Source organism: Hemiscyllium ocellatum, chromosome 28, assembly GCF_020745735.1.
Source record: "Hemiscyllium ocellatum isolate sHemOce1 chromosome 28, sHemOce1.pat.X.cur, whole genome shotgun sequence".
In the NCBI taxonomy this organism is placed as follows: Eukaryota; Metazoa; Chordata; class Chondrichthyes; order Orectolobiformes; family Hemiscylliidae; genus Hemiscyllium; species Hemiscyllium ocellatum.
The window spans coordinates 26,916,512-27,038,407 of NC_083428.1; the positions used below are offsets into that span (position 1 = coordinate 26,916,512).

Here is a 121,896-nt window from a genome sequence, read left to right on the forward strand (position 1 = left end):
TAAGATTGAAATAGTGAAAGAATTATTCCGATTGTCATACAGAAAAATTTTGACAGGACTGGAAATTGGAAATTGAATTAGATTAGATTGAGAATTAGATTACTTACAGCGTGGAAACAGGCCCTTCGGCCCAACAAGTCCACACCAACCCTCCAAACAGCAATCCACCCAGACCCATTCCCCTACATTTACCCCTTCACCTAACACTATGGGCAATCTAGCATGGCCAATTCACCTAGCCTGCACATTTTTGGACTGTGGGAAGAAACCAGAGCACCCAAAGGAAACCCACGGAGACATGAGGAGAATGGGCAAACTCCACACAGATAGTTGGCTGAGGTGGAAATTGAACCTGGGTCTCTGGCGCTGTGAGGCAGCAGTGCTAACCACTGTGCCGCGGTGCCATCCACAACAGCCAACTTGTTGCATCTAGTTTATGCACTTGCTGTTGCTCTTAAGTGCTATTTCTTGAGCGTAGTTAAAAATCACACAACACCAGGTTATCGTCCAACAGGTTTATTTGGAATCACTAGCTTTCGAAGTGCTGCTTCTTCATCAGGTGGTTGCCTGGAGTTTTGTATTGTAGAAACCAAGCAGATCTATCCCATTTACAAAAAGATACTTTTTTAAAGTTATTGCTATGGAGGCAGTGAGAAATACTCTCCCCATTTCATTATATACTCAACAAAAAGAAAACAAAGAACTGCAAATGCTGGAAGTCTGAAACAAAAATAGAAATAGCTGGAAAAACTCAGAAGGTCAGGCAGCATCTGTGGAGAGAAAGCAGAGTCAGGGACAACATTTTGGGTCAATGGACTGTTTTCATTCAACATGTTGCCAGACCAGCTGAGTTTCTCCAGCTATTTCCATTTTTTTCATTCTATCCTAATTGGAAACATCACATCCCCACTCTCCCATCCCAAGATAACCCACTGCAGCACGTGATGGTTTTTGGACAACTACTGCCAAGTCAAGCATCTTGAAGTTATTTCCTTCAAATCTGTGAGCTGTCTGTGGAAATGTGATAGATGCCAATGGAATCGCCAATTAATGCTACTGAGGCACAATACCCAACTCGAGTCTGACATTGGGCATCACAGTATTTGAGCATGTTGTGGGTCATCACCTTTTCCAGACCTGAAACAAGGTAGCAACAAATTTACTCCATGAGGCACAATTGAAGGGTTTTTGATTTTGGTGTACATGTTAACCATAGTAATTACTAATATATACCACATGTAAGGGTGTAGCTGACGTAATTTGATTTTACAAGAAAATAGATCTCAAGTAATGAAATAATTATAAATATTAGTAAAATGAAATGAACAGAAAGTGCTGGAGAAACCTAACAAGCCAGGCAGGATCTGGAATTTTCATTTTTCAAGACTAAGGTGTAAAAGTCCAAGAAATTCCTGTTTGGGAGTGGATCAGGTGTACCTACATGTTCAACTCAGCTCAGTACACATTTAAGTATGGGTAAAATGCCAAATTTAGTGGTTGCATTGGCAGGGAATTCTGCCTCCCTACCAGGAGCTTATAGGTTTTAATTTTGGGGTACCCTAACATCACCGGACTCTCTCCGGCCCAGGAGCACCACCCGATCTCTGCTCATCACCCCTCATCCACCCAAAAAGTGATACCACACTTCAGCAATATCTCTGTAGATACTCTCTCGAAGATTGTCCAGGAGAGAACAAAAGTTCTTTTCCCTGTGGGTGGCAACAGCAGACCATCTCAACTGATGAAGACAACCTGGACAGAGGGAACTGTGGGTAATGGTGCCCCTGGATGGTGCCAAGAGGGTGAATGATCTCCTGTGTTCTGCCAGGTTATGTCTCACTGAATATTATTTCAGGTTGCCACTTGAGGACTATTAATCTCGTTCTGTGTCAGGATTTCCTGATGCCCCATGTGCAATCAATATCTGTCACTTTGTTGCAGCTGTCAATGTAGCACGAGTGGCAGCAGTTTGGTACTGCCTCTCAAACATCTACCAGGGTTCATACTTAAAACATGAAAGGAGCCATGGCACTCAGCAACCCAGTCACCATTTGTTCACTGACCTTTCATCATAACCAGGAAAATGTACAAATCCTATGGCGTTTCACCAAAGACTTGAATGAGTAAAGTCACAGTCACAAAAAATGGTCTATTGAATTCAATCAATTTTGATTAAGCTCCATACTTCTGTCATGGTCAGATTTGCTGGCATTAGTCAGTTTGGCTCCTTAACTTGAGCAGGCTTTTAGGCATGACTGACACTATAAGCATTTAACAAGCATAAGATGATCTGCAAATGACTATGTCTTCTCATGAACTGATTAACTTAGAGAAACAAAACTAACACTTCAAGCATTTGCTGAAAGAAACCACTTAGTTATGAAAGAGGCAAGTTACTGAAGGTGTCTGTATTCACTGGAATTTGAAGGAAGATATCTACCCCACTCATTACATGCCCACATATATAATCAGGTTTGTGAACATACATGTTTCCCATTTTCTGGCTAACACAATTGTGCCCATGAATATAATTCCAACACATTGGAATGTTCATAAGTATTCATGAAGTGCTAATTAATACAAAACAGGCAAGCCAACCATTTGAAAGGTTCTGAGAATTTAATAACAAAACATTAACCCCCTGTTGAGAAACTGAATTTTTGCCCCTACCCAATTAAAATGCCCAGCTGCCCTTCAAAAACATCAGAAAACCCGTGGCAGAATCTATGATTTGAGTCCAATATGAGCCTTTTTCTGAACTTTAAGAAAATGAAAGCTCAAGATTACAGTTTTCTATAATATTTTAAACATCTTGAAATACAGCCTGTCTTTCTATTAAAACTTTAATGTCAAAGTCTTCATTGTAAATAATTGACTCATGTTGTTCTTTGTATGACTAAAGAATGTATTAGACTTCCCTGGCTGCAAGCCAAACTTTCACATCTAAGGTCATAACTTAGTTGGCAGCAGGAGAGAAACCACTTTGGTCTTGCTTTTCTGCTTCTGAAAAGTGATTGCTATTGATGGGACCCCTTCTTGTGAAAGCAAGGGGTTGCCAAAGTATCTTGTCTCTGCTGAATGGTGAGAGGGTGAAGGGTGGGTGCAGTAAGCTATAAGATTTCTGTCCTAGGCATGTATTGGGCATTTCCAGTTTCTTTTTGATTTGTTTGATAAATGTTTTTGAACATTTTTGATTAACTTTAGAATATCACTTTTTGGTTTCAAATGATTATTTGAGTATTAAAAAAAATTACATTGTGTTATTTGCACAGAGGTATTTATGGAGCATCAATTCATTTGATGCAAATAATTCATTTGAAGCTAGTAAGATGATTCACTTCAATGGAATACACTGCGTTTTTCAAACAAAATTATTTTGAATAAAGAAAGAGGGAGCTCAGCTTGTGTTGGTTGAACTTCAGTCTCTATTATTCTCCACTTTTCTAACTTTCTCTACTTTATGATTCTTTCTGAATGTATGCTCTCAGTGTGTTTTTTTCACATACAGTCCATAACCCTTAGCAGTTGCTTTGTCTATAAATAGGATGTTTTCCTTTCCGGTTTAAGATCATATTCCTAAACTTCCAATCCTTACAGAGGTCAAATGTCCAGTCCTTTCTATCAGAAAATGCAGGAAAGAATGGACCTTCAGATAAAGAGGCATACAGTAGAAGGGGTGATTGATTGGTTACTGGGGACATTTTAAGCATGTATTTAAGGAGAACAGGAAGCTTTTTCTTTGCTTGTTTGAGATTTGAGCGTTGCTGGTGTTGTCCGTGTCTATTTATACCTTGTGGAGGTGATGGCTGATGAGCAGTCTTCGTGAACCACAGCAGTGCATGTAGCGCAGGTGCACCTATAGCACTGTTAGGAAAGTAGTCTCTGGTGATGGTGAAGCAGAGATTTTGTTCCAAGTCAGGATGGTGTACGACTTGGCACATTGAAGAAGCTTGACATCATCCATGGCAACGTATCTCATTTGATTGGCATCTGTCCAACAATTCAGGGTGGCATGGTGGCATGGTGGCACAGTGGTTAGCACTGCTGCCTCACAGCGCCAGAGACCTGGGTTCAATTCCTGCCTCAGGTGACTGACTGTGTGGAGTTTGCACACTCTCCCTGTGTCTGCGTGGGTTTCCTCTGGGTGCTCCGATTTCCTCCCACAGTCCAAAGATGTGCAGGTGAATTGGCCATGCTAAATTGCCCATAGTGTTAAGTGAAGGGGTAAATGTAGGGGAATGGGTCTGGGTGGGTTACGCTTCAGCGGGTCGGTGTGGACTTGTGACACCGGCACACTGTGACAATTTTACAAGTCTGTTTAGGCAGCACTTTTTAAACCCATTAAATTTACTGTCTAGAAAGACAAAAGGTAGCACAAGCATGGCCACACCATTAAGACTGGATATTGTATCACTATTCCTTCACTGCCACTGTGTCAAAATCCCTGGGAGAGCCCCTTCCCTAACAGCATAATGGGTGTACTTAACTCCCATGGATTGCACCAGTACTTTCACAAAAGGATGAGCAATAAATGTTGGCTTAGCCAGTGATGTCCACATCCTGTGAATAAATATAAATAAAAAATAAGCACCTTTCAAATTTGCAAACTTCAAAACCTAGAAGAATAAGTGCAACCAACTCATGGCACTGGATTTATTGGAGGCAATGAGTGTCTTATCCATTAGTGATAGTGATGGAAATAGGCCTGCATCATCTATTTTAGTGAAGGGTTGCTGAATTAAGTAGCGCTCGGGCACTTAACTGGTCAATGGTAGACCTTCCCCAGGATCAAAACCCCAGAAGTTGGAGTGGGGTGGCAGAGAAGCCATGCACTGAGAGCTATCATCCAATCAAGGCTGGCAGCTTCATTGAATGGCAGTGTCACTGGCTATTACCAATACAGCACCCACACAAAGCCCAGAAGCGTCACTGGATCCTGAAATAACACTACAGAGGCTATTATCCCATCACCCTTCATTTTCATTTGAAGGGCCCTTGACTATAATACTGTCTCATGGAGAGTAGGCACCACAGCATCAGTGCCCCAACACGCAACATTTTTTCCCTTTTTTTGTGTCAGAGAGTCCTATTCTTTTTGTTTATAAGAAAAAAAGAGCAGAGTTTTCACTCGCACTGATGCAGCTCCCTCAGAGCCAGCTCTCAGAGTGAACAGAGACTCTGATGTTCCTGTTTATTTTTTTTCTGCTTATATTATCCCCCTGCACCGTGTTGTGTGTGTGCAGGTGTGAGACACAGTGAAAGGCAGAAGGTGCATGAATCTTTATTCAGTTTCCACCACCAGGAAGAAGGGAAACATCCAAGTGACCGGTGACAAGCAGTGCCCTTTACATCAAAGGGCAATGCTGTGTGATCAAACAGTGAACACTCAACTTTTTTTTCTCTTTTTCTTCTTCTTTAGTGCGTGTGCAATACACAACCTTTATTTGTCAGCCAGGGCTCCCTGATTGGACAAGATTAACAGCCCCAATCAAAGAATTCATTATCTCATTAGCTGGCTGACCTCATTACAATGACAACAAGCCCAAAACCAGAGGCAAGTAATGGTGGCAGGAAGGGAATTGCCACCTTATGTGCATCCATTTGAGGCAGTGTTTTGCTTTTCCTGATGCTACATCATTTGTTCAGGTGTAAGTACAATTGAATGAAGGATCCTTAAACCTTTTTGCTAAGGTTTACTTTGGCTATGTCAGCCGTACAACTATTGACAATCTATTGTTTGGTCTAGGTTGAATACAATAAAATTCATTCTCCTTTCAGAAACTTACTTGGAATCCTGTGTGTGCGTGCTTTTAATAACTCAGTATTAAATAGGTAAATACTCAACTGGCAAGTATACCCTTTAACAATAACCTTTGCAGTTAAATGAGGAGTGGAGCGATTCGGGCCCTCCTCACACTTTTAATGTCTGGTTATTAAGTTGGTTAACTTATCCCATGCAAAGGCTAATTTATACATTAAGGTTACATTAAGGTCTTTATGAAGACCTACCTCATTACCTGGTCAGTTGTTCACTTGTTAGTTGTTGAATCTTACTGCATGTGAGTTGGTTACCCATACAACAGTAATAATTGCACTGGCGGGGAATGGCTTTGAAACTTTCTAAAGATGTGAAAGGTGCTCATAAAAGCTGTTATTTACCTTTTTTGTTTCTCTATTAATGTATTGCTGTCAGCTTAGCTCACTCACTTCATATTGAAAGGGCTATTGGATTAAACCCCACCCTGGGTCTTCATGCAAGCTGACATTTCAGTATAGCACAAGGAATTGCTGCATCGGTTGCCACTGCACTTTTTCAGATAAGGCATTAAATCAGGTCACCATTTCCATGTTCAAGAGAATTTAGAAAATCCCTTAGCATATGTACAGATGAGGAGGACATTCTCTATTGTACTCATCAACATTTCGCTCGATGAATCCCACTAGAAGTTATTAATAACTAATTTTCTTATTGTTGCTTATGGGTTCATATCATCATGCAGTGACTACAAGGACACAAAATGGATTGTCATGGGAACAGAAATTCTGAGTGCCCATTTTTCATGTTTTGATTTTAGTTCCAGGCCAATAGATTGCATAGTCCTACCCTTGTATTCAGTAGGTTGTTGGGGACTCCAGGTTGATTCTCCGATCTTGATTCTCCTGCTCAATTATGTCAATTTCTCCTATTTAAGAAGATAGTACATCTCTGCTCCCTTGTCAAGCTGGCCTCCAATGCTAACCTGGTCTCAGTGATGCTGTTTGGGTTTTGGGCACCTGCACCAATATGGCTGCAACTTAAGTTTCTCTATTGGGTCTAGGGATTGTGAGATATTGTGTTATGAGATATTGTGTTGAAAGCTATCTTTATTAACTCTCTCACCAGCTCGCTAGATTCATTAATACCGGGTTCCTGTTCATTCATTCATAACCCTTTACTAACCCGTTATTTGCTATAACACGGTTTCATTCATTCATTCATAAAACCACGGTTCTGTAGCCATGAAATTGCATGAACGAATGAAACTCATACCAGTAAATAGTAAATGGATCTCACAACCCAGTTGCAGTAATCAGTTTAATATGCTTTATTCTTTTATTAAGTATAGGTACAATTTTAACTTATTTAGAGCTATATAGGTCTACAATTTTTACTAATGTTTACTAACTTAAAAGACAAAAGGACTAACGCCACTTAATTATGCAAGCAGACTGGACAGGCGTCCCATCAGAAGTAGCAGTTAGCACTTAGCACATGTTTTAATCCAACTCCTGCCTTTAAATCTTTGTATTCTTGAGATAAAAAAAGTAACACCATAGTCAAGGAATTTTAATATATGTAAGAACTGCGTATAAAGGGGCCTTTGTAAAAACTATATTTTGAGATTTTATTGCCACCTCAAACTTGTGCTGTGAATGCTGAATAAACGTGGCTTTTTTACATCTCACCGATTCCAATCATTATTTGTACATGATCCCACACTTGGTGTAGTCGGGCAGGATTGCTGGGGATCACAGCTGAAAATGTGTTGCTGGTTAAAGCACAGCAGGTCAGGTAGCATCCAAGGAACAGGAAATTCGACATTTCGGGCATAAGCCCTTCATCAGGAAAGCCCGAAACGTCGAATTTCCTATTCCTTGGATGCTGCCTAACCTGCTGTGCTTTAACCAGCAACACATTTTCAGCTGTGATCTCCAGCATCTGCAGACCTCATTTTTTACCCGAGGATTGCTGGGGACACCATTCAAACAGACCAGTCACTGACAGTTCTTTAAGGACAAGAAGCTTCTTTCTTAGAGTCGTAATCTAGTCCCTGAACACAATCCCGAACATTCGTGCATTGGCTATTTAATTTCGAACCCCCCGCGTCCAGACCTGAGATCAATTAACAGAGTCCACAGCAGGGAATTGCCCTGGTCGCGTGAATTAGGGTGATCACAAGTGACCCCAGAAAACTGCCTACAACATCCAGAGATGGGCTAACCCCTCCTGACATAACTGAGGAAGAAATGCTGCAGCAGCTACAGAACTACCTTGAGGTACAGTTTTCATTAGGGAAGACCTTAACCAAAATTGGGCAGAAGTATCATATGCCCCAAGGACAGTGGACCCGAGAAGACATGAGGTGCGTCTGGGGAAAAACCACCCAGTAGAAAAACAAAAACAGAATAAAATAGTATCTTGTATTAATGGGACAAATTCGCCAGAGAAATGAAGTCATGTCCCCATCAGCCCATGATCGTGAAGTAACTCAACTTAAAAAGTAATTAAAAGTGATGCATGAGCAGCTGCAGAAAGATCCAAACAGGAAACAGCTCACCTGCAAAGTCAGGAGCTTGAAAAAGAGAACCAGAAAGTGAAGGATGAGAGAACAGTCCTGTCCGTTTCTTCCCCAGTTCCCAAGCCCATGCAGAATTTGTACCCAACCATTCGAGACATCCAGGAAGTGATTCAGAAAAACAAAGCTATTGCCCTTGAGAAACAGAGGCACTCTTGCAGAGAAAGTGATGAGGACTGTATATCCCCAATACCATTTTTACAGCCCCATTTAAACCAGGAAAGTAATGATTCAAAAAATGGTCAGGCAGAGATTAGAGGATGGCACAGAGGTGGATGTTCTGGTACTGAAATACACACTGTGCATGGACCTGCCACTCCTGAGAATTTAGACAGGTGGTCTAAAGAAATATGATTCTGGAATTAGTGGTGCTGGAAGAGCACAGCAGTTCAGGCAGCATCCAAAGTGCAGTGAAATCGACGTTTCGGGCAAAAGCCCTTCATCAGGACTAAAGGCAGTGAGCCTGAAGCGTGGAGAGATAACTAGAGGAGGGTGGAGGTGGGGAGGAAGCAGTATAGAGTCAGAGGAAATGACCTGGGAGTTGCAGTGGGAGAGGGACTCCCTGATATTCTTGTAGAGAGAGGAGGACAACTTCTTCAAGGCAGGCATCCTTGCAAGAGGATTCGCAGTAGGGTTAAAATCAACGAGGTAAAAACTCGGTCTAAAGAAATACCTCACCAGAAGGGGCCAATGGAGACATGGGAAAGCCTAGACTAGATAAGAAGAGTATCTATGCTCCATTCCTGGGGTGGGTACAAATTCTGAACGTTATTGTAACTAAAAGAGAATAACCTCCACGAGGCAGTCAAAGGTACTTTTGGAGAGTACAAGCAGGAGCTGCAAGCTGGCTGGACAGTAATAAAACATTGGTTCCAGGGGTAAAGTCCGAATAAGACTGACTGGACAAAAGTCACAGCTTGCTATCAAAAACCCACAGAAGAAGGTATCACAGCATAGGAGGAAAGATTTAGGAAAACCTAGAAAGAATATGCAGGAGGTCCCAGTGTGCAGGACGACAGGGAGTTTGGAGGTTGTGTTTATAGCCCACTGAAGTCTGCTTTTGTGGCCGGACGTAAACCTGAGCACATTAAAATGTTAAAGCTCACCAAACCAGACTGGGACCGGGATGTGGGGGGAGGGGGAGGATAATTACTATGAATTGGTGAACCCAGCCCGCCAGCTCAACAGAGCTATGGGCAAGCCCGACAGATAGAACAAATGGGACAATAACCTGGGAAGACCCAAGACAAACGCCCAGGGAAATGTTATGTTTGTGGCGAGGAAGGCTATTGGGCCAGGGGATGTTGGCAAAAAGGAAAAGGGACAAATTGCCTAATAAGCAATGAGGAGGAGGAGGAGACCCTGGAAGCTGTGAGTAACACCTATCTCCTAGATTTAACAATAAACTAACCACCCAGCAGCAGCAGGTGCTGTTAAGGTTGACAAAAAAATTGAATAAAGCCACCCCGTGCCACTCTACACTCCTACCGGCTTTCTGTCAGCAGTGGGGAGACAGACGAGATGTGAACACGAGGGCGGATGACCCGGACATTGAGTCCTTTTGGACACAGGAGCAGAATTGTTGTGCCTGCCCCAGAAGTATGAGACCAAACTTGTGCTAGACAGGACAGTGAGAACAGCTAATGGAGCGGGAGCTGACAGGTTGAAATTAAACGGATCAAACCCATACACCTTGAATTCAGGCCCAACGAGTTGATAACCCTGTCCAGAGTAGAACCTGTAGCCCAACCACTCCTCGGAATGGATATCTTCACCCAGCTGAATGCCTCTTTACAGTTTGGTGGTGGACAGGTAATGTGGTGTATCAGAACCCTAGAAGGTGAAGAATTAAAAGATCATCCCATCTGGACTAAAAACAAGGATGACTGTGGGTTACTAAAACTGGAACCTGCCACTTTACAAGAATATCTCTGTCTTGCACCAAACAGGAAAAAGGGACTTTGATGAAAAGCCACAGTACTTTGGACAGCCTGGTGTGGCCTGTGCGAAAGGCTAGGGGGGAATGGATATCAACGACAGAGGACCGGAAAACCTGTGGATTGCCAAGACATTCAGCCGGGTCATGACATGGGGAAAACTACCCCCTGGAGGATCTGCACACCTAACAAATTTACGGGCTCTGATTGAAGCCTGCACAACAGCAGAGGATCAGTCTGCCAACCTTTACACAGACTCCCGTTATGCTGCAGGCTGTCATCTTATTATCTTACTGTCAGGTCTTAACCGATGCTGTAAAGTCTGCTTCCTGACAAGGCGAGTGGATTCTTGTGAAAAAGACCCACACGGAAGCCTTAGGTGTGAAGTGGGAAGGACCATTCCAATGCTGTTAAGGTCCAAGGAATGGAGGCCTGGATTCATGCCTCCCACGTCAAATGGGCATCTCACAATACAGCAGGACCAGAGATTGACTAAGCACCATGATGCTTGTCATTGTTATTTCAACTGTGCATATTTTCTATTTGTAAAGTGTAGTGCCAAACTATTAAAAGTCTGTAAGCTTGGATAAGGATTGTGTGATTCTCTTTGAGAGGTCTCTTTAGAATCAAAAGGAAGGACTGTGAAATATTGTGTTATGAGATAAATGCGTTATAGGCTATCTTTATTAAGTCATTCACCAGTTCGCTAGATCCATTAATACCAGGTTCCCATTCATTCATTTATAATCCTTTGCTAACCCATTATTTGCTATAACATGGTTTCATGCAACCATGCATAAATCTCACAATCCACCGCAGCGTGGAAACAGGCCCTTCGGTCCAACAAGTCCACACTGACCCTCCGAAGAGCAACCCACCCCCCTACATTTACCCCTTCACCTAACACTACGTGCAATTTAGCATGGCCAATTCACCTAACCTGCACATCTTTTGGAATGTGGGAGGAAACCGGAGCACCCGGAGCAAACCCACGTAGACACGGGGAGAATGTGCAAACTCCACACAGACAGTTGCCTGAGGCGGGAACTGAACCCGGGTCTCTGGCGCTGTGAGGCAGCAGTGCTAACCACTGTGCCACCCAATAATTAGTTTAATATCCCTTATTCTTTTCTTAAGCGCAGATGCAATTTCTAACTTATTTAGAGGGTATAGAATTATTACTAATATTTATTAATTTAAAAGACAAAAGGACTAACGCCTCCTAATTATGCAAGCACACCGGACAGACGTCCCATCAGAAGTAGCACTTAGCACATGTTTTAGTCCATCTGCTGTCTCCCAGGACAGAAGCCCATCAAACTTTTGGGTACTGGAGATAAAAAATGTAACACCATAGTAATGGAATTTTAATATATGTAAGAACTGGGTATAAAGGGACTCTTGTTATAACCTGTTTTTCGGGATTTTATTGCCGCCTTGAACTTGTGCCGTGATCGCTGAATAAAAGAGGCCATTTTCGCCGCTCACTGATTCCATTCCTTATTTGAACACGATCCCACAGGATAAAGTCTGTCACTTGAACATGTCCCTTCACCACCTCGTCCCCTTCTGCCCAGCTGTCTCTGGGGTAGACTGTATGCCAATTCTTAAGATTATCACGATTCCTAACTTTGGGAAACCCTAGAGCCTGGGATAAGCTTTACGGTCATTCCCCATTCCTTAATATCGGCTCAGACCTAACAATTCCTGCTCGTGATTCTGTTTCCAGAATATTCTGTTGTAACCTTGCCTGACTTTCTTTGTGAGTGAACAAGAAGTTTGATAAGTTTTTGATCACAATAACATACATGGTGATATTCATTGTTCAGACATGAGCACTGATGCTTCCATTATGTGATACTCCACAATATTCCACAAGGAAGATAAAAATTGGATGGATAGTTTTTAGAAGAAAATTGCTGATCTCAAGCTGTTAATCCATTGAAAAAGGAGGAGCATACATCCACTGTTAACACTTCCTTGCAGTTTTAGCATGTTTAGAGTATGTACAAAAGCACAATGGGTGTTCACAATGGATATTCAATATTTGTTCAAGGAGTCTGGAAGAATGCAACTTTTTTTATATATTCATCCACAGGACATGGGCAATACAAGGTCAGCCAGAACTTAATTGCCCTTCAGAAATTGGTGGTGAGCCTCTTTCTTGAACCACAGCAGCCCATGAGGTGGTGCCATATTTCTTACAGGACTTCTGTGAAAAATTGAGAAGCACACCAGTGCTTGGTTATGTGCAACTTGGCACAAAAGAACCAGGAAATTAGATTGATTTAAAATCTCTCTTTATTCAGCTAGCACCTATACTTTTAGAAGAATAGCCTTCTGAGTGATCAGTGCTATCTCCAATAGTGCAGTTCTTTCAACACCTGCATTGAAAGGAAGTGTTCTCCACACGCTATTATGAATAGCACTGAAACTTCACTGTTGTCGCCACAATATCATCTTTATGATGAACTGCTATGCCTTATTCTACTTTAAATTTCTTCTTCCAGAGAGCTATATGTCAAAATCCATGTCAAGCAAACCACATATATAGGTGGTATAGTGAATAAAAGAGACGTTAATAATTAATTTAGTTCTGATAGTAGGTCTTTTACTGATGGGCCCAAAGTTGGCTGAAGTATTGGGTCTCCATTTCAGCGGTCAGTAGGACTTACAGGTCGCTCTGCTATAACGCAGATTTCATTAGCCAAAATGACTATAACACAATTGACAAATTGTGAGCATAGTTTGGATAACACCAGCTTTCTACTGAACGGGTATAGTGATTTTCTATTAGCAATCGTCTACAGCACGATTTTCTATCGCGGTTTTCCATGGCGTGGTTTTCTACAGTGCAAGGTTGCGGAGGGAACACAACTGTTATGCTATATAGCAGAACACAGTGGCTCAGTGGTTAGCACTGCTGCCTCACAGCACCAGGGTCATAGGTTTTATTCCAGCCTTGGGTGACTGTCTCTGTGAAGTTTGCACATTCTCCCCGTGTCTGCGTGGGTTTCCTCTGGATGCTCCAGTTTCCTCCCACAGCCCAAAGATGTGCAGGCCAGGTGAATTGGCCGTGCTAAATTTAACATAGTGTTAGGTGCATTAGTCAGAGGGAAATGGGTCTGGGTGGATAACTGTTTGGAGGATTGGTGTGGACTGGTTGGGCCGAAGGGCCTGTTTCCACACTGTAGGGAATCTAATCTAAACAACAACCTGTAGGTCTAATTGATCAGGATCAGGCGATAAGTTTATTGCCACCAGAATGACCACTCTGTCTATCCTCAAGAGCTACTGGCCAATTAGAACTACTGGTTTGGAAATCTTAGCAGTATCAGTATCATGGTGGCATTGATGGAACTGTACCTGAAGGATGAATCAATCAATAGACTTCATTAAAGAATTGATTATTTATTTTCTTTAGACTCGCAGGAAGCTTTGGCTCTTGAATTCTGGTTAAGGTTGTTGGCTGACTCAAGTGTCATTAGCCTTCACATACACAAATATTTGAGTTTAAAGAACTTTGGATATTTGGACTTTTTGAAAGATCAGTGAAAGATACTCAATTATTTTTAATAAGACACTTGCTTGTAGTCAAATATTTAATGCAAACTGTTTGTTTACTAGAGACCATCTATCCGGGTTTACTATCGGGTTCCAACTTCTGCTATTGTTATTGTTCAGAATAGTTTGAGAAATCAGCACTTAAAGAAAAAAAATTGCAGTTCAGCTCTTTATTTTTCCTGGAAATGCATTCTTGCTGTGGGTCCTGTGTTGTGGAGCCCTGGTCCAGCTACTGTCACATGCAAAGTCATTGAAAGAGTTTTTTAATATTTCCTGAATGATTGTGTTTGCAAAAGTCCTCAATGACAAACACGTATTCAGTGACTTCCGTCATTTGCATCAGAATGTCAGATTGACAGCTATCTGAAAATCACAGAATGTATCCTTTACCTTCAAGAACTAAGATGGATTGGAGAAAGTGCTTCATTTTAAAGTGAATCAGCAGAGAGTAAAAATCATCAATGTGTTTGGTCAGTATAGTTTGATGACTATAGTCGTATCAAATAATGGAATAAGTTCAACAACTATTCTGTTCCTGTCGTCTTAAATCAACTTTTTTTCCTTTTTGCCAACTCTGTGTGCATTTCTATGCATGTGTTGAGTTGTTAGAGAAGTAAACATTAATATTGTCTTATTACAACTTGCATGTTGACCAAGTCTGCATCTTTGTAGAACATGTTTCATTTCAAAATTAATCAACAATGTTATTTTTATTAAAGATGCCTGGTTAATGGATCTTTTTTAATGCAGAGATATTCTCTCTAATACAGAAAAAGAGCACAACTAGCCATATCAGGATCTGGTTCAAACAAATTTATGTTGAGAGTCGTGAACTTGTCGGACTAGCGACAGTGCATTCTTCCTGTCTTGGTCATAACACAGAATAGTTCCTTGGCCTTCACCTGAAGCATTTTGCAGTTAACAGCTGGGAAGAGGGACTGTTGAAATACAAGTTGAACCAGAATCCCTGGAAATATTCTTTCCTTCTGCCATGAAAGAGTGCATAATAATCTGCCCTCGTTGGCAGTTTTCTGTCTGGTTGAAGCCAATATGCTGGTGTTGGCATTTCACCTGTTTACTGTATAACATTCTGTCTATCTTTGCTATTCACAGACTTCTTTTCCAAGATGAGAAATTGCCGAAAGTATATCATTACCCTTTCTGCCAAGAATAGTTGGAGAGGACACTCCTTTCAAGGTTCAAATTCACCATTTTCTCTTCAATGATTTTAACGTTCCTTTATTTTTAATTCTGAGTGAAAACATTGATCTTAGAAGTTCAGAATATTTCACCATAAGAAATTATGCAAATTATTTATTGACAGGGCAAAATGAAAGTTTTGATCTCTTGCATGATTTTAAAATTAGTATAATACAACGGTTGGCAAATATGTTTATCGATGCAACACATGATAATTTTAACTGGTTAAAATGTTATATTTTGCAGCATTGCTTTGGAACAATTAGACAAATGTCCTGAATAATGCGAACATCAAAAATGTCACATTAGTAGATGCTTATCATTTCAGTTTTAAGAAGGACAAACGTAGATCAACTATTTAAAAAATAAAACAATTTGTTTGAAGTTATATCAAATGATTAACTAAAAGTTACGCTAAATATCCAGGTTTATAGTTACTTGAAGCTTTCATAGCTACTGCCTACAAGAACTCTCAAGGATAACAGAAACAGCAACATATTGGAAATGTCAATGTTTATATAATATAATCCTGGGTATTTTATTGAACTTTGTCATCTGTTGATACCTTCTGAGTTATCTGATAGTGGTAATTACGCATTGTGCTCTCAACTTCTTCAAACCCAGGTCGATCTTCACACCTTTAAAAGCAAACATAATGGAACATAAATTGTTGATTTTGCAATTACAATGAAATATTCTGATGTGAAAATTCAATATTCCAAAGCTGGGAATCAATAGCTAGGAACAGAAATTTCACAACCTTAAGAAAATCATACTGACACCTGACTAGCAATAGAAGCGTAAGAGCAGGAGAAAATGTGAAGCCAATGACCTCCATCAAGCAAAAGGTGATTTTTTTCAATGTTTTTCGTGGGGTCCATAATGAATATGATAAAACATTGGGAACTCACACAATGTAGATTGTGTTTTAAGCACTTACATAGCCATTAGTTACCCAGAAGCAGTTTTTCTTTGTGTGATCCTGGAACGTCATCACCTTTACTCATTCATTGATTCATTCAGTCACTCAGCCACTAAGTAATTCATGATATGCATTTCAGGAGGAAGTAGCAGTAGCGGAAATCCATTGATGACAGGGCCAACATTCTCGATTCTCAATCTATTGACTTGATGATTCAGGGGTGCGAGCATTGGTTAGGGGAGGAAGGAGACTTGTTGTTCAAGAAGGGGCACAGATGAGTCTACTAGTCACAACTTTAAAATTAGCACATTAATGAATTCATTGGCTTGTGGTCTGTTACAAAGGAAGGTGATTGTAGTTGTTGGATGCTTAGCTCCAAGACATTTCAGGAGGAGTTCCTCAGGGTAGTATCCTAAGCCCTACCATCTTCATCAATGTCTTTCACTTCTTTATCAAGTCAGAGGTAGAGATGTTTGCTGATTATTGCAGCCTCAGATTCTGAAATAGTTTGTGTTCAAATGCATCAAGATCTGATAATATCTGGTTTTTGACTAACAAGTGGCAAACAACATTCACACCACAGAAGTGCCAAGCATTGACCATATCCAACAAGAATCTAACCATTGCCTCTTGACAGTCATTGGAATTACCATCTTATGTCTTAATTTTTTTTTAAAGCTAAAAGCCACAGTGGGGGGCAATCAGATGAAAATATTTCCTGAATTGACAGCTGAATTCCAAACAATTAGTATCTTGGAGGTTACCATTGACCAGAACCATACTAGACCATATAAATACCGTAGTTACAACAGCTGGTTGGAGGCTAGGAATTCCACTGCAAGGAACTTATCTCCTGAGTCCCTAAAGTCTATCCACACAAGTCTGGAAAGTGAAGGAATATTCTCACTTGCCTAGATGAGTGTAGGGGTCCAACAACATTTAAGAAGCTTGACACCATCCAGAACAAAGAAACCCTCTTTATTGGCATCACATCCACAAACACCCACTCCCTCCATCACTGATCCTCAGCATCAGTATTGTATACCATTTACAGGATGCACTGCAAAACTTCCCCAAGGCTCTTTAGGCAGCACCTTCCAAACACACAACTAGAATCATTCAGAAGGACAAGGGCAACGATACATTAGAAAACCACAATCTACAAGTGCAACTCAAAGCCACTCACTATCTTCACTTGGAAATATATTGCTAATCCTTCAGTGTTGCTGGGTCAAAATCCTGGAACTCTGTCTGTAACAGCATTGTCTACAGCAAATGAATTGCAACAATTCAATAAGGCAGTTTTCCACCACCTCCTCGAGGACAATTAGGGATGAATAATAAATGTTTTTGGCTCAGCCAATAATACAATTCCCAAAGAATGAATTAAAAAAAGATCAGGAAGGCCCCTGTGGCACAACCAATTCGTCACGATCTGCGCTTTTCTTGTGAAGTGTAGACTGTCCTGAAAGGGCTGTCCAAACTTCAAGGGGTTTTGTTTTCTGGCTTAAGTGTACTACAGTATCATTTTGAGGGAAGCCCAAGTCAGGGAGTCACAAAGATTATTAGAATGTACCTTCTCCTGTTGCGGAAGTGGGGACTGCAGATGCTGGAGATGAGAGTCAAGATGAGTGGTACTGGAAAAGCACAGCAGGTCAGGCAGCATCCAAGGAGCAGGCAAATCGACATTTCAGGCAAAAGCTCTTCAGCGGATGCTGCCTGACCTGCTGTGCTTTTCCAGCACCGCTCATCTTGACTCTTCTCCTGTTGCCTCAAGGTGCAGACACATCAAGGTATAGAAACAGAACTTATGTCCTACTTTGTTTCCTCAAAGCTAAAAGCTACAGTGGGGGCAATCATATGAAAACATTTCCTGAATTGGGTGCTGAGGTACAGCCTTCCCAAGGAGATTAGAAAACATAGGAAATAGCAGCTATAGTACTCATTCCCTAAAGTCTGCACCAACACTCAATGAGACCATGACTGATCATTCATAGAATCATAGAACCTCTACAGTGTGGAAACAGGTCATTTTACCCAACAGGTCCACCCAGACCCATTCCCCTACCCTATTATACTACATTTCCCCTGACTAATACACCTAACCTACACATCTCTGAACACAATGGGCAATTTAGCATGGTCAATTCACCTAACCTGCTCTTCTATGGACGGTGGGAGGAAACCGGAGCAACCGGAGGAAACCCACGCAAACACGAGGAGAATGTGCAAACTCCACACAGACCTTATCACTATCCCTATATCTCTTGATAGCTTTACTATCTTGAATACTGTCTGCAGTTTTGGTCTCCTTATTTAAGGATGCAAATTTATCGGAAGCAGGTCAAAGGAGGGTTTACTAGATTGATATCTGAATGAGAGGGTTATCTTATGAGAAAGAATTGGTCAGACTGAGTTTGTTTCCACTAGAGTTTAGAAAAGTAAGGGGTGATTTGAATGAAATCTATAAGACCCTGAATGTTCTTGACAAGGTGGACCTGAAAATTTCATAGGTTAATCCAAGTCCAGGAGTTGCTGTTTCAAGAACAAAATGAGTTTTTTTCTCTTTCTCAGGATGTTGTTTGACTTTGAACTTTCTGCCTGAAGATGGTATATTCAGGGGTATTTGAATTTTTTTTTAGGCAGAGATGACCCTGTGTCTAAATGAGTGACAGTAATCCAACCCACTTCATTCCTAAGTGGCCATTCTGCTGCTAATTTGTATGCTTATCAATCTTTAAATGTGTCCATCTTTGTTTTGAATAACCTCAATAATCGAACATCCACAACACTCCAGGGTAGAAAATGCCAAAGCATCACCACCTTAATTGGGAAGAACTTCCTCCTTATCTCAGTAACAATCACCTATCTGAATTGGACAGAAAAATTTATTTTTCTGAACAAGAATTTACTTGAAGAGAGACTAAAGCTCTGTTTCATAAATGCCAACTCCTTTAAAAAAAGCTCCTTTGACCATCTTTCTTGACAATCTCAATAGGAAATGTATTAATAATTCTGGAAATTGGACAATTATTGGTTGTTGACATCAACCAAGGCTTTAACTGCTAGAAGAAAAATTAAACGTCAATTTTTGTGAAAAGAGGATGCCAATAGCTTCTTTCACTCTCATATACTGCCCATCAGCCTCAAATATAAAGCCTGGTATTGTCTGTAGACTTTCTAGAATTCACAGATGTTTTCAAAGAATATTGTCACTGTCAAACTCTAATTTCTCTAAACTAAATAGTGGTTAAATACAACTTGCCCCATCCCATCTGGATCCCCACTTTAAAAATCTACGCTTTAGATGATATTCTTCCAAAACATCCTTACAGTCAATCCCTGTTTACCTTCAAATGTCTGCTCCAAATAATGATTATTAAAAATTGTCTCCCGTGAAATTAGTTAACATTTATTCCCTAGTTTTGGCAACAGGAGAAAAGTTAAACCAAATGTATTTATTTTGCATATTGCCATTGAGTGTTGCATGCATGGCACAAACTGTAGCGTTTCAGGAAGAGTCTGTTCAAACCACTGCACGCAATTCCCCTCTGCTAAACAGCCTTTTATTGTGGCAAAGTAGCACAACAGAGTTGTTGTGATGCCCAAAAATAGCAGTGTGGACATGTAAAAGGTATACTTTTAACAAGCTGGATGATCAGAGATAACATGTTGCTCTGAAGCTCTCACATTCAAAGAGGTTCAGGACAACTACCTTGATCATTTGTTTATGTTCCTTTCAACTTCTCATTGAGAAGTCTTGCCCTCTGTGTTTAGCAATCTCTGACCCAGGAGAATGTGACTAGGTTGGAGGGGTGCATAGAAGGCTCAAGCACTGCCATTCTTCTACAAAGAAGGGAAACCCTATCCAAGTTATGTTCACAGGTTTTTTGAAGAGACAGCAACCCATGATTTTAAAGATTAGAATCATTTGTCAGCGAACCAACACTTATTCTTTGTTAGATTAGATTCCCTACAGTGCGGAAACAGGCCCTTTGGCCCAGCAAGTCCACACCAACTCTCCGAAGAGTAACCCACCCAGACCCATTTCCCTCTGACTAATGCACCTAACACTATTGGCAATTTAGCATGGCCAATTCACCTGACTTGCACATCTTTGGACTGTGGGAGGAAACCGGAGCACCTGGAGGAAACCCGCGCAGACACAGGGAGAATGTGCAAACTCCACACAGACAGTCGCCCAAGGCTGGAATCGATTCTGGGACCCTGGTGCTGTGAGGCAGCAGTGCTAACCACTGAGCCACTATGCATTAGCTTTCGAATAGCGTGGGAATGAAAGCATTTTGACTGCTACGTAGACAATGAACATTCAAGTCAGCTTGTGGAAGATGGCATCACTCTGCGGTGAAGGAAAGGTTGCGAAGATGGGTACAGATAAGTGTGGTCTTTCCTAAAGTGTTTTCTTGTGTACTCTCACTGGTCTGTATTCTTCAGCATTGCATTTCCTACGCAACCTCAAAAAATTAAAAGTTAAAAGTTTTGAGATGGCCAATGTTTGTGAAAAGCACTATATAAATGCACAATGTTCTTTTTTTAAAGCATGTTCAGAATTTTAGCCTTACACTTTGTTTGATTCATTTTTGATTGTAACAGGAAGTAGCCAATATGTAGAGAGAAGCTGAGAATGACAATTTGAATGAAACTACTATAAAGAGAAAAAAATGTCAAATATGAATACAAAAGTAAAATAAAATTCAATCAAATTGCCTTACAGTCATCCTGATTAAACATTCTTAATGCAGCTGCTTTGAGCAAAGAATTTGTTAAAAAGCTATTTCACTTGGGTAAGGCCAGCACTCTTTACCAAAAACATATACTACTTCCAGGCTTCTCTGGCTTTCCTGAGCAATACAATCTCTGAATATTCAGGGCTTCACTCTATCACATATACCTGCAGACACAATTTTACAATGAATTCTGGCCCTTAGCATTAGATTAGAAATAGGACACAGCTCAGCAACTGGGCAATTATATATGATTTCTTTTTCCATTCATAGCCGAACGTAAATAGAGCTGTAGACCTCCTGTTGTAGCTTACCAATGGTGCCATAGGCATGTTGAACAACTCCAGGGTAACTCAAATTCTATTATTTTCCCTCACCATGAGAAGAAACACTTGGCCTCCAAATAGTGAATCTTTATAATTCCCTGCCTGAAGACAGATCCTTGACTGTTATCTGCTGTTGTTTATCCTGAGCTGTTTTCTCAACTGTTCTCTAATGGTGGCTTGCCATTACTTCCCACTCAAGGGATAAGGCAAAGAGGCAGCCTCAAAGTTGATCCTTGCTTGACTGAGAATTTAACTTGTTCTACCAGCTCTATTTTAAACCACATGCTAATATCTAGCAAGCCAAATCCCCTCTACATTCTTGAGAATTTGTTCACCTCAGTCCAACATGGCACCTCCACATTATGGCTACCATTGACACCACATACTGCTGGCTCAAAGTTGAGAGGATCTCCAAGAAGAAAATTTTGTCCACACCAGTCCAATAACAGCACCTCCACTTCGTAAGAAATAACTGGGATCATTCCTATCTAACATTCCTTTAGCATTACATAATATGATGTGTAAAATTATAAAGAAAATAATTGCATGGAACGTATCAATGACTTGAAATGAATAAAATGAAGCCATTGATTATTAATAATTCAAGAAAAATAGAGCACATTTACCAATGGAATCCTAACATCTGGATAGTTTAAAGGAATATACTTAGGATTTTTCAGCTTATATTTTCCTTGCTTCTTTGATTGGTGTGAATAGTCAAAGTAGTTAAGTTAATCCAGTTATTAAAGATTGAGCAGTTTCCTGTTTTAGCTAGAACAGATGTTTGTGCCAAGTGCAATAGACCTATTGAGAAATTAATTTCCACATTGGCTGTCATTTTGGACTGTATTTAGTTAAATATAAGAATATTTGATAATCGAGCAAATTATCGCATGTTACAACTTTTGACATAGAGTTTAACATACTTTATTGAAAACCATTTGTAAAGACCTCTTAAAATATTACAAGCTTAGCATCTCTGCTGCCACAAAACCACTTCTAAAAATAATTATCAAGAGACGCATATAGTCAAGAACAGCACTGCCATGCGATTCTTGAATGCATGTATGCATTTAGCCACATATTAGAGATAAGGCACATTCCACACCAACATACTCCACTGTCACACATTTTCTAACACCTCATTTGGATGTGAAACATGAAAAATGTGTAACTGTAATCTGCATAGAAATAATTACTTTTATAGGAATGTAAATGTTTTTGAAAACAAGCTAAGTCAAGACCTGTGCACGATCAAGACGATATAGCGACTCATATAAGATTGATTGAATAGCCTTTTCTGTCTAACCTTCTCATTTTCTGTCATGATTATGGATGAGTTCAAAGTCTAAGAGACATTGATAACATTGGGTTTCATGACTTTGCCTCAATTGTCGTCCAACAGCATAGTTCTTTCGGCTCCAGATTCTGCTTAATTCAGTCAAAAAATTGGAATCTCTGAACACTTGTATTACTACAAGTAGTGCAGCATTGATTTTATTTGTAGATGAACAGAAGATGATGGCTTTGTTGTGCAATTTGCAACTTCTGAGTCTCATACTTATCACAAAAGAGATTTATTGCTGATACCTGTGGCCAGTAAAATCAAGATTACATTCTGTTATATTGTTACAATTCTGCGAAATGCGTAAAGAGGCAGTGTTGCAGATAACAAGCAGCTAGCGTTCTATCTCACATATTCCGATATTTATTTTCTGAATTTCGATAGAAAAAGAATTTGGAGTGTCCACAGTATCTGGACTGCTGCAGTTTGTAAGAAAGATAGAGAAGGAACTGCCTTGCTTGGGACATCAGGCCATTCAGCAAGTCTTGCCTGCATAAGGACCTGCATCAGATCAGAAACAGAATGGCCAGCTGAGGAAGTTGATAATATAACATGTTTACATTAAGTCAGTGATCTCCACGTTGCATTAATGAAAAATAGAAAACAAACATATATGCACCAGAACTCCTTCCTCATAAAATATAATTAGTGTAACTCTATCCTATCTAAATTGTCCTTGATGATTAATGACTGAATACCTGTTCTGAGCGATTCATACAGTTATCATTCACTTATTAATCTGAAGATGAAAATCTAGAAATCGATTCAAACTTACTTGTAAGTCCAACACTTCTGCATCAATTGATGCATTTCATCTGGGCAGTCAGGAGGACGGTCCAATCGGCCTCCTTGCTCAATAAAACTAACAACTTCTGGGCCTTTCATTTTCTGCAAAAAAAAAAATTCAGATTTACTGCCTGTAGAAATTACTTAAAAATTGAAAACCTGATTAAATTATAACTAGGACTTTTACAGTACATTCTAAATATTTTTCAGCAATGGGTTTCCACCTAACAGCAATCTAGGTTTGTTTACTATATCGCATCAGTGTATGATATTGATCTTTTGCTATAAATTCTGTGTCTTATGATCCTACTCCACTATCTACCTGATGAAGGAGCAGTGCTCCAAAGGCGTGTACTTCCATATAAACCTGTTGGACAATAGTGTGGTGTTGTGTGATTTTTAACTTTGTCCAACCCAGTCCAACACCGGCATCTCCACATCATGGTGAGGAATTAGAAAGTGTTAGATGTATCAAGATACTTGGGTGCCCTTGTCAATAGGACACTGAAGGCTAAAATAAAGATGCAGCTAGCTGTTAGGTATGTTAGAATATTATGGAATGTTAGCTTTGATTGCAAGGAGGATTTCTTTTCAGAAGTAGTGAAGTCTTTCCTAAGTTGTATAGGAGCTGAAAATGTGTTGCTGGAAAAGCACAGCAAGTCAGGCAGCATCCAAGGAACAGGAGATTCAATGTTTTGGGCATAAGCCCTTCTTCAGGAAGGGCTTATGCCCAAAACGTCAAATCTCCTGTTCCTTGGATGCTGCCTGACCTGCTGCGCTTTTCCAGCAACACATTTTCAGCTCTGATCTCCAGCATCTGCAGTCCTCACTTTCTCCTCTAAGTTGTATAGGAGCCTGGTTAGACTACACAAAATGTAGACCTTGTGCAGTTTTGTTTTCCTTAGTTCAGCAAAGACATTATTGCCAAAGAGAGAGTGCAACAAAAGTTCACCAGACTTGGGATGGCAATACAGGCTGATGAAGAAAGCTTGTGTTCTCTAGAGCATCAAAGAGGTGGCTTCATTGAAATCTACAAAATTCTTAAAGGAACAGACAGAGCAGATGCAGGGAGTGTAGTTTCCCTGTTTGAGAACTTAGAGCTGGGGACATAATTTAAAAATAAGAGGATTCCATTTAGGATGGAGATGAGGAGGAATGTTTTTACTCAGAGAGTGATGAACCTTTGGATTCTGTACCCCAGAGAGTTGTAGGAGCTCAGACTTTGAATATTTTAAAAGTAGAGGTTGATAAAATTTTATCAATATCTTGAAAATATATCGCGATAGTGTGGGTAAAAGATATTGAACTGTTGGGTCAGCCATGATTGTACTAAATGACAGAGAAGGTGCAACAGTCTTGAATGGCTCACTCGTATTCCTATTCAACTTTTCGCTCTTCGTGAAAATAAAATGAAGGAGGAAGATTGTCACTTGATGCATAGAAATGGTCTTTTCAGTCCTGAAGGAAGGAAGATACAATGCTTAGGAATGCATCAACTTGCCTGGAGATTGTCTTAAGGAGTTAGGGGAAATTTTTCAGTAGTTTTATTTTCTAACATTGGCCTCCATTTCATTTTGCTCAGCCTCCATATGGCTGCTGAAGATGATGTGAGTGATTGAACCCTGTATCTAACGGATTGCATGAGCATTGACGGGTTCGATGATCTTTTCTCAGCTTTATTGTTCTTTGGCTTAAATTAAAAAATCTGATAGCTGCTATAAATAAGGTTACCACCCTGCATCTGCTCTGTCTGTTCCTTTAAGAATTTTGTAAATAATACTCATAAATTAATGGAACTGAAAGATATAAGGTCAGGGTGAGCGTGGTTGTGACATGGTGGCAACGGAAAGAAAGCTAAATGAATATTTGCTTTAAAAACAGTAACAAGATAAATTTAACAAAAATTAGTACATAAATAGTTACAGTCACTTGAAAGAGCTTGAAATGATCTGACCATGTGCACAAAGACCTATGCTTTGAGATCTGAATAGATTTTTTTCATCCCAGAATTACATTTAGATAATTACTTTCTAGTCAGTCATTTAGATAAATATAACTGTTTGTGCAAATTGAAAGTTGTTCCATTGGAAAAGAATTCAACTGCATTGAGCATGATCTGAGGTGAAACAAATTTCACTCACAAGACCACACAAACAGGATTTACCTTATATGGTTTTTGTCCATAAGTCAATGCTTCCCACATAGTAATACCAAAGCTCCAGACATCAGCTTTGCTCGAAAATTTTCGGAAATTTATACACTCTGGCGCATACCACTTGACTGGCCATTTCCCAGCAGTTCGAGCCTAGGACGAAGCAAATGTAAAAAGTCTAATTCAAAAGTTATTTCCCAAGTGATTCCTTTGTGAGACAGTGTGATTTCAGTATTTTGGGAGTTCATGAATTATGTGTGACAGAATAGTGCCAGTTTTAATCAAGGTGACATGATACTGAACAAATAGGTGAAATTGAATGTGATATTTATTGATTCGCCCATCTGAACTTCCTTTTGCCCATTTTGCTGCTCAGTAAATGATATTGAGATGATACTTAATTTCCCAATATGTTTCCCTTTCATCCACATGCAAAATATCAGTGATTCTGAAAATTTGTAACAAATGCAAAACAATTCAGATACACTCAGTATGTCCAGCAGTGTCTTTGAAGAACATAATTGCGTTAATATGACAAAAATCTGATGAATGGCCATCAGATGGAAAAAAAAGGGCTGCATTTTACCCGAATAGTTGACTTTTTGTGCAGGTCAAGACTGGAATCAGGAAGGACCCTGCAGACAACCGGAAGGAGAACAGCCTCAGCAGTGCCGTTACATGCAGCAGCTAAAGCTGAGGGTGCAACCTCAGAGTTATAGGGTGGTTAAGTGGGATCTGGGGCCCTGTAAAGGGTAAACATCTATTCTTCCTCTGCAAGTGAACTTATTCCGTATTAAAAACATTATATGCATGCAAGTTGCTTGTCATATTAGAAGGCGCAAATTGGCCAGGCTCTCATTTCCTTTACAATCCAGTGATCCCAGTTTGTGTGGATCTATGCTTATGGCACATGAGGACAATTGTTGTATACGATCATGTTTGAATAATAAGTACCATATTAACAAATGAACAAATCATCATTTAGCCAACCACTGTCCAAGGATCTATCCAATCTAAACATCTGAAAAGTTCCAAGACAGGGGCCAAGAGTATTGTTAGAAAAGCTTTTTCATGGTCTCAATGGTCTTTACCTTCAGCAGACTGGACATTGAAGAAGAAACCTCTGTGACATATGGGCAAACGGATCAGTTTATCCTCAGACAACAGGATACAATAACCACAGAATTAGCCATTTTATTTTGTAAATATTCATACCTTTGGATTCATAATATTTTCTGAATACACACTGACAAGAATGAAGGGATCTCTGCATTGCACCTAGTGAAGTTTCCAGAACTACATTCCACAAAATAATGTCTAGTTATTCAGCCCTAGACACTCAGTGATTACTTTGACTGGATTATCACGAGGTTTACCTTGTAGTAGCTGTCATCAGCACCTATTGCTTTGGACAATCCAAAATCACTAATCTTGGCATAATGTTGATTGACCAGCAGGACATTTCTGGCAGCAAGATCCCTGTGCACAAAATGATTTTCCTCCAGATACTTCATTCCTATTGACACTTGATGGAGTAATTCGACAACATTGTCTATGTTGATCTTTTCTCTAATGAAAAAATAGATGAGGAAAGGTTTCTTTTTAAATAATCTGCTAGAAATATTTTCTGCCATTGGCAAGTATTTGAAAGTTACCTTTGAGGAAACAATATTTAATTCACAATTGTATTTTTCAAGTTGTAAGATATTGAGAATGGACTATATACAAAATCAAACATTCACTGTAAAACCATGAAAAGTCATAGACAGTTTGACTTTGATCTAGAACATTTGCAGGACTCACCATAACAGAACTCACCCCAGTAATTATTTTAACTTTTCTGTGTTTCTAAGCTACAGATAATGTTAGTATGTGTCATTATGTAGCAAATAATAGGCCAGGCTAACATTAAAAATTTATACTTTAAAGTGCAACATTATTACAGGAACACAGTAAAAACAATATGGAGATGTTGTAATAATTGAAAATCAATAAAGCAGGAATACCAATAAGATATTGGCAGCCCAAAAATGATTTGATCTAGCTTGAAACTTAAGGGTAGACAAACAGGTTGACAGTGTCATAAAGATTAGATGCATTAAACTGATTAAACAAAAGGGCAAACCAGCTATTCAGATCATTTGTGGTTTAATTTTCAGTAAACCACTGAAACTGACTCATTTGTAAGTTTTACAACATAATTCGAAAGTTGATTTACTGATCAGTGACAAACATACTTCGAAATTTGACGTTAGACACAAATGCTACTCAAAAAAGGGCCTTTCCAAAATATCTAGTCATTCGCTGGTACTGGAGGATATTGGCCAATTAATTCTAGTGTTTCAGACAAGATTGAGACTGATTATAAATGGCTGCTTTTATTATTTTTGTTTTGAAAACTGCAAAAGCTCCGAGTGTTCAAATGAGATGCATTTATAGCACTACATTCCTGAAACCAAAGTTCTTCCAATATATTGTTTTGGGGCTCACAATGGTCTCTTCTCTGCTTCAGGAGACTAAATCCAGATTGGATCAATAATTTACTTGGACTCTCTGCTATGCTCCATCTGACTGATGTTTTTATCAGGCAGCGTAGCTAATCTAAACAAACACATGGCAATATCATTGGGCTCTTGTGGCACAATAGTAGTATCTCTACTTGAGCCAGAAAGCACAGGTTCAAGTCCATCTATTCCAAAGGTTTATCATAACACATCTGAACAGGTTGACTAAATAAAATCTACAGAGGTATGGAGTACAGCATATAATTCCAGTTGCCCCAATATTGGAAGGATGTTATTATTATAGGAAGAATATCCCTGAACTGGAAAAGGTGTAAAAAAAGATTTACAAGGATGCTACCAAAACTAGAAGGTTTGAGTTCTACAGAGAGGCTGGATAGGCTGGGACTTTATGCCCTGGAGCACAGGAGGCTGAGGGGTGACCTGATAGATGTTTAGAAAATCATGAGGGGTAGAGATAAGGTGAATAACCAAGTTATTTTCCTCAGCATAGGGGAGACCAAAGCTAGAGGTTTACGCTGAGAGGGGAAAGAATTAAAAGGGACCTGAGAGGCAACTTCTGTCACACATAGGGTAGAGCATATTTGCAGCGAGCTGCCAAACGAAGTGGTAAAGGCGGGTACAATTACAATACAATTACAGTACAATTACAATATGCCAAAGACATTTGAACAGATACACGAATAGGAAAAGTTTAGCAGGATATGGGCCAAATGCAGACAAGTGAGACAAGTTCAATTCTGGAAACCTGGTTGGCATATACGAGTTGATCCGAATGGTCTGTTTCCATGCTCTATACTCTATGATTCAATGACTCTCCGTATCTGTAATCAAGTGTCCACAGTATCAACTCAAAGTGACAAGTATGCGCCTCAACAATAAATTTGCCTGGTGATAAAACACTAACTGGGTGCTGTATGGACAAGCAGTGGCAGCTTATTCGTGTCTGTTAAACTCCAATTGCATTCTTATGGCTTATCATGGAGGAGGCTTTTAACTTTTGCCAGACTTTGCCTGAGCTCTCTATTCTTAAGAGTGCGGGATGTATCTCAATGAGGAATCTGAGTACTTAAAGCCAAAAATTTACTGTTAACTCAAATGCTCACTTTTTGGAAGACAAAAATTTGTTGAGGGGACCTCCCGAAGCCATCTCCATCACCAACATCAGATTTTCTGCTTGACACACTCCAATCATTCGCACAATGTAAGGATTGTCCAGTTTCTGCATAAATTCTGCCTCTTTCATTAATTCTTCTTTTAAAGATTTCTCATTATCATTTTTCAGTACTTTAATAGCGACATCGATCTGTTTCCTGGATAAAAAAAATAAAAACAGTAAATAGGAATTCAACAAGATCAAGAAAAATGCACACGTATAACATTGTAAATCTTTTATTGTCTTAGTCACTTCTGGTTTCTTTCTTTTAACTAGATTGACAACAACAATTTGTCTTTCTAAAAGGTTTTATTGTTTTGTTTTCCCTTAGTACCACTTCCTCTAATGTTTTTTTGTCTCCTAATTTACTTTGTATCTAATTTGATCTGCTGCTATGTTGTTTATTAGACAGTCTGTCGTCTCTTTGATCATTTAGTTTTCTGCCGATTGTTACATCCACCTTGACGGCCATGACAGATGCTGTGAATGGCGAAATTGTTAAGGTTATTAACTGAATCCTCAAGCTATTTTCAAGGCTTATATGTGTAAATTATATAGTTAAATTACTTACTTTCTCATCCTATACACTCCTTTCTTCACACAGCCAAAGTTGCCAGATCCTAGCTCCACTTCATCTATTAGTAGGCATTCTCGCTTCAGGTACAATGTCTTATCTTTTAACTCTTCAGGGTCACTGTAGGGGCTTACATATGACTCTGCATCCATAGGAAGAACTCGTCGTCCTGCATCTGGAAAGTTTTTGGAATGATTAAACACTTGAACGGTAATGTGGTTATTCAAAACATGAATATTGCTGGAAAGAAAGGCATGTTGCCTAACATTTTCAGGTTGTATTCATCAGAGCAAATGCAAGAATGCAAAGTTTCAAATGATCAAAATAATTTATATTCAGGAGGTAAGGGTGTTGCCTGTTGACAAGTCGACTCTACCAAAGTGACTGCAATGGAGAGCTATACCTCCTCAAACTCCCTGATAATGCAAAAATGAAAAGGTTGCACATGTTTCGTTTTCCAGCCTCAGAAATAGGACATGCATAGCTCGCAATTTTCCAAAGTTCCATTGGTTTTGGAGACAAGTTCCACAGAATTGCAAAACCACAAATGTTGTACTTTTCTTCAAGGAGGTAGCAATATGTCAGTTAGTCTACCCTCCGTCTTTGGGACAAATACGGGAATCTTGATTAAGGAAGTGGCAGCAGTACATTTAGAAAATCATGGTATGATCAGGACAAGGGCAATATGGTTTTTAGATCAGGAAATAATATTTGATAAATTCATTAGCGTTCTTTGAGGATGCAACAAACACAGTTGATAAAGGAATACAAGTAGGTGTGATGTATTTAGATTTCTAAAAGGAATTTGATGTGGTGCTGCATAAAAGTTTATTGCAGAAAATAACAATTCATGGTTTTTAGGTGATATATTAGCATGGTTAGCGGATTGAGTAACTAACAGGAAACAGAAAGTCACAATAAACGGATAATTTTCAGATTAACAAACCATAACAAGGAGAGTGCCACAGCAATCAGGGCAGGGCCTTAACTATTTATGATGCGTTTTATGACTTGGATGACTTATTGCAGACAAAGGTCGGTTGGAAAGCAAGTTTTAAGGAGCATACAAAAAATCTGCAGAGGGATATGGACAGGTTAAGGATGTGAACAAAAATGTGACAGATCAAATATAATATGGGAAAATGTGAGTTTGTCCAATTTAGCAGGAAGAAGAGAAAAGCAGAATATTATTTAAATGGAGAGAAACTATCGAAAATTCATGAGACTGATTCCTGGAATGAGTCCTATGAAAAAAGAATAAGTAGGTTTGGTTGATACTCATTGGTGTTTAGAAGAATGAGAAATTATCTTATGATGGACCTAGAAAAGGTAGATTCTAAAAGGATGTTAAGTGTTACGGGAATAAAATTAAGCTCAGTGAACGCCAGTAGACCATAACACCATAAGACATGCGCAGAATTAGACCATTTAGCTCATTCTGTCTGCTCCACCATTTAATCATGGCTAATATATTTCTCAAACCCATTTCTGCCTTCTACCCATTACCCTTGATTCCCTTACAAATCAAGAACTATCTATGTCTGTCTGAATACACAATGAATTGGCCGCCACTCCTACAATGAATTCTACAGGACAACCCACTGGCTGAAGAAATTCCTCTTCATTTCAGTTCAAAAAGGTCATCCCTTCTCTAAGGCTGCAATCTCGGGTCCTGGTCTCCCCACTATTGGAAACAGTTTCTCCATGTCCCCTCTATCCAAGCCTCTCAGTAATCTATAAGTTGCCATCAGACCTCCCTTCACCCTTTTAAACTCCATTGAGTACAGAGTCAGAGTCCTCAACTGCTCCTCATATGACAAGCCCTTCATCTCCAGGATCATTCTTGTAAACCTCCTGCAGACCCCCTCCAATGCCAGCACATCCTTCCTTAGATACGCGGTACAAAACTGCTCATAATATTCCAAATGCAGTCTGACCAGATCCTTACAAAGCCTCAGCAGTACATCTCTGTTCTTTCATTCTAGCCCTCTTGAAATGAATGCTAATATTGCTTTACCTTCCTAAATGTCAACTGAATCTGCATGTTAGCCTTAAGAGAATTCTGAACGAGGACTCCCAAGTCCTTTTGTGCCTCAGATTTCTGAAACTGTTCCATATTTAGAAAATAGTCTACACCTCGATTCCTCCTACCAAAATGCAAACTCCATACAGACAGTGGCCCAGGGGTGGAATTGAACTCTCATCGTTGGCATTGTGAGACAGCAGTGCTAATCACTGAGCCATCACTAACCAACTAATGGTTAACCATACTGGGTATCTAAACAACAACTAAAGATGAACTAATGCAGCAAAGTACTGATATGCTTCATCATTCTTTTTAAAAACATCTTTTATTTTGCCAATTATCTCCCTTTCTTTCCTCTTCTGACTGAACTGGTTCAATCCACCCAATGGGATTGCTCATATTTTCCCACATTGTATTCCATCTACCATTTCTTTGCCCATTCTCCTAGCTTGTCCAAATCCTTCTGCAGTCTCCCCCCTTCCTCAACACTATCAGTCCCTCTACCTTTGTGTCATCTGGCAACTTAGTAACACTGCCCTTTGTCCAGATCATGAATGTATAATGTGAATAGTTGTGGTTCCAATACTGACCCCTGCAGAACTCCACTACTCACTGGCTGCCAGCCTGAAAAAGAGCCTATTATCCCTACTCTCTGCTTCTGCCAGTCAGAAAATCCTCTATCTCTGCCAGTACCTTGCCCTAACACCATGGGCTCTTATCTTATTTAGCAGACTTCTGTGCAGCACCTCCTCAAAGGCCTTCTAGAAATCAAATAGATCATGTCCACTGGTTCTTCTTTGTCTAACATGCTCATTACCTCTTCAAAGGATTTGAACAGTTTTGTCAGGCATGACCTCCCTTGGTGAAGCCATGCTGATTCAGCCAATTTTACCACACACTTACAAGTATTCTGCAATCTTTTCTTAGATTCCATACTGTAGGGAATCTAATCACTACTACTTCTCCAACCTCATATTCCAGTGGTCCAATGTCCACTCTTGACTTTCACTTACTTTCTAAATATTTTTACAAAACCTGTTGCAATCTTTAAAATTACTAACTAGCTTACAAAATTAGTTAAGTAGGTTGCTGATACATTTCAACTCAAAGAAATAGTGGTAATTTGGACGAGGTACTAGAAGGCTTGTGGAAACCATACGCAATCTCTTGGGGAGGATGGAACCGGTTCAGTCAGAAGGAGAAAGAAAGGGAGATAATTGACAAAATAAAAGATGTTTTTAAAAAGAATGATAAAGCATATCAGTACTTTGCCGCATTATTTCACTACTGTCTGTGTGGAGTTTGCACATTCTCCCTGTGTCTGCGTGGGTTTCCTCCAGGTGCTCTAGTTTCCTCCCACAGTCAAAGATGTGCAGGTTAGCTTAATTGGCCATGCTAAATTGCCCTGTAGTGTCCAGGGATGTGTAGTCTTGGTGGATTATTCAAGGAAAATGCAGGGTTACTGGGATAGGGCAGGGAGTGGGTTTCTCTCTGGAACATCAGCATGGATTCAATGGACTGAATGGTCTGCTTCCAAACTGTAGAGATTCCATGATGATTCTAAGTAATCCTGTATAAATGTGCATAGACATATAAACCATTTTCTACAAAATACTGAATACCAAGGCTGTAACGCCAGTGCAGAATGTTATAGGTGCCTGAGCAAAATAGGCTGTCACAAGGAATGTGTCTGAATTGCTTCAGAAATTTAGCAAGGCTTATTGCAATGTTGAGAACAACACCTTACATGTTTTAATAATGGTATAGGCGTTAAGGTGTGATTCTCACTCGACAGTGGTGGGGGGTTGCCAGTTAATGTGGATTATTTGTTGCTAATTATAAGTTTGCAGATGACACCAAAATTGGAGGTGTAATGGATAGCGTAGAAGATTACCTCAGATTTCAACAGGATCTTGATCAGATGGGCCAATGGGCTGAGGAATGGCAGATGGAGTTTAATTTAATGCAAGGTGCTACATTTTGGAAAAGCAAAACTTAGCCGGACTTATACACTGAATGGTAAGGTCCTAGGGAGTGTTGCTGACCAAACAGATCTTAAGTGCAGGTTCATAGCTCCTTGAAAGTGGAGTCTCAGGTAGATAGGATAATGAAGAAGGCATTTGGTATGCTTTCCTTTATTGATTAGAGCACTGAGTATTGGAGTTGGGGGGTCATGTTGCAGCTGTACAGGACAATTGTTAGGCCACTGTTGGAATATTGCATGCAATTCTGGTCTCCTTTCTATTGGAATGATGTTGTGAAACTTGAAAGGGTTCAGAAAAGATTCACAAGGATGTTCCAGGGTTGGGGGATTTGAGCTAAAGGGAGATGCTTGAGCATTAAAGACTGAGCGGTGACCTCATGGGGGTTTATAAAATCATTAGGGGCAAGGATAGGATAAATAGGCAAGGTCTTTTCTCTGGGGTAGGGAAGTCCAGAACTAGAGGGCATAGGTTTAGGGTGAGAGGGGCAAGATATAAAAGGGACCTAAGGGGCAATGTTTTCACACAGAGGGTGTTGCACGTATGGAATGAGCTGCCAGAGGAAGTGGTAGAGGCTGGTACAATTGCAACATTTAAAAGGCATCTGAATGGGTATATAAATAGGAAGAGTTTGGAGGGATATGGGCCAAGTGCTGGCAAATGGGACGAGATTAAGTTGGGATATCTGGTTGGCATGGACGAGTTGGACCGAAGGGTCTGTTTCTGTGCTGTATGTCGCTATGACTCTATGAACTGCAGATTTCATGGCATTAATATGCAGCTTTCTAGCTTACCATTCACCATGAGCAATCTAGATGACAGGAGTGCTTGATAAGGAAATCAGAATGGGTACCTGGTGACTATAATTAGCTGCTGGATGTGATGAGCTTCTATGTTGGTCACGATGCAACAGCATCTCAGGACATGCTCAAATGGCACTAGCTACCCACAGCCCACTTCCACAGACACTAGTATCCAACATGTGCTAACTTCTAAGGACCTATATAGCACATCTCTGATCAACTTACATTGTGCTTCTGTAGTTCAATGCTGCACCTCAGGGTGCAAAGGAAACTACCATTATAATGCTGCAGCAAGGATACTGCATACTCAGGGGTATACACCCAGCTCATGGAGCAGATCATATTATACCTCCGAGCTTTTCTCTCGCTATCATAGCGCACACTCACTCTGAGCCTGCCTGGGTACTTCTAGCATCCCTGCCTTACCTTGCCTTTTTGTATCTTACTCCTCAGCCAGAGATGAAAATGTGTTGCTGGTTAAAGCACAGCAGGTTAGGCAGCATCCAAGGAATAGGAAATTCGACGTTTCGGGCATAAGCCCTTCATCAGGAATGAGGAGAGTGTGCCAAGCAGGCTAAGATAAAAGGTAGGGAGGAGGGACTTGGGGGAGGGGCAATGGAAATGTGATAGGTGGAAGGAGGTCAAGGTGAGGGTGATAGGCCGGAGTGGGGTGGGGGCGGAGAGGTTAGGAAGAAGATTGCAGGTTAGGAGGGCGGTGCTGAGTTGAGGGAACCGACTGAGACAACCACCTTGTCTGTACCCGCCTCCACCTCTTCCTCTGGCTCGTTCTATACTCGACCACCCTCTGTGTGAAAAGGTTGCCCCTCCTGCCCTTATAAATCTTTCTCCTCTCACCATAAGCCAATGCCCTCTAGATTTGCTCTTCCTTACACTGGGAAAAAGATCTTGTCTATTTACTCTATCCATCTTGCTCATGGTTTTATAAACCTCGATAGGTCATCCCTCAGCCTCCGATGCTCCAAAGAAAAGATCTCAGCCTGTTCATCCTCTCCCTATTGCTCAAACCCTCCAATCCCAGCAGCATCCTTGTGAATCTTTTCTGAACCCTTTCAAGTTTAACAACATCTTTCTGATAGCAAGGAGACCAGAACTGAATGCAGTATTCTGAAAGTGACCTCACCAATGTCCTATAAAGCTGTAACATGACGTCCCATCTCCTGAACAGAATGCACTGATCAATGAAGGCAAGCAAGTACACTGAGCCCTCAATCGGGGGTCCTGGGACATTAGGTTGGGCAGCCTCTGACATGAGTCCAGGGGCTTGGACAGGTCAGTTAGCCACTTGAGGTGTCAGGATCCTCTCCTCATAAAGGATGAGCAGCCAAATGTCAGGTAGCCCACCACCATGGTCAGTTAAGTAAGTGGGCAACAAGTTGGCAAATGGAGCACAATGTGAAAAAATGTGAAATTGTTCATTTTGGAACAGAGAACAAAATATAGTATTATTTAAACAGAGAACAACTTCAGAAAGCTGAAGCACAAAGAGATTTGGGGATACTTGTGCACAAAACACAGAAAGTGAGCACATTGGAAGGCTAATGGAATGCTGGCCCTGATTTCAAAGGGTTTGGAGAAAAAGAGTGAAGTCTTGCTGCATCTGTGCTGGTGAGACCACATCTACAGTGCTGAGAGCAGTTTTCATAGAATCCTGGCAGTATGGGATCAGACCATTCAGCCCATCAAGTCCACCAACCCTCCAAAGAGTATCTCACCTAGACCCACGCTGCTACTCTTTCCCTATAACAATGCATTTCACATGTCTAATCTACCAAGCCTGCACATCCCTGGTCACATTGGGCAATTTAGCATGGTCAAGCCACCTAACCAGCACATCTTTGAACTGTGGAAGGAAGCCAGGCATCCAGAGGAAGCGCATTTGAACGGGGAGAATGTGCAAATTCCACTCAGGCAGTCACCTGAGGCTGTGAGGCAGTAGTGCTAGCCACTGAGCCAATGTGTCACCATATTGGTCCCCTTAATTTGGGAAAGGTATAATTTCTTAGGATGCCATTTAGAAAAGGTTCACAAGGATGATCTCTGGTATGGAGGTATTTTCTAATGAGCAAATGCCACATTAGAATTTAGAAGAATGGATGCTGATCGCATTGAGACATACAGGATTCTTAAGGGACTTGACAGGGTAAATGCTGAGAGGGTGGTTCTCCTCATGGGAGAGTTTAGGACCAGAAGGCATTGTCTCAGAATTGAAGAGCACCAACTTAACACTGAGACAAGGAAGAATTTCTTCTCTCAGAGGGTTTTAAGTCTTTGCAACTCTTTGTCACAGATAGCTATCAGGGCAGAGTGTTTGGATATATTTAACGGTGAAATTGATAGATTGCTGGTCAGTAGAGGAATAAAGGGAATGGGGGAAAGACAGTGTAGTGGATAGGAGGAACCACGATCAGCCATGATCCTATTGAGAGGTGGAAGAGGGTCACGGAGCCAAATGGCTTACTACTGTTCTATTTCTTATAGTCTTAAGGTCTGTATTGACTCTTTGGTCTATTGTGGCCTGTTTTCATTTCTGAAATGAGATAGAGGCTGGTATTAAGATATTAGGAAGTGCCGTAGTACAGCTGTTCCTGCGGTAGCAGGTGGGGAAGTATCCTCAGAAAGTGCAAAGGTAGTGCTGGGGTTATGAAGGGTTAGTGATGTTGGGGGCTGGGGTTGGTGAAAGCGAGTGAGGGATGATGTTGCACATAGTAGTGAGAGTGATGTAGCATGGGCCTTGGTGGGATGTTCTTGCAGTAGCAGAGACAGAATGAACGTGATGTATCAGAGAGGAGATAATGGCATTTACACTAGAGGAGTAAAGAGGGTTATTGAACTCCTTACAATGCTGTGCATTCCTCCAGAGAGCTAAGATGGCACAGACCCTGGCAGCAACCTTAGCCCAGGCTGGCACATCTCAAGTTGTGACCTCCTCCACTGGTCTGGGGGGAGCAGGGTCTCCCACCTCTGTACCATCCCATCCACAAAGACCTTCAGCTCCCTGGCTGCAAAGTGAGGCAAAATAGAGTCATAGAAATGTACAGCACAGAAACAGACCCTTCGGTCCAACTCGTCCATGCTGACCAGATATCCTAACCTAATCTAGTCCATTTTTCCAGCACTTGGCTTGTATCCCTTTAATCCCTTCCTATTCATATACCCATTCAGATGCCAATTCTCCTTTCTCTGCCATGTCTGGGACAAATTACAGCAAATGTGCAGGACAGCTCCAAACTAGCAGCACTTTTCCAGGTGTACAACAACCTGGTAAAGATAAAGGTGGGCAGCAGGGACGCTGGTCAATTCCAGCCATGTTCCAGCAACAGTAGATAGTAGAATGGGGCTAGAATCAGATGGGAATGGTGCCATAGGGGTAGGATTGGTAGTTAATGAGGCCATTCTGAGAAAAGGTCACTGGACCTGAAACGTTAACTTTGATTTCTCTTCACAGATACAGCCAGACTGCTGAGCTTTTCCAGTAACTTCTGTTTTTGTTTCAGTTAATGAGGCTAGTTTGCTATGATTCTGGTGTCAGAACCCTCTCGGACTTGTGGAGATAAAACCCCCCAGGAAACTCAGTAAAACTGACACTTTGCCAAAACCCATAAGACTGACTCCTAAAGCTGCATTCTTTAATTATTACTTTACAAAATGTGACCACAAAGAACACCAGCAGTCAAAGATCTGCCATTTATTTTCATAATCTCTATTACAACCAACTTAATACAGAGCTACTCTGAACTCACCTCCAATTGGTTCTGGTGTGTAGCCATCTGGATTACAAGCAAGGCTGATTGCACTTTGTCGCTGGAAATGAAGGACAGATATTATCAAGTTTAAGCAAAGTCATCAACATTACTTATGAAGGGCTAGATCACCTCCTGTGGCCTTATTCACAGTTAGTTTGTGGTCTCAAGTACAGCTGTGAGGCTATGGCTATGTTATCCATTTTCATCCTATTCTTTACTTAGGAATGAAGCACTGTGATAGTTGGAAAATGAAACATGAGGCTGAAAATAAGTAATACTCTAAATCTATTAAATTTGTGATAATTTAGATGGTGTATGTTCATTCAAGGCAAATAACTCTTAATTAATGCGAAGCAATGTTACTCCAAATGAGGATTCATTTTTACAAATCTAAACTTTATTCCCTTCAGATTTTGATTACTGTGGAAAGTTTACATTTTTTGTAAAATTCCCTTTTAATCCAGTATTTTGCCTTCGCCTTTAATTTTATTTTCTGTCCTGATTATATATAGCAATGAATGTTGTAACTGGCAATTCCTGGTCCAGTCTCCACACTGCGCTTAACAATGATTTGAATTGATTGGTGAAGGATGTACTCAGGTGCTTGCCTTTCTTACACATGTCCAACATCTCAGGGGACACTTGGCAAAAAATGCTTTCCAAATATTGCAAATTCCAATGTGGAATCCCGTTAAAAAAAACTCTATTGGCAAGGGCAAAATGTAACCCATTCAGAATTGGAGCAGTAAGTCAAACTGAGAAAGCCCTATTTACTTCAGTCATTACCAGAAACGAACAGGAATAAACATAAGGTCATCACCAATATAATGAAGGAAAAGTTGCTTGTCACAGATTTCTCCACCTGGAACAGTGGTTGAAACAAGATGCATAATAGTATTTATGAAAAGATGTTGATACTTATTGAAATTCTTTTTCAAAATTAGGAATTGCCATTAAATGAGGATTGTTTTCAAAAAGTCAACAATGCGACGATTCATTGGTTCTGTCAAGTTGTGTGATCTCAAAGCACAAAAGTTGAGCATTTTACTATTATATTGAACTTATACTTACATTAGGAGGAAGTGAAGGCGGTTTCACTGGTTCTGTAAGGTATAAATGAGTTAAAATCAATAAAGCTGACATCTTTTATGAGATTTTGCTGTTGTATGTTTCCTCAAACTTGCCTTTGCAAAGTTGTCATGCTAGAAAATCCAATTGGACAAAGTTCTTTTTTCTTCCTTTTCTCCCCCTCTCTTCCCCTTGAAAGCTGACAACTCCTCAATAGTCTTAAATTCTAGTAAATCCTTCAAATCTTCAGTCGAGTGAGTGTTGTTCACAACTGATCCATACACAGCAAAAGTTAATTAAATTCATAGGGCTATTGGCAAGTCATTAGGTACTCATACCATTTCTCTTTATCTTAAATCTTTTATGAACTAACATGGAAACCTCATTACATACCATCCCCTGCATCTTCCCAACATAACGCAAAAAGTTAATGTACTTTATATAGCTACTGTAAATGCGTACCATAGAATGACATTGCCTGTCTTCCAGGTATAACTGCGGGTGTTTATATCTTAGGGAAGCAAGTTATTTCATAACCCAAGTAGTCTCTGTCCTACTCGAGAGGAGATAATTCAAAGAAAATATGTCTAGTAAAGGAAGTTCAGAACTGAGTTGATTCTCTGTCAGAACATTAACAATGTAACACATAAGACCAGGCATATCTGCTTGTTTAAATGAACAGCCTGGCCGACTTATTAGAAATCCGATATTTCTCTGCACTAAGGGGAGCAAGTCCAACGTAAAATCGGTACTCCAAAAAAAAGCATGCAAAATCTGAGCCTGTGAGGTGGGCTTTTCAGTGACTTGGTTTTGCAACTTACGTGCATTGTGATATGCTTTTACACATCAGACCCACCGATGACAAAAAAGGAAAAGAATTTGGTGACAAATGAGAGGAAGATAATGGAATAATGCAACCTCTAGATTTCTAACAGTTTACCATAGATTGCTGGAATGTGGTTTCCTCTTCACAAACCCAGCTTCAGTGCTTTTTTCTGGAGGATTGGGGAATGATAAGGATTGACTTCAGAGCAGATTTCCTCATTGAAGGCAAAGGAAAGACATAAATCTGATGGCATGTCATGCATTTTCTCAGACCACATCAATAGTAAGCTTGCTAGGTGTATGTAAGTAGCCTTGTTAATTGCTTCATTCTGTCTGGAGTGCTTCCAGGAATTAGGTGAAAGTGAAGTTGCCATAGTCCTACTGGTTGCTCTCTCAATAAAGAGAGGTGACTGGTGGTGGTTTAACATGAGGATCACCATACCTCAGGTAAGGGAGAGATTGAGAGGGCAGGCTCTTGATGGTAACATGAGCCAGAGTGGGAACTGAACCAATATTCTAGCATCACAAACCAGCTATCCAGCCAACTGAACTAACCAACTTAACCTCAAATGAATGTTCTGATGATACTCTAGAGAATGGTTCTCACTGCGAGTGTTACCATTTGGTGTGGAAAATGGCTCAACAGTCAACAACGATGCAGCAAGGTTTAAATTGCTCTTAGCCTGAAGAGATAGGCTTCCTCACTGTATTTTCTAATGCACAGAGCCAATATTTTCCAGCATTAACATACGGAGGATCCACTGTCTTTCCACTTTGCAAATTCTGCTGTGGAAGTGCTCCCTCTTGTGGAGGAAGATTTTGTTTGGGTGAGAATGTGGGCTGCTGGAAAAGATGTTGAGGGCAGTTTGTGTCAACTCAACTGCGCCACATACGGTTATCCAACATTGGAAAATGTTTACTGGCCTTGCCAGATCAGAAAAGGTTACAGTTACACTTTCAAAGAATACATTGTATTGTACCGTCTGACAACATTTTTCAGTATTGGTAAGAAAATCCAGCCTTGGAGGTCAGTGTGACAGCCACATGTTTCATGAACTCTTTGCAGTATTTGTTCATTTCACAAATTGTATGGCCGATTTGTACTCTAACATTACTGTTGATCATTACTTTATTTCTCTAACAGAAGTAAAAGTGACGACTTCTATGACAGTCAGTCTATCTTGCCACAATACTGTCCAGGCAGCAAAGTCAAAAATTACTGCCAACAGTGGTTCTTCTGTAATGGATAAACAATGGGAATATGGCATGTTATGCATTGCTATCCTCAGAATTCATCCACCACTTCTCACATAAACTACTGTTGTTATAAACAGTCAAAGAACAACCAGGACCTTATGATTTCAATATCCTAATTAAATGCATAAAAAGCCAGTAAAGATAAACAACTTTAATATTTTATAACTTGTGTGCAATAATTAGCTTTAATGCAAGAGATGTTTGTACAGGTCTCCATTCCTCAAATATGCAAATCTTTCAAATAGTCAGTGGTTATATAATCTGCAAGGGCAACAGACCACTCTCCTCCATATGCATTAGGAGTATTATCCTCTCCTTCCATCACATATGCTTTCTTCCTCTCATCATTGAAATTCTGGAATTGAGATAGATCATCCTACCGTCAGGCCAATTTTGTATCCAATTGGCAAGGTCTCCCTGAATCTCTAGTGATCTAACTTTACTAACCAGTCTACCAAGTGGAACCTTGACAAAGGCTTCACTAAAGTCCATGTAGACACTGTCTACCACTCTGCCCTCATTAATCTTCTTGGTTACCTCCTCAAAAAACTCAACCAAGTTTGTGAGACATGAGTTCCCACATACAAAGCGATTCCTAATCAGTCCTTGCCTTTCCAAATGCATGTAATTCCTATCTCTCAGAATCCCCTCCAACGTCTTAGACACCACTGACATCAGACTCACCCATCTATGTTCTCAGGCTACTCCTTACAGCCTTTCTTAAATAAAGTCACAACATTAGCCACCCTCCAGTCCTCTGCCACCTCACCCATGGCTCTAGATGATACAAATATCTCCCCTTGGGGGCATGCAATTTCTCCCTTAACTTACTATAGTGCCCTGCGTTACTTGATCAGGTGATTTATCCACCTAAATGTTCTTTTCAAGACGTCCTGCATGTCAGTCCCAGTTCAGACAAGTTAACTCAGCACAGAACAAGGCCTTTCTTTTTCTCTGCAGCTGAGAACAAAATCTTTTTTTTTAATACATCTGCACCCCGGTATCTTGTTTATTTAATTAGTGAAGGTGAACTGAAGTTGTTTCGTCAGCATATGAATACCATGTTTTGACTTACCAGCAGGTTGGCTCGGATTATTGCAAGCTTCACGTAATACGTGTATCACCCCATCAGACTTGAGCTTTAAGTATTCCACCAGCTTTAAAACAAAAACACATAGCTTGGTAACATTGAACAAGTATGTACAACTAAATCAACTTTTCAATTGATTGAAAACCACTGCTCCAAGTTTAGCCACTTTGTGACAAATTTAGTTTGATGCTTTTTGACAATCAATTATAACGGGTTATGGTAGAAACATAAAAGATTAACACAGAAAGAAGAAGGCTGTTTTCACTAGTCAAGAGGACAAGAACTGAGGAACTGTAGAAATAACATGAAAAATCAAACAGTAAAACCAAGGTAAGGAGAAACTCTTATATATGAAGATCTAGAGCCATGGATTTTGTCTTTTTGAAGAACTCTAAATAGTTCTAAGGCCATGAATACTACTTCTGCATTTTAAGTAATGTAAATCTCATATTTTTAAAATGTTTCCTCTGACTACATAAACCTAATATTCACTTTAAAGGAAAACCTTCCATGAAAATGACAGTGAATACAGGAAATGGTTTCACCAAGTTTAAATTTGTGGATGTGTAGTGGGTAGTGATACTGCCTCTTAACCAGAAGCTCCAGGTTCAAGTCACTCTCCATGATATGGTGGACCAGGGCCTTCTTGTCCCCCAATGTCCCCTTCCACCCTCCTGCCTGGTCACAGTAGCCCAGAAGACAGAAAGAGAGAGAGAGAGAGAGAGACAGAGAGAGAGACAGAGAATAACAAAGCACTGATGAAGAGGCCCCTCCACTAGTCTTGACACTGGAGTCACCAGCTTAGATACTGATACTAGGAGCAAATATGGGTTTTGGCTCAACACATCACCAAGCATGACAGGCTCCAGTCAAAGGTCATTTGCCAGCTCACCAGGAAACCTAACACTGAGGAGTTCTGCTGTTGTGAACTCAGATAAGGAACTTAATGGGGGTGACATTCAGGAGATGGGCATACAAGGTGCTGCTCTGTCAAACAGCATCCTGTGACTGTCAAGGCATATAGGGAAGTCTGTTGCCAGGTTGGCAGAGGGCATTACACCCTTCCCGCAACCTCTACTCTATTGTGCTGCTGATTCAGAGATGCTGCCACTGTTGCTGCCATATGTGTTGAAGCTTTTGTGAGCACAGGACAATTACTTCTCTGCCTCATTAATGTAGCAACACTCTCTGGCAAGTTCACAAGTTCACCACAACTCCACCAAAAACCCTCCAGACACATTGCAACAGCAGAACTTTTTGAAAATCATTTTATCTGCAACTTGGGTGCCTGTAACTTTAAGTCGTATCAGTGCCAGGGCCCATCTAGCAACAGGATGTCTGTTGTTTGCAGAGTAATCTGTGACTGTTCTGTCTGGTCTTGTGTCGTCTAGCAATGCATTTACCACTTGGATAGTATGGCATCCGGATAATGTTAACTTGCAACTTCCTGGTGTGTAACGCAGGCAAAGGCCAGTAACACAGGAAACTTCACTAATACAGCGTCATGCAAGGGATTTCCATGCCCAATGAGTTCAGAGTAATTATTGTGTACCTGCCAAAGAGTATCAAACTTTGATCCATCAGGAATGGCAAACTTTCCAGATTTGTCTAAGTCTATAATGTAATGGTAGGCTGATTTTCCATATAACACAGAAAGAGCATATCCTCCAGCCTCTTTGCGCTGTCTCACCCTAGAACAGAAGAATAAAATCTTAGAAATTAATTAAACAGTTATTTTAAAATGTTTAATATAATTTAGAAAAGGTGGAGATAAACTGTTTGCTATTGACAAGGAAGTAAGACTGAAGGTTTCAAAGTTAAAGGGCCTGAATTCATATTTTATCTTTCGAATTACATCACCATCTCACACAAACTACAGGTCAGGAGTGAAGTGAGGTGCCAGACCTGTCTGGAACATTGGATTTTCCCAAGAGTAAGTGACTGCACACATGTTTTGTTTTACATTACCTCATTCAAGAAACAACAATATTTTGTAAGTGGAGGAATTTGAATCCCTGAATGATCAACTCATCTGTGACCTCAGGTTACAAATAATTGTTTCTCACCCTGTTTCCTGGCGGTAATGATGAGGCCTTAGTATTGCATCAGCCCTTAAATTCCCCTTGTCTTCAACACAGACTTACATATTCAACTAATAGTTTGGACATGGAGCTATTTACTTTAATATCCTGTGACTTTATTTTATCATTAATACTTTCTGAAAATTTACATAGGCATAACCTCATTAATACCTTCTGAAAATCAACAGAGGCATTTCCCATCCATTTATTTTACTGATGAACTTCATTAATACCTGAAGTTCTCTGCTCAATTTGTCAGATTTAGATTTTCTTTTACAAATTCTTGTTGGCTTTCTTTTACTGGCCTTTATTTGTCTAAACGAATATTAACTTTATCTCATTTTACACCTTCTAGAAATGATGCAGGCTAGTTTTTTTTATTTATTCATTTTGTGGGATGTAGGTGTCATGGCAGGCCAGCACTTATTGCCTGTCCCTAGTTGTCCTTGAGAGGATGATGGTGAGCTGCCTTCTTGAATAGTTGCAGTCCACCTGCTGTGGGTTGATCCAAAGCGAGGGAATTCCAGGATCTTGGCCCAGCAACAGTGAAGCGATGGTGATATATTTCCAAGTCAGGATGGCTTAGAGAGGGACTTGAAGGTGGTGGTGTTTCCATACATCTGCTGCCCTCGTCCGTCTAGGTGAAATTGGTCATGGGTTTGAAAAGTGTTGTATGAGGAACTTGGTGAATTCCTCAGTACATCTTGTCAATATTAACACATTGCTGCTACTGAACATCGGTGGTGGAGGGAGTGAACACGACAAAGGAGGAGTGCTCCAAAAGCTTATGATTTCAAATAAGCCTGTTGGACTATAGCCTGGTGTCATGTGACTTCTGACTTTGCTCTTGCAGTCACTGTGTTTATGTGGTGAGTCCAGTTGAGTTTCTGGTCAATGGTAAACCCCAGAGTGTTAATAATGGGGGATTCAGTGATGGCAACACCATTGAATGTCAAGGGTCTTTTATTGGTGATGGTTGTAGCCTGGCATTCATTGGCATGAATGTTTCTTGCCACTTGTCAGCCCAAGCCTGAATATTGCCCAGATCTTGGTGCATTTGGACATTGACTGTGTCAGTGTCTGAGGAATTGCAAATGGTGCTCAACATTGTGCAATCATCAGCGAACTTCCCCACTTCTGACCTTATGATGGAGAGAAGGTCATTGATGAACCAGCTGATGATGGTTGGACATAGGACACTACTCTGAGGAACTCTTGCGGAAATGTTCTGGAGCTGAGATGACTGACCTCTGACAACAACGGTCAGGTATGACTCTAACCAGTGTAGAGTTTGCCCCCGATACCATTGATTGCAGTTTTACTAGGGCTTCTTGATGCTATGCTCGAATGTAGCTTTGATGTCAAGGGCTGACACTTCCCACCTCACATCTGGAATTTAACTCTTTTATCCATGCTTGAGGTCACGAGCTGAATGGCACTAGTGGAACCCAAACTGGGCATTACTGAGCAAGTTATTGCACTGTTAGCACTGTTGGAAACACTTTCCATCACTTTATTGATGATTGACAGTAGACTGATGGTGCAGTAATTAGCCGGGTTGGATTCATCCTGGTTTCTATATACTGGACATTTTCGGATAGCTTCCAGTGCTGGAACTCTATTGGAAGAGCTTGGCTAGGGGAGCAGCAAGTTCTGGAGCACAAGTACTATTGCCAGGATGTTGTTAGGGTCCATAGCCTTTGCAGTATCCAGTGCTTCCGACCATGTATTGATATCATATGGAATGAAGACTGATATGTGTGATGCAGGGGACCACTGGAGGACGTCGAGGTGGATCATCTACTTAGCACTTCTGGCTAAAGATTATTGTGAATGCTTCAGCCTTCTCTTTTCCACTGATGCATTCGGCTCTTCCATCACTGAGGATGGGGATATTTGTGGAACTTCCTTCTTATTTAATTGTCCACCACCATTCAAGACTGGATGTGGCAGGACTGCGGAGCTTAAATCTGATCTAGTTATAGATACTTGGCTTATCACTGATTTCTATTTTGGGTGAACCTGCTATATTGAAACCATCCTAGTAGTCCAAGAAAGTTCTGTAATTTAAGATGATGTGAAGATTTTGGTCAGAGTCCCTTCTCTTTTCTCTCAAACTTCATTCAGCATTCCTAGGTTGAAAACTATCAGAAATCATCATCGACATAATTTGCATATGGCACTAGTCTTCAAACTATGAAAGAGTGTATACAGAGTTGGATCAATCTAGGAAGGATCCTTTGATATCTGGATGCTGGATCACCCAATACCTCAATGAGGTTCTCCATATTTTAATTCGAAATGCTTGAATCTCTTCTCTTCAGCAATCAAGAATAATTGTTATTTGTTTCTTTCAGATTGTCAGCTTGCAATCTTTCTTTTTATGGTTAAGGAGCATTTTCTTGACTTTTTTTTGCTATTGCCCCTATAAAAGTTTTTTATGTGTCCAGTTTTGTTTACCTACACTCTACAAACCTGTATGTTAATATCTTTCCCTGTTTTCCAGGTGCTTGCCTTACACATTCAGGGAGCTCCCTTTGTTCCTATTCCCTTGTTAATTTCAACTGCTCTTTGAAGCTGTATACCATTTTGAAGTTTCCCTTGCTGTGTCCTGACATTGCACTTCTGCTGATTCTGTGTTGCTTCACCAGAGCAAGCTGAAGCCAGTAACTTTACTGGCAATTTTTGGTCTTTGGTATATTTCTATTTGTGGAAGTTCAGCAAATGAGGAAGAATATTGGAATATTTACTGCAATCTTCCTCTGCAATCTTCCTTATTCTTTAAACTAAATGTCACTAAGTTCCCTCCTGGCTTTCTCGTTATTTGTCACTTCACATAACAAGGTTCGGAAATAGTGGCCCCAATATTTTGCGTGGTATATTAAAAGTGTCTTTAAGCATCCGGTTTTCATTGGAAACCACATTTGAGCATAGTGTCTGTGCACTCAGAGTGACCTGAATACTGGAATACCTGAAAAAAGCTCATACATGTTGGCCCAATGACCTGTGAAAGGAGTTTAAAGTTAGACACTGATAGTAATGAAGGTAATTTTAGGGGCCTTACAATAGATGGTGGTTGTGCTACTTGTTTGGCTCCACCTGGCTTTCCTCCATAATGTCAGTTGTGCAGTTCCAATATCCATCACATGATAGTAACACTCGGGACTTTGGGACATCGGTACACTTCAATTCTATCTGTTGTGTCCAGACATCATAAGCACTATTCTGATCAGCCTCTGAATTGTATGGATCAGGCAGTTTTGATGGAACTGTTCTGTCTGGTGTATGAGATGGTGTAGAGGTGTCCTGCACTACAGCAAAAGTGTCTTAGCACTAATCCCTCAGAATTTAACCCATCACATGATTAACGCTGTCATTTAAGAAGAGCTTTGAAAGTATAAGGAGGAAAGGCAAAACTTACAGAAATTTCCCATCTGGCTGTGCACCAAAGTATAGGCGTCGTTCTGCATCTCCACGACTAATGGGACCGTGGTACCAGGCCATCTTCTCATGTGCAGTGCTTGCAATCAGCTTCTGTAATTGTGGAGCTTGACTGATAATTGCCTGTTCTAATGCTTCACCCTGAAAAGAGAAACAGAATAAAACTCCATTAAAATTCAATCCCAAATAACCAGCAAGCACTTAAAACTGTTAATCAATTGAGAAAGATCGTTTCATCCATTGGGAAGAGGTGCAGGAGAAAGTCTGGGTCTTAGCATGCCTGACCTTGATAGCATAAAGGTGCTGGCTTCCTAACTAACTGCTGAGCAAATTAAGTTATGGGGGCTGTATGATACTTAAAGTGGCCTGACTTGAATTGACTTGTTTGCTGCAATTTATATCCTGATTCTGCTACAAGTCTTCGAGATAGTATTCAGGAGGTGCTATTGATGGAGGATGATGACTACGGTGAGGGGGTGACTCACTCTGAGTAAGCACCACCTCCAACTGCTCAGTCACATGAAGCTCCTGAGACAGGCAGCTATTTAGTGAACCAGGCACCACAGGCACATACCCTTGGCTGAGTGCCCATCACCAGTCCACCCATCAGTCCCTCCAGGATTTTATGGACAGTAGATTGGGGAGTTGATGGGTGCACAGCCCACCCATGGGTCAGTTGAGGCCCTAAAGTTGGCAATTAAGGATCGCATCTCAACATTTATCCAATCCAATATGTTTCCCAATGGATTCCCCGTGTCAACTGGGGAACCACTGATGCAATTTGCCATCTTTTGTCCTTCTCTGTCCAGAATTCTCTTCCTGTCCCTCAGAAGGGCCTATTGGCCTGATTTGTATGAGATGTCAGACCAAACACACAGTTTTGTCACTAACTGCCACCTCTTTGACTTACCAGCAGTGCAAGCAATGGCCAGCACTCCTGCTTAGTGCTGCCATTGTTCAGACACTCCTAGAACTGTCTGGTCAGGAATCTTTGAGAGTAAGGTCTTGCTGGGGCTGCATAGAAGTCCATCTTGGATTGTTGTTTAAAAAGTTGAAGTGAAGTGGAAGCCAAGTGGAGGCAGCTTGTCTGTTTAATTTCTTATGCAAGGTGCAAGGAGCCTCCATCAAGCATATATCCAATCCAGTTCAAGAAGCAAGGAGGCACGTTTTTGGGGATCTGTCTAAGTTCCTGCAATAGATGCTTGACCCTGCAAGTTCTGGAGTATACGTTGAAGAAGGCAGCATTCTGGAGCAGCAGAAAAAATGTGAGTTCTATTTATCCTTCAGATTGGAGGGAGAATGGAGGTATCTGTCTCATCTACCAATGCCAAGATGTCTCAGTCCCTTACATTGATGTTTACTTCGAGACAAAGACTAGTCAACAGCATGCAGCAGCCAATGAAGCAGTTCACCAAGTACCTGATTGTCCTCAGCAATAACTTGCATGGTTAAAATGCCACCTAATCGACAAAAAAAATTACCTAAATACTACAGAGCCCGTTTGGAGGGCAGCAGAGTGATTGCCTGACTCTTACTCCATAGGAAATGCAAGTGAGCCATTGAAGATGGAGAATGAGAGCATGGAATTGGAAAAAGCTCAAAATACCTCAACTTCTTGCATACCTCCCACAAACAGTGCAAGTTACAAATGCTTCCTCCTGTCCTCGTGGCTACACCTGCACAGGTGAAAACAGAGCAACCTTTTCTGCATCCCAATCCCAAAGGGCATCAGCTGGCCAAGAACACATAAGGCAGTCAGACTTAGAATGCAAGCTTTGTTGAAAACACATGGGCAGTATCACAGAAGGAAAAGGATTTCTAGTTACACTGTCACATTTCTGATTTAGGATTCTCCACAGTAAAATTTATTTTATCGTTCCCTCTTGTTTTTTTGTTTGTCTGGTATCTCGCAAAGTAGTTTTTAGTCATATGAATCATGAGAAAAACAAAAGGTTGAAGGGGGATGAATTGTAGACTGTGTAGGTCTGCCTTCTGCTGGGTTGGTGGAGGATGATGTGCTTGGATGTAGCAGGGCAACTAGATTTTGCATTTTAACCAAACCTGAATCTTGCTTTCTCAGCCATCCCTGGCAGTGATGTGTTTGGCCACTGGTGTTCGTCCTTGCAGGGTACAGAAGACTCATCTGTTTCCTGTTTCCGAAGTTCCAGGAATCGTTGCTGTGCAGGGTTGTGCAAGTCACAGCAGTCCAGTAACATTCAGGTAACCCTGGTTGACATACACTGAAGATCCATGCAGACCCTGAGCAGCTCCAGATATGCACATGGATTCAGCCTTTCAAACATGCCACTCCCACAGAAACTCACCCACCCTCATCGTCTTAAAATTCCCCCTAAACGTTTGCTGAAATTGCTGTATTATTAAACAGCATGAAATTTGAGGTTGCCATTTGTACTCACACTGCAGATAGCAAGCTTGCATCGTCTCATTCTACCTGTGATTTTCCCCTCCCACCAGCTCCTGATCCTTGTCAGTTAAAAGTAAGTGGGAGTAGCAGCAGTTTTGGAAGAATATGCACTTCTCCCCAGACGGTAGGGAAGCATTCTGAAACTAAAGAAGTGAAGTCATGCTGAGAATCTCTCCCAATACAGTACTAAATTTCAATTTTGATTCAGAGAATAATGTTTCTGAGTAAATGCTGTGCAAAGAAAAGTGCCGAGGAAAATTTTATCAAAAAGCGAAGTCAGGCAATCTCCTTCAATTTAACATCCTGAAACTTTTCATTTAAGTGTATTATTCTCTGCTTTTTCCTAAATGATTGCAGCATTGGTGGGTGGCACAGTGGCTAGCACTGCTGCCTCACAGCACCAGAGACCCGGGTTCAATTCCCGCCTCAGGTGACTGACTGTGTGGAGTTTGCACATTCTCCCCGTGTCAGTGTGGGTTTCCTCTGGGTGCTCCGGTTTCCTCCCACAGTCAACAGTGGGAGTAAGTCTACAGGTTAGGTGAATTGGCCATGCTAAATTGCCTGTAGTGTTAGGTGCAAGGGTAAATGTAAGGGAATGGGTCTGGGTGGGTGCGCTTCAGCAGGTCGGTGTGGACTTGTTGGGCCGAAGGGCCTGTTTCCACACTGTAAGTAATCTAATCTAAACGAATTAGTTTATGTAAAATGTGCAATTATGGGTTGGTCAGACATTAACCACTTTGACTGATTGCAATTCCACTGACTGTATGAAAATGGGAAGACCTGTTTCAGGAGCTTAAACTTGCACCTTTTTAATAGAATCCCCACAGTGTGGAAACAGGCAATTCAGCCCAACAAGTCCACACCAACCCACTGAAGAGTATCCCACCCAGACCCATCCCCCTACCCTATCCCTGCATTTCCCATGGTGAACACACCTAACCTATACATCCCTGAACACTATGGGTGACTTAGAGTGGCCAGTGTACCTAACCTGCACATCTTTGTACTGTGGGAGGAAACCAGAGCACCCAGTGAAAATCCACGCAGATACGGAGAGAGTGTGCAAATTCCACACAGACAGTTACCCATGGGTGAAATTGAACCAGATCCCTGGCGCTATGATGCAGCAGTGCTAACCATTAGGCTGCCCATAGGAATATTACCAGGGTAAAAATTATGACTGTATGCACTCGACCCACCTCCACTGTATCTTTTAAAAACCTGAAGAAAGGGGCAGGTCACCCAAGTTCAATGAGTTTGGAAGAATAGGACAGAAGATTAGAAATATTAAAATATAACAGTAAGATGTGATTTTAAAAGCAGAATGATGACAGAAGACGGGGTAGAACACAAAGGGCTTGGTGGGGATGTCGGTAAGACAAGCATAAATAATTATCTCAGGGTCCATTTAAATTTCCCTGAATGAGGGCACGATAGTCTTTTCAGTGATTACAAATCTGAAACAGGAACCCAATCTGCTGACTTGCCTTTAACAGCACGAACTACAGTGGAAGGATTGTAAATTGAGTACTTTTTTCTTTTTATTTTTATGCTGGATTTTTGTATTTGTTATTTTTCAATTTTATACAAAATGCGTAAGTCTCTGAGCCTAGGTATCTAGTACCTAAAATGGCACCATAAGTGGTGACATTGCAAACTTTTCACTGCATTCAGTCAAATGCATGTGACAATAAAGTTCATTCAATTCAATAATACAGTTGGGACAAGGAGTGGATGTTCCTGTTTTTTGTGAAAAATTCTGTTTATGTGAGAGGATGCTCAGTGTATTATTGGAAATGAGGCTGTTGTTCAGACATTTTAACAAGGCCAATGGCCTTTAACTTAATGGTACCTCCAATTCCAATTCATTTTGGCCTGGTTTCCCAGTTCTGGAATGTAACAAATGAAGGAAAGTAGACAGGCAGGGGAGGCTGGAAGAGCACATCAAGCCAGGCAGCATCAGGAGATGAAGAAGTTAACGTTTTGGGTATAACCCTTCTTCAGGAATGAAGGTGGGGTAGGGGAAGCTGCAGATAAAGAGAAGGGGGGGGTAAGGGTTATGGGGAGGGAGCGATGCAGAGTGGTGAGGTAGTGATAGGTAAATACATCGCTAATGACCCCTATTAAAACTTCCAACCACCATTTGATTTCCACTTCCTGACCATTCACTGAGATCCCCCCCTGCCCAATCACCACCTGCTTCCTACCAGCTTACCATCGGGATTACCCCTCTCCATGAGATCGGGATACATTGGTGATTGTTGAACCCTTGCCCCAGCCACTTTCTGCTGAAATCATCATCAATGGGACCACCTCTCATGCAATTGCCATTTAACATTAGCATCCACAAGTGAGAAATTACATTGAGATTCCAGCCAGACCAGTCCACCAAGAGTCAAGTATGGAGACAAAAGAGACCTCAAAATGTTGATTTGTTTATTTTTATGAATTTCCTTTTGGGGTCATGCAGACCTGCTCTTCATAGATATCCTCTGGGCCACATGAATTTGCACCTCTTTTAACTGACTTCTGACTTCTAACAACGTGGCTCTAAGTGAGGCTGGGAGTTTTCTACATGAGCTAGAAATGGCCATCAAAACTTTCCAAATAAAACTTGCCCCGCACTTCAAATTGGAAGTGATGTTAGCTAACACCAGACAAAATAAGAAAACATATGATGAAAACATTTGAGGTCAAAGAAAAAAGATTGGCTTCACTTCCTTTATTAAAATGTTTAAAAACCAACTTCTTTATCAACATGGTTGAGGTTTTTGAGTATTACCATGCTGTGTAAAATACTGGAATACCTCTGTTTGGTTGTGATGTATTCCTTCCATAAAGCCAAAAATAAGTTCAGAGCAGAACATGTGTGGACTGAAAGTCCATGAGCCACTAGCCCAGTAATTGGGTCATAATTGTGTCTGTCAGTGCCCACTGGGCAGGGCAGCTCAGGGGGCATATACATGGCAGGCGAACACCAGCAAATCCCAGAGACTGCCAACTGTTAGCCAAAGAAAACATAAATATGGCCCCAAGAGTTTGATTCTAAAAGTTAGGTATCATACAGTGTGGAAGAAGAAAATTGGGTCCATTGAATCCACACCGACCCTCTGAAGAGCCACCAGACCCACTCAACTCTGCATTTCCCATGGCAAATTCACCTAGCTTGCACATGCCTTGATACTACAGGCAAGTTAGCCTGGTTAATTCACCTAACCTGCACATCTTTGGACTGTGGGTAGAAACTGGAACACCCAGAGAAAACCCATGCAAACACAAGCAAACTGTGCAAACTTCACACAGACAACATAACAAGGTTGAATCTGACCATCTGGTTGCATTATAGTAACTCATCAATGGAACAACTGGGGACCTTTGGTTCTACAGGTCTCATTGATGTGGGATGAAGGCCCCTTTGGCAGCCAGTAAAGATTCCCTCACTAAAGTAATCATGTGTATCAAATTTAAATTTAATCCATATCTCTGCAGGTACAAGCTTCAAAGAAAATCAAAGATATTCAACATTAAAATGCTCTTTCATTTCATGTATTGAACCAAATAGGGTTTCTCATTTTGGGGGATTTGTGACCTTGGAGGAATTCCTGAGTCTCTCTGTAAGCTTTGTAAACTCTGTGCATGAACAAAATATTCATGTAAGATTTGAAAAGTTGCACTGCGGGGTAGGACTGGGAGATTATCGATGCTCTGATACCTGATATCATTTCATTGCCTGTACCTGAGCGACTCAAACATAGAATGAAGACCAGGCTTTCGACAAAACTGAATTCCATTTTGGAAATAGTTAAAATATAAATACTGCTTTGGCTGTGTTGCAAGTGGATATCCTGGTTCTTTTGATAGATACTTGTCTGCAACCCAAAGGTTGACCCAGGTGAAATTACAGTGTCAGATTGAAGCTGCATTCGGGACTTAGAGCAGTGAAAAGAAAGTTTATGCATGGGTGTACAGCAGTGAGGATATGTGCATGGCAGGATTCCTCATACAAAGTCTTTAACCACAGGGAAGCCGTTATGCTACAGTTGTCACATGGTTCTGGATGACCAGGAAACTCAGATAATGAACTTCATTGTTACTGTGATTAAGAAAGAGGAGGAGTTTGGATTAGGGGTGATGTTTACTGGAGAATAAGGCAAGATACATCTCACAACAAGGGGGTAGAATGTTTCTGTGAATTTTAAGGAGTTGGGGGAGTGTACGGGGAGAGATGGTGGCACTACTGTCTCACAGCACCAGGGACCAAGGTTCATTTCCACCCGTGGGTGATTGTGTGGTGTTTGTGTGTTCTCCCCATGTCTGCATGGGTTTCCTCCAGGTGCTCCATTATCCTCCCATAGTCCAAAGATGTGTTACTTAAGTGAATTGGCTGTGGAAAATGCAGGATTGCAGGGATAGGGTAGGGGTGTGGGTCGGGGATGTTTTTCAGAGGGTAGGTGTGTACTCGATGAGCCAAATGGCCTGCTTCCACACTGCAGAGATTCTATGGTGAATAGAGGGGCAGAGTTCCTCTACAAACTAGAAGTTGAGTAGGAAGAGATGACATCTCATTGTAACAAAAATATATCAATTTCAGTCTTCAAAGTTTGAATTCAGTCAGGACCCTCAGCCTTTCGAAAGCAATAGTTTCATTTTTCCATTACCCTTAGTGTGAAAATGCTCTAGCATTATTGTTAAGAATATGTCCTTTTGTTCTGGATTTTCCCTTTGTCACTTTAAACACCCCAGTTAGATTGCCTCATATTCCTCTGAATGTAAGGGAATGCAAGCAGTGTTTATGCTACCTGTCCTCACAATTTAAAGTGAAATAACAAATGCTGGAAATATCCAGCAGGTCTGACACCATCTGTAGGGAGTGAGAGATAGGTTAATGATTCAAGTTGATGAACTTTTACCAGAACAGAAATTAACCAGTTATCAAAGATCCTGCCTGATCTGCTGAGCATTTTAGATGCTGACTTCAAATTCCCAGAAGTGGCAGTATTTTATTGTTTTTGCTGCTGCACATGATTTAACTTTTCGCTGTAGGATTTTACAAGTGAATCTGTGTTACATCATGTCTTGTCCCCAATCCAACCTGCAGGAATATGTGGCCAGGAACATTGGGCTCTCTTTCTCCCACCATCGTCCCCTTTGACATTCCACCATGTGGAAAATTATTTGCAGTTACTTCCCAAAACAGATTAAATCTGCTTTGGGAATGTTTCCGGATACTTAAAAACAGTCAGCATTACTTCTGAACAGGAACTAGTTTAGGTAAATGAGCAAGGATTTGGGGTCTGTAATGATGATGAGATAGATCACATGCTGAAAGTAGAGGTGGAATTTTTTTTTAAAATGACATAATTGAGAACTTCAAGGAAAATCTCTCTCTGATTATGGAGTCACCTAATGTTCTTCTGTTTACAACCTTGTTATCAGTTTACTGAGCACCTTCATCAATAAAAGACCATCACCTCAGGAAAATTAGATGATTCTCATTAGATTGTCCTGAATATTGTTTTTGCAGAAGACTGATTATTGCGATTTCTTTAAATCATACGGCAGCAGAATATCTGCCATTGTGAAATGTGTTCCACTATACCTTAAACACGTTAAAGGATAAAATGGTAGGGAAGTTTCCAGCTTACAGCCCACAACTTGGTTCTAATGCGTTTAATTATTGCAAACTGACTGTCTCTCACTTTCTCTTCTCTTCACCTGCGTGGAAAATCCCTGACAGCACTGACAAAATAAGTAATCTGATGTTGATTTTGATTATCTGTGTCTGCTCTTACCAGCGTGGGTTAAGTCTCCCCAACTTCCCTCATCAGTGACCTTGAAGCTTTAGTTTGTAAAGCTGCACTGGGAGCTTTAATCTGAACCTTTCAGTTCCACTGGATAGCCTCAAAATCGTGCAGACACCAATCACTGAAACAAGGAGCCAACCTACAAGCTCTGCCAGTCAGCTGCCCATGTGGAAAATAGATTTGGACATGTTTAGTAAGTTTAAGCAGTGAATCATTTCATAGAATATGGACATACACAAATGAAAATGCAAACCCCAAGGTACATGACTTAAAGGGAACTATTGTGGTGCAGTGATAGTGTCACTACGTTGAACCAGGATGCCTGGGTTCAACCCCCCACCTGCCCCCACCTCCCCCCCAAGAAGTGTGTCATAGGAATCCAAAATAAGTTAAAATAACCATTGGACTTAAAGATTATAGTATTTGTTACTCTATTTCTGTACAAGACAAGAAACAATTAGTATGCTCGGGATAATTTCACACAGGTCACCAATTTTCTGCAGAGCCTAACTTTTCTCCAATTCGGTCATTTCAAGTCCTCTTTATGAATATTGGGGAGCTCTGAGTGGTTACGCGAATATTTTGAAAGAAAACAATTTTAATAAATCAAGATGGGAATTAGAATGTGAAAGAAGCACAATTGAATTTATCTTCTATTTATTCCTCCATGCTCAATCTTAATCAGTAAAATTATCAAACATAAAATTACAACTACTTTTTAATTTGAACTGTAGCTCAATATGAACAATGGGATTTACTTGTTATCTCACCAGAAGCACCATTTCTATTGGTTTGACAATTCTAATCTGGTCATACAGAAAGTTGAACAATTTGCTGCAAATGCTCAAAGTAAACAATGGCTCCCTCTCCTGGTGGAAGATAGAGGTGACTAAGATGGAGTGACAAAAGACAGAGAAATTTAAACCCCAGAAGGAACTGATTCAGCTCATTGTATCTCTAACCATTGATTCCTGCAGCATTCCAAAATTAATCCACTGCCCCAGACTCTCACCATAACTCTGTATCCTCTTTTGCTTTAAATGTATACTTAATTTACAACAGAAGTTCTTCATATGGTCCATGAGGCTAAATACTCCAAGTGCTGAACAAAGAAATTCTTCTAACCTTACTTAGGGCCTTAGTGACAATTTTAAAGTTAAAAAGCATTATTACTGGCCTTGCAATGAAAGGAGATTCTCTTTTCCTCTTCAGCTTATTAAAGTAACATTTCTGTTTTTCCAAATAATGAGAAATATATGGAAACGTGGGCGGCACGGTGGCACAGTGGTTAGCACTGCTGTCTCACAGCGCCTGAGACCCGGGTTCAATTCCCGACTCAGGCGACTGACTGTGTGGAGCTTGCACGTTCTCCCCGTGTCTGCGTGGGTTTCCTCCGGGTGCTCCGGTTTCCTCCCACAGTCCAAAGATGTGCGGGTCAGGTGAATTGGCCATGCTAAATTGCCCAAAGTGTTAGGTAGGGGTAAATGTAGGGGTATGGGTGGGTTGTGCTTCGGCTGGTCGGTGTGGACTTCTTGGGCCAAAGGGCCTGTTTCCACACTGTAAGTCTAGTCTAATCTAATCTAATCAGTAAAAAAAAATAATGAGGGCTGTGTAGAGACAATCCATGGCCTTCTTATCTGAGTACTACATGTTCCATTGTATGGAGGATTATGGTAACCTATCGTTTGGCTGTGTGTGAATGCTGACTGCTCATATTGCTGAAAACATGTCCTGCTCCACTAGACTTATTCCCAGGATAGCAGGACTGTCCAATGAAGAGAAATTGGATAAACTAGGCATGTGTTCGCGAGAGTTTTTGAAGAATTATAGGTGATCTTGTTCAAACCTATGTATATTTAAAATGGATAGACAAGGTAGATGCAGGTGAAATGCTTCCCCTGGCTGAGGAGTCTAAAACTAGGGTGCACAGGTTAAAAATTAGGGGGTTGCCACTTACGTCAGAGAGAAAGAAGAGTTATCTTACTCTGAGGGTTGTGAACCTTTGGAATTCTCTACCACAGAAGGTTTGTGCAGGTTCAGTTTTTGAGAATGTTCAAGGTAGTGATTGGTGAATTTCTGATAACCAGTGGCACACAGGGTTATTGGGATGGTGTGAGTAAAAAATATTGAAGCATTCCATCAGCCACAATTGAATTGAATGGGAGAGTGGACTTGATGGGCTGAATGGCCTACCCTAATTCCTGAGTTGCTGCGGTATTTCCCACACAGGTTCACGGGAACCATGATCAATGGATGCAGCCACAGAAGGACTTACCATCACTGTGGCTGCTGGTCAGCAAAGGTGGAGACAAACTGAGGAGAAACAGAAGTGCCAGCAAGCCGGGGTCCAGCAGGAAACTCCAGTTGTAAAAGGGATTCCCGAATGATGAGGAAGAAGTAACAGGAGGGCAAGAGTCTATTGCCTTCAATATCATTTCCATTGGATGAGCAAGGCACTGCATGTGGAGGAGTTCCAGGACATTGTAACAGAACTCTGTCGTCTGTTGGAGCAGGACTTTCAATCAAAAGGGTGGGTTGTCACCTTATCCCAGTGGCCGTCAAAGTATGTGCTGGCATGTTCTTCGATCTGTTTTTTACAATAAATTCCCCTTGTTACAGTATCTTTATCCAATAGTAAATACCTCGGTTTTCAAATTCCACTAAAAAGCTTACTAATCTCGATCGAGGTCATAAAAATAACCTCTGCAAAGGCATAAATTATCTTCCCATTCTCCACACTGTTCTGTCTGGATCTTTGTCTCAAAAACCTGCAGAAACAATGCTAAACAGCATGAAGGTTAGGAATCGGAATGAACAGATAGATTGTCATGACCTTTTTACATTTTACCAGGTTGTTCTTGGAGGATGCAGGAGACTCTTTGTGTAGATGACCAGGATAATAGTGGTCTGGAGGTATTGAGAGCCCTGGAGCAACTTTATGTGATCAGCCTGAGGAAGGGTTGTCTTGAGGCTGTAGCTCAGAATTTGGAGAGTTCATTTAAACTTTTCATTATTCTAGGCGGCAATGGAAAGCAATATGTCCTATTGTTAAGGGATAATTTAAAATAATGGGATTTAAATCACAGTTCTTGAACAGCCGGTTGGATTTTAGCATCACCAGAAAGTTATTGAACTTCAGAATGTTGATAGGAAGTGCGGGAGAGAAGAGAAACCTTCCTGATGTGGAGCATGTGGAGATGTTGTGCTTTGGATTGTCACCATGGAGAATTCCTGCCTTTTACAAGAGGACTCAAAGAAACAATGCCAAAACTGCACAGTGATTGAGAGACCGTGTTAGCTTTTATCTAAATGGGAACATGGATAAAGGAGCAAGAGTTCCTACTTTCTCCCAAGCCCTTTAATCCCTTTAGCCCTAAGAACTATATCTAATTCCTTCTTAAAAATATTCAATGTTGAGGTTATAACCTGTTCCTGTAGCAGAGAATTCCATGGGCTCACCATTCCCTAGGTGAAAAATTTCTCCTCAGTCCTGGATGGTCTATCGATGTGACTTTAAATTGTGTGAATGCTGGTTCTGGACTCCCTCATCATCAGGAACATCTGTGTGTAGTCCTGTTAGAATTTTAGAGGTTTCTATAAGATTCTCCTTTCATTTTTCTAAGCTCAAGTGAATATAGTCCTAACAGATCCAGCCTTTCTTCATACATCAGTCCTGCCATCCCTAGAATCAGCCTGGTAAACCTTGATTGCACTCACTCCAAAACCAGAACATCCTTCCTCAGATATTGAGATGAAAACTGCACACCATACTGCAGGAGTGGTCTTCACAAAGACCCTGTGCAAACTGCAGCAAGGCATTCCTGCTCCTGTGCTCGAATCCACTTGGGTGAGTTTAAGCACCCCAAAAGGGCAGGAAACTGTGTATTTGTACGGTGAGCAAACATTCCCAGATAGCTAACAACATTCTTTCTCAATGCCAAATTGTCTGTTTCCATGCTGTACATCTCTATGACTCTATGACTGACTGATCCGATCAGATTTTAATGTTGTATGGTGGACAAAATATAAGACACATAGCCTTAACTACTTACTCAATCAGGTTCCCACTACAGTCAACTATTCAACCTACATACCATTAAAGTTAGAGGTGAAATACTCAAATTAGAGATACAAAAAAATAAGATTGCAGAATAGGTGTGTAATTGACAATGGACAACAATGGATTCATGATGATGAATTAACATGCGATGAATAAGGAGATTACATCCTCTCTGAAAAACCAAACTCTGCATGGGGTAGAAGAGCAAAATAATCTAGAGACGTAGATAAACAAATCATTAAAAAGTCGCAACACAAATTGATAAGGCCATTCAGAAAGCAAATATTGCAATAGGTTTCATTTTCAGGGGAATAATATTGAATGACAGAGAAGATTTGTTAAAATTATATAAAACCTTACTTTTATGATCTCGGTTAGAGCACACTTAGAGTCCTGTAAAATTTCTGGTCTTCACATCAGAAAAGAGGGTAATAATGCACACTGAAGAGAAATGTATAATTTAGAAGAATGATACCGTATTGAAAAAAATTATAGTTTAATACTGTTCTCTCTGGTCATTAAAAATACAATCTGGTGATTTCAGATTATGAAAGTATCTGATACATATAGAAAACAGTTTCACTTCAATATAAGGCAGTCACTAAGAAATCAAATAAGAAATTCAAAAGAAACTATTTTCATGCAAAACGATTAGATGGATGGACTCACTCTCACAAGGAATAGTTCAAAAGACGATAGTAGTTGGATTTAGATGGAGGAGGGATATAGTTGCATTGCAGGCAGTTCAGACAAAGTTCACGAGATTGATTTCACAGATGAGGGTTTGCCTTATGAAGAGAGCATAAGTAGTTTAAGCCTATACTGTCTAGAGTTTAGAAGAGTGAGAGGGGAGTCTAAATGAGGTATGTAAAATGTTAGAGGGGATTGACAAAGTAGATGCAGAAAGGCTGCTTCTTCGTCTGGGACAATCTAGAATGAGAGGTCCTAGTTTTAGGATAAGGAGGAGCAGGTTTAAAACAGAGGTGAGGAAAAATTATTTCTTTCATGAATCTGTGGAATGCACAATCCCAGAGTATGGTGGATCCCAGGACATTGAGTAACTTTAAGGAGGCGATGATCAGATTTTTAATTAGTGATGGGTTGAAAAGTTATGGAAAGTGGGAGAGTAGAGTTGTGATCAAGATGAGATCAGCCATTATCATATTATGTAGAGTAGAGGACCTTTATTTGCCATTTCTACCATATACAACTGGTCCAATAATAATGAGACAGCCTTCCTCCAGACCAAGGTGCTCTATGAACACACATACTACATGAAAGTACAGTCATACACAGGGCACAATAAAGTGCACAGAAAGGTGCAAAACATGCAAGACAGCACAGTAATTGAAGACAATAGGCACGGTGATGGACAAATTACAATGTAACAATGAATGATCAATAATAAAATATTGTTTTAGCAGCAATTCAAAAACTCATCCAAAAATTGCGAGCGGAATAGTGTGTGACCATATAGTGTTAAGAAGCCCGATGGCTTGGGGGAAGAAACTAAATAGTGGAGAAGCTGAATTGCCTAGTCCTGCTTCTAGTTCTCATATGAACAAGTGTAATCCCCATCAATTGGCATCTTGCTGCAACATGCTTTGCTACTTATAAAAAGCAGAAAAGATGGAGCATGATGATCTGCCCATTGAGATAGGTTTCATCACTCAATTTTGACACATGTCCCCTTAGCTTATGTCACTGAAACTCCATCAAACTTCACCTGAGGAGCAGGAGTGGGCCATCTAGCCCTTCGAGCCTGCTCTGCCATTCAATACGACCATGGCTGATCTTTTTATGGACTCATCTCCAATTACTCACCATTTCACCATATCCCTTAATTCCTTTATTGTCCAAAAACATCTATCCTAGCTTCAAAAACATTACTGAAGTAGCATCAACTACTTCCCTGGGCAGGGAATTCCATAGATTTACAACCCTCTGGGTGAAGAAGTTCCTTCTCAATTCATTCCTAAATCTGCTCCCCCTAATTTTGAGGCGATGACCTCTTGTCCTACTTTCACCTGCCAGTGGAAACATCCTTTCTACTTTTATCTTTTCTATTCCCTTCATAATTTTAGATGTTTAATATATATTAGGAAGCCTTTTCACTTAATTGGAACTAGCCAGTTTAAGTTTATTCAAATATTCTATCTTTTATCTAACTTCATTTGAACAATTGAGCCCACGTAAATTAACTGTGTCTAGATTCTGTTAAATTTGAAAAAAAAAACTCCAGTTCAAAAATATTCAGTAATTCAGTATCTATTAATTTTAATGTGGCTTCCTCAAGATTTGGAAAACCGCAACATAACTAACGAGGCAACTATCATGAAACTAAGATTCAATAAGTCAGTTTTATTTCTGTCACAATGATCTCTTTCTATTCACATCTGAATTGTTGCAAAGATAGCTCTCCAGGGGGCGCACCAAAATAAGGTAATCACAAGATCCTGCCCTCAAGGGTACAAGATCTTCATGGTAGATCTCAAATGTTTAAATCAGTTGATAACGTCCTTCTGTTCTCAGAGATAGTTTTGTAAATTTGTATGCACATAATATCAACCAATAAGTGTGAAACATTCTCTTTAAGTAATGTGTACAAAACCGACAAGGTAGCAAGCTATCCTAGATCTGGTCCCGTGTAATGATACAAGAATAATTAATAACCTCAGAGTTAGGGATCCTCGTGAAAGGGGTGATCACAGTATGGTTGAATTTAGAATACAGCTGGAGAGTTTGAAGATAAAATCCAATACCAGGGTCCTATGCTAAAACAAAGGAGACTACAATAGGATGAGGGAGGACTTGGCTAAAGTAGACTGGAAGCAAAGACTTTATGGTGGGACAGTTGACGAACATTGGAGGACTTTCAAATCCATTTTTTAAAGTGCTCATCAAACGTATATACCAATGAAAAGGAAGGACTGTAAGAAAAGGGGTAATCTGCCATGGGTGCCTAAGGCAATAAGGGAGGCTATCAAACTGAAAGAGAAGGCACACAAAGTGGCCAAGATCAGCGGGAAACTAGAAGATTGGAAAGCTTTAAAGGTCAACAGAAAGCCACAAAAGAAATCTATAAAGAAAAGTAGTATAGACTATGAGAATAAACTAGATCAGGACATAAAGATAGATAGCAAAAGTTTCCAGAAATATATAAAATGAAAAATGGTAGATAAAGTAAGCATTGGTCCATCAAAGGATGAGAAGGGGCATTTAGTTATGGGAGATGATGAAATGGCCAAGGTATTGAATAGGTATTTTGTGTAAGTCTTCACAGTGGAGAACACAAATAACTTGCCAATAATTAACAAAGAGACGAAAGTAGGTGAGGACCTGGAAACAATCATTTTCACAAAAGAGGTAGTGTTGGGTAAGCTAATGGAGCTAAGGATAGACAACTCTCCTGGCCCTGATGGAATGTATCCCAGGGTAATAAAAGAGATGGTAGGAGAAATAGCAAATGGACTTGTGGTAATCTTCCAATAGTCACTGGACTCGGGGGCAGTTCCTGCAGATTGGAAAACAGCAAATGTGACGTCACTGTTTTAAAAAGGAGGTAGACAATAGATGGGGGATTATGGACTTGTTAGCTTAAAATCTACAGTGGGGAAAATACTTGAGTCTATTATCAATGAAGAAATAGTGAGGCATCTAGCTAGATATTCTCCAATTAGGCAGACGCAGCATGTGTTTATGAAGGGCAGGTCATACTTAACTAATCTACTGGACTTGTATGAAGACATTATGAGCATGGTAAACAATAGAGACACAGTAGATGTGGTGTATCTAGATTTCCAAAAGATATTCAATAATGTGCTGCACAAAAGGCTGCTGCGTAAAATAAAGATGCAAGGTGTTATGGGCAATGTATTGGTATGAATATTGAATTGGATAACTAACAGGAAGCAAAGAGTAGGGATAAATGAGTGCTTTTTTGGTTGGTGATCAGTGATTGATTGTGTGCCTCAGGGATCACTGTTGGGACTGAAATTATTCACAATTGACGTAGATGATTTGGAGTTAGGGACCATGTGTACTGTGTCAAAGTTTACAATTGATGCTAAGATAAGTGGCAGAGCAAAGTGTGCAGAGGACTGTGAAATTTTTCAAAGGGGCGTAGATAGTTTTAATGAGTGGACAGAAGTCTGGCAGGTGGAATACAATGTTAATAACTATGAAGCCATTCATTTTGGTAGGACTAATAGTAAAAAAGGTTATTATTTGCATGGAAAAAAATTGCAGCATACTGCTGTGCAGAGGGATCTGGGTGTTCATGTGCATGAATCACAGAAGGTTGGTCTGTAGGTGTAGCAGATAATTAAGAAGGCAAATGGAATTTTGTCCTTCATTACTAAAGGGATTGAGTTAAAAACAGAGAGGTAATGTTGCAGCTGTATAGGGTGCTGGTGAGGCCACACTTGGAGTACTGCGTACAGTTTTGATCTACTTACTTGAGAAAGAATATACTGGCACTAGAGGGGGCACAGAGGAGGTTCATTCTGGAGTTGAGGAGAGACTGAGTAGACTGGGATTATATTCACTGGAATTTAGAAGAATGAGGTGGTATCTTATAGAAACATGTAAAATTATGAAGGGAATAGATAAGATTGAAGTAGAGAGGATGTTTCCACTGGCAGGTGAAACTAGGACAAGAGGGCATGGCCTCTAAATTAGGACTGAATTGAGAAGGAACTTCTTCACCCAGAGGGTTGTGAATCTATGGAATTCCCTGCCCAGTGAAGTAGTTGAGGTTTCCTTAGGAAATGTTTTTAAAGCTAAGGTAGATTTTGTTTTGAACAGTAAAAGAATTAGGGGTTATGGTGAGAGGACAGTTAAGTGGAGCTGAGTCCATGAAAAGGTCAGCCATGATCTTATTGAATGGCGGAGCAGGCTCGAAGGGCCAGACGGCCTACTCCTGCTCCTCGTTCTTATGTTCTTATGAATAATGACTGACTTATTAAAATGAGCAAATTGAATTAAATTCATTATATTGCAGCAATGTGTAAACAATTCAACATCAAGGAATGTTCTTATGAAGAGAAAAATAAGCCTGGTAGCTGATGGTGTGAATGATTCAGAAGATGATGCTGGCTTGCTCCAGTAAAGGCTTGTTTATTATTACCAACATCTAAAGATGCTTAAGAGATGTTCTCTGATTTATAGTCCTAGTGTGGGCGTGGGCATATTTGTTGACAACTGACTCACTGCCCTCCACCATTGAGAAACCCCACCATATTGAGGTCCAATTAGTTTGTTCAGAGTTAACAGAGCTTCCCAGCAAACGCAGCTAGAATTACGACAGCAACCACCCAATACACACAAGAGAAGCTGCATTAGGACCCTGTTCAAAATGGCTACAACACACTGCAGTACTCCCAATCTACAAAGGGAAAAAGAAGAACACCTCTACAAAATCTTCACCAAGGACAGATATCTCTGCAACTTCATCCTCAGATGCCTAACAGACAAACGACGTGACAAGGACATGTCACGACCTAATTCACTAGCCGTGCTATCTTGTATAAAAGAGTCTCAGATCCGACAGCCAGAGTTCTCTGACCAGTGGGATTCATGACAGCCCATTAACCGACAGCCATGCTCAGATAACAACTTACCAGGACAAAAGACCCGATACCCATCATGTGCAAAGTGAACGTAATTTACAAGATTCCATGCAAAGACTGCATAAACCAATATTTAGGACAAACAGGCAGACAGCTAGAAATCTGCATCCACAAGCACCAACTAACCAGTAGATGCCACGACCAGCTGTCCCTAGTAGCCATGTACATAGATGATAGGGACCACAAATTCGACTGAGACAACGCAACGATCATAGGACAAGCTAAACAGAGGACAATCAAACAATTCCTAGAAGCATGGCACTCATCCATGGACTCTATCAACAAGCACATAGACCTGGACCCAATACACCGGCCACTAAAACGAACAACCGCAACCGGTAACCGGAAGCAGCAGAAATGGAACAAGATAAATTCCAGAAGTCACAATACAGCAGCGCTTCCCAGGAGGCTCCAAAGCATTGAAGATTTCACACTGACAGGGGATGAAACTTCTGCAAATCAACTTCCCAGTTTGGCGAACATATCCACAGCCATGAATCACAGCTCTTTGTGATGAAATCCTGTTTCATCAGAGGCTTTACCTTCACAGAGTCCGACAGCAAGAAAGTACGGCCTTTTCTTTCATTCTCATGCAGTTGGAGTTTCAGGGAGAGGGAATCGGGGGTCAGAGAAAAGGGTGGGGAGCGTTGCTATTGAAAGCCACTGCCCTGCCCCTCTTTCCTGTCCCGGATTTGCCCCCAGATTTGCTGAAGATGGTTAGGCCTAGGACACTACCCTGACGAGCTCTAGCAGTGATAACCTGGAGCTGAGCTGATCAACCTCCAACAATCACAACCATCTTCTTATGTGTCAGGTATGACTCCAACCAGCAGTGAGTTTGCCCCCTTGATTCCTATAGATTCCAGTTTTGCTAGGGCTCCTTGGTGCCACACTTGATCAAATGTGGCCTTAACGTCAAGGACTGCCACTCTCAGCTCACCTCTGAAATTTTGCTCTTTTGTCTACAATTGAACCAAGGTTATAATGAAGTCAGGAGCTCAGAACCCAAACTGGGTGTCACTGAGCAAGTTATTACTGAGCAGGTGTTACATGATAGCACTGTTAATGACACCTTTCATCACTTCATTGATAATCGAGGGTAGACTGATGGGATGGTAATTGGGTAGATTGGATTTGTCCTGCATTTTGTGTACAGGATGTACTTGGGCAATTTTCCACATTGCCGGGTACATGGCAGTGTTGTAAATGGACTGGAACAACTTGGCTGGAGGTACATCTTCAGTATTATTTAAAGCCTTGTTTAGTGCTGTGTGTCACTTGGCTCTGTTGGTAGCAATTTACCGCAGAATCAAAGGGTTCTTGGCTCAAGTACTGCTCCTAGACCTTGTGCTCAAAAAGCCAGGTGAAATTACAGTGCAGCACTGCACTTTTAGAGCTATTGTGACATTAAAATGTGGTCTAATTGTTTTCCTGCGTGTATGTAAATAATTCCATGTACTATATCAAAGGTGAGCAGGGAAATTGTCCCCAAGAAAGACAGTATTTATGCTTTATTCAATATTGTAAGAAACAACTTTTATGATCATTAACATACTGCTGTTTGTGGGCATTTGCTGAAGGTACCTGACTGGCGGTAAAGAGCTTTGAGATTTCCAGTGGTCATGAAAGGTTGCTATACAAATGAAAGTCGTTAATTTTTACTTCACAGTAGCATACTGCTTCTTTCCCTCTTTGCAACAAATCTTGTAAACCAACCAGTTTCAATTAGAATGGAACAGCTGCATTTATATTGCGATGAGAATTGAAAAGACTCTCAGACTCTCCTCCCCTCTCTGATCACGAATTGTCTTCCTTCTTCATCCTGATGAGTAAGACCTTTCCAGGTACAATACCAGTCAGACCTGGTACATGTTTGCAGTTGTTGCAGTAATGCATGAACATTTAGCAATATGCAACACTGAGCATCACAATTACAAATAAACATTAAACTGTGAAAAGAGGCACTTGTGGTATTTCACGTTGTTCTGCCCACAGACTAAGAAAATGAAAATGATTATGATTAGAACATCTAAAGCTTAATGATTATGAAGTATGACTAATAAATTTTCATAGTGTACAATAATTGCTAATGGTCTACTTTTAACAAATATCAGGGAGGAAGGGAACATGCAAGGTTTTAAAATTGGAACATTATATTGCACTATGTCTATTTAAACTGTGCACTATTCACCTTTTTTACAGGTAAGTTTTGGCAAATGAGCTTTTGTCCCTGGAGACAAGACACCTAGTGATATACAAAACACATGCAGAAATATTGATCTCACCAGGAAACTTGCACCACTCAGCAGCAAACCTTGTGGAGGATTGGGGTGGTAAATTTTTTTTCATCTATGGTTTCCTTCTTAGCCTAGAGCAGCAGGTATACTCCCCCAAGCACCATGAGGAAACATTGGACTCTCCTATGCTCTTGCCTTCCTACACCCATGGTCACGATTTACAAAATCCCCTTCTCTTTAAACTTAAAGGAAATGTGAACCCCAACCTTTTACTTTCTCAATCCACTTGTATGACAGCTAGTGACCACCTCTTTGTGTCTCAGCCAAGCCATTTCTTGTTCCTATCTGTTGACTGGTCTGCACGTCAATGCCTCCAGGTAAGAATCAGATGGGATATGGACCACAACGGCTTAAGAAGGCAGTCACCACTATTTCCCAAGAACATCTAGGGATGGGTAGTAAATACTGGCCCAGCTGTGATGCGCACATCCCATAAATGAATAATCCCTCCGTGCAGCTGGATAATTTAGTTCTTGCTTCACCTCCTTCCTTGGTGCATTTACATACTTAACACACTACTAAAATTGAATCTTAAAACTGAGCTACCATTTACTTTAAAATCCTATTTATGAAATTTCAAATTGCCCACCTTTGTGTTTGCCTCAGTCAGTCATCAGGGACAGCAGGGTGTGATCGCAAGTGAGGCAAGTAGGGGTATCCTGAGTTCAGGAATGGAAGAGTCTCAGCTCTTGATCTTGTCCAACAGGTATGAGACACTTGCTCCCTGTGTGGATGAGGAAAAGACTGTGGGGAGGATAAACCAGCTCACCACGGCACCATGGTGCAGGAAGCCATTCAAGAATGGGGAGTAAAAAGACAAGTGGTAATTATAGAGAATTCTCTAATTAGGGGGATAATTAGTATCCGTTGCAAGCCGGATCGGGAGCCCTGCATGGCGTGTTGCCTGCCCAGTGCCATGGTACAGGATATCTCTGACCGGCTTGAAAGAATATGTAAGCAGGAAGGGGAGGATACAGATGTTGTGGTCCACGTTGAACTAACAACTTAGGCAAGGCAATGAAGGAGGACCTGTTTGAGGATTATCAAGCACTAGGAATGAAATTAAGGAACAGGTCCTCAAGCGTTATAATTGCTGGATTACTACCCGAGCCTCATGTGAAGTGGTCTAGGGATAAGAAAATTAGGGAATTAAACACGTGGCTCAGGGAGTGGCGTGGGGCATCAGTTTTGCAACAGGAAGGATCTGTACTGATGGGATGGTCTCCACTTGAGCAATCTGGAACCAGTGTTATAAAGAAAAGGATAAATGAGGTGGCCACTAGGACTTTAAACTAGTGAGTCAGGGGGAAGGGAAGGAGAAAGCAACGGGAAGTATGGTAGTAAACAAAAGGGTACGTAGTAGGTTAGCATGTGTGCAGGAGGTTTAACTACAAGGCAGACTGTGAAAGAAGTAAAAAGGAAAGATAACTCAGAAGATATTAATAGAGATGTTGGAAATCATGAGGGTATGAAAGCTAGCATAGGGGCACTTTACCTGAATGCTCGTAGCATTCGTAACAAGGTCAACCAGTTAATGGCACAAATCATCACAAACAAATATGCTTTAGTAGCCATTACAGAGACATGGTTACAGGAGGTCATGACGGGAGTTAAATATCCAGTGGTGTCAGACTATTCAGAAGGACGGACAGGAAGGTAAGGGAGGTGGTGTAGCTCTGATATTCAAGGATGACATGGGAGGTGGGGGGGGGAGGATGGGCAGGTTGCTAAGAGATGATGCAAGTTGGATAGATCATTAGGTTGAATCCGTTTGGGTAGAAATTAGAAATTCTAAGAAAGGTCACTGATAGGCATAGTCTATTGGCCACCAAATACAAACATAACATCGGGGTGGACAATAAACAAAGAAATAACTAATGCCTTTAAATATGGCATGGCAATTAACATAGGGAGACTTTAATCTACATGTCAACTGGTCAAACCTGCTCACTTAAAGTAGCCTTGAGGAGGAGTTTGTTGAGTGTATCTGCAATAGTTTTCTTGAACAGTATGAAATGGAACCAATGAGGGAGGGAGCTAGCAATCCTAGATCTGGTCCTGTGGAATGAGACAGGAATAAGTAATGACCTCATTGTTAGAGTTCCTCTTGGAAGGAGCGATTGCAATATGGTTGAATTCAGAATACAGAAGGAGAGTGTGAAGATAAAATCCGATAATAGACCTGTGCTTAAACTAGATAACTACAATAGGATGAGGGAGGACTTGGCTAAAGTAGACTGGAAACAAAGACTTTATGGTGGGACAGTTGACAAACAGTGGAGGACTTTCAAATCAATTTTTCAAAGTGCTCATCAAAAGTATATTCCAGTGAAAAGGAAGAACTTTAAGAAAAGGGGTAATCTGCCATGGGTGTCTCAGGAGATAAGAGAGATGATTAAGTTGGAAGAGAAGGCATACAAAGTGGCCAAGATCAGCAGGAATCTAGAAGACTGAAAAAGCTTTAAAGGTCAACAGAAAGCCACAAAAAAGAAATAAGATAAAACATGAGAAAACACTAGTACAGAATATAAAGACACATAGCAAAAGTTTCTGTAAATATATAAAACAAAAAGCCATGACTAAAGTAAACATTGATTCTTTAGAGCATGAGGAGGGGCATTTGGTCATGGGATATGATGAAATAGCCAAGACATTGAATAGGTATTTTGTGTAAGTCTTCACAGTGGAGGACACAAATAACATGTCAGCAATTGATAAAGAGATGAAGGTAGGTGAGGACCTGGAAACAATCATCATTACAGAAGAGGTATGTTGGGTAAGCTAATGGAGCTAAGGATAGTCAAGTTTCTAGGCCCAGATGGATTGCATCCCAGGATCCTAAAAGAGATGGCGGGTGAAATAGCAAATGGACTTGTGGTAATTTTTCAATATTCACTGGATTCTGGGGCAGTTCTAGCAGATTGGAAAATAGCAAATGTGATGCCATTGTTTAAAAAGGGCAGCAGACAAAAGATGGGGAAATTATAGACCAGTTAGCTCAACTTCTATAGTGGGGAAGATTCTAAAGTGTGTTATCAAGGAAGAAATAGCAAGGCATGTAGCTAGAAATTGGCCCACTGGGCAGATGCAGTATGGGTTCATGAAGGGCAGGTCATACTTAACTGATCTTTTGGAATTCTCTGAAGACATTATGAGTGAGGTGGACAACAGGCACCTAATAAATGTGGTACATCTAGATTTCCAAAAGGCCTTCGACAAGGTGCTGCACAAGAGGCTGCTGCATAAGACAAAGTTGCATGGTGTTACAGGTTAAGTATTAGCATGGATAGCAGATTGGTTGACTAACAGGAAGCAAAGAATGGGGCTAAATGAGTGTTATTCTGGCTAACACTCAGTTCCTAGTAGTGTGCCTCAGGAACAATATTATTCACAATTTACATGGATGATTTGGAGCCGGGGACCACGTGTAGTGTGTCAAAGTTTGCATATGACGCTTAGATAAGTGACAGAGCAAAGTGTGCAGAGGACTGTGAAACTTTCCAGAGGAACATAGATACTTTAAGTGAGTGGGCAAAGGTCTGGCAGATGGAATACAATGTTAATGAATGTGAAGTCATCTATTTTGGTCAGACTAAAAGTAAAAAGGACTATTATTTGAATGGCAAAAATTTGCCGCATGCTGTTATGCAGAGGGACCTGAGTGTCTTTGTGTATGAATCACAGAAGGTTGGTCTGCAGGTACAGCAGGTAATTGGGGTGGCAAATGGAATTGCTAAAGGGATTGAGTTTAAAAGCAGAGATGTTGTGTTGCAGCTGTATAGGATGCTGGTGAGGTCACACCTGGAGTACTGCATGCAGTTTTGGTCTCCTTACTTGAGAAATGATGTACTGGCATGAGAGGGGGTGCAGAGGAGGTTCATTAGATCGATTCCGGAGGTGAGGAGAGACTGAGTAGACTGGGATTATATTCATTGAATTTAAGAAAAATGAGAGGTGATCTTATAAAAACGTATAAAATTATGAAGGGAATAGATATATAGATGCTAGGAAAATGTTTCAACTGGCAGATGAAACTAGGACAAGAGGGCACTGCCTCAAAATTAGGGGATGCAGATTTAGGACTGAATTGAGAAGGAACCTCTTCACCAGAGGGTTGTGAATCTCTGGAATTCCCTACCCAGTGAAATAGTTGACGCTACTTCAGTAATTGGTTTTAAAGCTAAGATAGATAATTTTTTGAACAGTAAAGGAATTAAGGGTCACAGTGATTGGGCCGGTAGGTGGAGCTGAGGCCACGAAGAGATCAGCCATGATCTTATTGAATGATGGAGAAGGCTCAAGAGGCAAGACAGCCTACTCCTGCTCCTCATTCTTATGCTCTCACACTCTAACAGTTAGTTTGTTACATGAACACTGCACCAACTTCTCACCTTTTGTATCAGGCACTTAGAAATTTGATCTATGTTGTGGATGTTCTCCTGACTAGCTTCCGGGTCGGTCTTAACGGTAGCTTACAACCAGACACTGATTATCATTTTGCGTAATTTGTGGATTTTCAAGTTCTGACTTTCATTTCTTGTGTTTCCTTTCTGCACATTTAACCTACTTATTGCATTACACATTCTTTCCATTGGTCATTCTTAATCCAAGTCATAGCCTGAAAGAGAGAACAGTTCAGGCCTAATAGAATCTGTAAATTTTACTTTAATAATTACCTCAAGATTCCAAGTCTGGCGAGCATACTCTCGTAGCATGTGTTCTCTAATGCTGTCAAAAACTCCAGGCTTAGGCTCAACACCAGTTGGTCGAAGGCAGGGTTTCAGAAGTACACAGCAAAGTCCATCCGCGTCTCGAGAGTAATATGCACAGAGCTCTTCAGGGCCACAGTGAGATTTACCGCCAGCAATGGCATAAGTTCCATTTAGCTGACGTTCAATTGAGTAATGGTAGACCTTCATTTCATAGACAACTGATAAAACATAACCTCCAAGATTTCGCAGGCATAGGCGCAACAGGAAGAGACCATTAGACATCCCTCCCATCTTTAGGTATTCATCAGCTTCAGAACGGGATATGCTGCCATAAAAAAATGGCAGGTTGCAAGCAACGTCACGCATGGTCACGAGGTTTTCTTGCTTTAGTTCAGCACTTCTCTGTCTCTGGACCTCTTGTACCTAAAAAAAAATAGGATCAGTATGCAAAGGAAAAGTTCAGCAGAACACAAGTTAGATTTGTTTTAGATAGCTTTCGACATCTGAATATCGAATAACCATTATAAACAATGCAAGAATGAGAACCATTTTGTGGTAATTAAAAAGCAAAAGTAGATTTCAAAAGTTTTGTAAGTGGCCATTGACTGCCATCATTTTAATATAATAAGGAGATAATTTCCTCTTTTCAACCTCACCCTCTGCCTGAATCCTTTCTTGTCTAATATTAGCCAGACAGTTGCTGAAGTAAGCTTCATCTTACAAGATTGCCTAAATTACTATGGTTCAGGCCATCACTCTGGGGTGATCATTATGCTGAGTAAACGGTGGCTTCCTTGCAAGTTTCAATATTTTGACATTACCCATGGGCTTTGCTCTTTCAGATCCTTCCTTTCAAATCTATTAAAAACTTGTGTTGAAATCTGACAACCATTTGATTCTTGATACAAGTAACCAGCCATTTTACGTCAATGAGTTTAAACATTGAGAGCTCTGTGGGCTGGTTGACAAGGGGCTCATCACATCCAAGCTTGTACTCACACTGCTAGGATCATGAAGTGATGATCAAGGGAGGGAACCCGAGATAATTATTGAGTCGGCTCAGTTTTTGGGTAGACTTGACAAATAATGGACAGTTTATTGGGATTAAACATTTTCGTATAAAGAGTGTATCAATATGTTGTGATATCTAGAAAGTGAATTAAATTGTGTTTGAACCAATTATGCCACTTCAGTTTATAAATAACTTGCTTAAATTTATTTGTTTTTGTTCAGAGAGAAGTACGTTATTTTAAATCTTCGTCTACCTCTGATGAATTCGGTTGAGATGATGAATAATCTCTACTTAGGTCATACAACCCTGACCAAGTGAGTCATGAATTTCTGATTTTGGCAATCTCTTCAGGGAACTAGCTGGGCCTTGTTTAGGATTTTCCTTCAGAAACGTACATTTGTTTAGTTGGCATTTCGGTCTGTTGTGCTCATAAAATGGAACACTTTTTTTTCAAAATTTTATTTTTCAAAATATATTTCCATCTGTTGCGATTTTACTTTGTTATAAAGTGAAGAGGGTTGAATCAGTTACCCTTCATGGTTGGCCACAACAATGATACCACAGTGCCAGATATCACATACAAATGCAGTTATCCAAAGTTAACTGTATAATTACAATGTTTAAAAGGCATCTGGATGTGTATATGAATAGGAAGGGTTAGAGGGTTATGGGCCAAATGCTGGCAAATGGGACTAGTTCAGATTGGGATGTCTGGTTGGCATGGATGAGTTGGACCGAAGGGTCTGCTTCCATTTTAAATGAGTCTATACTTTCCCAGACATGCGCAGAATCAAGGACAGAAATCCAACTTCACCTGAAGGTCTATGACAATAACAACTCCAGCCCCAAACCTTGGTTGAAGGCCTGAAAGGCATAAATCAAACTTTTTCAGAGCCTCTGCGCCTTGATTTCTGCTCTACTCAGATGCTCCAATCTGAGCTTGGCCTAAAACTTAATATCCAACTTCCAAATCCAACTGCACCAGAGCAAGCTTGCAACTGGACTGTGTCAGCTGTCGGAAAATGAATAGAAGCTAAGACAGAGGGAAGACAGAGTCACTTAACTTCCTGCAGAATATTTGTATTTTTTGAGATAAGTTTTGTCTGGTGCTCCAGTCCATGCTCTGAGGGAACTCTATGTTTTAATATTGAGTCACTGTAGACCCTTCCACCAAATCCTGAAGGCTGGAATATAACAGGTGGATCCTCTTTCTTTCTTGTTTATGCAATGTAGGACTTTGCTGATAAAGACAACAATTGTTACAGTCTAATCTTAATTGCAATAAATGGGAAGGGCAGATAATCAACTACATTCTGTGGATCTGCTATTACATGTAGGCCAGGTGAGAACAGTAGATTTTCTTCCTAGAAGGATATCAGTGAAACAGGTGGGTTTCTTTTTAAGAATAATGATTCATGATCATCATTATTAATGCAATGTTTCAGTTCCAAACTTTTTTTCTTTAATTTAAATTCTACCAGCTGTCATGTGTGAGATTTGAACCCATATCATCACAGCATTAACCTGAAACTCAGGATTATTACTCCTGTGACATTACCAATAGACTCCAAACTCTCTTAAACAACATTGGGAAAGGTACACAGAAAGCATTGATCCAACTGACATAGGGATATTTCACTTTGTCAAGACTACCATTTGGCAGAAATAGGAATGACAGCATGACTGAACACATGCTCATTCACATAGCCTGCTCATTTACTCAGAAACATTTGGACCATCACATTACAACTGAACTAAATTCATCTCCAAGGTCAGTCTCATATTTATATCTTCCATTTCTCCAAGTAAGACAAGTAGTTGAGCTACAATACTAATGGTGTCAGTGTGCAGTTAAAATATTTAATTGTCCCTGACCTTGGGAAATAGGCTGGAATCTAGGAAACAAAAACATGGGATTCAGATTGTAGTTAGACTACAGTAAAAAGTGAAAGCAGCCGTTGTCTGCTCACTCATTGAAAAAATACAACTGGTGGCAAATTGAACCTGAGGGTCACCACAACTCTGGCAAGGAGCAAAGTTGAGAGGTGGGACTTTCTCAGTGACAGGAAATGAACCTGGACTGTTGATGTCAGTTTGCATCATAAACAAACAATCCAGCCAAATGAGCTAACTGACCACCAAAACCACTGTAATTATGTTACAAAGTGAACCTCTTTGCATTGACACTCCAGTTGTAATTACAGTTGTAATGTAATGTACTCTTAAATGAATTTGTATTCACATATGCAATTTAAATTGCCATTAACTAGCCTCCAGGGCACCAATGAAGTAATCATTGTATCATTAGAAAGCAGGCATTTTCAGCATTGTTACATAGTAGGGTAACGAAATGTCTGGAAATGATCCTTTCAGCTCAGCGAGCAAACCTACATCCAAAAGTAATCACTTCTGTTTTGATGATGGTTCTCTCTAAATAATCTAGCTCTGTACCAACCAAGGTCGGAAGGACAAAGGAAAATGTCATCCTGACTTTTTCCAAAATACACATTACTAATATGAACAGTCATTACAACCTCGGTTCTTTAATCTAAAAGCAGAATATTGGAGCTGCTGGAAATCTGAAAAAAAAGCAGAAAATGCTGAAAATATTTAGCAGGTCAGGCAGCTTTCATTGATCTTTTATCAAAACTGAAATGTTTCTCTGTTTTTCTCTCTCCACAGAAGATGCCGGACCTGTTAAATGTGTTCAGCATTATCTGTTTTTATTTCTGTTGATCCTCCCCTTTCACAAGTGTTGTTTTCTCTTCACTGTTTCTATCATGGATGATTTCTAGACATAGTTATTTTCTGTACCTTATATTTCTTCTCAAAATTGTAGTAAATGTTTATATCCATGCTTTCAGTTTGCAGGATTGAGATGATTTGTCAATGATTACCATTAATGTGTCTCACAATTAGTATCAAGGATATATATGCAAAGAAATGAAACACCTTTACCTTTGGAAGATTATTTATTAGATTCTTTCTTACTATTCCTGGTATTTACAAGAATAAATAATTCCATTAATTGATCTTTTTAAGATGTAGAGAATGTACGAACTAGCGTGGTAGATTGATTTGATGTCGCCATGTGTAACAGTACCCTGATAGCTGTACAAAGTGGTGACTTCCAGCAATCATGCAATCTTCATTGGGACAAACATATTTTTTCATTAACGTATTTCCAAATCAGAAGGTTCTTCATTAGATCTTATCAGCACATGTGAAAGTGCTTACAATTGGGGATAACATTACCAGGTGTCAGCAGGAAACCAAGAAAAGAACCGATCTTTGATAGTTAGAATGCGACAATTGGTTTCCTGAGAGGTCTGTCCTGGAACCTCAGCAATGACTTAAATGAAAAGTTGCCATGATCCTACCAGAATCGACGTTTTGGGCACGAGCCCTTCTTCATGCCCAAAACGTCGATTCTCCTGCTCCTTGGATGCTGCCTGACCTGCTGCGCTTTTCCAGCAACACATTTTCAGCTCTGATCTCCAGCATCTGCAGTCCTTACTTTCTCCTAGATGATCCTACCAGAACGTAGGGCTGCTCTCTCATTTACCTGAGAGTCACCACAACTGAGGTGAGAGGAAACATTGAGAAGGAGAGTCCTTCACGGTAACCTCAGACAGTGCAGGAATACTTAGATACTGAGAAGCTTAGCAAAGAAATTGGGAGTGATTATGTCCTGATTTACTGATAATGATCAGTTAAAAGGAATAGTAAATTGTGTAGATTGGAACAAAAGAACATAGGCTCAATGAATAGACAGAACTCTAAGAGTTGAAGTTCAATGTGAAGAAGTATGACCTCAACCACTTTGGATTTGAGAATAACCAATTATATTTTGTCTTCAGTTATATGAAATTAGGAGCTGTGAAAGGAGCAGAGGAATTTAGGTGTCTATATACACAAATCACTAAAAGCTGGTGATCAGACACAGGTAATCAAAATAATTGATGAAAACGTCAGCCTTTATCTCAATAACCTTGAACTCAAAGGTCAGAAAAGTTTTCAGTTCATGACAGTGACTTGATCAGGTCTTATCTGAAAGATGATATTCACCAAGTTTCAAGCAACAAATCCCAAAAAAGATAAATGTCTTTGATTTACATTAATTCACCAATATCATAGAAGGACTCAAAACTTTAAATTATGAGTACAGTTCACTTGATGTTGCTTTGTTATCTCTTAAATTTAGAAATATAAAAGCATGATTTAACCAAGGTGTTAAAAATTATTAAAGGATTTTACACAATTAATAAAACAGAACTATTTCCTCTGATGGGAGATCTGGAAGAGGAGAACAGAATTTTAAAATTACAACTAAACTATTTTGCAGTGAAAACAGAAACATTTCTTTCACAAAAAGGATAGTGGAATATTGGAATTAATTTCTCTGAAGTGCTGTGGACTCTTGAATTTTTTTAACACCAGTCATGATAGACTTTTATTACATCAGCATATTTAGAGATATCCAAGGATAAGGGAGTTGAGGTAAAAAAAGTTATGTCCTATTTGAGTAGCAGTGCAGACTCAGGGCATTGAATGGTCTACTTCTGCTCCAAAATCCTTTGCCGCAGACAGACAAATTAGGGTCAAATATACTACGCCTGATATGCAGTAATTTAGGTGTGACTGTCTACTAAAACTAGAGGAAGGACAGGAATGGTTGTTGCCAGTTCTAGGATTTAGATGTTTCAGTAAGAACAGAGAAGATGGTAAAAAAGGAGTGGGGTGGCATTGTTAATCAAGTATAGTATTACAGCAGCTGAGATAACATTTAAGGACTCATCCACTGAGGTTAGAAACAGGAAAGGAGTGGTCACTCTGTTGGGAGTTTTCTAAAGGCCTCTGAATTCTCCATGGATGTAGAGAAAAGGATAGCAAAGATGATTCTCGATAAGAGTGAAAGTAACTGGGTAGTTGTTATGGGGGACTCTAACTTCCCCAGTATTGACTGGGAATACTATATTTCAAGTAGTTTAGATGGGTCAGTTTTTGTTCAATGTGAGCAGAAGGGTTTTCTGATACAGTATGTAGGCAGGCTAACAAGAGGCAATACTAGGTTGGATTTGGTACTCGGGAATGAACCCTGCCAGGTGTTAGATTTGGAGGTAGGAGAGCACTTTGGCGATAGTGAGCACAATTTAGTTATGCTTATAATAGCAATGGACAGGGATAGGTATATAATGCAGGGGAAGAGGTATAACTGGGGGAAAGGCAATTATGGTGCAATTAGGCAAGATTTAGGATGGATAGAATGGGGAAAGAAACTGCAGGTGATGGACACACTTGAAATGTGGAGCTTATTCAAGGAACAGGTACTGTGGGTCTTTGATAAGTATATGCCAATCAGGCAGGGAGGGGTTGTTGGGAGAGGGAGCCATGGTTTACTAAAAAAGTGGAAGCTCTTGTCAAGAGGATTAAGAAGTCTTATGTGAGGATGAGGCATAAAGATGCAGTTAGGGGGCTTGAGTGTTATACATTAGCCAAAAAAGATCTAAAGGGAGGGCTAAGAAGAGCCAGGAGTGGACATGAGAAGTTGTTGGCAGATAGGATCATGAAAACCCTAAGGCCTTCTATAGGTATATCAAGAATAAAAGAACGACTAGAGTAAGATTAGGGACAATCAAAGATAGCAGTAGGAAGTTGTGTGTGGAATAGGGGAAGCGCTTAATGAATACTGTTCATCGGTATTCGCATTGGCAAAGAGCAATGTTAGTAAGAATACGGAGATACAGGCTACTGGATTAGACGGGATTGCGGTTGACAAAGAGGAGGTGTTAGCAATTTTGGAAGATCTGAAAATAGATAAGACTCCTGGGCCAGATTGGATTTATCCTCAGATTCTCTGGGAAGCCAAGGAGGAGATGCAGAGCCTTTGGTTTTGATCTTTATGTCATCATTGTCGATGGGATTAGTGCCAGAAGACTGGAGGATAGCAAATGTTCCCTTGTTCATGAAGGGAAGTTGGGACAACCTGGTAATTATAGGCCAGTGAGCCTTACTTCGGTTATGGGTAAAGTGTTGGAAAAGGTAATAAAAGATGGGATTTATAATCATCTGGAAAGGAATAATTTGATTGGGGATGGTCAACACGGTTTTGTGAAAGGTACGTCATGCCTTAGTTACCTTATTAACCTTCAAGAAGGTGACAAAACAGATGAATGAAAGAAAAGTGGTTGATGTGGTGTATTTGGATTTCAGTAAGGCATTTGATAAGGTTCCACACTGTAGACTATTGCACAAAATACAGAATTTCAGGATTTAATGTGATTTAGCGGTTTGGATCAGAAATTAGCTAACTGAAAGAAGACAGAGTGTGGTGGTTGATGGGAAATGTTCATCCTGGAGCTTAGTTGCCAGTGGTGTGCCGCAAGGATCAGTTTTGGGGCCATTGGTGTTTGTCATTTTTATAAATGATCTGGATGTGGGCGTAGAAGGATGGGTTAGTAAATTTGCAGATGACACTAAGGTAGGCAGAGTTGTGGATGGTGCCGAAGGATGTCATGGGTTACAGAGGGACATAGATAAGATGCAGAGCTGGGCTGAGAAGTGGCAAATGGAGTTTAATGTGGTAATGTGTGAGATAGTTCACTTTGGAAGAAGTAACAGGAATGCAGAGTACTGGGTTAATAGTAAAACTCTTGGCAGTGTAGACGAACAGAGAGATCTCGATGTCCAGGTATATAAATCCCTGAAAGTTGCCACCCAGGTTGAGAGGGCGTTAAGAAGGCGTATAGTGTGTTGGTGTTAATTGGTAGGGGGATTAAGCTTCGGAACCATGAGGTCATGTTTCAGCTGTACAAGACACTGGTAAGGCCCCACCTGGAGTACTGCGTACAGTTCTGGTCACTGCATTATATGAAGGAAGTGGAAGCTTTGAAAAAGGATCAGAGATTTACTAGGATGTTGTCTGGTATGGAAGGGAGGTCTTACGAGGAAAGACTGAAGGAACTGAGGCTGTTTTCATTGAAGAGAAGAAGACTGATAGGTGACTTAATTGATATGTATAAGATAATCAGAAGGTTGGATAGGGTAGACAGTGAGAGCCTATTTCCTTGGATGATAAAGGCTAACGGGAGGGGACATAGCTTTAAATTGAGGATGTCAGGGATGCCACCACCAGACACATATTTCCCTTCCCTTCCCTTCCTTGACAGCATTCTATAGGGACCATTCCCTTCAGGGCACCCTGGTCCATGCCTCTTCCACTTCCAAAGTCTCCCTGCAGCCTCACGGCACTTTTCTATTTGCCTCCTCCCTCCTAACTACCCAAGGCCCTAGCACACTTTTCAAGTGACCAGCAATTTACCTGTACTTCACTCAATCTAGTCTACTGTATTTGTTGCTCATGAAATGGTCTGTCTAAATTGGGGTGACAAAACACAGACTAGGTCTCCACTTTGCAGGACACTTATGTTCTGTCTGCAAAAATTACCCTGATTCTCACTTTAACACACCCTCTGTTCCCTGGCCAACATTTCTGTATCAGCCCTGCTGCAGTACTCCAGTGAGGGTCAGTGCAAGTTGGAAGAACAGCATCTCACTTTCCTCTTGGGCACCCTGCAGCCTTCAAGACTTAATAATAAGTTGAATAGTTTTAGAGCCTGGACACCATCTTCCACGTCCTCTACCCACCGCCACCCCACAGGCCCTGTCACAACATGGGGTGCTTTCAGAACAGTCAACGCTTTTTCACCTACAAATGATCTCTATTATGAACGTTCCTTTATCCTGACATACTATCATCCATCCCTTTGTCTACCTAACCGCTATTCTCTCGGTCAGGGTCCCATCTCCATATATCCATTCACTCTTTCACCATCCACAGCTCTGTCTTCAGCATGTATACCAACCTTTTCCTCGCTATAATCAGTTCTGAAGAAATCAGAATTGACAGTCACTGGAGTCAAACTATTACCTCTGTTTTCTGTCCACAGATGATGGCAGACTTGCTAAGTTTATCATGTAATTTCTGTTTTCGTTTCAACAATTATCAATTTTAACAATTTCAACAATTTTAGGGTGCACTCCTCTGAAGATCTACAGAGGAGTGCACCCTAAAAATGCCCCACCTACACACACACACACACACACACACACACACACACACACACACACACACCTTCCCCAGATAATCTCTCCAACACATTGTCCTGTACAGGGCAAACATGGAACCTATCAAAAAGCTGCAGTAAAAAGCTGTCTGTGTGTGTGTGTGTGTGTGTGTGCTCTATTTGGAGACTTAACGCACAAAGGCAGCAGTAGTAGCAGTCTTATTGTTAGTGTCCAGTTGGGCTGCCCCAGAGAGCAGGCGAGGGCAGTGCTGGATGGGGATGGGGCGGAGGGGGGGGAACGGTGTTGGGGGTGGGGGCAGTTTTGGGGGCGAGGGGCGGTGCTGAATGAGGTTTGGGGGCGGGATTGGCACAGGGGTGGTGTTGGACAGTGTTGGGGGGCAGGGGCGGAGGGAGCTGCTGCATGGGTTGGGGCAGGGGTGGTGTTGGGTGCAGGGGGAGGGGTCGAACAGGGTCGAGGGCGGGGAGGGTAGTGTTGGGGGCAGAGCCTCGTGCGCTGTGTGCTGCTGCAGTCTCCTGAACAAGGAGCAGACTTTAAAACCTCCGAGCCCCAGAGGAAAAGCATTTAATCAATTAACCGAGTAATCAATTATCCGAATAAAACAGTGCCCGCCCATCACGTTCGGATAAGTGAGGTTCCCCTGTATAATGTGATGGAATTGAACATGGAAGGAGAGGACATGATTGGGTTAGGAGAGAAACTGAAGGGAGATATATATTAACTGTTTAGGCAGCCAGCAACCTTTGAGGCAGTTTACCTTGGTGGGTTAGAGGAAGGGAGGGATGCAGCAGAAACAGGTGAATGGATGGTCTCAATCCTAGTGAGAAAGAACTCCATGAGATTCTCACACTTGTTGTTGGAGGGGAGGGTGGAGGAGATAGGGAGAAAAAAAACCATTGAAATGAATTTCAGTGGAGAGGAGAAGCTAAGAGTTACCGTTGGATTCCAAAAACTTCTGAAATAGTGAGCAGTTTGGTCAGTGGAGGGCAGGACCAGATGGTATTTGATATGGTCCAGTCATGTCAGGTTTAAAATATCAGCAAAGCTTGGCAGCTAACTGTCAGTCATCATTGACTGGTGCACTCTTTATGGCAATGCCTCTTCCAATCACATTCCACTTGCCAATAGCACTTTCTTTTCAGGAAGTATAAATGCGGTTTTCCTTTAACTTTAGTATTTCATTTGAATTTTCATATTAAGTTCTCGATGAAAAGCTTTGATAAAATGTGATTTTCTTTTCAGGAATACAGTTATTTCCCCTGTACCCGTGGGAGATACATTCCTAGACCTACCAGAGAAGCCTGAGACCGCAGATAGGAGTGAACCCATTCACTTAAATGGGAAATTTAGCTTCCTGGCAACCCCCTCGCCCCCAGTTCTGGGATGTTCCCTGTAATATGTTTGGGCCACGGTAAACTACCAGAAACCATGGAAAACTATTCCGTGGATACGGAGGTCGCCGGTACTCACGTTACTTGTTAATCAAAGGAAGCTGGCCAATTTGTTTCTGATACTAAGCCAGAATCATTTAGATATATAATTGGCAATATCACCACCTTGTTCAAATTCAAACTTTGCTGCGACCATTGGAAGAATGGAATAAGAAAATCTTAGAATCACTACAGTGTGGAAGCAGGCCATTTGGCCCATCAAGTCCACACCGATCCTGTGAAGAGCATACCACCCAGACCCCACCACTCCCATCCCTGTAACACTGCATTTCCCTTGACTAACCTACTTAGCCTGTACATCCCTGAACATTATGGGGAATTTAGCATGGCCAATCCACCAACACTGAACATCTTTGGACTATGGGAGGAAATGGGAGCACCCAAAAGAAACCCACGCTGAAAACTCTACACAGCTGGTCACCTGAGGATGGAATCGAGCTTGAGTCCCTGGTGCTAAGAGGCAGCAGTGCTAACCATGAACCATCATCTCTCCTAATGCTTACAAAACTCAACAAATTTCCCTTCCCTTAATAGCTGTTTTTTACATTGGCCTCGTGTTTTACTCCTGGGGCTGCAGTATGACTGGTGACTTTCAGTAAGGAGACTGCTTATAATCTTACAGGATGCCATTGAGGATAGATGGCCTGTCGTTTGGATAGGAAGGGTTACACCCAAAATATCAACTGCTCCACCTCCTGATGCTGCCTTGCATGCTGTGCTCTTCCAGCGTCCAGCCTGCCTTTTGGATAGCCAGAAAGAGAAGAAGGTGGGAATGTGCCACCATTCCCAATAGTTTCACTCCTTCCATGAGTAATGGCCTTACTGATGACTCTAGAATTGTTTCTATGTAAAGGAGAATATGCAGCAATGCCTGGCTCTATTGGTTATATGCTGCTGCTTTTAAATTATGGATTACCATTTCCAGCATGAGTGGGCAAGGTTGGCAGTGAGTATGATGCATTGTATTTGGATGATGTGCCTGTCACAGTTTAGTAGCTGGCAGAGTGTGCAAGCTGTGAGATATGAGGGTACAGTTTGCAGTCATGTGAAATGTCTGAACATGAGATGATGTTATGAATCTGGGGTATAAATGGTGTTAGATAGAAATTGTTGGCAGCTGAGGAAATTCAGCTTTGTGTCAGGTATATGGTAGAGTTGTTGAGGAATTTAAAAATGTAATTACAGATTTTGGTTTGTCATGGGAAACCATTGAACCTTATGCGTCCCTGCAGTGCAACAACTGGCATTGACTATGAGGCCTACCTGCTTTCATTAACGCCCCCCTGACTATGAGGCCTACTTCTCTCATTAATGCCCCACTGACTATGAGGCCTACCTGCTCTCATTAATGCCCCACTGACTATGAGGCCTACCTGCACTCATTAACGCCCCACTGACTATGAGGCTTACGTGCTCTCATTAATGCCCCACTGACTATGAGGCCTACCTGCACTCATTAACACCCCATTGACTATGAGGCCTACCTGCTCTCATTATCTTCTCATTGATTATGAGAGATACCTGCTCTCATTAATGTCCCATTGACTATGAGGGCTATCTGCTTTCATTAGCTTCTCATTGGTTATGACAGCTACCTTCTCATTGGTTATGAGAGATACCTGCTCTCATTACTTCCCCACTGACTATGAGGACTATTTGCTGTCATTATCTTCCCAGCAAGTGGAAGGGATCCTCACTCCCTGAAGAAAAAATATATTCTTCAGTTCTGAATTGAAGACATTAGAGTGCATTCTCTGTTCACTGGAAGCATTCTTTAAGCTTGTTTCTGCATTATCCCATCACTTACATCTCCTTCAGAAGCCAGAATTCATAAGACCATAAGACATAGGAGTGGAAGTAAGGCCATTCGGCCCATCGGGTCCACTCCGCCATTCAATCATGACTGATGGGCATTTCAACTCCACTTACCTGCATTATCCGCGTAGCCCTTAATTCCTTGAGACATCAAGAATCTATCAATCTCTGCCTTGAAGACATTTAGTGTCCTCCACTGCACTCTGCGGCAATGAATTCCACAGGCCCACCACTCTCTGGCTGAAGAAATGTCTCCGCATTTCTGTTCTGAATTGACCCCCTCTAATTTTAAGGCTGTGTCCACAGGTCCTAGTCTCCTCGCCTAACGGAAAAAATTTCCTAGCGTCCACCCTTTCCAAGCCATATATTATCTTGTAAGTTTCTATTAAGTCTCCCTTTAATCTTCTAATCTCTAATGAATACAATCCCAGGATCCTCAGTTGTTCCTCGTATGTTAGGCCAACCATTCCAGGGATCATCCGTGTGAATCTCCGCTGGACACGTTCCAGTGCCAGTATGTCCTTCCTGAGGTGTGGGGACCAAAACTGGACACAGTACTCCAAATGTGGCCTAACCAGAGCTTTATAAAGTCTCAGTAGCACAATGGTGCTTTTATATTCCAACCTTCTTGAGATAAGAGCATAAATAGTGCTAGCCTACCCGAGAAGAAGCATGTAACCATAGAACAGTACCTCCACTTTTGGCTGTGCACCACTATGGTTATAGTCAGCAGGCCAAGTTTGTACTTGGTATAAATTAACCACATATTACAACCCTTGTATAGGATTGAATGTTTTGCTCTTTGTTCTTAACAAATATTACAGCATCAAAACTTTTCTTCAAGCTAAGTTACTTCAGTGTTCTACTAAGAAATGCAAACATTTGCTTACAAATGGAATGTTTCTGTTAAAACCCAGTAACAAGTGTTGCACCTGCATTTCACACATCACATTAGATCAACCACATGTGTCTGAGACGGGGAAGCCTCTTGCTACTTCCTGTGTTCTGGTTTCCTGCAGGTTGCCAAAAGACAGCTTGTTTTTCTGATATATCATGCTCCACAACAAAATACATTTGAGTTTATTTCAGTTGCACTCAGTCTATTAACTCAGAGCAATACTTCCTAAATATAGTTTTACCACATATTTAATATATTGACCACAACATTATGGAACTTGAATTGAGTTAGGTACTGCTTCTCTGGTCATTCTGATTAAAATTGTGCACATTTCGGAAGGAGAAACAGAGAAACGTAGCAGATGTGAACAGGAGCAAGTCATTCAGCCCTTTAAGCCTACTCCACCAACCAACTTGATGATGGCTAATTGTTTAACTACTTGCCTTTTCCACTTAACCCTGAGAACTATATCTAGCAGCCTTTAAAAACATTGTAACATGTTATTACACATTGAAATAGGTGCAAATGTGTTGCTGGTCAAAGCACAGCAGGCCAGGCAGCATCTCAGGAATAGAGAATTCGACGTTTCGAGCATAAGCCCTTCATCAGGAATCCTGATGAAGGGCTTATGCTCGAAATGTCGAATTCTCTATTCCTGAGATGCTGCCTGGCCTGCTGTGCTTTGACCAGCAACACATTTGCAGCTGTGATCTCCAGCATCTGCAGACCTCATTTTTTAAATTGAAATAGGGACAATTAACACCAGAAAATCAGTCTATAAATCTATTCATAATGAGACAGCAAGGACAATATATTGTAATTGATGGATTTCTTAGGCAGAATCATTGCGGTCAACTAATATGCCCAATGACTCAGATCAAATTCTTCAAAAATGGATTTCAGCAAAATGGGAGAAGTTCCAACATTTATTTACATTTTAATTTTGATCGTGCTTGGTCAAACATCAGAGTGTTCCTCAGCAGTGGAGAGACACTGAAATTCCTGAGGCTGAAATAGTGCGCTTTCTCTTTCCGGGAGTTGTCTTGGACCCTTTAAATTCTGGTGGGGGCACAGATTAATATTAAGTCTATCCCTTACATTAAGTAGATTTGTTGGGTAAGTTCCTAAGGGTTCCCAGGGAATTGTAATCTCCAGGCTATTAAAAGGCACAAATGAAACACAATACAATTTACAGTACGTCTGAGTCCCTTTAAGTCTTTCAGAAAAGCTCAAAACCTTTATTAGATTAACATAATCAATTTGAATAGAAAACAATGATCTTGTTTGGAAGTTAAATGGTTCCTTTTACAGTTAATATGCAAAGAATACTGATTTCTCAATACAAATTACAGTGAGCGCTACTCGTGTTCTTGCAGGGAATGGGATGCTGGTGAGGGTTAGTTGAGATGAGCTAGGAATAGGATGCCAGATAACAAGTACAGCAATGTTCTTCTCTATATTCCTGAAGGGCGAGGGGCAAATCTGGCTGTTTGTCATCTCCGTCCCAGAGACTGAAGAATTGGCATCCAATATTTTCTGTTTACCGGGTCATACATGACACTTTAGTGAAAGTAAAGTCGGCCTGCTTGCAAATCTTTTATATTACATCTTCACCAAAGGTATCATGAAGCAAGACAGGTTTTACCTACAAAGTACTGAGTAGCCAGTAAGAAACATATGCAAAAAAATCATTTTCGACTATCTGTTGCATAACCCCTAATGCCAGCCAGTTCACAGAGGCACCAACAAAGGCTTAAAGCATTGATTAATTCAGCTACTGGAAGGATATTCCCAAAGACTGGCAGATCAAGAACCAAGGGTCACAGTCTCCAGATACGGGTTAGGCTATTTAGGGAAGAGGAGAGGAGAAATTCCTTCACCCTCAGTGTGGTGAGCCTGTGTAATTCTCCACCACAGAAATTGGTGAAGGATAAAACAGTAAATGTTTTCAAGATGGAGTTACATATAGTTGTTAGAGCTAAAGAGGTCAAAGGGTATGGAGAGAAAGCTGGAACAGGGTACTGAGTTGGATGGTCAGCTATGCTCATATTCAATGGCAGACCAGGCTTGAAGGGCTGAATGGGCTACTCCTGCTCCTATTTTGTATGTTTACATGATGTATGAAGTCCAAGAAAGAGATGGAAACTACTTAGAAAGAAGCAATCCAAGCACCATGATACAATATCTTAAGATTTTGAACATCAAAGCCCACATTCACAACAACAAACTTTGCAAATGTCCTTTGTGCTTCATCCCTAACTACAAGTCAGCTCACTTCATATCCAAATTGCCTTATATTTTACTTCAGCAGCAATGCAGAACTATTTGCTGCCAACACAACCAGCTGTACAACATAACTTTGCTATAATACATACAATCAACATGTTTGTGGTTACCATTGACCAGAAACCCAAGTGGACTCACCGCGCAAATACAGTGGCTAGAAGATCAGGTCAGAGGCTAGATGTGCTGTGGTGAGTAACTCACCTTCTGACTCCCCAGAACCTGTTCCACATCTACAAGGCACAAGTCAGGAGTCTGAAGAAGTACTTCCCAAACGCCTGAATGAGTGCAGTTCCAAAAGTACTCAAGATGTTTGGCACTACACAGGATAAAACAGCCATTTGATTGATCCACAGACAACCACTCCTACCACTAACACTCAGTAGCAGCAGCGTGAGCTAGCTGCAAAATTCCCTGCAGAAATTTAACAAAGATGCTCAGACATCACCTTCCAAACACATAACCACTTCCATCGAGAAGTACAATGAAATAATACCACAGAGGCTAGTATTCCATCACCAAGTCACCTTTTATTTACATGTGGAGAGCCCTTTACATTGACCAGCTCCCTCAGAGCCAGCTCTCAGAGTGAACAGGATGTTCGACACTCCTGTTTTTTTTTTCATTTTTTTGTTTACTAGAGAGTCCTTCACACACTGAATCCAGCTTCCTGAGAGCCGGCTCTCAGAGTGAGCAGAACCTCTGACACTCCTGTTTTTTTTTATGGAGTCAAGCTTCTTGAGTGTTGTTGGAGCTGCACACCTGAAATAACTCCACAGAGTCCAGTATTTCATCATCAAGCCACTCATTATTTGCATGTGGAGAGCCCTTGACACTGACCCACCTCCTCCAGAGCCAGCTCTCAGAGTGAACAGGATGTTCGACACTCCTCGTTTTCTATAATAATCTCACAGAGGCCGATATCCTGCCACAATTCAACATTTATTTTCACATGGAGATTCCTTGACACTGATCCAGCTCCCTTATAGCCAGTTCTCAGAGTGAACAGTTTATTTCTTTTTTTTTAGCCAGCTCTCGGAGTGAACAGAAACTCTGACTCTCCTGTTATTTTTTACTCCTTTTTTTTGTTTTTTTTCTCCTTTTTTTGTTTTTTTTTCCCGCCACACTACTGCCTAACTATGGTAGTGCTTATTTTTTCCCCAGCACCCATGTTGTGTGTGTGCAGGTGTGAGAGACAAAAGGTGCACGAATCTTTATTCAAATTTCCACCACCAGGAAGAAAGGAAACACCCGAGTGGTCAGTGACAAGCAGTGCCCTTCACATCAAAGGGCAATGCCGTGTGATTAAACAGTGAAGGAGAGGGCAAGGATTAAATCAAAATAGAATTGGAGGGGGGAAAACACTCCTTTTTTTATCTGTTAGCCAGGGCTCCCAGATTGGACCAGATCAACAAGTCTTATTCTATAAATCCACCTGGCTGACCTCATTACAATTACCACAGGGAAGGGCAGCAGGTTACCACCAACTGCAGGGTCTGCTCCCAGCCATTCACCATTCTGACTTGAAAATATATCGTCATTCCTTCACTGTCACTGGATCAAATTTTAGAACTCACTGCCTGATGGCATGGTGGGTCTACCTACAGCACATGGACTGCAGCAGTTCCAGAAGGCAGCTCACTAGCACCTTCTCCAGGTCACCTAGGAATGGGCTATCAGTACTGGTCACCAGTAATGCCCATGCCGCACAAATGAATGAAAAACAGGTTTTTAAGTCACATTTTATTCCATTTTTCTCAACATCTGGGAACAAAAGACCTGTTCCCAAAAAGGTAGCATTAGAACTTCACTCCATTCAGGAAATGACAGTGCACTATTTTCTACTGGTAGAACTGGAGCTACTTCAAGATTTCACTTGTATGTTTTTGTGAAGACTGCTCACTGAAACTACCATTTAAACTGGAAGCACTTTAGGGACTATACCCTCATCCTCTGAAATGCAACAAATGAACAGATAATAAATTGTCCATCTCTGAAAATTATTCCATTGGCTGTGACAAGAAGGTGTTCAGTTAATTTTTATTGCCAATCGCCTGATTATCAACCTGATTATGTGGATCAGTGGTTAGCACTGCTGCTTCTCAACACCAGGGACCTCGGTTGAATTCTAGCCTCAGGTGACTGGCTGTGTGGAGTTTTTACGTTCTCTGCATGTCCATGTGGGTTTATTCTGGTGTTCCAGCTTCCTCCCGCAGTCCAAAGATGTATGGGGTAAGTGAAGTAGCCACGTTAAATTGCATATAGTGTCCAGGGATGTGATGGCGAGGTGTCTTAGCCATGGGAAATGCAGGGTTACAGGGATAGAGGAGAGGGTTGGGTCTGGATGGGATGTTCTTCGGAGGGTTGGTGTGGACTCAATGGTCTGTCTGTCCACTTCCAAACTGTAGGGGTTCTATGTTTAAAAGCTTGGTTTCATCTAATTAAAACTAGGTTTTAAACTCAATGCACCATAATTAAATATAATAATACATATATATTAATGGCAAAATGTTCCTTCTGTTGTAGTAAATGAACTATATTCAAGGTATTAATAACTTCTGTTTACATAGGATATTTTTGCAGTAAAAATACAAGATGCTTCATAAATGGGACAAATGTGCACGAACATAATCACTGCATCAGACATAGATTTGGATGGTGACTGAAAGTATTGCCATTAAGAATGGTCTACAAAGATTTTAAAGGGGGAAATATGAAATGTATGGTTTGTTGGAGGATATTGTACCATCATAGACACCTGGAGAATATCACACCCCACTCATTAATAATTACAATTGGCATCCTAACTATCTCAAAAGCATTCCACCACCTGAAGCAGGTGGTAAAGAATGAGAATGCGAATTCAATGGAAAGATCCTGAATTAGGTGAAGAAGCACAAAGACCTGGATTTCAATTGCATCTTAAGGAAAGGCAAATAATTCACAGCTTAGAAGATTCAGGGCTGTAAGAAAAGGTCGGGACAGTGCAATGAATTTTGGGGTCATCAGGGAATCTTAACTGGATCAAGGTCTGCCTCACTTCGATAATTCCTCCTGATAAAAGAGGAAGTTTAGCAAACTATTAACTGTTAGAAGATCTTTGGGGTGGCAGTGGCTTGGTGGTTAGCACTGCTGCTTGGCAGCACCAGGGACCAGGTTCAATTCCAGCCTTGGGTGACTGTCTTTGTGGCGTTTATATATTCTCCCTGTGTCAGTGTGGGTTTGGTCTGGTTACTTCCCACAGTCCAAAGATGTGCAGGTTAGGTGAATTGGCCAAGCTAAATTGCCCATGGTGAGTAGGTGAGGTGCATTAGTCAGGGGGAATGGGACTGTGTGGGATACTCTTTGGAGGGCCAGTCTGGACTTGTTGGGCCAAATGGCCTGTTTGCACACTGTAGGGATTCTGCATTTAAATATATATAGGTGTACTTTAAGGGGCGACACAGTGGCTCAGTGGTTAGCACTGCTTCCTCACAGTACCAGGACCCCAGGTTCGATTCCAAACTTGGGTGACTGTGTGGAGTTTGCGCATTTTCGCTGTGCCTGCGTAGGTTTCCTCCGGGTGCTCCGGTTTCCTCCTATAGTCCAAAGGTGTGCAGGTCAGGTGAATTGGCCAAGCTAAATTGCCGATAGTGTTAGGTGCACTTGTCAGAGGGAAATGGGTCTGGGTGAGTTACTCTTCGGAGGGTCGGTGTGGACTGGTTGGGCCGAAGGGCCTGTTTCCACACTGTAAGGAATCTATGTTAAAATACATATCAAGTTTCAGATAATACTTCATACGCATGTAGAAACATAGGAAGGAAACACAGTCCAACAAATCTGTCCTTTATTCAAGGATCAATATCAACATCTCACTGCGCCCTCAATCTCTTTTAATGTTTCTTTGTCCATTATAAGATTTCACATTAGTCTTCAAATAGTCATGGCAACAGAATTTAATTCCTAAATATAACTTTAATTTATATAACATCTTTAAAATTAAAGAATATCCCAATCTGTTTCACAAACAAGTTTTAATTAAATAGCCATCAATGAATATAATTGGGATGTGTGTTTGTGCGTGCGTGTATGTGTGTCTGTGTGTGTCTGAGTGCATGTGTTGAAATTGAAGGTCTGAAGATTGAAAATATGGCAAAAAATGTGGTGAGACCTAACAAAAATGGAATGCAACCATATACCAAATTGTGAGTTTATAGCAGTCTTTTCATTTCTGATATGCATTTCATGAACCAAGGCACAATCTTTTAACATCTCCATCTTTCCAATTAATGTTACCCTAGAAAGACAAGGAAGGGGACTGTTTCCACACAATAGAGTAAGAAGGAATAGACTGGTGACAGGACAATTTAGAACTGATATCAGAAAGGACAATTTCAGCAATTAATGCTGGAAGTTTTGATAAGTTTCAATGTGCAAATGTTCTTCTTAATATTTGCTGTGAATTTTCCACTCACCACTTTAATCTTAGTCCTAGAAAGGGCAGCTCAGAACAAAATAGCCTGATATAGTTAGATAAAAAGATGTTGCAAGATTGAAAGTTCTTTCATCCCAAAAGACAAACTAAATTTAGACTCACATCTGAATTTTCATTACAGTTGTCCAATCTGGAACTTTCTATTTCAACACAAGAACTTTCATAGAATCACAATGTTATAATAGCACAGAGGGAGGTCTTTTGAACCATTGTGTCTGCACCACTTCTCCAAATGAGCATTGCACCTAATACATTCTCCAGCTTTCTCCCCCAGAAGCTGCACTTTCTTCATCATCTAGTTCCCTTTTGAATACCCTTATTGAATCTGCATGAATGCTTGTATCACTTTTGCTTCCATTGTTAATTATTTTAATTCTGTGCATCTCATTCTCAATCCTTTCCCAAGATGGAAAATGTTCTCTCTTTTTCCTCTGTCCAGACCTTTCAGGATTTTGACTATTCCAACTATTTCATCTTAGCTTTCTCTTCTCCGGGGGAAGGGTCCCAACTCCTCTATTTTCATAATTGAAATTCATCATCCCTGAAACCTTTCCCATAAACCTCTTCTGCACTCCCTTGGATGCAAATACTTCCTTCTTGGAGAGTAGTATGAAAATCTGGATGCAATACTCCAGCTCAGACTGAATGAGTCCATTACATATATGAGTTCAGCATAGCTTCCATGTTCTTGCACTTATTGCTGTCTTCATAAAGCAAAGAGTTATGAATGCTTTATGGATACATTTTAATACACATGGCTTATATATGCTCAGGTTCCTCTGTTCATGCAGTGGCTTTAGAATTATACAATTAATTTTATATTGTTTCTCCATGTTCTTCCTACCAAAAGCTATCATATCACACATCTTCAAGTTGAACTTCATCTGACTATACATTCATACTACCAACTTCTCTTTGTCTTCTTGAAGTTCAATGCTGCTGTTTTCACTTTTCCAAATCATCTACACATCTTGAAAATGAAGATATAGACCTGTAATTTGTATCAGGAAAAGCAATTTTCCCGAAGTCCAAAGAACATCCATTAATCATTTATTCTTTTCCTGTCACTCACCCAATTTTGTATTGATGTTGCAACTACCTTTCTTATTTCATGAGCTCTAATTTTGTTCAGAAGTCTGCTATGTGGCACTGTATCATAGGCCTTCTGGAGGTTCATGTACCAGATCAACAACACTGTCCTGATCAACCCTCTCAGTTACCCCTTCAAAAAATCCCAAGTTAGGTAAACATAATTTTTTAATAAGAAATTCATACTGGCTTTCTATGTGAAACTCGCATTTTTCACTTGCATATTAATTTTGTTTCAACGTATTGTCTCTAGAAGTTTCCCAATCACTGATATAAACCTGATTGGTCTACAGTCGCCTTATTCTTGCATCCTTTTTTTGGACAAAACTGTAACATTTTCAGGAAGCACAGTGAAGATAGAAAGTAGAGCAGTGGTTCACTGACGCGGTCCTGGAGACCTAGTGCAGGTGATAGACAAGAGATTTTCCTTCCTGGCAGGAGACCTTCTAACTAGTCACAGACGTAACAGTGAAAATAGACAGCCAGTGGAAGTAGACAGCCATTGCTGCTAGTGCATAAAGTCTAACTCCAAGGAACAAGATGGAGAAAATGAACATGTTAAATGGCATTATACAAACGGTCAAGAACAGTGAATGTATATTCACAAATCATATTTTCATTATGGAGCCATTAACCTCACACACTCCTCTATTCATGATATAGTGTTAACTGCAACTACTAACAATATCTACCAGCATAATACATTCCTGGGAGAAGACAACTGATACATTCCCAATTCTGGATAGGCCATCTGCTATCACCTTATTGAACCATGGCACCACTGAATAAAGCCATAACTGTCCGGTCAGTAATATAAATACACCTTATCTCCTCTCTGTCACAGACCATCTCAATGTCTTCTTGATTCCAGCATCTGCAGTAATTTGCCTTAGTACATTCCCAGTACCTGTAACTTCACCATACCCACACCATAACTAGAATTACTGCAGGGTTTGACCTATGTCTCTCAGCTTGTACCCTGCTAGTTATTCAACTTCAAGCTGTACTTCACCAAAGCAAGTTACACTATGTTCACCAACATGTTTCTGTCTGGACAGAAGAAGAGAAGGTTAAGTAGGCACATAACTATATACAGGATTAGAGTGGTGCTGGAAAAGCACAGCGTGTCAGGCAGCATCCGAGGAGCAGGAAAATCAAGGTTTCGGGCAAAAGCCCTTCATTAGTCAGTACTCACCTCTGCCTACATAACCATAGACAGCCAAATCCTAACTAAAGATGTCCTTACCCCCATGGAGTAAATGGTACTGGTCGCCATTGGACTTGACTATGACAGAGGCTGTGACCAATGGTGAGGCTGGGACTATGCAACATAACAATGTGCTCCCACCTGAACCATCTTCTAACACTGCACTTTCCATAAACTGAAGTGAAACAAGATATTGATGATGATGAAACTCTGTCCTTGGATCCAAAGGTCTGCTTAAATATGGGCACCATGCATATTTTTGTGGGCAATATTAAGCAGGACCTTCATCTGGTAAGTGAGGGCCTCAGTAAGGCTAGAGGTCAAGGGTCATGCAGGTGCCAGCCAGAATGAGGTTGCATAAAAGTGCTGCAGCAGAGATCTCGGGTGAAGTCTGATAGACTAGCACGCAGAAAATAGCTGGTGAGCACTCATCACAAAATGTTTGTTGTATCCTGTATCTTTCAGAAAGATTATTGCTATTGTCAAGAAGTGGAGACCCTCCTTTCTATTAATACCATAAGACCATAAGACATAGGAGTGGAAGTAAGGCCATTTGGCCCATCGAGTCCACTCCACCATTCAATCATGGCTGATTGGCATTTCAACTCCACTTACCAGCGTTCTCCCTGTAGCCCTTAATTCCTCGAGACAACAAGAATCTATCAATCTCGGCCTTGAAGACATTTAGCGTCCCGGCCTCCACTGCACTCCGTGGCAATGAATTCCACAGGCCCACCACCCTCTGGCTGAAGGAATGCCTCCGCATTTCTGTTCTGAATTGACCCCCTCTAATTCTAAGGCTGTGTCCACGGGTCCTAGTCTCCTCACCTAACGGAAACAATTTCCTATTCTTGAGTTGTCAGCTAATTCCATGGAATACACAATGTTCAGTTTCCAATGACTCCATTGCAGCATAAACAGAAGCCACCTAATCTCTGAATGTTGGAGTAGAGGCAGAGATAATGCAATTTCAGCTTGTTGTGAAAGGTCAATGTGCTCCAGGCAGACTCAGGTTGTTACCATCATGGCTGCAGTTACCACTAAGCAAATAAAGTTTACAGTTTTCTCAGCAGTAATCTGTCTTCCCCCAATGACTAGGATTGCAGAAGCACCATGCTGGGAAAACTAATGGCTCTTTGGAGCACAAACCTGCTTCTGGATAACTGTATTCATCGTATAATTGTGGTATTTTCCCAAATTGGCATGTGATGGTATTTGTTAACACTATCAGTATAAGGCACAGGGTAAGGGTTGTTCGAGGGCATTCACTGCCACTAATCATTCCTTTTATTTACTTTGCCTTCGGCCTCTCTTATGAATAGCAGTAGAGATATTCCATCATTGAATATCGACAGAAGAAGCATTGTTGTGAAATAACAAGAAGGTTTATTTCATGCTATCAATAAGTACAATTACATTTGGTCACATTTAGGGATGTACAGATTCATTAGCTCCCTCTAAAAGCTAGGGTAGCAGTCCTTGTCTTCACTAATGCAGTGTGTGTGACGTCAATCAGATATGTGGAGCCAATGTAACATGAATACTATCTCCTCCAAAACTAGTAACCCAACACCAACCAACCATCATAGCTTCTCAGTCAAATCAACCGGTATCACTGCTCAAAGCCAGGCCAACTCAGTCCAGAATTGCTTGTGGGCATGTTGCAAGCAAACCTAGTTGCAATCTCTCTAGCTGACAGCGTAACAAGTACATCTGCTGCACTGACTGAGTAATGCTACATGACAGCTATAAGCCAGAAAAGCACCTTAAGTCAAGTGTTAGGGAATTGCACAAGAGTAATTTGATGGTTTTTCTACAGAATATTGAATATTACTTGAAAAGTTGGCTTGAAACTGTTATTTTGTGATAGTCTTTGTTTTAGCATTGTCACCAAGAAGACATTGCGATGGTCTGAGACAGAGAGGAGATAATGTGTATTTAGATTGCTGACCAGACAGTTATAGTTTTGTCCAGTGGGGTCATGGTTCAATAAGGTGATAGCAGATGGCCTATCCAGAATTGGGAATGTATCAGTTGTCTTCTCCCAGCTTCATAAAGCTATTCTGTTTTGCCACTTCACCTTTAGGACGTGGAAAACAGTGGCAGGAACAGAAAGAGTCAGCATGGATTTACGAAAGGGAAATGACAAATAAACTGGAATTTTTTTCAGTTGAAAAGGGGAACCAGTGGGTGTGATTTATTTGAACTTTCAGAAGACTTTCAACAATGTCCCACATAAGCAATTAGTATATGTAAAATGAAAGCGCATGGGATTGGATGTAGTGTACTAATGTGGATAGAGAATTGGCTGTAAGACAGAAAATAAAGAGTTGGAATGAGGAGGTTATTTTCCAAGTGGCTGCCAGTGACTAATGAAGAATCGGTGCTTGGGCCCCAGTTAGTTATAATATATATTCATGATTTAAATAAGAATTCAAAGTGTAATATCTCCAAGTTTGCAGACAACAAAAAGCTGGGTGGGAGGGTGAACTGTATGGAAAATGAGAAGATGTTTCAGTGTAATTTGGATAAAATGAGTGAATTGGAAAATATATGGCAAATGCGATATAATGTGGATAAATATGAGGCTGTCCTCATTGCTACCAAAAACAGGAAGGCAGAGAATAGCAATAGGTTGGGAAAGGAGCAGATACAATGAGATCAGGATGTCTTTGTCCACCAGTTACTGAAAATAAACATGCCGCAGGCAGTGAAGAAGACAAATGGTATGTTGGCTTTCACAGCAAAAGAGAATTTAAATACAGGAGCAGGCATGTCTTGCTGCTCTTGTACAGAGCCTTGGTGAGACCACACCCAGGGTAGAGTTTTGATCTCCTTATTTGAGGAAGGATATTTGGGCTATGGAGGGAGTGCTACAAATGTCTACCAGGTTAATTGTTGGGATGGCAGGACTGACATCTGAAGAGAGACTGAATTGCTTAGGACTATATTCACTGAGTTTAGAAGAATGAGGGGAGGCTTTCTCAGAAACCTATAAAATTCTAACAGGACTAAACACGTAAATTCAGGAAGGGTGCTCACATAACCAGGAAGTAGAGAACTGGAGATCCAGGGTTATAGTCTAAGAATAAAAAGTAGACTGTTTAGGCCAAGATAAGGAGAAACATCTTCACCCAGAGAGTGGTGAGCCTATGCAATTCTCTGCTATTTCTGTGAGGTTAAAACAATGAATGTTTTCAAGGAGATAAATATAGTTGTCAAGATCAAAGGGAATGGGGTGAAATCAGGAAGAGGGTACTGAGTTAGATGATCAGCCATGGCTGAATGGCCTGATGTTGTTCCTGTTTTCTATCTTCCACCTTTTCCTCCACACCTCTCCCTCCTCTTCCCTAGACATCCTCCATACCAATTTATTGCTTTAACACTGACTTTTCTCTTGCTGAGCTGGTTTGTTTGCCAAACACTCTTTTTCTGAAATTCATGTTTATTTTTGCGCCAAGCCAAATAACAGGCTGGATTTCTTACTGAAAGTGAATGGGGGGCTCAAAGTAAGTCTGACTGCTTTTCAGAGGGCTGGCAAAATTGGTTATTTTTGCTCCAATAGAAACATGATGTATTGAGCCAAAGTCTTTTGGGTGTTGCTGTCCACATATTGCAAATGACCAGGTTCAAAGAAGAGGAAATGGTTGCACAATATTACGAACCACCAAGTTGTTTGTAATTGTCTGACAAAGCAGTGGTTTTAATGGGTATCATAATGAAACCTGAGCTGCTTCGGACTTTACAAAGAGGCTTTGATTTCAAAAGACAAGGACTTTTACAAAATCTGTGTACAACATTTCAATGTCAAATCTGGGTGTCCAAAGGATGGGGTAGTAGGGAGAGTGTACAGGGTACTTGAGTAACAGGAAAAGTACAAGAGCTAATGATATTTCTCCCTAGCTTTGGTGTATGGTAGCATGAAAGTTGTATTTATATCAAAATATCATCAGTCACACCAAAACTGAAAATCAATTTTTATAGCTCAGGTGTCCACAATTATTACTTGGTATTTCAGTTGAATTTAAATTCCACCAGTACAGGGAGATTTGAACCCTTGCTCTTGGAGTGGTAGCTTAGACCTCCAGAAGTCTATTATTATTATTACAATTGAATTTACCATATCTCCACTAATCTTATCTTGGATATTCAAACATTATTACTGACAGACACAGCAAGTAGTGTGACAGGAAGTGTACCTGCAAAATTCCTGGAAAACTTTAGTGTAACCAGGATAGGAGTTGCCTTAAGTTATTTCTTCCAAGGATATTTACACATAATTAACCAACAGCCGTTTTACACAAAAAAAATTGTTACATGCAAATTTCTTCAACCGTCACTCAACCATCAACACCACTTTTGGGATATGACTGACCTTTTAGATAAGTCTCCTGATCAAATACATTACACCAGCTCCATGAGAAAAGGCCAGCTTAAATAGAGTTTTTCACTTAATGCATGCCATAGAGTTACACTCTAAAATGCAGTTGCATGATGACTCCAGGTCCACCAATATCAATGTTACTTGTAATTTCCATAGCGTTTCTATCAAACTTTTGTGCACCACCATGCTTAATCAAAGTGCTGGCTGTCTGATTGTAGATCCACATGCTGTTCATTTCTATTTCTTGGGAATATTGCCTTTTATTTGTCATTCAATAAATTAAGAGGTAACCTAATCCTAACTGTATCGCACTCTGACACACATATGCAGGTGCGCACGCACGCACACACACACACACAGAACACCTTCTGAGGAAGGGTCATAGAGTTTTATATATATATATATATATATATATAATCTAGTACCACTTGACAGCACTTGGCCCATATCATTCTAAACCCTTCCTATTCATATATCCATCCAGTGGCCTTTTAACTGTTACAACTATACCAGCCTCCACCACTTCCTCTGCCAACTCATTCCATACACGCACCACTCTTTACATGCAAAGGTTTCTCCTTAGGTCCCTTTTAAATTTTTCCCCTCTCACCCTAAACCTATGCCCTTTTGTCTAAACTCTCCTGCCCCAGGGAAAAGACTTTGCCTGTTTACCTTATCCATGCCCCTCATGATTTCATAAACCTCTATAAGGTCACCCTTCAGCCTCTGATGCTCTAGGGAAAACAGCCCCAGCCTATTCAGCCCCTCCTTATCGCTCAAATCCTCCAACCCTGGCAACATCCTTCTAAATATTTTCTGGACTCTTTCAAGTTTTACAAGATCCTACCAATATGAAGGAGACCAGAATTACATGCAATATTCCAAAAGTGACCTAACCAATGTCCTGTACAGCCACAACATGACACTCTCAACTCCTATACTCTATGCTCTTACCAATATAGGAAAGCATACCAAACACCTTTTTCACTATCCTGTCTACCTGCGACTCCACTTTCAAGGAACTATGGACCTTCATTCCAAGGTCATTTTGTTCAGCAACACTCCCCAGGACTTCACCATTAAGTGTATAAGTCCTGCTCTGAATTGTCTTTCCAAAATGCAGCAACTCGCATTTATCTAAATTAAACTCTATCTGCCGCACCTCAGCCTATTGGCCTATCTGATCAAGAGCCCACTGTACTCTGAGGTAACTTTCTTCGCTATCCACTACACCTCCAATTTTGGTGCCATCTGCAACTTTACTAAATATACCTCCTATGTACCTCACATCCGAATCACTTTTATAAATGACAAAAAGCAGTAGACCCAGTACTGATCCTCGTGGCACTCCAATGGTCACAGGTCTCCAGACTGAAAAACACCCTTCCACCACCACCCTCTGTCTTCCATCTTCAAGCCAGTTCTATATCCAAATGGTTAGTTCTCCCTGTATTCCATGATGTCTAACCTTGTTAATCAGTTTACCATGAGGAAACTTGTCAAACGCCTTACTTAAGTCCATAAAGATCACGTCAATCACTCTGTCCTCATCAATCCTCATCGTTAATTCTTCAAAAAACTCAATCAAGTTCGTGAGACATGATTTTCCATGCACAAAGCCCTTTTAATTATCCCTAAACAGTCCTTGCCTTTCCAAATGCATGTAAATCCTGTACCTCAGGATTCCCGCCATCAACTCTGTTATAAGGTCAGAAGTGGGGACGTTCACCAATAATTGCACAGTGTTCAACACCATTCACGACTCCTCAGATTCTGAAGCAGTCCATGCTCAGATGAAACAAGATCTGGACAATACCCAGGCTTAGGCTGACAAGTGGCAAGTAACATTCGTGCCGTACAAATGCCACACAATGATCATCACCAATAAGAGACACTCTAACCATCGCCCCTTGACATTCAACAGTATTGCCATCACTGAATCCCCCACTGTCAACATCCTTGAGGTTACAATTGGCCAAAAACTCACCTGGACTCTCCAAATAAACACAGTGGCTACAAGAGCAGGCCAGAGACTGGGGATACTGCAATGAGTAATTCACCTCCTAACATCCCAAAGTCTATCCACCAGCTACAAGGCACAAGTCAGGAGTGTGATGGAATCCTCCGTACTTGCCTGGATGGGTACAGCTCCAACAACATTCAATAAGCTTGACACCATCCAGGACAATGCAACCCACTTGATTACACCACAGCTACAAATGTATAACCCCATCAACATCAGCACTCAGTAGCAGCAGTGTGTACTATCTACAAGATGCACTGCAGAAATTCACCAAAAATAGTTGGACAGCACCTTCGAAACCCACAACCACTTCAATTTAGAAGGACAAGGGCAGCAGGTATTTGGGAATACCACCATCTGCAAGTTCTCCTCCAAGCCACTCACCACCCTGACTTGGAAATATACCGCCATTCCTTCACAGTCATTGGGTCAAAATCCTGAAATTTCCTCCCCACCGGCATGTAGGTCAGCCCACAGCAAGTGGACTGCAGCGATTCAAGAAGGCAGCTCACCATCACCTTCTCAAGGGCAAATAAGGATGGGCTATCAATGCTGGCCAGCCAGCAACGTCCAAGTCCCAAAAATGAATTAAAAATAACTTGACCGCCATTCGGTTGACAGTTCCCTGGCTTTTCCTTAAGAAATTTCTTAAATAGTGGCACCACGTTGGCCAACCTCCTGTCTTCCGGCACCTCACCTGTGACTATCAATGATACAAATATCTCAGCAAGGGGCCCAGCAATCACTTCCCTACCTTTTCACAGAATTGTAGTGTATACCAGATCAGGTCCTGGGGATTTATCCACTTTTCGGTGTTTTACGACATCCAGCACCTCTCCCTCTATGATATGGACATTTTTTAAGATGTCACCATTTATGTCCCCACATTCTATATTTTCTATGTCCTTCTCCACAGCAAACACTGCTGCAAAGTACTCGTTTGGTATACCCATCCCCATCTCCTGCGGCTCCACACATAGGCTGCCTTGCTGATCTTTGAGAGGTCCTATTCTCTCCTGAGTTACCCTTTTATCCTTAATGTCTTTATAAAGTCCCTTTGGATTCTCCTTAACCTTATTTGTCAAAGCTATCTCATGTCCCCTTTTTGCCCTCTTGATTTCTCTCTTAAGTATGCTCCTTCTGCCTTTATATGCTTCCAAGGATTCACTCGATCCCTACTGTCTATACCTGACATGCTTCCTTCTCTGTCTTAATCAAACCTCAATTTTTCTAGTCATCCAACATTCCCTACACCAACCAGCCTTGCCTTTCGCCCTAACAGGAATAAGCTGTCGCTGGACTCTCGTTATTTAATTTTGAAGGCTTCTCATTTTCCAGCCATCCATATACCTGCGAACATCTGCCCCCAATCAGCTTTTGAACCTTCTTGCCTAACACTATCAAAATTAGCCTTGCACCAATTTAGAACTTCAACTTTTAGATCCGCTCTATCCTTTTCCATCACTATTTTAAGAATAATAGAATTATGGTTGCTGGCCCCAAAATGCTCCCCCACTGGCACCTCAGTCACTTGCCCTGCCTTATTTCCCAAGAGTAGGTGAAGTTTAGAACCTTCTCTAGTAGATACATCAACATACTGAATCAGAAAATTTTCTTGTACTGACCTAACAATTTCCCTCAATCTAAACACTTAACACTATGGCAGTCCCAGTCTATGTTTGGAAAGTTAAAGTACCGTACCATAACCACCCTATTATTCTTACAGATTAGATTACTTACAGTGTGGAAACAGACCCTTTGGCCCAACAAGTCCACACTGACCCGCCGAAGCGCAACCCACCCATACCCCTACATTTACCCCTTACCTAACACTACGGGCAATTTAGCTTGGCCAATTCACCTGACCCACACATCTTTGTGACTGTGGGAGGAAACTGGAGCACCCGGAGGAAACCTACACAGACACGGGGAGAACATGCAAACTTCACACAGTCAGTCGCCTGAGTTGGGAATTGAACCCGGGTCTCAGGTGCTGTGAGACAGCAGTGCTAACCACTGTGCCACCATGCCACCCAACTGAGATAACTGAGATCTCCTTACAAATTTATTTTTCACTTTACTGCTGACTATTAGGGAGTCTATAATATAATCCCAATAAGTTGATCATCCCTTTCTTATTTCTCAGTTCCACCCAAATAATGTCCCTAGATGTATTCCCAGAAATATCCTCCCTCAGTACAGACGTAATGCTATCCCTTATCAAAAACGCCACTCCCCCTCCACTCTTGCTCCCCTTTCTATCCTTCCCGTAGCATTTGTATCCTGCAACATTGAGCTGACAGTCCTGTCCATCCCTGAGCCACGTTTCTGTAACTGCTGTGATATCCCAGTCCTATGTTCCTAACCATGCTCTGAGTTCATCTGCCTTACCTGTTAGGCCTCTTGCATTGAAATGAATGCAGTTTAACTCATCAGTCCTACCTTGTTCTTTACTTAGTTCCTGCCGGCCCTGATTGTTTGACTTGCTCCGTTTCCCACCTGTACCAATTTCAGATTGATCTCTTTCGTCACCATTTCCCTGGGCCCCCCCACCTTATTAGTTTAAATCCTCCCAAGCAGCTCCAACAAATCTCCTGGCCAGTATATTAGTCCCTTGCCAATTTAGATGTAATCTGTCCTTCTTGTACAGGTCACTTCTCCCCCAGAAGAGATTCCAGTTATCCAAAAATGTGAATATTCTCCCCTGCACAAGCTCCTCAGCTATGTTTTCATCTGCTCTGTGCTTTTATTTCTACCCTCACTAGCTCGTACTACCAGGAATAATCCAGATATTACTCCCCTTGAGGAGCTCCTTTTTAAATTCCTGCCTAACTTTCTATATTCTCCCTTCAGAGTCTCATTTTTTTTCTTTCCTATGTCATTCGTTCCAATATATACAACAACCTCCTGCTGGTCCCTCTGCTCTTTGAGAACATTCTACACCCACTCTGATCCTGGCACCAGTGAGGCAACTTACCATTTTGATTTTCCACTGTTGGCCACAGAAATGTCTGTCTGTGCCTCTAACTAGAGAGTCGCCTATCACAATTGTTCGCTTGGAATCCAACGTACTCCCCATTACGTTAGAGCAATTCTCAGTACCAGAAATCTGGCTGTTCATGCTACATTCCCCTGACAATCCATCACCCCCTACATTTTCCAAAGCAGCATACTTATTTGAAATGAGGATAGCCACAGAAGATTTCTGCACTACCTGCCTACCACTCTTACCTTTCCTGGAGTTAACCCATTTACCTGACTGTATCTACAGCTTTCCTCCCTTCCTATAACTGCCATCCAATACAACGCCTAGCTCTCGTAAATTCTTTAGCGCCTCTAACTGCCACTCCAACCGATCCATGCGATCTGATAGGATTCACAACCAAAGGCACTTCCTGTGGACATAATCATCAATAACATCCCAAAAGTCAAGAGTGTGCTGCTGGAAAGGCACAGCCAGTCAGGCAGCATCTGAGGAGCAGAGAATCGATCTTTCAAACATAAGCCCTTCATCAGGACTCTGATCTCCAGCATCTCACTCTCTCCTAACCCTCCCAAAACTCCCACATCCAACAGGAAGAACACATCACTCTGCTCAAGGCCATCTTTGCTCCTTCACAATCTACAGACCCAGAAAATTGCACCAACTTATTACTCTAAAAAAACTGCTCCAAACTAACTTAATACTTACGGTTCATATTTTTAAAATCTAATCAAGAGACAGATCTCAATAAAACATATATTCAAGAATGAACCCACTTTACTCACTATTGTAGACTTACAGCAAGGTTACACTTAAAAACTATGCACTTATCTATTCCTGTGTTGTGAGCTTTTGCACACAGGCTCCTCTAAGGTCAGCAATGAATTTCGCTGTTTGTTAATTTTTCCTTGACATGCTCTGATGTCCTGAGATACTTGGACTCAAATAGCAAAGGCAGTAACTGTGCAGATATAATGCTGTGACAGGCAGCTCAGTAGGTTTCCCACTCAACCTGAAACATTAACTATTTCTCTCAACAGATACTGCCAGACTTGCTGAGCTTTTCCATTCATTTCTGTTTTTGTTTCTGATTTACAGCAGCCATAGTTCTTATGGTTTGTATCACACTCCAACCATCTCAATCCTAGGGAGAGCACGATGGCTCAATGGTTAGCACTGCTGCCTCACACTGCCAGAGATCCTGGCTCAATTCCCACCTCAGGTGACTGTCTGTGGCATTTGCACATTCTCCCCATTTCTGTGTGGGTTTCCTCTGGGTGTTTGAGTTTCCTCCCACAATCCTGTTCAGGGGAATTGGCCATGCTAAATTGCCCATAGTGTTAAAATGCATTTGTCAGAGGGAAATGGGTCTGGGTGGGTTACTCGTAAGAGGGTCGGTGTGGACTTATTGGGCTGAATGGCCTGTTTCCACACTGTAGATAATCTAATCACAAAACTGGGTGAGGAACTTTATTGTCCAGATCCCAAATATTAAAGATATAACAACAACTTGTTTTCATGAACTTAAAAGTTAATGTACCCGAGTAGTGTATAGTAATTATAGTTCAATTTCACTAACAATACAAAAACTCTAGAATATCCCATCCAGGTATATTTATGTAGCATGAGTTATATAGCATGAGTTATACTGGGAATACTGTGGACGCTCAGTTATTTCACTTGCATGAATAACTAAACTTAATGTGGATTGCTCTCTTTTTCTGCTTTCAAGGTAGTAAGCTGTGAGATGTATAACTATTTTGATATCATTTATTTTAAGTTTGGATTTCTGGTTTTTGAATTAATTATTAAAGTATGTTTCCTGCATATCTGAAATTAATATTTAACTTGTTAGAATTTCTGTAAATATGGTGATTAATTTTGAAAGTACCTTTGAGGCCTAGCTTCAGGATGAATGGGTTCTTGTGTATATGGATGGATGTTTGTGCAGAACAAGACACACAAGCTCCCCTGTGGCCATAGGATGGCTGGGTAGAGAAGTGCCCCTGAGAACAAAGAACAATGAAAATTACAGCATAGGAGCAGGCCCTTCAGCCCTCCAAGCCTGGGCCGATGCAGGTCCTCTACTTAAACCTGTGGCCTATTTTCTAAGGATCTGTGTCCTCTGCTCCCTGCCCTTTCATGTATCTGTCTAGATACATCTGAAATGATGCAATCATGCCCTCCTCTACCACCTCCACTGGCAACATGTTCCTGGCACCCACCACCCACTGTGTAAAGAACTTTCCACGCATATCTCCCCTAAACATTTCCCCTCTCACTTTGAACTCGTGACCCCTAGTAATTGAAGGGAAGGAGATATAGTGAACTAAGTTACCTTCAAGTTAGGAGTTAGTGTTAGTTCCACACTAGAAATATTAGGATAAAACCTGAAAAGGCTACTTAAAGCTGAGTACATAGAAGCTCAATTGTATGATGGCTCCAGGGAGGAGCTATCTACTATTCAAATCTATAAGTTGAAGTCACAAGGAACTTAAACCTACTGAGGTGCTACAATCAGGAAATCTAGTATGAACATTAGAGTGATATTTCGGGTACTATATCAGAATTATGTTTTGGGTGCTATACAAACCTGTTTTGTTTCCTTTCAATTTATAAAGGAGTGTTTTGGGCTGAATGAGATTATATTTCTACTATGTGTTTAACAACCTTTAAATTCATATTAAAGCTATGTAGTTTGCATTATTCTATGTTATCTTTATTTCTTTTGTAATAAAGTTTGTGTAGTGATTGTAGTGAGATAAGCCAGGTGGACCTCATAGAATATGAGTTCTCTGATTGGGACTGTTAATCTGGCTCAATCAGGGAGCCCTGGCTGACAGATATAAACAGGATGGTCAGACATTCTGTTCACTCTGAGAGCTAGCTCTAAGGGAGCTGGATCAGTGTAAAAGACTGTAAATAAAGAGTGAGTTAGTGACAGGATACCCACTGCTGCAGAGTTATTTCACTTCTGTCTTGTAGTCGAAGCAAAATCGGCAGCAACAAAGCATAATATAATCTGTCAAGCCACGTTCCAGTCTAGGATCTGACTTGTCTGGGAATTAAACCAACTGTGATCATAATATCCTACAATTAGAGAAATCAGGGCTGGATTTTCTCATTTAGGATAGGAAGTGGAATTGAGACTATTTCTCGGTGCTGAACCCACCTTTGGGGGGAGACTTACTCATTGGAAGTTTCACCGGGGCATTCCCATCACTTTGCATCACAATAGGCTCCCTGTCAAAATGGTAGTATCAGGTGCATTCATGTAGTTGGAAAACCAACCAGAGACTCCTCCATTAGAGAAGTAGCAGGCTGTAGTAGAGGATAAGTCATGAAAACAGTGCTTCAACAAGGCAGCACCCTTTCAACAACCTTTTAGAAAGTTGAAGTTGAAAACAGAAATACTACAATGGGTAGAAGTGGAGGGTGGGGATAATGCAGCCACTCCCAGAAAAGGATTACAAAATAAATGAAAACAAAACATGCTGGAAAAACTCAGCAGGGTTGTGGCAGCATCTGTTGGGGGAGGAACAGAGTTAGCATTTCTTGGTAAATAAATTCTGAAAGAGAGTCATATCAGACTTGAAATGTTAACTTGGTTTCTCTCACCACTAACGCTGCCAGACCTGCTGAGTCTCTCCAGCATTTTCTGTGTTTATTTCAGATTTCCCGCACCCACTATATTTTGCCTCTAATACAGAAGATTGCTAAGCTCATGATTTTCTGCATGTCTTCACTACTCACCTAGCTCCTGGTGCATTGAGAAGCTGGATGTTGAATAAGATTTTGCATCCTGCTTAGCAAGGCCTTTTGCAAAGTTAATTAGTACCATCCTTGTGGGTTTGGATGGACCTGCTGGACATAAACCTGCTCTACAAAAAATAACTGCAGTTGAGCGGGAAATTTGCTAATGGGTTACCACATGAATTTTCAGCCTCTGCCCATCTCTGTTCCACATGTCAATATAGTTTACTGTATCAGCAAGACGTTGCACAGCATTAAGAGTGGAATTATGTAAATGAATTGCAATTGTGTTTTCTTTAAGGACATCGTAAGTGACATTTAATTTTACTGAGATCAGCTTTCAGCCACATGTTTGAAAGCTGAAATTATCTCAATTACATCACACCAGCTTATATCTTATGCACCCACACAATAATATTTTTCCCACATGACATTAAGTGGAAGTTTCCGATTAAAAATTCAGTTCTTTCACAAAAGAAGGACACCTAGAATGTACCATTATCCAGGGAGAGACAAAAACAAGTTAAAATCACCATCAGGCTAGCTTTATAAAGGCCCATGTGCCGACCTTCAGAGAAACACTGGGTGATGAAAAATAGAAGAAGGGGGAAAATTTGTCCTTAATTTTTAATCTGGTTTCTTAAAACCAATTATCCTTCAATGATATTAGATTTGAATGGTTTTAGAGATGCAGTGACATGAGAAATATAAGTATGGCGTGGAGCTCTAAGGAATATATTTTCATGCAATAATGAGCCACAAAGAAATATGCAATTTAGTGGGTTAAACTGGCAACCTAAATACCAGGAAATGCTGAATAAATAACATAAAACTGCTTAATCTAAGGGAACTGTCACAAAATGTGTGCCAATGGTTTACAGATATCTACTTTTGAAATGTTGTGGTCACAAGGAGGATGTTGCTGAATGGAAAATATATTTTCCCCAACTGAAATAGTCAAGGGCATAGCACCTGTTTAAAGTTAAAACTATGTAAAGCATGGCAAGAAATATGATTTGCCCTGTAAAACTAGAAAGCACAACAATATTAATTAAAATGTATTCCCTTTCAGGGATTCTATGACTTCGTTCTTATTTTTACTAATCATACAGTCCCATATATCAATAGAAATGAAAGCTGTTAAGTTTTGTTTAAGAATTTGAACATATTTGAATAATATAGTTCTGAGGAGATAAAGTACAGGCACTTCATCGGTAAGCTTTGTCACGCCACCTTCTTAAACCTGCCTCATTACCATGCACCCAGTCAAGTGATGGCAGTCTGCAGCTATCCTGAACAATTTGCTTTATTTGCCCAGGATAGGTCAAACAGAAGGTAATTTTCACTCCACTTTGCCAGTGGGGATCTGTAGGATGGTGGGGGTGTAGTGTTGGCATGCAGTTGTTACCCATGGGGTATATCCTGAGATATTGGTGACTGAAGAAGTTCCCAAGGAACTTGCGGTGAGCTGCAGTCACCAGGTTACTGCCTCAACTCTTAGGAATAGTTGCTGCCAAGTTTCTTGCATGGGAAAATGGGAAACTGCATATCAATGATATAATAATATGCATACTCATACATGAAAACAGTCTTTTGCCACTCTTCAATGAGGATCTTGTCTTACCATTCAACATTTGGTTGCAGAATGGCGCTACTTGCTCATGATAGTGGGAAACTTCTCACAGCCAATCTCGTGTGACTGTCCCATCAAAGTCCACACCATTGTGGAGCTGGGAAGATTTTGTCTGAAGTCTCAAGCTGCAGTGTATGCAATATTCAGTGCTTTGATCCTACATTTTGATTTCACTTTTGACCTGAAAATAACCCAAATTGAAGAGTCTTCACTTAAATGTTCAAATTAAATTATGGGTTGTGCTGAGGGCTGACAGAAAAGTAGTTTTCTGTAATTTCTTACTTACTTGAGCACACTATAAGCCTACCATATGAAGCATACTTCACAGAATCCCTCCAATGTGGAAACAGGCCATTCAGCCCATCAAGTCCACACTCACACTCCAAAGAGAACCCCACACTTCTGCCCTGTAACCTTGCATTCCCCATGGACAGTCCGCCTAACCTGGACATCTTTGGACAGTGAAGAAAGCCAGAGCACTCAAAGGAAACCCATGCAGACACAGGGAGATTGTGCAAACTCCACACTGACAGTTGCCCAAAACTGGAATCGAACTCAAGTCCCTGGAGCTATAAAACAGCAGTGCTCACCACAGAACCACTGCACCACCCATGAACGGCTGAGGATCCTGGGATTGTATTCATTGGAGTTTAGAAGATTGAGGGGAGACTTAATAGAAACTTACAAGATAATACATGGCTTGGAAAGGGTGGATGCTAGGAAATTGTTTCCATTAGGCGAGGAGACTAGGATCCGTGGACACAGCCGTAGAATTAGAGGGGGTCAATTCAGAACAGAAATGCGGAGACATTTCTTCAGCCAGAGAGTGGTGGGCCTGTGGAATTCATTGCTGCAGAGTGCAGTGGAGGTCAAGACGCTAAATGTCTTCAAGGCAGAGATTGACAGACTCTTGATGTCACGATGAATTAAGGGCTACGGGTAGAATGCTTGTAAGTGGAGTTGAAATGCCCATCAGCCATGATTGAATGGCGGAGTGGACTCGATGGGCCAAATGGCCTTACTTCCACTCCTATGCCTTATGGTCTTATGGTCTTATTCTTAGGTATTGTCCAAAAAGCCATTACACCATACTTAGGACATTTGAGAAATCAAATAAATGTTGATGTAGTGACACGAAAAGGACAGCAATATAGTTCCAAGTTAGGATACAGTGTGCCCTGGAGGGGAACTTGCAGTTTCTCAAGTATCTACTGCTCTTATGTAGAGCTCATGGGTGTGAAATATGCTGTCAAAGGAGCACTACAAAGCGGATAGAATACATCTTGTAGATTTCACTCTGTGTTCAGTAATGGAGGAAGTGAATGTTTAAGGGTGGGGTGCCAATCAAGTGGGCTGCTTTGTCCTAATTGGTGTTGGGCTCCTTGAATGTTATTGGAGATGTATGCATCAGGCAACTGCAACATAGTCCATCACATTCCAGGCTTGTGCCTTGTAGGCTTTGAGGAATCAGGAGATGAGTTTGTCACTAGAGAGTTCCAGCCTCTGACCTTCTGTTGTAGTTACAGCATTGATACGGATCAATGATACTGCCCCAAAATTGGTGCTAGGAGGAGTGGTGTAGATTCAGCAATGTTAGTACTATTAGATATCAAGGGGTAATGGTTAGATTCTCTCTTGTTGGAGATGTTATTTGCCACTGAGTAGTCCAAGCCTGGTCATGCTGCAAGCAGGTACAAATTCCTTCAGTAGTTGATACATTGTGAATGGTACTGAACACAACAGAATTGTCAGTGACCATCCCAGTTTCTCATCTAATGATTAGAGGGCTGGTCATTGACGATATAACTGGAGATAATTGGGCTGAGGATACTCCTCGCAAGAACTCTTGCAACAATATCCTAGGGCTGAGATGATTAGACTCCAGTAGTCAGTCATCTTCCATTATACCTGATATGGAGTCACACAGAGTTTTACGCATCCCTACTGACATCAATTTTGCTACACCTCCTTGATGTCACACATGGTCAAATGCTGCCATGATATCAAGATCAGTCACTTATCTCCCCTTTAGAATTCAATTGTCTTGTCAATGTTTGGATCAACGTTGTAATGAGAATCAGACTGAATTACTCTTGCAAAATAAATTGAACTTTGATGAACAGCTTAATGGTGGGTAAGTGCCACTTGATAGCATTAGCAATGGCACCTGCTGTGAATTTGCTGATGATTGAGAGTAACCTGATTGAGCAGATTCAACGTCTTCTGGATTTACTCTGAGGGGGTATGCCATGAAGATACAACAATAATGTCCAAATCAAACATTGTAGCATATTCACAAATCAGACATTACAGAAAAGGCTGAAAATACTCATTAAGTCTAGAACATCTTCAGAGAGAGAAACAGAGTTAACTGTTGGAGTCAAATATAAACCTTCAACTGAAGAAGAACTCTCTCTCTCTCTCTCTCTCTCTCTCTCTCTCTCTCTCTCTCTCTCTCTATCTATCCAGATGCAGTTAGACTAAGTAACTGAATCCCTCCCATTTCTGAGTCTGACATTCGCAATGTTATGCTTTCACACGACATAATAATATGCAATATGACTCCCACCTGCAAGGATAGGCAATGCTCCAATCTCTTTTTAGAAGCAAACAGAAATTAGAAATACAAGCTCTCGTTATTTATGTTGCCTTTCCTTCATCCAGAAAATTCACACTCTTATCCTTAGTGGAGTAATAATAGTTCGGCAACTGTAGCATAATTCAATCGATTTTTCCCCTACTGTCTAATATCCATCTGATTTTAAAATTATTCTGTTATTTATCTTGGTTAATGCTGATCTCTAAATGGTGACTTGCATCAAATGCAAGTTATAGCAGTTATAGCTGACATTTTCTATCTCATTAGCACATTTTTATTCAATCCCTCCTCGTCTTCCTCTTGCCCTTCTGTTTCCCAGATGTTTGTGGCCTCCTCATGTTATTTCTTCTGGGTGTTTGTTTGTTTTTACTTTTTTGTCTTCCCCCATCTCCCCTTTCTATTCTCATTATATCCCTGATACGTTTATTATTGAACCCAGATACTGTATGTACAGTGGTTCTGAGGCAATTGTAATTTAACCTGTGAAACTTTCTATTTCTAGGGGGAAAACAGATATACTTGAATGTGAACAAGTTGGGTGCACCGGAGCTGCATTTTAAAGCAGAAAGACGTGCCCGAACAGAATCTGACTTTTGTAAATAACTGATGTTACTTTCTGGGCAATGATGTCATTGCAAGTCAACATTTGTTTTTCACTGAATTATAGTTTCTGCATTCTGTCTAATTATTGTATCATCATCTTTATAGTACCTGGTAAGGTGACAATGGTGGGAGTGCAGAGTATAGATGGACAGGCTTTTAGCCCTCAGAAATCCATAGCAAATACATTTAACAGATTTTATCCATCTTTAACTATTAAAGAGTTGCAAAAGAGATAAAGGATGCCTGTGTAACATTTGTTCCTGGAGAAAGCATCTTCTGGCCTACTTCACTCACAGTTCTGCGGCTGGGTCTGCGCTGACTAGAGCAAAGAAATATTTGTTTTTTACACAATAACCTCAGTGAGAAACTACAAGGAACACAAGTGCTCCCCTGGGTCAACAGTTTCTCTAAACAAAAACAGAAATTGTTGGACAAGTTCAGCAGGTTAGGCCGCATCTTTGGAAAGAAATCAGAATTAACGTTGGTGACCCTCAAAACTGATGGCAGTGAGGAAAAAGTTGCTTTTTATGCAGAAGATAGGATAAGATAGGTGTGAGGAGATAAGGAGTAAATGATAGGTCGGGATACACACCAAAGAGAGAGAAGACAGTTCAAAAGACAAAGGAATGGATAACTATCTGGCTAAGGCTGTGGGGGGGAAAGGTGGGGAATAACTGTTAAAAGGGACCGTTAGGGGCTAACAATGGGTGGTGTGTAATAGCAGACCATGTGATAACAAGTCTAGATTAGAGTGGTGCTGGAAAAGCACAGGAGTCAGGCAGATCCGAGGAGCAGGAAACTCGACGTTTCGGGCAAAAGCCCTTCAACAGGTAGGATAACAAGGCCTGGTGTGTGGGAGTTGGAGCAAGGACATGAGAAAACGTGTGTCAAGTCCCTTCTAAATATGTACCCTTGTGATTTGCTTCAACCATTAACTTTAGAAGTGTTGGTAAGGATAAATTACCTGAAGGCAGTTGCCTGCCCAATTTAGTGTTGTGAAAGTGAGGACTTCAGACGCTTGAAGGCTTTACGCCCAAAATGTTGACTCTTCTGCTCCTCAGATACTGCCTGACCCACTGCGCTTTTCCAACATCACACTTCTTGACTCTGCCCAATTCATTGTACCAGGTTGATTTTTATCACGAAGCAATCCACCTCTGGAAGTGAACTACCTGCCAGCAGCTCACGGTAAATGGCAGGACCAAGACTGTGCACTCCTCGGGTCCCTTGACCTGGGCATGTGCTGCACAATATTCTCGCACTAAACATTTGCCCCTTACAAAATCGACCCCATCAAGTGTGTAAAGCGAGCAGACTTTTTTTTTCCTTCCTAGCACTCATATCAACATAAACTAAAATATATTGACTCAGTGATTTTGCATGAAGCTCCATTGGATTTTTAAGGCTTTCTGGAAGATGTAAAATTTAATAATAGAAATTGATTACTGCACAAGATGTAATAAGAAGAATACAGGAGAGCGATTGAAATTCTATATGAAATTAAATCTAGTTTAATTAATAAAAAAAGTCGTATTATGACAGCACTTAAATGCATGAAGTGAAATTTTTAACTCACGCAAATCTACTCACTTCCAGAACTAAAAATTGAATCCATAATCTAAGCTAACGCTTCAATGCATGACGGAGGGAGACCTAGCTTCCTGCAAATGTTACCTTTTGGATGAGGCATTAGGCCAAGCCAGTCTACTGTTCGAGGTGAGGTAAAGAAAAATGCATGACACTGTTCAATTCACATCTCAACCAGAGTCCTAAGCAACATTTATACCTCCATTAATGCCTAGAAAATAACTAACTGGCTATTTACTTCATTTGCTATAAATACAACTTGAAGTATGCAGTGGCTACCAAGCTCACCCACAAATACAAAGCAATTGTATTTCGACATAGATTATTGATTATGAATGATTTTAAGTTATCCTTAAGGAATAAAAGATTGCAAATTAATTATTTCTGTAGCAAAAACTGAAACTGCTAGAGAAACTCTGTAGGTCTGGCAGCATTTGTGGTGAGAAAGCAATTAACATTTGAATCCGGTAACCCTTCGTCACAACCATAGCAGCCAGGAAAAGGCATTTTTTATGCTGAAGACAGGGAGGGATTGTAGGCCATGGGTTGGGGGAGGATTGTGAGGATAGCAAAGATGGAGCCCAGAGAGAGAAAGAGAGAGAGAGGACAACAATTAGAGAGACAAAGGGATGGACAATAATATGCCCAGGAATAAGAAATATTAATAATGGGGTCCATTCTAAGGTGGAAATGAGTTGACTGTGCAAAAAGTAGCCCATGTCATGGCAAGACCTGGAGTGTGGGGGTGGATAATGGTCATGTAAGAAAGCGTTTAGTTATAGAACTATTTAACTTGAATTTAAAGGAGAAACTCCACAGATATGGCAGTAATTTCTGTTTTGGTTTCAGATTTCTAGCCTCCTCAGTTCTTTGCTTTAAATTAATTATTTCTGACTTGTTTTCTTCCTATTTATAAAATAGATTTCTGCCTTCTGGTTTCTGAAGGTGGCTTCCAAAGATTATATTCAATTAGTACATATTTAAACACTGAGAGATAAAAATCATGTTTATTTACAAAAATTTCATTCAAATTTGGTAACTGCTTTCAAATTGTTGATACCAGTCAGCACTAAATTGTGTGATATTTGGACTGAATGCTCCTAGTGAGGTGTGGACTTTTACACGACGTTAAAAATTTAGGTTTAAGACCTAACAGTCAACTGTTGTAACTCACCACTAAAATCTAATTTCAAACAATTACTGCAGGGGATTTCACAGTTTTTCACGGTAACCTTGGCACAAGATCAAGAAAAAAATATGCCTACAGTTGAAACAGCCATTTCTTCAGGCCCTCAGCTTATCTCCCTCTGAAGTTACATGAGGAATTTGAGACAACCTGCATCAAATTTCAGGACCGATAATTTTAATATATTGCTTTGTTATAAACCTTGGACTTGGATAGTACGAGGTGGAGTCAGAAGCCTAAATTATACTGTCAATTATAATGATGTGTATGAAATACTTTGCACAACCAATCCTGGGTGAAACCTTATTAATAATTTGAGAGAGCAAGCAGCAAAATTGAACTTGCTACTAACTATTAAAAAGGAGAGCACAAAATTCTTAAGACTGAAAGGTTGGCTTTAAATTAGACTGCTGTTTTATATATATTAGCATCAATTCCAAACGGTGTCATATTAATTATTTTTCGTCATCATTATGTTCAAGAGTAAGTAAATTAATATCCAGTAAATTTATTTATTTTGTTCCTATATTACATGTTGGTCATGTATTAATATGACATTTCTTACAAGTGCCGAACAACACATCATAAGTATAACCTTTGGGTGTGAGAGTGTAGAACATGGCAGCTGTTGCTGTTTGTAAAGCCTTTGTTTCAGATCAAAGATTCCAAGAAAAGGATACTTATACTTACATATATGTATTCAAAAAAATATATTGTTGTATGCTAAATGTTGTTATGCTTCATCTTCAATTTATTTCATGTATTCATGTGTTATATTACAGTATTGTTAATGTGACTAGCCTATTCTCCGGAGAAAGAAAATGATGTTTCATACTTATTTGAATGTTCATCTTACCAACTTAACTGATACAGTTCAGCAATATTACTTTTGAAATCTTGTGAAAATACTTCAAAAATGGTGATCCCCAATTTTAGAATTTCTGTGCAATAAAACAAAGCAAACAAAAATAACTCTGATGATTGGTGAAAGGTAGAGAGACATGTTATACAATGTTCAAATGGATCTGAGACACAACTTTCTTAAAACATCATGAATGATATGATCATCCCTTATGAAAAGCATTATTTTTTATTGAACAAAATGCCAAAATCAACCATTTCAAAAGTTGTTGTCAGGTCTTCTTATATATTTGGTTTTCATTAAAATAATTTTATGATTTAATCATGGAATTTTGCTATACTCAGAAATTTAAAGTTAAGCTCGTTTCAAATTATAGGTTACACTTTTGCCTACCATTGAATAATTTTAAAGGGATTAAATCTTATGTTAAGGATTTTTCTAGCTGTGTACTACTGCTGTTTTAATACATTGCAAACATTGAATGATTCAACTTTGCAATAATAACATATTGTAATCTGAATATAATATTAGCTAAGTAGCAATAGTTGCTGGTTTGGAAATAATTGAAAATCAAAATTTCAAAACAGGCATACAATATATTTCTGGCATTAAAAACACATAAAAAGATACATTTTTAAATCATCAGAAGTACTGGACATATAAATACACAATGTATCTGAATAAACAATAAAGCTTACCTCCTGAATCGGTTAGATCCTACATCATTTATAACTTTGAAGAATTTTCTCTGTACATCACTCACTTTGTCTTTTAATCAAAGGAATGATAATCTTTCCAAAACCTGTAAGTATTGTGAAAAGTATTCCTTCAACTGTGACAAATAAAAGCATTTGTCAACTAAAGCAGCTTTATTCAGACATAATCAGCAAGATCAAACTTTTAATATGCAAGCACAGAGGTTACGTGACGGAACTTGTAGGCAGATTCAAGGAGTATCTATTTCTCGGAACTGTGACCTACTTCCTTACTGCAGTATTATCAAAAGTACTAAACATGATGTTTATTATTTAATGTGTCCAAAAGGTTATAATTTTATTTGCACGTTTATTGATGGTATTAATTTTTCTCAGGATGGACTGTATTTCTGCTCAAAATTTAGCACCTGTGCAGTGGTTTCAACTTGCACCATTTCTGTAAAACAGATGTAAACCAAATTCCTGAAGCAAAATAGAGTGAGAGTCCCTCCTACTGAGAGGAGAAAGTGAGGACTGCAGATGCTGGAGATCAGAGCTGAAAATGTGTTGCTGGAAAAGCACAGCAGGTCAGGCAGCATCCGAGGAGCAGGAGAATCGATGTTTTGGGCATGAGCCCTTCTTCAGGAACCTGAAGAAGGGCTCATGCCCGAAACATCGATTCTCCTGCTCCTTGAATGCTGCCTGACCTGCTGCACTTTTCCAGCAACACATTTTCAGCTCCCTCCTATTGAGACCCACTGCTTTTCTCTAATGCTAGTCTGGGATTTGAGTGGGAATTCAGGATGCAATTACATTTTAACCATATCTAAGACAATACAGGTGGACAGCAAGCATACCATAAATGTCCCACGTTAATCTTCTCACAATGGATCTGTGTAATTTGCATTCCTGACATGTATTTTGTATAGCATTGAATAATCTATTACTGTATATTTTATTACTGTAAACTCAGCTTTTGTACATTCTGTGCCAGAATACACTAAATTTTGTGGGTATAAAATTGGGATCAGTAGTACTCACTTCCTTGGCATTACAAGTTACAGTTTGTTTCCAAAATTGCATTTTCAGTTCATCTGCATGCTTTTGGTGTCAGTTGTGCCAATTACAATGTCTGTGAGAGTGTCAGCATTGGTGCAGGATCTAAGAACCATATGTAGAGGAGACAGATTGTGATGTCAACCAATACTGCCATTTTGAAGCTCTGTTCTCAAGTTCATACTCTAGACACCCCACCTATTGCTGTTTGAAGGGATCATCAGTTGCCTTCAAGTTAATGGGTTTTTGTTTTCTTACTGTGATTGCAATATATTAAGCATAACAGATTACCAGAAGCAGGCAAAGAAATAGAAGAATTCTAGTACAGAAATCCAAACCTGTATAGGGTTTTTTGGGAACAGATCCATTGAAGAACAGATTTCTGGTGTTCTGTGATGGTCTGGAGGTTGCTTACGACACTGGTGCCTTCCACTGCTTTAAGAAGAATATTATTACATTGGAGAGGGTTCAGAAAAGATTCACAAGGATATTACTGAGACTGGAGAAGTTGGATAAGCTGAGACGTTTCTCACTGGAGTGTAGGAGGTAGTGGGGTGACCTTATAGAGATTTATAAAATTAGGAGGAGCCTAGATAAGGTGAATAGTAAAGGTCTATTCCCCAGGGTTGGAGAGTTCAAAACTCGAGGGCATAATTTCAAGGTGAGAGGGAAACGATTTAACAGGGACCCGAGGGGCAACTTTGTCACACAGGGTGGTTCGTATGTAGAATGAACTGACAGTGGATGTGGTAGAGGCAGGTGCAATTGCAACATTTAAAAGATATTTGGACAGGTACATGAATAGGAAAGGTTGAGAAGGATGGTAGAAACAGGGGTTGGGGAACAATAAGGTGGATGGGAAATCTCCCAAAGTGATGAGGTTGTCAATGGTCTTGGAGATGGCAAGTGGGGTCGTGATCAAGGGGGCAGTAGGAGAAGGTGTCAGCAAATTGGTGTCTGGCCTCAGCAAGGTCAGAGTGCACGGTCAGAGTGCACCAAGGACGGTAATTTCCCCTCCCAAGTGATCAACAATGCCCTCAATCACATCTCCGTCTTACACACTTCTGTCCTCAAACCCTTCCCACCAACCATCTCAAGGACAGACTTCCCCTGATCCTCACATTCCATCCCAACTAATGTCCAAATCCAACTCATCATCCTCCACCATTTTCGCCACCTGCAGGCTGACCCCACCACCAAAAACATACTTCCTTCCCCACCCCTATCTGCTTTCCATAGAGATCGTTCCCTCCACAACTCCCTCGTTAAGTCCACACTCCCCACTAACCCCTCCTCCACACCTGGCACCTTTCCCTGCAGCAGTAGAAGGTGCAACACCTGCCCCATCATCCCCCCCCTCTTCACTTCATTTCAATTGCCCCAAAGAATAATTTCACGTCTAGCAGAGATTCATTTGCATTTCCTCCAAACTGATTTATTGCATCTGTTGCTCCCAAAGTAATCTCCTGTACATCAGAGAGACTGAGTGCCAACTCAGGAACTGGTTCAGGGAACATCTGTGGTCTGCATGCTCCGATCCACCCCACCTCCCCGCCTCCAGCCACTTCAACTTCCCCTCACACTCCCACTCCCCCAATGATGTGTCCATCCTGGGCCTCCTCCACCATCAAAATAAGGCTACACGCAAACCGGGGGAAGGACACCTCGTCTTCGACCTCGGGAGCTTAAAACTTTATGGCCTCCACATAGAATTCACCAGCTTCCAAATCTCCACATCCCCCACCTCACCCCAATCCCAGTCCTCCCTCTCCACCCTGCTCCCTTGACCTGACCTAACCTGTCCTTCTTCCTTCCCACCTATTCACTCTACCCTTCCCATTGACCAGTCTCAATCACCTCCTACTTGAATCCACCTCTCGCCATCTCACCACACTCCCCCGTCCCTCTTTCTATTTATTTCTCAGCCTCCTTCCCCCTCCCCTGGGTCCTGCCTGAAATGTCAACTCTCCTGCTCCTCTGATGCTGTCTGATCTGCTGTGCTTTTTCCAGCTCCACATTTTATTGACATGGACAATGGAAAAACATGTGGTAGAATTGGGTGAGAAGCCCAGTGAGGCCTATCTCATGCCAGGGACAACTTACCGCACCGTTTAACTAAGTTCCAGACCTTGAGGTAGGATTCGGGTTAGACTGTGGGAAATTGCCTATTAAGGGGCTTACTGCTTGTTAAACACCTCATTAACTGCAAATCTCACCTCATCAGTATGAAGCTGTCGATTGCATTATCTGCTGTGAGCAACTAAGATGCTGAGAATTCTCGACTTGGATGTCAAAGCAGGTATGTGGCAACTACAGCTCGGTACTACTGGGGAGGTTCCAGAAAAACTGAAATAACTGCGGATATTGTAAATCAGAAACAAAAGTAGAAATTGCTGGAGAAGGTCAGCAGGTCTGGCAGCATCTATGAAGACAAATCAGAGTTGACATTTCAGGTCCAGTAAGCAAAAGTGAGGACTGCAGATGCTAGAAACCAGAGTCTAGATTAGAGTGGTGCTGGAAAAACACAGCAGGTCAGGCAGCATCCGAGGAGCAGGAAAATCGATGTTTCAGGCAAAAGCCCTTCATCAGGAATGGAGGCAGGGAGCCTCCAGGGTGAAGAGATAAATGGAGGGGGGATGGGGGTGGGGCTGGGGAGAAGGTAGCAAAGAGTACAATAGGTGAATGGGGGTGGGGATGGAGGTGCTACCTCCCCCCCCCACCCCTCTCTGGCCCATCACCTCCATCCCCACCCCCATTCACCTATTGTGCACTTTGCTACCCCCCCAGCTCCAAATCGACCAACTCCCACAGCTACCTAGACTACACCTCCTCCCATCCTGCCCCCTGTAAAAACGCCATCCCATACTCCCAATTCCTTCGGCTCCGCCGCATCTGTTCCCAGGAGGACCAGTTCCAATACCGTACAACCCAGATGGCCTCCTTCTTCAAAGACCACAATTTCCCCCCAAACATGATCAACAATGCCCTCCACCACATCTCCTCCACTTCCCGCTCCTCCGCCCTTGAGCCCTGCCCCTCCAATCGCCACCAGGACAGAACCCCACTGGTCCTCACCTCACCAACCTCCACATACATTGTATCATCCATCGTCATTTCCGCCACCTCCAAACGGACCCCATCACCAGAGATATATTTCCCTCCCCTCCCCTATCAGCATTCCGAAAAGACCAGTCCCCCCGTGACTCCCTCGTCAGGTCTACACCCCCCATCAACCCAACTCCACTCCCGGCACCTTCCCCTGCAATCGCAAGAATTGCAAAACTTGTGCACACACCTCCCCCCTCACTTCCCTTCAAGGCCCCAAGGGATCCTTCCATATCCGCCACAAATTCACCTGCACCTCCACACACATCATCTATTGAATCCA

The 121,896-nt window shown here is 40.9% G+C and overlaps 1 protein-coding gene across 3 annotated transcripts; it reads right to left on the reverse strand.

Moving 5' to 3' along the window:
- Window positions 1-15,462: 15,462 nt before the first annotated feature.
- LOC132828819 (tyrosine-protein kinase ZAP-70) lies at window positions 15,463-117,551 on the reverse strand. 3 transcript variants are annotated; one of them, XM_060845965.1, is made up of 13 exons: window positions 117,456-117,551; window positions 72,795-73,253; window positions 47,883-48,043; window positions 43,933-44,071; window positions 42,366-42,447; window positions 39,212-39,243; window positions 38,138-38,198; window positions 29,563-29,740; window positions 28,942-29,148; window positions 26,690-26,882; window positions 25,326-25,466; window positions 23,151-23,263; window positions 15,463-15,675 (listed from the first exon to the last, which is right to left on the reverse strand). In XM_060845965.1, the coding sequence occupies exons 2-13, from the start codon at window positions 73,194-73,196 to the stop codon at window positions 15,576-15,578; spliced, it is 1,809 nt and encodes a 602-aa protein (XP_060701948.1). In that variant the 5' UTR covers window positions 73,197-73,253; window positions 117,456-117,551; the 3' UTR covers window positions 15,463-15,575. The 3 variants fall into 3 exon arrangements, with proteins under 3 accessions (XP_060701948.1, XP_060701949.1, XP_060701947.1); XM_060845966.1 differs by lacking the exon at window positions 117,456-117,551 and adding an exon at window positions 116,752-116,814; XM_060845964.1 differs by lacking the exon at window positions 117,456-117,551 and adding an exon at window positions 109,912-109,930.
- Window positions 117,552-121,896: the final 4,345 nt, after the last annotated feature.

What these genes read in the sequence shown, in the direction of transcription:
- LOC132828819 (XM_060845964.1), bottom strand. An exon ending in CGCCTTCACTTCCTCCTAAT is followed by an intron (nt 38,199 to 39,211) that starts GTAAGTATAAGT and finishes CTTCATTTCCAG; the next exon opens with CGACAAAGTGCAATCAGCCT. An exon ending in AAATTTTTGTCTTCCAAAAA is followed by an intron (nt 26,883 to 28,941) that starts GTGAGCATTTGA and finishes TTTTTTCATTAG; the next exon opens with AGAAAAGATCAACATAGACA.